This window comes from Gallinula chloropus (genome assembly GCF_964237585.1).
Source record: "Gallinula chloropus genome assembly, chromosome: 13".
Classification (NCBI taxonomy): Eukaryota; Metazoa; Chordata; class Aves; order Gruiformes; family Rallidae; genus Gallinula; species Gallinula chloropus.
Genome location: NC_140098.1, coordinates 9,784,733 through 9,928,911, shown reverse-complemented (window position 1 = coordinate 9,928,911; position 144,179 = coordinate 9,784,733). Strand labels below are relative to the sequence as shown.

At 39.6% G+C, this 144,179-nt stretch overlaps 1 protein-coding gene across 1 annotated transcript; it reads left to right on the top strand.

Annotated features, from left to right (window-relative positions):
- Positions 1 to 59,241: 59,241 nt before the first annotated feature.
- On the top strand, positions 59,242 to 141,377 carry TOX3 (TOX high mobility group box family member 3; the record flags this gene model as incomplete). The annotated part of the gene is made up of 7 exons (XM_084270205.1): positions 59,242 to 59,343; positions 112,624 to 112,689; positions 116,636 to 116,890; positions 135,032 to 135,301; positions 136,579 to 136,806; positions 138,149 to 138,229; positions 140,305 to 141,377. The coding sequence occupies 7 exons, from the start codon at positions 59,242 to 59,244 to the stop codon at positions 141,040 to 141,042; spliced, it is 1,740 nt and encodes a 579-aa protein (XP_084126331.1). The 3' UTR covers positions 141,043 to 141,377.
- Positions 141,378 to 144,179: the final 2,802 nt, after the last annotated feature.

Below are 144,179 nucleotides of genomic sequence, written 5' to 3'. Positions count from 1 at the left end.
AAAGGCCCCTAAATAACAAGTACTTTGAATTCAAGTCAGTCTGGTTGAGAATAATAAAAGCGTGTGGCTTTTCTGTATATGTGTGGATGTGTGTACTTAGCTATAGTGCATTTGGAATATAAAATACATTTTTTGTGAAAGCCCTAACTATGCAAACTCTGTCCACACTGATTTTCCAGTGAATTCTGGAGCATATAAGATTACTAATTACATAAATATGTGGGATTTTAAAATAAATGAGGGAACTTTGCAAACAAATTCAAACAATTCTAAAAATCAATGAAATGCAAAAAAATTCTCATCTAGAGTATGAAGACACTCACTCTTTACATGATTTTAAGTATGTTTTATTCCCATATTTGTGCATTATAAGAGCTATTTGTGTTTAATCAAGGGTTCAGCTTTTCTCAGCTCATCATCTGTTCCTAATCAACCCTGTCGAGGAATCAGACTGCTGAATTTGTGATGTTGCTATCATTTCTATGGTAATAGGATAGTTGATGAGTACAGTGTTTTTGCCTCATTGTAGCATCGGGGAGAGAAAAAAGGACTGGACTGTGTGGGAGGCAGAGTTAACAGGGACACAAGTGTCTTTAGTTGGAGAAAACAAGAGCACGGCAAATGATGGCCAATTAAAGGTATTTTTGTGAAAGGCTTCCCTTCCAATTTGCCTCAATGTGAAGTTTTCTATTATTTTATAAGCTCATTTGTACCTTAAGAATACTTTTAGAAATACTATTTAATAAGTATGTTTTAATACTTTTGCCATTTTATCTTATGTTATAGTCTCTGTTTGTGCTTTGGTAATTGCTCATTGAAAACTTTTACGGCAAGAAGATTCTAATTACTCAGAAGTTTTAAAACTCTGTTTAACTGATCCCCGTGGGCCCAGTCTCTTGCTGACATCATCTACCTCACATTGGCACCTTTGTCTCCAGTGGGAGATGGTAGTGGTGGAGGAACGCGTTTCTTGTGGTCCAACTGGTTCCTTGGGCCTTCTGAAACAGCATTGAAGGAGCATCAGGTTGATATTTGTGTTTGAAAACTTGGAAGCAGAGAGAAAAGCTGTATTAATGGTGTTCCTTTTGGTATCTGTGCCATCTGTTAGTAATACACATCTTAGTGTACAACTTCTGTCTGTCTTTTTGCCTTTCTGCCTTCTTTTCCACACCATTTCCAAAGCAAGTAAGAAGAAAAGGCATGCAAAGACAACCCACAGAGCTTATTTTAGGGGTATGGATGTTAAATTTAATTGACTTGTTCTTAGGGAGTGTTACAATGTCCAATCCATTACTGTGCAATTCCTGTGTTTCCGGCACCTTTCATAATTTCCAAAGCCTCTGAGTCTGCCTAACGTCTCAGGGGTATGAGGTAGCATGATAGATGTGTCCCCTTCCTCTGCCCCAGGAGTCCTTCAGCTGTGGTGTTCTTAGTGCAAGGGGAATATTCCTGGGGGAAAAAAAAAAGGTATTCCATCTAAAGTAAAAGTATCCAAGGTATTGATTGGAAAGCTATGGTGTGAACCAGAAGCAGGGAATGCAAAGCCACATAGCTGGTGCTGATGTTCATACTGAAGATTTAACTAGGAAAGATCCAGGAGGTACTGCTTTACTTTCATCTGATTGTGAATTTGGTCTGTCCTAGGTGAGAAAAACTTACTCAAATCCATTTGAACTTCTGTAAAAAGTCAAAAGCAGCTATTCTCTAATCATTCATAGCCTGCATGCAGTGAAAGGGTTCTTCGTGGTGCATACTGGTATCCAAATGTGAACAATGGGCCGCCTTACAGAAAAGCCTCAAACTCATTTTCTCATTCACCTCCCTTGGACTTTGAAGGGGCAGCTCTGGTACAACCCCCGCTGTAAGCCCAAGGCAACTGTCTGTCAGGACTGAGGATATCATAGCACATTCATGTGTTTGACAGGTTATCACCTTAATAGGAGGACTTTCAGAGACCTTCCCAGCTCTCAGGCAAGAAGAGAGACCACACCAATTATCCCGATTTAGCCCCAAAAAATAATGGGCTTTAGTGGAATTCCAAAGCCTGAAAAAGGATGCTGGAAGTGAAGGAGGAGCCCAGGAGTTACTGAACCGTCATCATTGTACATGGGCCTTTGCATACACTACCCAGCAATAAGTGCTCTGATCCACACTTTGGTTCTCAAATGCATGTCCTCTCCTTATCACATAGATTCTCTTGATTTCTCTGTTGCCACATAAGGAACAGAGGTAGGAGTACAAGTGACAGTGAGAAAGAACAAATGTTATGAGAGTGAGATTTAACAAAGAATTCCTTCTTAAAGGCTATACTGAAGTTGCATTGCAAATTGACTACTACCCAGTTTTGAATGATCTCAGAGAGAATCTGATGTAACTAAAGCAAATATCCCAAGCCTGGCATGAAGTTGTTTTAGGCTGGGCTGTGGATCTGAAACCATACATGGAGGATCCTGTGGGGAACAGGGTTTCTTGCAAACTTTGAAGCTGGTTGAATCTTCCCCTAAGCATCTTAACTGTGGAGTTCACAAAAATCGATGCTTTACTTGTTCCTTTTCAGTACCAACTTGATGCTGTATTCTGTGTTTGCGTTATCTTAAGTGCTCTAAAAGGCATCCTTAGGAGTAAAGAGCAGCTGGGTGAGTTCACAGTTGGGCTCGAGAGAAAACTAGCTCAGACCATAGCTTGGTCTTAGATTCTTCCCTGAGACTGAAGTCCTGCATGCAGCAGCTCAAGAAACATTTTCTGGCATCAATTGTTAGCCCAATTCTACTCTATCCTGGAATATGGAAATCTTGCCTTGGTTTTAATACTTTTGTCACCTCTCAGCTGGATTGCAGGATATAGGTGAAATCTTTTGTTTCTATGTTTCTTTAACAGATTCACTTTTCACGATCAGGATTGAAGCAGACAGTGGGAGAACACGTTTTCTCAACAGCTGGTCCGGACAATGCTGCGAACGCTCTCAAAGCCAAAAACCTGCCCAAACTTCCTACCACCGACTCGAAGTACAAGGTAGGTACTTTTGGGTTTTTTTTAACCTGAACTTCACCAAGTAACACAGAGCACAAGAGGACTCAATGGAAAAGTATTTTCTGAAGTAATTTTTAATTGTGCTTCAGTGTATCACTAGTAGGTTCTCTGACGCAAGAATAGAGAAATCTACAGACATTTATTTTCCTGCGAAAAGAACCCAAATTCAGCTTATCCTTTAAATCATTCTGGCTGCACTTCAAGGTATTTCTAATGCCTGTCAGATAAGAGCCCTGAATCAAGGTCTTCCAAGTCTGACAGGTCTATGCAGTTTGACAAGAATATTTATTTTATTATTTAGAAGTTAAACTTTTGTTCACAATTGCAACTGATAATTTTGTACTGTATCGCATATAACATGAAAGCCAGGTATCTAAAATTCATAGCTGAGATGCCTGTACCCCCCAAATCCTAAATATAGAATAGACAGTTAAGTCTCAGATCAAACAAATCACTTGATGGAAAATCAATATAATAAATGTTTTGGTAGAATTGAATTTAAGTACTCTACCTGCATTTTTTCATGGAAAACCTGATTTTAAAAGGAATTTAAGGAATCAAAAGGTAGATACACATGCAAGATTCTAGTAGCCATCCATTTGCACCCAAAAATTTTTTTTAATTGTTAAAATCTTCAAGAATCTTCACTTAAAATTATTTTAAGATATGTTTGCGATGGTGGTGTAGCACACCTAGGAGATGCATGCACATCAAGAATATGTAGAAAATGGGCACAGGAGCACAAAGATCACCGCTCGTTTCAAACGCACACAGGACATATTAGCCAAGGAGCTGGCCATGGGGTTCCACCATAGGGAAAATTCAGATTTAAAAAGTTTAATATGTCTGCAATTCATTCATATCTAGCTATGCTTTTATGTTGGTTTTATATTATTTATATATATTTTTTTACATAGCTTGCTAATGGCTTGCTCAAGCACATGGGGGCAGAAGGACATTAGAGCGATGCAAAACATGTTATTCAAAGAGAGATCAGTGTAAGCCCTGGCGTGTTTCACGTGCTGTATCTATACATGCCTTTGGGCACTTCTTTGCTTTTTAGTTGCTGCCTGTGGCAGGGTTTAAACGAGGATATCTTTGCCAAAGGTTGGCTGGGGTGGGAAGGGCAGAAAAACATTTGATCCAAGTCCGATACTATTTTCTAGCGTGACCCTGGATGTAGCAGAACTAACCCATGTCTGTAGAGTCCCGAAAAAGGCACTGGCACGAAAACCAGAGACAGGAGTGAATCAAATAAAACCTGATCATCTCAAATCCCTTTCCTGTAAAATCCAGCTTCATATAAAAAAGAAACTTTTGGAACTTCTCTAAGCAGACACATTAATAGATGAATGCTTCTAGGATTCAACTGTTTGGCACTCTCATGTGGGTGTGTATGAATGCACAGCTTTGTAGATAGAAAGAGAAACATGTGAAAGGACAATAAAGCTTGGAAAGGGGAATTCTTAAAAAATCTAGCAATTAATCTTTTGATGCTAATTCTCCATCAAGAAAACAGGAAAAGAAAACAGAAATGTGTGATAGTCACTAGTTCTTTGGATTATTTTTCCATTTTTTTCATCAGTAACACAGATTGGTGATATTCCATGCTTTTTCCTGGGCAAGAACTTCCTGTAGATGTATTTCCTTTCTGAAGCCACATAAATGTATGCTGGAAAATTACCCTGTTTATCTTTACTGATGATGTCTGCCTAGTGAAAGTGTTTTTAATTGCCCTTGCCTTCTAGATAGCAGTTCTTATCATAGCACATTATCATGTAATCTTCCAGGGCTGATAATATGGCATATGGGTTTATTATTGGGTAACATCTGAAGTGACACAGTTTTTAACTATACATAGAGCTAGACAAGATGCTTGCAACCTTTAGGATCAACGCGTCTGATCAGTGTGAGAGCTAATGATTCCTATTTTTGAAATGCACACAGCTATCCTCGGCAATGTTCACACTTTGCTGCAGGCTTTTATACCTCTAAATCAAATTAAATGATAAATTACACATAGTAATAGCATAGAGTGTAAATTTTATACCACAACAGCTTTTAATAATAGAATTTTCTCTTTAAGGAAGTACCTTTGATCCAGTCTCACCAAACAAAAGAGGCTGCCTTAAAAAAAAAGGCCAAAAGGAAAAAAAAAAAAAAAAGCTGTTTCATTTTATATTGGAAAAATACAATGTGACATCTGGAGAATAAATTGTTCAGTCAGCCAGAAATACGCCTTGTAAAAATTGCTTAGGTTTCTGTAACAAGATTATTTACTGCGACTGTTCACCTATAATACAGCACACTTCTGAAATGGACCTTTTATGAAACACATCAAGCACTGTGGAAATGTATTCAGTGCATTAATCTACAACACTACGCACTTTACAACACTTTTAGAACAGATTTTGAAACTCAGACCATCTAATGAGACAGAAAGTTTTTTCTTTATATCCATTCCAGTCACGTTTTGTGCTGAACCCTCAGGGTATTTAACATAATGCAATCGGTTTTTTAGAAAATACAAACAAACAAAATGTATTACTTATCAGATGACTAGTGAGCTCAGACTGTTCTCTGCACATATTTCTGTTGCCTATATGTAAGGCAAATACCATGTGTATCTTTTGCTCCAGAGCTTTATAAATATTTAAGCACCTCAAGGTGTGTCATTTCTAATCATCACTGTGTGTAATTAATGGTGACAAACTGACTCTGGTCATAACAGAGTCAAAGCAAGGGCCTGATTCAGAGGGTGGGACCGATTTGCTGTGGCTCTAGGTATCTCCAGTGAGGTAACATGGAAAAATGGGTGCAATAAAAGGGATGCTGATGTGCTTTATTTTAGACACTGTCTGTAAGAAGCTGCGTATTTGCTGTAACAAACTGGTTTGTAACTCTGAAATTGTAAGTAGAGGAAGGATTGAAACTGATTCAGGAAATATCTAGATATAAGAATGAAAAATTAATTTCTTTTTTTGACATGCACAAATAGTTAATGTCTAAATCCCAAGCAAGGTGACAATAAGGAAACAGATTTATTTTTGCATTTTTTTGCCCTTTTTTTTGGCAATATTTTACAATGAAGTTCCCAGAATGTAGGAGAGATTTTTTTGGTATGTGATTCAGAAATCACTGTGTTAAAATAATGAGATAGACACTTAGGCAGGTTTTCAATGCAACAGAATAAATGATGGCCACAAAAGAGGGTATCCTGCTCTTTCTAAACACAGAAAGCAGTCTTTAACTGCTGACTTGCCTGAAAGTATGAAGAATATTCTCTTGACTGGTAATAACATTAAATGAATCACATGTTGGGAATGCTTGACTCAGACGTTGGGTCTGCCATACGTTGGCAAGTCAGATTGTCCCAAAACATTTTTTTTCCTCAAGAAGGCCATTATAAAAATGAGAATCAAGATCATAAAATTCGTGAACTGTCAATTGTCATTAAGGACATAGGTGGTAAGAGAAACCAGCTGGAGCGTAAGAATGCAGTGTAAAAGCAAAAGGGTATATAAAAATGCACTTATTTTTCAGTTCAGCTTCTCCCCTGTTCCAGCAGTGTGGTTTATAGGAAGATCTGGCGCAGGTATGCTATGGGTCTGCCCTCGGGCTTTGGGGCATGCATTTGAGCCGGTCCATGTTTCCTGCCAGTTTAAGTTGCTCATTATGAATACCAGTCCAAAACGCTCATCAGTTTTATAGCACAGGACATTAACTTGGAGATTGCAACTGTGGATTGCAATTACTTCCAATACTTTATACCACAATATTACATTTTCGTTCTTGCAAGATGATGGTAACATATGGAGAAGGCTAAAATTCACTGACTGGAAGAAATGAACTATCAGTTCTTGAATTTTTAGTTTCTGCTACTCCGTGATTGGCCTGAGATAATTTTAATCTCATCTCAGCAGTCTAATATTAATTTATCTTGATTGTGGATTGTAGAGTGCTTTGCATATGTGAACTGCTGAATTAGTGGGTTTGTTTTTATTTATATTAAACCAAACCTTTATTAAGAAATAGAAGTAATTCATGGCAGCGTGTGGTAATTGAGAGATGATATTATCAGCCAGAAATTGTCACCTGTCTTCTTGCTTTCAAAGATATTTCTTAATGTTTCTTCTGTGTCTTGCCACTTAAAATTAAATCATTCCAAGATTGTGAAGTATTTTTCTTTGAAGCCTTCTGATGTTGTCATTTTTGTCAGTCTTCAGATGTTCAATTTTTGCAGTGCTCCTGATTTCCTGCAGATTTTATTCTTTCTTCACAGAATGATTCATGTCATTTTCTAGAAGCAGTGACTACTGTATGTTTACTTCTTCTGTCACTAGAATGCCCATGCCATTAGAAGTCATACTGTTTCCTGTAATAACCTCTGGTTTCTTTGTGCTTAAAAATGTCATAATTTATCTCAACTGCTGTTAATGGCATTCTTTTTATTTTCTACCTTTATTTTGCTTGATTGCTTTTACACTCCACTCCATTGTGCAGTCCTGGTGCTTTATCTAGCTTCAATGTTTTTGGTTTGTTTTGATTATGCTTTTGTTTCATGTCCTTGGTTTTCCATATAGACATTTACTTTGAGTTTATCTGAGATATATTTGGAAAATATAAGAGCATTCTACTACAACCTGCACGTAATTATGAATGGAAATGAATTATACATTATATAATATATAGTGTAATAAAGAATAACCAAAAGATATGGAATAAAACAGTTGCTTTACCCAATACTTAGTTCTGTTGACAAAGCAGCAAAGAGAGAACTGAATCAAAACCAGCTCAGGGAGAGAAGTGCCACCTCTTCACATAGGAATTCTGTTACACCCCCTACCTTCCAGCTAAAGCTTCCCAAGGACTGCTACGTCTCTCACCTTCCATGCCCCAGAGGTTGGTGCTGTTGCTTCGGGCAGCCCTAAGAATAGCGTGAAGAGATCCAGAGATGCATCAGCAATGGGAGCTAGAAATAATGTAAAAAGACATTCTCTTGCTATTTAAATTTCCCCTGATTTGGGATCTGACATTGTCATCAACAACTGGAATTCCAACTCTGCTGCAAGACACAAGTTCTGCTTTCTCTTGTCCCTGATCCTCCCTGGCTGTGGTACGGTCAAGGGAAAGACCCCAACTGTTGAAGACGCTGGCTGTTCCTCTGTGGTGGGAGAGGGGGCTAGGCATGCCCCTGGCCTAGCGTCAGTCCACATACATTTCTGCTGCTCTTCAGACTCTAGTAAATCAGGTGTTTGATCATATGATCAGCAAACAAAGTATGCAATGCAGTAATACTAGGCAGAGAGAATACAGGGAGCTAAGTAGGGCTCTGGGTATTAGTGATATTGCCCTATACAATTGAAATAAAACTCAGCCAGACTGCTGCATATGTGTACGTGTCACAATAAGGAATAGGAATCCAAAACTAAGCAAACTCCTTGAGCTACTAAAACTGGCAAGGCTTTGGCATGAAAGAACCACTGAAAAACCCTGTTTCCCTGTACACATTTGATGGGCAGAGTGCAGCAAGAGGAATTTGCTCGTGGATTCATGGTTATAGTGTAGACAGCTTTAAAACTTCAGAAATTTTTCCTGTTCAGTTGTGATCCTGCACTGAAATGATAATATTCTTCTTTCTGGGCTCACTAATCCTTGGTCAGCTACTTGGGCTTACAAGATCTTTAATTTCTTTTAAACCAAATCCTGGTATTAAAATTAAAATCCACAGTAAAAGGACATCAAATAAACAAGCTTCTGCTCTGTAAAACTTCATATAAAACAAAAAGAGTAAGCTATCACTATCATAGTAACCATATTATAAATCATGCTATAAATCCCTCCATAGCAAAAGGAAAAGACTACAGAAATGGAAAAATTCAAGTATAATACTTGAAATAGGAAAATATATACATTCTGTTACTAAAATTAGTATCCATATGTAATCGCCACTCCTCGAGCCTGCACAACTGCTCTCCGTACAATTTACAGAAAACCAATTCTGGAAGAATTTGATCTTTGGCTGTAGCAGCAAAGTTAAATATCCTAGCTTTCTCAAATAGTTGTGGTTGCAGACATCAAAGAAAGATGCAGGTTGGGCTTCTCCCATGTTCCCGTGCTGTAACACCGCCATTTAATACAGTGCTTTGGCCCTTTTCTTTTTATAAAGCGTGAGCTGGCTGGTCCCCATGCATACAGTATGTGAAAGGGAAGTGCGTGTGCCACTGTGAAGTAACTCTTGTGTGTGTTCTCTGTTACAGGCTTCAGCTGAGTCCTTTCCTTTGCTGCCTTGGTGGACACAGGAGAGTCGTTTAACCCTTGTGGTGTTATCTTCAGTCTTCCCTGAGCCATGTGATCCCTTCTTACCTCATTATCTGAATTGGTAAGTGGGGTGTAGTGCTTTTGGGAAGGCAAGGGAGGTGTCAGGCGCAGCAGAAAGGAGTCTCCAGGCTTGAACCAAAAGGTTGTTGTTCGGCTTCATGAACTGTTTGGCAGATCCAGGACATGTCTCATGGATGCTCTGTACCAACTCATGTATTGGGGCAAATAATGATGGGAAAGATAGTGGTCTTGGATTGACAGCAAATGGAGTCTTTGGCTAGAAATAATGAGTCTCTTCAGGCTAGACAAGTTCTGGAGAACACGGGGTGGAAATCTATATTAGCAGGAAATGCACCTATCAATTAAGTGGGGAGTACCTATCTAATTATTCATTAATGTAGCTGGGGATATCATGCTTATGCTGGTAAAAGAAGGAAAAAAATGTGTCATTGTGTTTTAAAAAGCATTCTCCAAGTAGTAGTTTATCTATTCTCTTATGCAGTAGTTTCCATAGTTCATTGGGAAAACATAAGTCTTTCCATCACATTCAGAAGCCTAAAGGACTCAAAACAAACTTATTGGCTGAAAAACTGTCAAATATATATTTATATACTATATATATATTTCTCTGCTAAAATTTTATTATCGCCTTAAAGTTTGATAGTAAACTCTCTAAAAAGAGTTTCTGTGTATAAAATTATATTAAATAGTTTTTTCAAAATTATCTTTTAACACGTATAAGTATTCTGTCACTGCATGGAAAAAAATATTTTGCTTTACTAGAAGTAAACTTCAGCTTTCTCATTATATTTTCTCCACCTATAAGGAAGCTAAAAGCCTGGTTAGAAGTTGTGCCTTTACCTGATGGGACAATTTTTCTAGTTCTTACAGTTTGTAGCATGAGTTTTAATAGCACAGAGTGTGTATTAGGCTACTTCTGATAAATCAAATACAATCCATATATTAAAGAAAAACAGCCAGCATCCAAGAATTAATACTGCACCTTCCTTTACCAAAAGTCTAGTTAGAAATTCTGCCAATGTCTACCTATAAAAAAATTTACTAACTTTACAAATAATATATTTCACAAAATAGTAAAACAAGTTAATTATTTCCCTACATACAGCAAGGTATTTTGGCAGGAATAAAAGTTGGAATTGAAGCTCCAAGTCTGCAAATACTTCCACTTTTCAAAGTTTTTTGAAGTATTTGTAACGATCTTAAACTTCTTTCAGAATTTCAGATTTACCCTCCTTCGGTATAGCCTTTGCACATATGTATCTTAGACAAATTTAACAGATTGATCTAAAAATCATACAACTCTTTCTTCTACCCTGCCTCCCCTCTCTTTGAGACAATTGTAATGAATTCAGTTGTTCTGCTCCAGATATTTTGGTACATATCATCTGTAGAATAATTTGCAGTGCTATGTTATAGTTTAAGTAATGCTCCCTTGAAACAAACCCCACTATTCTAATCATTTATTGATTGACTGGTACTGAAATGCTATAGATCTCTGGCACAACTTAAATTAGTATTTTATATCTGATGCCACATTGCAAAAATATTAGCATTCAGATTAAAAGCAAGTGCACTCTGCCAAGAAAAGCTACATTTAGGGCCAAAGCAATTGGATTTTGAAATACATTTATGCTTATTTTTTAAAGCATTTCAATTTTGGGAAAATGAAATTGAGGGTAAGCTTTTTGCCTGGTACTGTATACGTCAGGGGTTTACCCAAGGGGATAAAAACAAGCCACGAAGTTAATTTAGCTTCAGTACTAGACAAAAATCTCTTGGCTCACATAGGCAATGCTAAAGGTTGAGAACAGCTGCAGATCTCTTAAAATCATGCTTTTTCTGCAAAATCAGTTCTTGTATTTCTATATGCACCATCTATTTATAAATATTTCTATGACTATGTAGCTTCCTCTTTATAAACAGGTTATTTTAGTAACCATTTCATCCACATTATTCAGTTTCTTTCAAGGTCAGGATTAAATTTAAAGAGAAAAATATCTAGAGTGAGATTTTTCTTAGATGTTATTTCAAAAGGTGATCCTTCATGGGGTAATTTAAGTGGTTTGAAATGCTAACTGTATGTAAATCAAAACATTTGAAATATTAAATTTGAAATTAGAAATATTAAATTAATATTAAATTAAATAAAAATATTAAATAGTGTGGATTTGACTGAAAAGAAAGCGAACTGTGCCAACTTCTCTCCTTCTTATTTATTATCAAAAAACCCCTAAGAGCTACCCAAAACCCAAGCTGTTGTTCAGCCTGCAATTTTGCAAACACTGTTGGTCAAAATGTACTTTTTTTTCGTCAAATTAAAACAGCATTTTTAAAAGCAGAAAAATAAGTAAAGAGAACAAAAACATTCAAGCTGCTTAGTCTGTTTTTTCTTTTACTAGAAATGAACAAAATAGATGGTGCTTGTATAGAAAAGAATTTTTTAGGAGAGGTAATTTTTTTGTGGAGTGGAAATTTGAAACACCTATTGAAATGTGCTGCCAATAATATTTGAAAAGGTTATCATGTGCAGATTTTTGACTAAGATGTTTAGTTTTAATTATATTTATTTTTACATGCTTTACTAATTGAATTACCAGTAAAGGTTTTTGTAGTCATTAAGAGATGTTTCTCAAAAATGCCATTTTGTGTATATGTAATTCCATGCATAAGCTCAGGTTGGGTTTGCTTTTGAGTACAAATGACATGGGTACATTCATATATTTTGAAGAAATAAAATTTGTGTATCTAACTCATTATACCACCTTGATGTCACCTCACAGGAGGCAATTTGTCTTCTGAAGTTTTCCAAGTGTTATTTATGCTGCAGATTATTAGCCTTGCACAAGCCGTGCTTACTGTGGAAATGGAAGGAGCAGTATGTTCTGATCTGCTGATTTATTTTTTGGGGTAGTCTTTTGTTCTGATTTTTGCCATCCCACATGCATTTAGTTTGGAGTTTTGAGGGTTGGATTTTTTTTGTCAATTGAGTTTGTTTGGACAGAGGCTGCCAGTTTGGGGGTTTGAGCTTTGCAGATTACATTGCTGATTGATGCCAGGCATGCTAAGTGAGTATGTAGTAGCAGCACAGTGTGTATTTTTTGAGTGTTCAGTCCTAATGGACAAATACTACTAATGCAGTAGTATTAATGGCTGTGACCTCACTGATGCGGTTAGAGAAATGGTAAATGGCTTAAGCTTTGTCAAAACATCACAGGTGATCAGTTACTCCTGGATTTAATGGAACGGTTGTAACAACATTCTTCATGCCTCTAGCACCTTTTTACCCCTTCTTGGCCTGAGTATGTCTCTTGTTTTAGTGTGTTAGTGTGCAGAATGTGAATAATGCCAAGGCTTTTCTTTGCCACTTTCTATTAGCATGCTATTTATATTAATAAATTAGTAAATCAGCAATTCTTTTCAGTGCCAACTGCAACGGAGGCTTAAGTGTTCCAATTTTAAGACATCATTCATGTGAAGAACTGTCGCATAATGCCAGATCTCACAGTACTACACGCTATAGCATGTGTGATAGTAGAGCTTGACATTGTCACCTGCTTGGCTTCTCTTACGTGTAGAGACAGCCTCATGTCTGTATGATTTGCTCCTCATCATGTCACGATCATACACTTTCACTGCTCCTGGATAGCATTGCCTTGCCTGATATTTTAAGTTCTCTAGTGTACAATATGAAGTAGAAGTCCTCATCTTATCTTGTATTATCAGTGGGCTAGAGAAGTTGTTAGTTCCTTGAAATTCTTGCTTGCTTTTTTTGTTTTGAGATGTGCTTTGGTGGTGATTTACAACCACCACTGCGATGCTGAGCTCCCTCCCCCTTGCCCTGGCACACCCATGTGTACACACACACATTTTTACCTGTCAGCTCAGGGGGGGCACAATTGTGACTTGGTTTCTGAAAGACATATTTAAATATAGACTATGGAGCAATGCTCTCTTAAGAGCTATGATAGTAACACTGAGTGAATTAAAAATGTATGCAAATTTCAATTTATTTAATTAGGTGTTCTTAAGTTGTTAGTTATCAAAACAGATAGATTATAACATAATTATCAATGACTACAGAATTATTGTATTTTATCCCATCTTCGACAATTAATAATTTTGAGATAAAAGGTCAATTTAGGAATAAAAGATATTTTTAAGACGATTGTTCAGGAATAAGTATACACTTTTTTCTGAAAATTTTCTTAGACCACATTTTGTTCTAAATCACAAATTTTTTTGTCCTCAGACACTCTACTTTGCCACTCCGGCATCTTCAGTTGTCCAGTTTTAATTGTGAAGTTACATTGACAAGTTCCCAGAATCATTAAGGAGGTTAAGTGACTTCTAACCATTACTTCACCATTTTCTATTGAGAAATACTATTCTCTTTAAGCTGAATGATCCCACAATGATCTACAGAGGCCAGGGAAGTGGATAAAAATCATAGCAGCTTTCTAATAAATAGCGCTTTCTTTGGAAAATTATCATTTTTCTTCATAAATCTGTTTTTTACAATAGATATGGTTTGACAGATAATTTCAAAATGCTGTGGAAAGGGATTGGACATTTTAAATGTCCTAATAGTGCTGTGAATGATCCCAAGGCAAAAAGCGTAGAAAAGATATTTTCCAGACTATGCCCCTTTCTCTTAAAATCCACAAAGAGCATCACAGTTAGAATGGAAAATGAGTATTTACTTTGGAAAATTGCTTGCTTTTTGAATAAGTCATGTTGCACAGGGTAGAATGGAATAACACACATCATAAATTAATGCTGTTAAAATGAATACTTGATATGAATCCTGGGAAATGTTCTTTGCCATCAGTGTTTGAAAAAAAGTGGGAGCTGTGCAGAAGCCAAACCAATTTGCATTGCTTGAAAACACATAGGTTTCCCACTACTGATGAATTAGCAAACACTTTGGATCAGCTCCATCTTGTAGTGTTGTTAGTGTTTACCTAAAAAGCAATAGTGCAAGAAGGTACAGTATGTGATTTGGAAGTAAATCAATACTGAAGTTCAATAAAGAATTGTAACTTAGAAGAGCAAAATGAAATGAAATTCTGTGGCCTAAACACCTGACCTAGATCTTGTCACAGACCATAGGCCAACAAAGATTGTCTAGTGCAGAGTTTCTGTCTGCTTGTGAGGAGACATTTCTTTTATTTCATAAAAGTCCTGTATTCCTGCTAGGTTAAAGTCGCAGTTACAGGATCTCCTCTCCAGGTTTGAATCTGTTCTGTCAATTTTCAGCCTTTTCTTTTTCCTTCTTCTCCTGGTTCACTTCCATTTATTTCTCATGCTATTCTCTTGCCACTGCCCTGTAAATGGTCGAATTCTTCTCAGTACCTGAAGTACTCTGATATAATCATTTTTATATTTTGTGATAAATTGATCAAGCAGCTATCCTCTACCTTTTCTGTGTGAATTAGTATTCCATTTTTCTGCTCAGAAAAAAAAATGTTCTCTGTTATCCAATGTAAATCGTGCATATTGTTTGGTCAGCGTGGCCACACATCATTCTTGAGCACTGCTGCCATTGAAAAGGAGAGACATCCACTGACATTCCTTGGCCCTGTGGCTTCACCATTTATGAAAGAAATGCTACAGACCTTTGCTCTTCATGTGTAAGATCACATATTTTCCAGGTTTTTAATGAAGCAATTACTGTACTTCCTAGCATAACCACTGCTATATTGGGATGTTTCGTGATCAGCATTTAAAAAATTATCTGATGACAGTAAAAGCAGCTGGTAAAGGTGGAGGAGACAAAGAATCTCTGCAAGTTTCTTCCATATGGGACCTCTCCTCAACTATGGTGTCTGTGTCTGTAAACCTCAACTGGAGTTAAGTGGGAAGCCCCTCGGTTTGGTTCCTGAGTTATCCCCTTGAACTCAAAACTCCCTTCCCCAAGACTTGTCTTTATCTGCATGGCAGTGTAATCTCATACCTTCAGCTTTATAGCCCTGAAATGCAAGTACCTGGGAATTACTATACTGAAGGAGAGCTCTAGTGTGGCTTAGACCACCATTCTGACTAATAGGGGTCATCTGTGAAGCACTCATTAGATTTGTCTTAATATCTGAAACATGGAGATTTAAATCACTTCAAGTAATTCTTTGTCAACGTTAAGTAAAATTCCCAGTTTCAACCACTGTGTATCTCAAGAATTTATCTATGTGAAATCTAATCCCTCTGTGAATCTTGTTAAATTTATGGCCTTAGCAAAATGCTGTGGCAAGGAGATCCAAAATCTAATTATGTGTTGTGTGAGAAAAATTATTTTCCTTTTATCAGTTCCTAATTTGCCCCATTTCAATTTAATAACTACCTCATTTTATTGTATTATGGGAGAGAAGAAGAAAAGCTCCCAGTTGACCTTCTTTATAGCTTTCATTACTTCTTAATACACTTTTTGTCATGCCTGTTCCTATTTGTCTTCTTTTTGAGAAAATAAACAAAATAAGGATAAATTGCTTTTCAACTCTTATCGAAGATTCTTAGTTTGCTTCCATCATATTTGTCTGCTTCTGTGAACCCTGTTTCTACAGTACCCCTTATGACATGCAGAAAACATACAGTGTTTTTAGTGTGGATTAGTTCATTCTTTTCCTTTTACAGGAAAACTTTTTTTATTCTTTTTATGAGCTCTTGTTCCTGCTGTAGACCATCCTTGCGGTCTTTGCAATACTGGGTAGGTGTCTTTCCCATAATAATTCAGCTCAGAACTTGCTAAGATGGATGACTAATTTCCATTATCTCCACAATGTACATTAGTTTTCATTTATCAATATTGAATTTTTTCTGCAGTGGCTTTGACCTAGATAATTAAGCCATTTGAAAGATACTTGCAGATATCTCAGGACTTGAGAAACCAAAATAACTTTATCCTCAGTAAATTTTACTGCCTTGTTTGGTTTTAGTTCATTAAGTATGCCAAACACCAGATTCTCACATCTTTGGTCACCACTAGTGTTTTATCAAAAGAAGTCCAAATTTGAAGCTTGATAGGGTTTCAAAAATTTCTCCCTTCTTTCATGACTGTTTAACTGAAGCACAGAATTACATCTTTGGTGGTATTTGGGCACATGCATTTTGGGACTAAATGTGAATGAACTCGCTCTGGTGTTATACCAACGAGTTCCCAGGATGAACTTTCCAACCTGGTTTGGCTATCTCATGAGTGGACTCTAGGCTTGTATGCTGTTCTCTGCTGCCACAGTACCTTGTATCAGGATTTCACGGAAACGACCTTAGAGAGGACTTTCCCCCTGAACTGTATGTAACATAAACAAGCCATTATAACTCAGTGGTTTACTGTACTGTATTTATTTCTCTCCCCTCTCCCTGATATGGCTGACAAATTTTATTCAAAAATCTAGGAAACAGAACTGGCGATTTTGTGTTGAGCTCGGAGCGTATCCTGTTTGAGGGTGCTTGCTGCGCTCATCCTTTACAGTTGTTTCGTGTTCTGGCTTTGAAATGCCAGGGAAAGGATGCCAGGGTGTCTTCATCATCATGATGATAGAAATTCGCTATAGCTCAGCAAGAAGGTACTGAACTGCTTACAAGGAGTCCAAGAGAGCCCTTTCCTTGTTCATATTTCATGTGACACATAGATTACCTTCTTGTCATCTTATATTTCCTAACTTTAAATGCTGTGCTATTTGTCTGATGTGCATCTTAGTCAGGATTCAGCATAATTCTTATGAATTGATTTAACAATCTTTGTCATCTGTTTATTGGACTTAAGGGGTCTAAATCTTTCTGTCACTGAGCTTCACTGTTCCTTATCACTTAGCATTGCTTTTTCTTCACCTTCCTCAGCTCTCTTGTATGACTGGTGCATTTTTGGCACTAAATCTGGCCCTGCTGCTCCTGCGACAGCCTCATTAACTTTATCCTGAGGTGTGGATTTTTGTCAGTAGCCTTTTCTGAACCCAATCTCATCAGTAGATCAATTGTAATTGTGCTCTGAAATGGTCCTTGTTGTGATTATTAAAGCTAGAGTATTTAGGCATTTGGTTTTCGGGACTCGGGTGCAAGTAGTACTTGTTCCCCCAGCTTTACAACCTCCTGACATAAGCAGTTATTTTTAGGTGTGTAACTTAGGTTGTGAGCATCTGATGTACAAGAACTGCTTACAGAGCAGGAGTATGTCGGTACAGAGTGTGTACCTACAGTATACCAGCGTTCCCATGAATCCCTCTCTATTCTTCACTGCCACTGTATCTTCTCACTTTCAAGGGCATTTTGGAGTGGCAGTGGGGGTGGGACACAGAAGGCAGCTTGCTGCTGACAACTCTGGCATAAGCATTCTTTGTAACATACATAATTTGGATACCTGGCTGAATTTTCAACAGTAATTAACAGGTTGAGTAACCTCAGCAGTTGTTTATAAAGTACCTGCAGAAGTTGTTCTCTAGGGGGTGGGCATTTTAGTATTGAGCAATTTATACTCTGGCAGATACAGTCTGTAAGCAGGATTTTACCTACATCCAAATTCACATTTAATTAAAATTGAGTTAGGTACAAGCAGGTTCCCCATAACAGCGCTAGAAGTAGAATTGTTACAAAAGAATGCTCTGTGATAAATTTGGAATAAAATCAGAACTCTCAAAATAGCAGGTTTTGTCTTTCTCATATGCAATTTTTTTCTTGGGAAAAACTATTTGTAAGAGTATTTTTAATTAATGCTCCTATGTTCCAGCAGAAGTGAACCTATTGCAGAAGAGAAGCACACAGAAAGCATGTTTTGAATATGTATGCTAGATCCACCGAGCTTTAAAATATGCCCACACTTGGCATGTTTCTAAGCATTTGTATATATAAATCATGTAAAATCTGTACTGCTATAATATTTGTCTTGCTTTTCAGAGATTTCTTTAAGCTGGTTTCGTAGAATTAATGACAAAATAACATGTTGGTACACAACGTGGTCCAGAAGTGGTTATCTTCAGACCTGAGAGTGAAATACAGTCCTAGTCAGTGTGTGAAATCTTTTATCTTTAACTGGTGATCAAAATCACCTCCTGACAGGGCCAGGACTACTGAAACACATGGATAAACCACAGTCTGAGGCATCCTATTCAAACAAGCTAAATAGGTGCAAAGATTCATAGGGTTTGGGTCCTGTTTCAGGCTTGGAGAAAAACTCTGTGTGTCCCGGAATAATTTAATGCACCATAATTGTCATTTACTCCTCTGACTTGCACGGCTGTTTGGAAGAGACTAAGCAGAGGGAAAGCCTCCCTGCAGTGAGAACCCGGGAACAAAACCTGACACTGGCTGTGCGTGTTGCTATTGACACCTACATCTGGGCCCTGTGGATAGCTTGTTTCAGGCTTGAAGCTAACAGAGCTAAACCAGCTGGCCAATTTTAACAAAAGAGAAACCAGCTAGGTACAGCTGTATTTTGAAATGCTAATAATAACCTTTAATAGATTTCAACTAACAATTGGTATAATTTAGACACAGTGCTGCTGCAGAGGTAAGAAGAGCTGACCAAGTTACAGCAAATCAGGCACCGTGATGTGTTTCAAAAGCACTTCCATCAAACCATCTAGATTCAAGCAGATATCACTATTGATTATCACTTATTCTGCTGTGAGTACCGAAGAAGATAGCAAAATGCTCCAACATATACCAAAAAGGATCATAGATTTTCTCTTTCAGGTTTTTGTGACTGGGAATAAAGTGTGCTTCAGTGTGTTTGTATGGAAACAAGTATAAAGGCAAGGAAATGGACCAGGCTGGATTTATTCTCAGGGGGGAAAAAAAGCGCAGGAGGTGAAGCCTAATAATGTCTCTTAAAATGTCTTGCGGTATAATATATAGAGGGTCTGATAAAAGTCAGAGACATTAAAGTGTTTTTCACATGCATGTATTCAGCAACACAGAAGTAATAAGATGAGTGTACTATGAGTCTTCAAATCCAGTGGCATTACTGGAGAAAATACTACACAAGATTATAAAACTAAAGGTTAGATTTTCCTTTTGAAAGGTGTTTTTTCAGTGTTGCAGCATCCTACAACAATGTGACATTGACGAAGAGTTGTTCTTTTTGTAAAGGTAAGCAAGTATCACTTACGTGCTCAACGTATTAAAAAAATCTGTAGTTGTATAAGGTTGTTGAAGTTTTACCAGCATAAAATATGAAGCATTTAGATTTAGAGCAGTTATCTCTTCTTATTCTTGGGAGTAAAAGTGAATACTTCTATGTCCTATGCTGCCCAGGGGTGTACCTGTTAGAAGTATTGAAAATCCCATGGTGGTGTGAACACAGATTATAATCACATCCTCAGTTATCCTTTGGCTTCTAATCAGGCAAAAAAAGGCCACAGTTATGAGAATCTTTAGCAATGAGCTGAGGAGGTGAATGTTTACTTCTCTCTAATTGTGTAGGTATGCAGTGGGCTCACAGAGCAGGATACCCTGTCTGTCTTTCTGCTGACAAATGCATGTTCTCAGGTCTTGGTATAACTCCTCTCTCCCCAGCACATTGTTATTTTTACATTCTACTACTACATGTTAGGGCTTCATGAAGCACATGTACTATAGGGGACCAAAGAATGCTGTTTCATACTGAGGTACCACATGGCATTATTCGATGTGATGCTGTTTTCTCGTGATCCAAGCCCATCTGAAGATGATGTGCAGTACTGCCAAGCTTGAATTGACTGGGATCGCTCATGAGCATTTCTCATGACACTGATTTGCTTTCTTCTATTGCATTCTGCATAATATTGCCACTGACCAGATTAGCTATGGTGGTGGTGCTATTGGGAGGACAAAAGTAAATAAAGACCAGATTCCAGTCAAAACAAGACTTCAGACCAGACCAGTTGCCTTAAAACAAGCCTGTGGTTGTTTACCTTTTGGGAAGTCTGGGAGGCCTGAAACAATAGCTGTGAAATACGAGTGTAACTTAGTGCAGTAGGGGACTGATGTAGAAGCCCACATATTCACAAGCAGTACTGATGACATAAGCACTACCCTGCTACCCCATAACACTGATCAAGTGGCAAGTTTAACAGAAATGAAAGGAAGTGCTCACTTGTTTTATGCCATATAATCCACTTGTAGAACTTATTTAATAAGATGATGTGGAAGCCAAAAGTGTAACTGGATTCATAAAGATGTAATGCCGATTCATGAAATTAAGTCCAGCTGTTACTCAAGTCCACATGAAAACTTCAGCTCAGCAAGTTTTACTTGGGAGGTATACCTTGCAGAGGAGCCCTCCACGCAATGCCTGGTTCCTGGTCTTCATTATTGCCTCTTGGTCAATGTCAGATCCCCATCTGCAACCATAAAGATACCACCTTTGGGGTTTACGTGGCTCTTTTTCTGTGATGAAGTTGCAAATTTGAGAATTGCTTTTGTGGTTACTGAGTTCCATACCTACAGGTCCCTTTCTATTGTTTCAGTGTGTTACCCATGCATCTATTGTAAAGGTGCAATGTATACATTATCTCTCTTAAACATAGGTGCAGAAGCTTATAAACTGCCATTCTGATGTTCCTGACTGGGAAACTTGCCCTCCAATACACACATTTGGTACTCATACATTATCTTTTGGCTTCCTATCCACATGCCCATCTGTTATGATGGCATTATGCCTGCTCACAAGATGGTGTGCCAGCTTCCCTAGACAATGATGCCAATCAAATAAGAGTTGCTGCAAGTGCTTTCTTTTCTAAAAGTAGCCCCTCTCAAGTGAAAGCGGTGCTTTAATGGTGCCACTTGTCCCTTTTTTTCCTGTTTACACCTGCTGACACTTATCCTTCAAGATAGGGTTAGACTAGTAAAGGAGAGGAAGAGATGCAGGGTGGGGTGACTCTAGATTATCAGCAAATACAGGCAGAATCACAACAGCAACTTCGGAAAGGCATATTAAACATAGGGCACACTGACCGTGTTGGTCAGAATGCAGATTCAAAAGAAGGCTTAAGGAAGTATTTAACTGGAAAGAAGGGCTTGAGGTTGTGTTTTAAGGGGTGGGGGAATAAATAAAAGCTCTGTGTGTATATATATATATATAAAGTGTGTGTGTGTATATATATATATATGTACAACTTTGGAACAGTAGCCTATAAAGCTGAAAGGTCCAAGTGCAGGTAAACCTCTTTATAGCCTGTCAGTGAAAGGTACTCATTCAACTCCCAGGAATTATACCTAAGCAAAATTTGACATATAAGTCAAATCGCTTGACAGTTTGTTATAAGATGTATGACCAGCTAGAACTGGAAAGAACCCTCTCTCTTTGTTTCCATTTGTTATGTAAGCAAAAAATATGAGTTCAGTATTTCACATCTGAATGTCTACTGCCACTTTCCATGTTTTCTGCTTTCATTTGAAGGGATATCTGCTCTGAGAGCATGAGCTTAGGCAGACTGCAGAACATTTCTATATAGTCTGTAAAGATCCAAAGGTGTTAGTATCCAGAAATTCATCTGAGAACAAAGCAATGATAAAGCCAGACACAAGGTTACAAATACTTTGTGCATTTGTGCAATTGTAAAAGGATTAAGGACTCTAACTGTATATGCGTTAAGGTAATTTTGAGAGCTCTGATCAAATCAACACCCCTTTTAGGTATATAATCTAATTGTTTCCTTCAGAATACCTGCTCAACTTAGTGTTTTGCATACTCCCTGAATGGAGTAAGTACCTTATTTTTAAATTGTGAAGTCAAGAGCTAATTATTGAATTTGCATAGCATATGGTAAGAAACTGTGAAGCAGTTCCTGAGGTGCACAAACCTTGCATTATTAATCCACAGAATTACTGGGGAAAAATTAATCTTACACAGAAATAAAGAATGGCTCTCAGTTCTTACTTATGATGATCATCTTGATACTTGAAAGCCCCTTAATAGCCCATTAGCAACCCATTACAGCGATCTTTCTGCTAAGGTGACCATCTCCTATAATGACAGATGTGATTAAAAGGAATACAGGTTCATAGCTTTCAGATTGGTTAGCAGTCGATACGGAATGCAGGCATTCAAATGGCAGGAAGAGAAGAAACTTGGATTATAGTTTCTAAGAACGAGCTGGGGGGAAAGATAAAAACAGCTGACTAAAGAACAACTACCTTTTCGCTCTTGGCATACAGTGCAGCCCACGTTCTCAAGTGTCTGAGTGAAATACTGCACCAGAAGAAGGGTTGTTGTTATCAGTAAGCAGCAACTGAAGACATCAGTCTCTGCAAAAGTTTCTTGTAACTTTGCAAATTATTTTTATCCTTATTTCTTTTGTAGGGGAATGTTGATGCTGCAAAACAAAGCGGGGAGGGCTCTCTAGATTGAATAAGGGACTGTTTCAACTCTCACTGTCAAAACACGGAGTAAGAAAGGCTGAAGATTAAACAGTCACATAAGGTGAAATGAGCTGCCTAAAGTGGCCAGAAAATGAACTATCAGATCTAGAAATATAATCTTGTTTCTGAGCTCCGGTCATATTTCCTACCTGGGTCAGACCATTACTTTTTGAGGGCATCAGGGTTATCGATAATGTCTAATTAGCTAATATTTTGATGTGATTGGACCTGGGTAAGTAGTGATAGGACCTAACACCTGTACAGGGATAAAAAGGTAATAGTCCATGAACTCTTGCTGGCTCTGCAAAGAGAAATACGAAGTTTTACATTCATAGTTGAAATTGATCTAGGAGGGTATCTGACATTATATAAACACACTGTCAGTTCATGACTAGAGATATTTCACAATGTAAGAGTCCTCTTTAGTCATAGAAAAAGGCATAAAAATCTCTATTATATGGAAAGAAAACCTGAAAGCCAACTCTAAAAATTTACTCTGCAGAGAACAATAAAAGTCAATCATTGAACAAAAAAAAAGCTCAACTAAAGCTTTACTTATAATTTACATCCAAACAATTTACATCAAACATTTTCTGAAGGAGGGAGATGTGAATGACTCACTAGAAAGTGTAATCTAGAATAACCCTTGACCTTCCATTGTGGCATTCAGGCTGCTGCTACCCACGGCTGTTCATTTAATGCAAAAGCAGCTCCATTCTTCTAAGGAAGACTTGAATCCATTGCGTACCAGCATTATTGGGACACAGGATTAACACACTGTAAACAAGATTTATCTTATCACAACTCATAGCAAGAGACTGCTACATAGAACTGTAAATTGTCGTGAAGCTGTCTCCTTAATCCTTTCTGCATTCATTTTTTATTAGATTTCTTACTGCTACTTTCAATCATGTTTGCAGATTATAAAAAGTAAGAGTTTGGGAAAATGCAGTCTTTTGAGCTGTCAGCTTTCTCACTGCTGCATAGACAGAATACATATAAAGAAAAACCCTCCCAATATTTGCTTCAGCGTAGTGTCGTGTGTAATTGTGCTGTTAGCTGCAAGTCCCCAGGTGAGATTGGAAGTGGTTTTTGTCTCCCTTATCATGGTTTGATGACTTCTATAATACTAAAGGAACACTCGTTTATTAGAATGTCAGGCTGGGAAAACTACCAGGTTGATATTGAAATCACTTTGGTTTGTTAAAGTCTTACCTTCATTTCCATTTCAACACTTCAAACTTCCTGCATTTGTCAGCAATAGAGCACTACAGCAATAAAAACAAAGCACTGGGAGGAACAAGGGAATTGTGTTCCAGGCAGGGGAGGAAGAGGAACTTCGTTCACTCCATGCAGAGATCTCTGATCCTACACACGGGATACCACGGCAGGATCAGACACCTTCCGTGCCTGCGTAGCTGCTTTGAGTCATGTGGCTGATCAAGAAGGGAAGCAGACAGAGCACACCTCTGTCTCTCTGGAGTTCAGCGTGGTCGCTGTTTTTTATACATGTTTGCCATAGCTGCCCATGACCTTGTAGGAAATCTCCCTGCCTCTCCCTGGAAGAACACTTCCCCTCACACCCAGCTCTTGCTTTATAATCCTTGTTCTATTATTCTTTTAGGACAAGGTACTAACCCTGTCTTGTTTCAGTTTCTCTACCAGTTATGCCAGGAATTCCTCTCTAGAATATTTAAGTCTTTGATGAAAAGGCCAAAGTGTCCTCACATTGCCCGTTCCCACAGCAGGTAGCTAACAGTGCTGCTTTTATTGACAACAATTTTTTTCTTTCTAGCTCCTGCATAGCTGTTCTTCTCTAGAAAGCCACAGCATCCCATCCTCCTTTGCAGAAACATGAGAAAAAGTATTTATCCTTGCTTCCTGGGCTTTCATGGGTTTCCCATTCCAGATTCACAGCTGTCCTTTCTCCAGGGTAGAAGACAACCCCTGCGAGCACCTTCTCCTGCTGTGACTCCTCAGGCAATTGTTACTGGATGGATTTCTTCTGAGTCCCATCAAGGGACTTATATAAGCCTCCTTATACTGCAAGTATTTAGTATATAATTTCCAGTAGGCTGTTAGGAATAATGCACCACTGCTTCAAAACAAAATCTAATTAATCACAGAAGTGACTACAAGTGAGTAATTAAATGGAGATAAAAAAGTATAAATCATACAAATGCCTAATTAGTGTCAGATGATTACAGTTTTCAAAATGTCTTATGTATCTAAGTCACTTTTGGAAGTGGGAATGCAGCTCCTGTGTTACTGAAAGAGTTTTGGAAACATTGTATACCAGTTTTCCTGTCTTCCATTCAGCCTGCTTTATGTGTTCATGTGGAGTGGTTCAAACACAGGTGTCTGTAATGGTGCAGGCTAGCACAGTGCTGGATCGTGATGGCCAGTGTTAAACTGGACCAACTGAAATGGATGGCATTGCCTGCGTGGGGAGAAAAGAAGGTTTTACTGGGGTTTGCAGATGTATGTTTTGTGATAAATGACATACATGTGATTTACATTAATTTATGAGAGACTGAGCATGTCTGGGGGTGTCAGGGTAATTAAAGAGAAATGTTTTATGGTTTACAGTGATCAGAGCTCTGTTTTCTTTCAGGAGTGAGGCCTGGATGTGAGGAGATAAATGACTCTGGTACCGTGACACATTTGATCAGATTCATTATATATAGCTTTACACATCTTTGAATTCTGACTGAATCTGCAAAATGGAAAATGCATCATGTCTTAGGGTACACTCAGATAAGTAAAATACACATCTTTGTCTGCACCGAGGGGTTTGAAACACCAAAAGAGGGATGTGGCTGGCTACTTTTCCTCAAAGGAATGTTTTTCCAATGATGCACTCCCTTAGTTTTTCCTTGTGGTTTGGTGACCGTTTTGAGACCTAAAATTGCATTATTACCTGAGTGACTTGCAAGGGACTCGTTCTGAGGGGGCTGGTGCAAGGGGCAGACTAAAGCAGGGAAACAGCAAGGCCAGGCAGTGTTTGCCTTGTGTTTGCCTGCGGGATTGAAGGCTGGTGCCATACTTGGATGGAGGAGCGTAGGTGAGGGACAGGGCAGGACCTAGAGCAGGAAGTTCTTCTGAGCCAGTTACTCCATGCATCTGTGAAACCTTGCAAAGGTCTCGGACACAAGACTAGACCTCAGAGCAGAGCAGGTCCTTGGAAGAGACGAGGCACTGATTTGCCTTGTTCTGTTTCTGCCTGTTTCTGCCTACACAAGCTTAAGCCCAATTTGCTCCGTGGTCAGATTTAGTCTATGTTGATGCCTTCTCAGCAACACTGCATGAAGCACATTTGGGAAACTAATCTCAAGAGAAGCTGCTTTTTAAAGTTCCTGTAATAACTGAACAGTTTGCAAGCTTCCTTACTGGTTTATGTTTACTGTTGCAGTCAGGCATGCTGGGCTGGATATACTGGGGCAGTTTAATGTGTCGTTAATTCTACTGTTGAGCAAAGAGGAATTAAAGTAATAAGGTAAAGAGACAAGCAGTTAGGATAAATCAAAAATAGAATCTGTGTGTATTTGCTTCTCCTGCAGTTTAAAATAAAAAATCGTGATGCCAAAAACTAAATCATAACACCTTTTATAGAGTACAGATTTTAGGAAGGGAAAAGCCATGATCTGAGAGGTGGAGGTGGATGGAATGGGAGGACTGATTGGCAAAACACTTTTAAATGAAAAAAACTAGTTTATGATCCATTCTTGTTACCATGTTTAGAGGATATCACAGAGCTGAAGAAAACCTAAAAGGAGTAGTCTGTAATGTTTCAGGAAAACTTAATTATGGAAAGGGAAATTAAGAAAACTAAATCCATGAAAAAAAGAAAATAGGTGACTCTACTGGTGTATTTAAAATTCGGAAGGAACAGAAAGCACTGATACTACAAGACACTTTGTACTTACGGCAAAGTAGGTAGCTGGGGATGTGAATCACTGCTGGGAAAAGGTCAGTATGAAAGAAGTAGGGACAAATTTATGTGCACATTGCATATAATGAAAAAAGAACAAATAGAAGAATTTGACCATGTCAAAAGATGTGTAGTAAATAGAAGAGGAATTAGGAAAGCAAATGAAAAGATGTTGTGAGACATGGTTGTTATATTAGGGGTTAGCTGAAGCTAAAGGGGGTAATCCAATGGCTTGTCTTGAATCGGTGCTTCCTAATGGAGTTTGAGCTGTAGGAACTGATATGGGCAGCTGGTGCAGTCCCCAGCATTCACCCTGACACCTGGCTGCTCATTTTGCTTCCCTGTCCGTAGGCTCTTTCTAGAGTCTTTCCTTGGTTAGAACAGCAGCGAGCAGGGCTTAGCCTTGCTGGATCCAGGAGGAACCTTTTAGCCTCTAAAAGTAGCACAGAGGTATTTTGCTATGTCTGCTGTAAAGCCCAATGTCTTGGAGACAATTAAATTGCAGTCTGGTTCATTTGGAAAGGACTGTATCTTCCTAGGTGGATGTTGTGGATGTTAGGAAAATTTGCCATGGTAGCATAGGAAGGAAAGCTACCTTAATAATTATTAGCTATCCATAATCTCACTGGGAAATGTTTCACCTACATTCATAAATGCTTGATTGTCATCACTTGCAGTAATTGCAGCTCCAAACCCTTGTCACTGTTTTCACTAACTAACCCGATACAGTTTTCTCATTGTTATCACTCAGCCACAAAGACAAATCAATGGGAAAGCCTGACTCCATCTGATAGCAGTATGGTTAACTCCAGATATTCCAAAATCCTGATGCCAGCTTAAAAAAAAAAAGCATGTGTTCTTAATGAAGCACTGAATGTTTTATCCCTGTTTCCTTTTTGTTTCTGAGTACAATCTAGGGAATGTTTCTGTCATGTTTTTCAGCCTTTTTTCCCCTGCGGCAGATGAAGTATAATATTATATTCTCTCTTGCTGATGGAAGAACGCCAGTGTGTTCAGTGGGCAGGGCACTCTTCTTGCTTACGTTGCATGGCATGGATTCTGCTATGGCCCTGCAAGGTGACTGGGTCAGCAGTTTTCCTCTAGTTACTTATGTGCTTTGCATAGGAGGTTGAAAGCCGTGGGTGTGAAGTACTAGACACCAGTCGTGTTACAGGGTTCTCTGGAACCATAAGATTTTCTTGTGTCCCAATTCCTGGAGACATATTTCCTGTCCTCTCATGTACAGTAAGGAACTGCAAGAAATCCTGAGTAGTTTTCACTCTCATCTCTTCTAATATTTGGCATTGTTCCTCAGACAGTCTGTATATCTACTGGTATAGTGCATTGCTTAACATTTACTTCTTTTATGTTATTTAATCGTTATCTTGGCTTTCAGTAGAAGTTTATGAGTGCTCAACTTGTTTGAAAATGTTTTTCTTCATTTCTCTTCTAAAAAAAAAAAAATTTTTTTTTGAAAATGAAGTCCCTATTTTCTATTTCCCAGTCAGTCCTTGGTGCTCAGCCCCAGCACAGATGCTGTCCCTCTCGGTGAATGACATACTTGGGTTTTCCTTTCTGCAGCCTGAGGAGAAATTTGGATTAGTGTGCATTCCTCCCAAGTATTTTCCTTTAAGTTTTTCCTCTGAGTTGTTCATTTCTTAGTTTGCCTTAAACGTGACAGTAAGCTCTTCTCATGAGAGAGAGTGTCAGAGAACACCAACTATGAGTCGGTAATACTAACTTCATTTTCCACTCCTAACCCTTATGAGTTTCAATTTTGCTATTAAATACATAGGTTTCTTTAGATTGCAAGAAATGTATAAACCATTTTTTAACCTGCTTCTTTAAATCGCTGCTATTATTGGGGAGGAATTTGCTTCCAAAAAGCTTTTGTTCTCACTCTAAGTGAAATTGCTCATAGCATTTTAAATGCGAACTACAAACTAACAGAGTTTCTCCTTAGCAACTGCTATCTCTGCCAGTGTACAAGCTGTATTCTGCGATTTGAATATGCAAAATGACTAGGTCAGGCTGTCTTGAGGATATAAAAAATATTGGATGAGGTAAAATTTTGCCTGAAATTAAATTTGCACAAAATCAAATATCTGTTGTTGAGTTCTAAGCAGATGTTGAAAAGGTTTTCCTGGATGCCATCCTTATTGATTGTATGTCTTTTGATCTGAAGCCAAATAAGAAATCTGGATGTTAGTCTGGATTTGGAAATTTTCTTTAAATAAACATATTAGTTAAGTATGTAAATCTGCTTATCATCACTTAAGGAACGCTGCCAGAGTAAGAAACATCTGGAGCTCAATATCAGCTAACTTATTAATTCACATTTTTAGTATGTTTCATCCAGAGTGTTGTAGGATTCTGTTATCTCAATTGCTTAAGTCAGCTTTATCTAAAAGGCAATTAGTTGTAAGTTCTGTTGTTTACATTTAGACCCATAGGAAATCCACGGAGTATAGTTTTATAGGCCTAGTTACTTAGCCTTCCAGATCTGTTCAGAAGTAGGCCAATACACTCTGTGGCACAAGGAAAGCAGAGCTACAATAATCATGGCTCTGAAACACCGATGCTTGCTTTCACAGGAGACACATTCTGAAAATTAATTGTTACTGTTTAGGATTATGAATTATGTGGTTTGGTTTATTTATCTGAACTCATCATCGTGTAATTCCAAGAAAGGATTATCTGACCTGTTCTTGATAAGGACACAAGTACAGATATCAATACAGCCTTCTGCCATAGAGCTTCCTCAGTTTTATGACCACACCTCCCCTTAAGCTTAAAAAAGGTTCTCTGTCTAGTTTTAAATCTATAGCACACTATTTGTACGTTAGCATTTTCAAAACTGATGGATGCTGAGTGTGTCATAGCGTACTTCAGTGGGCATAGATGAGAGGTTTTATTAACCCATGGCGTGTACCTTGTAGTAACTGAGATAACAGAACCTCTATTTGGAGGAAGCCTAGTAAATTAAGGAAACATTTTGTTTAAGGAAACATCATTTATTGGTGGGTAGCAATTAGTCTAAGTCTCTGCATGAAAACCCATGTACAAGCAAGCACAGAATTTGCACTTCCCTATAATTATTACGGAGTCTGCCTAGTTCATGTGCCGTTTCTGGCTGTGGAAGTAAGATGACTATGAAAACCAGTGCATAATTTCTCTGTGTATCAATTGCATGCACATAATTCTGAAACACAGGTGGCAAACTTTAAGAATAAAATATCCCATTGCTTCGTTTTTTACAATGAAATTTGATGACGGTGCTGTTATTAATGTAAAACTTTGCAGGTTTGATGGAATTCAGGAAACGTATGAGCTCTGATGAATATCCTAAAGCAATTCAGCCCTTGCTAGAAACTTGTTAACAGTGTGAGGTAGTTCACGTTGTGGAACGTAGAAGCAAAGGCTGCATGCTCTTGCAAGAGGATACTTCTGTTTTGCCTTTACTCCAACAGAGAGGAGGAGTTGGACCCAAAGCAAAGCATTTTGTGAATTCCCTTTTCTCAAGTGCTGTTCATTGAAGTCACAGTCCTGTTAATGTGAATCAGAAGTGTTGGGCTTGTGTCCTTGAGCACAGCCTGTAATGTTTTATGATTACATAGTGCTTGATGTGGCATCTGCTGATTAATTTAAATGCAGTCTTACAGACCATAATGATCAATATTACTATTTTTAATAACTTGATTATACGTAATGGCTTTGCAGCAAGGGCTTTGCTGTTGTTGGTACTTGCCACTGTGGAAGGAGTACTGATTCAGGGTTTGATTTCCTTGGTGCTGCCCTAAATAATACTATTCATGATAATTTGGAAATATGTCAGGTGATGACTTCAGTTTCTAAAGATGATTTTGGCTGGTTCTTGCTGCTGCTCTTGCTATGGAAAGTCACATAAAGGGAAAAAGCGTTTACAGGTTTTTGATATGTAAAAGGAAAACTGAAATACAGTGAATCCATTAAAGAATTTTAATACTAATTTAGCAAACAAAGCTTAGGGGTATGAGCCTCTGTTACTGTTTGAATGATCATTACGTTTCGTTTTTAGTAAGTGGAAGTTGCTTCACAAGGTATCTATGGTGAAAGTTAAGCTGCTCCACATGTTTTTCATGACTCAAGTATATAGCATATCAGTGAATGTCATTGTGTACTTATAAATAGAGCTGTGGTCTGTACTCTACTACGTGTATACTACTAGAGAGTGTATACGTTAGAAGAGGTATTTTGTAGGAGGAATAGACAAAATAGAACTGGAGGGCAGTGTTGAAGAAGTGTTTCCTACATGAAACATAGGTAGCGTATGAATTTGTATCTTATCAGCAATTATACATTGTGTTACTCAGCATTTCAAGTACCTACTTGTACTATTTCCTTATAATATGTTATGTTTCTGTATCCCAAATTATGATTTTCTACTGGTCAAGATGGAAAAATAAAGGTAATATTTACTCATATAGGACTGTTTCCAGTAACTTCTTTTTGAAGGAATCTCAGCTTTGGAGTGAGAGAAACCTATCTCATATTATTTTTAAATCTTTTTCACACGCATGTCAGTGTTGGGAAGAGCTGTGGAGTCAAAGGAATCTTCATATTGGCTTTCTTACATACAGGCAAAATCTAACAGGGAGCATTACTGCTTTTTTCTTTTGTTATTTCAATAAATGCTATTTCATCTGTGTACAGATGACATATTGGGTTGGGTTCATAATGTGTCTGTTCCTGTGAATCCATTAACTTCGGGTGAGATACAGCAGTGTGCACAGGCTGAAACCTGTTCTTTGAATTGGATTGTGCCCATGTGTAGGCTTATTTGTATTTATGTGAGTTCAGACCATTGCCCCTCTCTTGACTTTCTTAAAAAAATGAAGGAGCTTACCCAATCACAGGGAAAAGCTATTAAGTACTATGTAAAGAAATGGTTGCCTGTAAAGAAAGAAATCTGTGCTACGATTAATAGTTTTTCATCTATGTTGGGTGAAAGACATGAACTGGCTGGTGCTCTCCTTATTTGTTCTTCTGAAAAAAGCATAGTAGGAGAAGGTGAGTCATTGGTATGTTAGAGAAAAAGGCAGCTCAGTACGCTATTTGTGAAGCAGATTTACTGATATGTGTGCTGTTAGGAAAATGACACTGCACAGGCAGTGAAAGGTCTAAGAATACTTCTCCTAAATGATTGTGTGTGTGTGTAAATGATCACCAACGTAGCTTTTAGGCTGAGAAGTTTTGACAGAGGTGTTCACACAACTTCCATGGAGGACTGTGAAGACAAATACTCTTTCTACCATCATCAGGGGTTACAGATTGTTACTTGCTGAATGAAAACGAAAGCACTTTCACTCATACAGAACACAGAATTTCATCACATTCATATATCTTGAAAAAGCTGTTGAAAGGGAAGATATTTACTGGAATTCAGAAAGAATTTTCTTGAGTTCTTATGGTGATAATAGGCCCTCTCTCTGTGATGCGTCACTCAGCAGGTGTCAGCACTGAAAATGCCTAAAGTTTTCACATGGAGTTTTCTCTGTTATATTGTTATTTTTTAAGAAAAATGAATAGTGTGTTTTGTTGAATCTAAGGAAGAAATTTGTTGTGACTGTAGGTTGTGATTCTGCAGAGGAACAATGTGTAGTAGCAAATAGCCAATGAATCATACTTTCCAAACAAAAAGTAGTGTATAAAAAAGATCAAGGTTTATTATGCCTCACTTACTATCAGAGAAAAATGTACCAGCAGATGCAATGTTAGCAAATTCATGGTCCACTGTTAACTTTTCCACAGCAGATGAATGACTGTCGTTGATAGACTGGTCAGACAGACTAGAAAAAAATAACATTTATCTTTTGCAGATCAAGGATTCACCTGCTTTCTTTTCAAAGAAAAACATGAAAGCTGGAACGAAGTTTTATTGGGAGTGATGCACCTTCATTGTCAATAGCAGGCAGATGAGGAGCGGAGTGACAGAAGGTAAGCTCAGTGTTCATACTTAATATTTTATTGCTAAAAGGCATGGAATTCTTCTGAGTCATTCATACTTTTAAGAGCAAGTTTGAGCAAGCCTCAGTGTTCAGTACCAAGTGGAGAGGTGAAATGATTTTTCCAAATTTACTGTATGGAACAAAATTATTTAACCGCTTGGTTTTAAATGAGGTCTTCCTTCTCCTCCTTGTGGGATGCTGGTTTTCTTCTAATGACTCTGTTTTTTTGAGGGACATTCTTCAGTATGGTTAAAATGCTCTTGAAAATCAGAGGTTATCTTTGTGTACTAGAGAAGAGCCCATCCATATTGGTAGAAAAGGTCTTGGTCCAAACACCTTCCCTGTCCCCCAGTTAGACTGTACCTTTAAAGTACAGGAGAAATGCTGTAGTAAAGTGTTAGTATATGGATAGTTGGTGTGGAATTTGTTTGTCTTCCAATCTCTCAATTTTCTTGACATGAAAGATACCCTGCCTACATAATGCGTTACTTGTATAAATTTGGAAACAAGCTAATTAAAGTAATCTGAGAGCTAGGTCCTTAATTCGGTTTGATTACAGAAAAAAGTTGGAAAAAAAATTTTGTCTTTGATTTCCTCCTGTGCAGACTAACCCATCTCCTTGTTTACATTAGCACACTTTTATAATGCTAAATAGGGGCTGGAGAACTGAATCCAGTGGTAGCCCCAATGGCTATTCACTATATTTATGTTAGGAAGGCACATTAACATAAAGTTAGGGGACACAAGCAAAAGATAAAATTGGTGGTTTTATAAACCTGATTTTAGCCAAAGATTTCCAATTTAAACAAGGACTTGCAGAAAAAAAACCCCCAAAACCCTCTCTTTATATAAACATCTGTTATTCTCCCAAAAATATTAGAGCACTTGAAAAAAATTTGTTTGCTGCTATGCTATCTAAAGCACATGGCCTTTGCAACGAAACATCCAGTATAGAAAGGAACTTTACTGATGAGAACTGAATAAACAGTAAGCTAATTGTTTCATTTGCAAACTATTAAATTTGTGATAACCCTGTTTAAACACTATGACTCTACTGTGTTTATCTGATAATTCTTTCTTTGCAGTATGGCCGTGTCCTTTCAATGTATGTTGTCACATCTCTGATAAAATGGAGTTGAGAGTGATGACAAAACCAGAAACATCTGGGAAATGAGAACAGAAAAAGCTAAGTGTCAGATAGCAATCAATGGATCACTTACGGCAATTATGCTTCGGAAGTGAAAGTAGTTCGTATGATGCAATTTGCAGATGATGGGGCTGGTGAAGGGAGTCAGTGCTGCTTCCCTTAGGCTGTTACGGAGATGTCTGTGCAGATGTCTGTCCCAGAAATGCCACACATTCAGGAGAAGCTGTCAACTCCCTGAGGTGCCACCCACTTCAGATGCGATAGAAGAGGGCATATGCCCCGTGGCACTGCCATCCATTAGAACAATCTCTAAGCTGCGCCGTGAAGAAATGAGCAAACTGGAACAGAATGAAACATGAGTTGTAAAGCATGGAGAAGTTCTCCTTCCAGTCAGTTTAAACTTCCTGGCTCAGCCCCATCTCGACATTTCTCCAGTGACACACAGCTTGCTCTGTTTTGCCAGGTCTGTCCTTTTCCTTTTGTCCAAGCTCAGATTTTTGTCCTTTCAACTTACCCCATTTTCATTCTTTATGTTTTCTAAGTGAAATTAATTTAGTGATTTTACTATCTTCCTTTTTGCATCATATCAACTAATCACTTGCCTGTGTTTCTCCTGCCTCAGTTTGGCTGTTCCTCCTGTGCAACAATTCAGCTTTATGCTCCCCCCTCCTTAGCATACCCCCCCTACCTCCACCACTTATTATTTATTAATGGATTGCACAACTCTTCACCAAGAACCTTGACGTATCTTAAAGACACTCAATAATTAAGCCCCACAATGAGCCTATAAAGGATGCAATTATATTATCTATTTACCAGATGGCTAACCAGGAACAGACATAAGTTAGGTAAATTGCCCTGGGTTAAAAGTTGGGGAAAGGCAGCACTGGGAATAGAATCCAGAGTCAGCTGAGTTTCTTTGCCAAAAGCTTGTAGTACTACAAAGTACATATACCAGCTGTTGGGGAATCACTGTGCTGGCCCAGAATTGTCCTTTTCTAGCTTAGAGCTTAAGATCTATTATTGAATAGGTTTTCGAACTGAATCCTTGCCCTTTTCTTTCTTGAGGGGACAACAGAAGCATCTGAACTTGAAATCTTAAAATAAAAGCCTGCCTGTGTTTTCAGGTCTGTCCTGTAGGTTAGTCAGGTCTGTGCATAGGTGGAGTTTTTTTATTCTAAAATGTGTATTAGCAGCAAAACCACTTAAGGGAGAGAAGGCCATTGTCTGTCTGTCTGTCTATCTATCAATCTATCTGTCTATCTTAGTGTGAGCCAGTCAGCCTGTCCATAGCATCAAAAAGCCAGGCTAGATTTGTTATCTGCGCAACCATCTGGACTACATACTGAATTCCCTGTCACCATTAAACAGATGAATCACACTTTGTAAATAGTGACTTTAAGGGGGTTTTTCTAGAGCTACTTGCTTGGTGAGGCTGGCAAATTTCAAGCAGTCCCTGTAAGATTAGGTCTTGATGTCCACGTTCATCCGTGTATCGTAGGACCCTCTTCGATATGTAGAATATTGAACTGAATATAAGCTGTAGAATATTCCGGATGAAGGGTTTGAAGCACATTTACAGAAGCTTTAAAATGGCACTGACAAGTTTCATTAAATATTTTAGGATCATTTTAAGCTTTTGTGGTGGGACAGTGTTACATAGCAATGTAAATGACTCAGTCCTTTCATCATCCATTAATTCACTGTGATCTTGAAAATCTCATTTTAGAGTAGACATTCTTAATTTTGATGCTGGGAATTAATCTAGGAAGGATAATTCTTACTGTAGACAAAACTATTGATTCTCAGCTGCAGGAGCTGCCGTCCAAAGCATGATCACATCCATAAGGTTAGTCTGATCACCAGACATTGTGTCCCTGCTCTTGCTGTCCTAAACCGCAACACGCCAGGGGAGGGAGGGCTGGTGTGCAAACCATTGTCATTATTCAGCTGTGAACACAAAAAAAATGCCTTTTGGTCATTTGGCTCTTGGTTTCTGTTGCCTGCCTTGAAATATTTGTGGGTTCCTGGAAGCTTTCAGTATGAACTCAGGGTGGGAGTCTCCAAACGTTTGGTATTCTCGGCACATTTCCAAATCTTCAGGAATTTGAGTGTTCAGGTGCCCAAGGCGTTGCCTTGCAGTAGGGCTAGTTGCAGTATCTTGCATGGACTCAGTGGAGTTGCAGATGATCTTCAGGGGCCATTTGAGGTTTTGGCATGAGAAAGATTGAATGCTGAAATATAGATTGCCTTTCAATTTTGTGGGGGGAGAAAAAGTCCATCCATATGAAATTGTGCTCATTACTGAGGAAAATAAATTCTTGTCTTTCAAGCAAATGGCCAGCTTTTAGAAGTGGTTAGACTTGCACATCAATTACTAGGGAAAAATAACACCTGTATACACTAATTATTTCTTTAATGGAAGGTTTGCAGATATAGGGTCAAATTCACTACTTGCATCAATTGTACGCCAGAAAAATTCCATTGTTGTCAGTGGAATAACTATTGATTTACACTGGTAGGTGTTAGAGTAAATTAGGTGAATAGTATGTTATGGCGCACAACAGGAGTGTCATTGTAATAGCTGACAGCTTTAACTTTTAAATATATACTTCATATATTCTTACATGATCAATGTCCCTTTAAATGCTGTCTGAGTTAAATTGAGTGCAGTTTTGTTTCTTGTCTTTGTCTCATGTTTGTTGACTTCTCACTCTCCTTACTACTGTCAAAAACATTTTGATGCTATAAATAAGAGCATGGATTAAATACATTCTTTGTGACAAGCAATGTGCAGTGTCTTCACTTCTCTCTTCTAGAAGATATATTATCTTTTTTATTATTTTGAATCTGCACTCTTCCGTTATTCTGAAGATCAGTAGAAGTACATCTGAGACCCAGTTATGAAAAAATGAGGTGTCTGTGTGTATATATATACACATATACATATATATTTATATTCTGCTTGTGACAGATATATGCATGCACCTGAAAATATCCAGAGTCATGCAAACTGCAGTTTTAAGGAAGTTGCAGGCTCTGTGTTGCTGTGTTTATTTACTAGAGGGGTTCCATCTGATACAAGATCTTGTGTTACCCTGAGATTGCATCTGATAAATAGGAAAAGTCAGTTTAGGTATCCCTTCTCACTGAAGAGTTAGGTGTAAAGGATCAAAACTGGAGAGGTCATCCTGCACTGGTCATACCTCCCTGTGCCCAGGTATTTGAGGAGAGGTTGTTCTAACTCCCACCACAGCCAAGCCTTCCCCAACATATCTGATGCTCTGGCAGGTATGTTTATGACTTAGAATGGTGGAGCTAAATCTCTTTCAAGCACAAGTTGACTTGAGTGTAACTCAGTCTGTTTGCATTAAAGGAAAGCTTCACCTATGATGTGTGTGACACCCATTGCACAGGGAGAGTGATGCTTTTTGAAAATCTGACCTTGTCACTCCCTGTGGTGCAAAGTACAGTAGGAGTTAACTTTAACCAAGATGCACACAGGAGTAAACATCAAAGGCACTTAAGTGTATGTTTTAGGTGCAGAGGTTGGCAGATATTGTTGTATATTTTCATTGAATACCATATTAGGCCTGTGATTTGCAGGCAGGAGAGAGACAGCAGAAGAGTCCCTGTGCTGCTGTCCTAGGGCTTACAAAGTCCAGTGACTGTGAAGGCCAGTCTCATCTCAGGCAATTCTGGTTTAGATTTGTCTTCATTATTGAGCATGCTTCATATTCTCTTCCTCAGCTCGCTGCTGTTTCATTTCTTCGTTTGATGTATCAGGAAGCCAGACAAAGCTCAACCGGCAGCAGAATTTAGGCTTTTATTAAGTTAGATAGAAATCATTTCACTCAGTAATCTGGAGAGATGGTGAGAATTTGTGGGTTTGGCATGATGGTCTTTTTAATTACCGTGGATTTCTGATCCTCTGCACTCCCTGCAGCTTAGTATATAGTCGTGAACTTGTAACACGCGTGTCAAACTCCCCTCTAGTGGTTGCTGTACACAAAGAATAAACATTAATTTAGCTTGATGACAAGTGTTTAACTCTGGACTAAAAATGATGACGATTCATGTGAGATTCTGGTTGTACCTAGGGAATTTATTTTTTTTTGTCTTTCTTCCACTTTTAATGATTTAGTTACTTCACATGTTGAAACACTGTAATTAAAACATGAATCATTGTCAAAGCAAACAAACAAAAACAATCAAACAAGAGGAATGGTGGCACTGTACTCTGCGAGACGCGAATGTGCCACCTATTGGTGATGGCTTCGTGCTTCTTGAGTGTTTCTTCCAACAGGCAAGTGGCGATGTCACCGCACACGGTGTCGTTTGTCCCCCGCAACACCATCCAGCCACGCGCAGCTCCCCGCACGGCTGTATTAATGCGATACTACTGCTGCAATAATATAAAAGCAAGAATTGAGCAATAAGTGTGAAATAAAGAACTGAGTGTTAAAAATGTGCAAAGAATAGAGTGACTCATTAAGTGTCATTAAGATTAAAGAGTTCCATTTCTTGCTAACAAGAGTTCTCAGCAGCAGATTGTGAAACCAGAAATACACTCTACAAGGCAGAAGTTTTTTGCTATGTGTGAAGAGGAAAGATATGGTGAACTTGTATGTTTCTCAGCCATCTGAGCTGTAAATTTGCACCTCTACAATCCTCTCAGAGAATCTGTTAATAACTTTTTGGAAGCTATTCTGCTCCAATCTTATAAGGCAGTAGGATTGGACCCTGACTGCACAGGGTCCACACACGGGAAGGAAAAAGCCTAGGGACATCTGACTTTGCAAACTCTTTTGTGAAGGTTTTATTTCACAGTTTTCAAAAGAAGCCTTCACTCATCCTTTTAATGTACATTTGGAATTATATTTCTGTTAATTATGTGTTTTACACTGGTACCTCTTGTCTTCTCTAAGTGCCAGTAATTACACTTGTGCATTCAGAAGTGAAGACTATATTTTAAAGCTGTAGTTCTTATAATTTAATTTTCTTATGGTTTATATAGCAGTGAGCAATTCTGCCCACTCTTTGGGATACTCTTTGGTCACTGCTTATGGTACAGGACCACCTCTACTTCATTTTATTTAGTAGAAAAAATGGAATGGGAATGTTACTCGTTTCCTCAGCCTAAAAAAAGTAAGTGCTAGTTAGTAAAAAATCTTGAAACATGCTTTTGCTGATAATCTTGCTGTTTCCTCCCAGCTTAGTTTTGATGGTAGTTTGGGGTTTTTTTTTTTGTTTGGTTCTGGCTTTTTTTTCTGTGAGTGGCTCAGCTTAGTGAAAGGACAGAGTCAACCCTGACTGGCTGCAATAAGCTAAGCACTGGCGTGTGACATTAAATGTACACACTAGAATGTAAGATGTCAATGAAAACAAAACCAGTTCTGGAGAGATAAGGTAATAATGACAGCCAGCATACAGCAAGCACGATTAAAATACACCACAGTACAATATTTGAGTAATTGTCTGAAAATATTGTTTTTCCTCCAAGTTGAGATTTGTCAGAATAACAAAGCAGCCCAGCAACCTAGATAAAACTTGGAATGAGAACTGAAAAAGCACATTTGGAAATATGGGGTAGGCAGTTATACCCATAAAGATTGTAAAGCAATAGTTGTGTCAGGTCCTCTTAAAAATAATATGCTTTCATCTTATGTCTTAATGTAAGACCGTCTTTTATAGCAGATGTTCTGGGAGTGCTCCCTCCCTTACGCAATGACAGAAGCATACCAATGCTCCTAGAGAGGTTTACCTTTCAGAACTGACAAGTGTTAAAAGAAAAGGGGGGTGAGAACAGGTTTATAATCTACATCAGAGATATGTGGGAAAAGGTTTTAAAATATACTGTGTAAGGGAGAGGAGAAAAATCAGACACATTAAATAAAATCTATATAAATAGTAACAGTGAAGTCACACAATGATCTTTAGGAAAATAAGCCCCACTAAAGCAGACCATGAGCAGTGAGAGCCTGCTATTTCTTATGGGATGCAGTGATAAAGAAATTACATACTTATTTGAGAGGAACATAAATAAAGATTAATAGGTTAATGAGTTATTTTCCTTTCATTACTATACTATTGTACTTTATTATAATTGCTTTGCACTCATTTAATTAAATTTGAACTAGGGCCAACACAAGATAATTTGTTTTCCCTGTACTAAACAATGAGTATGCAGATTGGAAGTACTGAAGCAGTAATCAGCCCTCTGTTTGCAACACTTTTCTACTCTGAGTAGACATTATAATTGATAATTTGATTGTTGCAGCACTCCGTGCAATATATTTTAAAGCAACATTAACATAATGGAAATTATGTTGTGTGCCTAATCCGAGCTTTTCACTGTGTAAGTATATGAATCCCGTTCTGTAATGAATTAGGGCACCATCCACCAAACATTTGTACAACCTTTACGTGCCTCATTCTGGAACAGAGCTATCTGCTTCTAGTCTCCATTCAATGTCTTTCCTATCAAGTTATATCACTGAAGTTGTACACAAAAAGAGCAAGTGTCACAAGCCAAAACAGCTAAGCTATGCGTTTTGGTGACACCTGATTTGTTCTGATGTAAATCTGTCATTAAAATTAAGTAGGTTTCATATAGTCCTAGTGCTATTCTTGCATTGCTCAGAAGGAAGATGGTTATCCAGTCCATTAGAATTTATCTTTTCCATTGTCTTTTTTCTAGCTTCTGAGAAACCTGGTAGCAATTGACCTGAAGAGCAAAATAACATGACGTGACTCAGATAGCAAGGTAGGACTTTTCCATGCCTGTAATAAAAACAAAGTAACCTCCAGCTCTCTTTCCTTACATTTTTGTTTACATTTGGTGTATTTAAGCAACAGAGTACTATTTGTGTATGTTCTACAAGAATAAAACAAAAGGTAGGGGTTGTTTCATCTTTTCTCTACCCCAGTCGCATGCCTGACATGTACTTTTAATGTTTTGCTTCCTGTCGCCCCCAGCACCCGCTGAGGAGTTAGCCTCTAGATGCCCTGACCAAATCAAGCCCTGAGAACAGTGGGGCAGTCCTGAGCAGTTGAGTGTGACCTCAGCAGTCACGAAGGTCACGTTGCTTTTCAAGTGAAAAAGAAGTGGAAAAACCAAGTCAAGTGTGATGGCTTATAAAACTCTGCCAACATTGAATTTTATTTGTTTTCTGGCAAAATAAGAGTGCCTTTGCTTGCATAAATGTTTGAGTCATCTCACTTAATATTTGCCCATTTACTTCTACGGCCTGAAGTGTCCCTGTCTTGGAAAGGTGAGTGGTGGGTTTGCAAAATAAGCTCAACTTGTTTTTGTGGTGTAGAGCAAAGTATTTTGCTTGCTGTTTTTAAGGACTGAGCTTGCAAAGCCTCCTGTGAGCTTTCTTGTGAGAAAGTAATCAGGATTAGTATTTTGGAGAAGTCATGACGAAGTTAAATGTGCCTGTCGGTCTGGTTGGAGAGCACAGCCAGTGAATGTGGAGTGGTCCAGGTCACTTGCACCACAGGCGGCTTTGTTCTCTACTGTGTTTCCAAAGGAAGTTGTTGGAGGAGATAGGAGGTTGACTGACAGGCTTGCTTTCACTTTTTTCCTTTTTTTTTTTTTTTTTGAGGGGGGTTCTAGTGTGTTACCATTTTTTTCTTTTGCTAATGATTATGTAACACCATAAAGCCCATTATGTTAGGAGGGATGCCATTATAGCAATCCTGGAGCTGAGAGAAAATTAGGAGAAGGGCAGGAAAAATCATGTATTAAAAAAGATGTCAGAGAGTGCTCCCTGTACTGCTACCTAAAACAACAGATCCTCTTAAGAGAGGTTCTCTCCCTCCTCCCTCCCTTGCTGTGATCTGAGACTACATGCCACACTTTGATCTTTTTGGGACTACTTCAATTTCCCTGCCATGTAATAAGTACTGGAGGAATAATGTCCCAGAGAGTCTCTCTCATACATGGTGAGTTTTCACTAATTTTGAACCTTGAGAGCTATTTCAAATCCAGAAGTTAACGAGGTGGACTTTGGGTTTGTAAAATGAGATGGACCTGACTGTCAGTGGCAAGGCACCATGCATTTGGAAGGAGCCCAGAAACCAGGCTCCATTCTGTAAGATGTAAGGATGCCCTCTTGTCTTCATCTGCAACCTGAGGCAGGTGTCTCTCCCACAGATAACACCACAGAGCACAGGAGCCTTTGTAACCTATCTATTGTTAGGCCTAACCAAAAAGTACAACTCTCCTGAGTCTTAATAAAGGTTGCAATTCTCCTCATTGTGGTTTGGTTTTGCAGTAAAGGCTGGTGCATTTCAGCAGCTTTTGAGTTTCCCAGCGGCAGGCTTTGCCTGAGCTGGGAGACATGGAAGACAGGGCATCATTTAGTCTTCATCTTGAGGAGTGGTGGGATTTTTCCACACCACCTTACAATTTGTTACAGTGGGTTAAGCCTTCAGAAAAACTAATTTATATGTCTCAAGTAGAAAGTGGATCATAAGTGCTCTCTCTTTTTATACAAAGCCACTGCTATCAGCCCACAAGGCAAATCCAGGGAGGTTTCTGTTTTCCATTTACTGGACTTTTCAATTGATTGGTCAGTGGTGTGTATCCTTTTTCAGTTTCTTTATTCCCTCTTTCAGACTTGGAATACCATTGCCTCAAATCCTGAGGGTAACATTATAGATTTATTTTTTTTTGCTTTCGCACAGAGTCCTTTAAACACATGGCATACCTGAACTGCCCCTCATCTAGCTTTAGTTCAGCCTGGGTGTGTGGCCCAAATCACAGGCTGAACACTATTGAAAAGTCTGGACTAAGAAGGGAACAGTCCTTGTGATCGGTGTGTATAATAAATATAACATGACTGGAGAGGTAAGACTGGGAGAATATCTCGATATGAGGTGTTATAACTGAGTTAGGTTTATAATTAAATCAACAAGTTTATGAAGAAAGACAAGCTCTAAAAAGCACGATGATCATGGAAAGGTATGGATGGAAAATAAAATAGATTTTCAAAGCTGAAGTTTTGTAGCTAGAGAATTGTACCTGCCATCCAGCATGGATATTTATTTGGGATAAATAAAGTAACAGTTGAGACTGCTGAAATGCGTATCTCAATCATCTGGAAGACAAAGCTGGTGGGGAAGATTGAAAGATGGCTGACCAAAGAGATGACTGGAAGCAAAAGGAGCAAAATAAAAGAACTTTGTGCAGAGGAACAAGATAAATAAGAGATTTCCTGAAAGAAACAAGGTCACTGGAGAAAGCAGTAGAGTTTGATGTTGCAAAGGTAACCAACCTTTGGTTGAGAGAAATGTATTTTACAGATGTTAAACGTTTTGACTCAGTTTTCTCAGTGGAGATAAGGATAATACAAATAAGAGACATGGAAAGTGAAAAAAAAAGAGGAATTAATGTAGGCCCTTGATGGTGACAAAATCCAGAACTTTTTAAAAATCAACCCAGATTTCTGCAAGAAGTTAAAGCACACAGGAGGAGACACGAAGGTGCTGAACATGTCATGGGAAATAGTGGCTGGGTGGAAATGCCCGATGTCTTGAAGTATAGTCCAAGACTTAATTCTTGGTGGATTTTAAGTCATGGCAGATGTTTTGGGTACTCTGTGGTTACAAGAGAAGAGTTTTGCATGTAGCAGTTGTGCACATAGTAGTTTCTGTTTTCCTCATGTACTGTGTGCTGCTTTGTTAGTTTGTTCTGGGGGACCATGTAGAGGCTGGTGTGGAGAAGCAGTGATGAGAGGCTGCACCCTCATTCTGTTGAATAGGGCATTTAATGGTAAATTTAACAAGTAGAGCAGTCGGAGGAGAGAGAATCTGCCAATGCAAGGTCTCTCAGTGCTCTGCTAGTGCTTGTGTTCGTCGTGCCATATATAATCTAGCACAAATTCTTCTATTATAAATATAGTATGAAAAATCAGACATACAGAGCTTCTGTACAGGCAGTTTTGGGTTGGATACACTCCTAAGTAATATGCATCCTATTCTTCATCATCCCATGTAGTTTCAAACACTAGTTATATGTAAATCCTTCCTAAAAGGAGAAAACTGAGAGTTGCACAATGACATTTGTACATGGAAGTAGGGCTAGTTTTCAAAAGCTGGCTTAAAACTCTGAGAAGACACAATGAACAGTACTTGGAAGAACAGGAAAGACAATGAGCTTGCAATCAAGTGAAGAATGTGTAAAATATGTTTTCAGAGATGGCACAAACCAATGGTCAGCAGCAAGGCTGGAGAGTTTTCAACAACAAACATAAAGAATGAGGACAAAAAGAATCCTGGCAAACTGTGAAATGCAAATACAGAGGCTTCACATGTCAGATATGTGTGAGAGATGTCAGTATTATGGTAATGCTTAAAAGACCAGTCTCTGGGTTGATTTTTTTTTTTTTTTAAAGTTACTGTATAAACAGTCAAGGGTCATAACCAATCTCATTTCTCTAACAAATAACTAAGGCAGAACTGTAGTGGAAGAGACAAAATTAAGAAGTCACCTCATTGAGTCAGAGATCATTCTGAAGGGACTGGGTGGTATAAATACTTCCAGGTTAGTTGAACACTTCTGAGATGGAAGAACGGAATAGCATAAACTAAAAAAAAGGGATGACAAAAATGTTTAGTTGGAATTTCTTACACAAAGAGAGATCGAGCATATATAAAAAATATTTCACTGGTGGCAGCAAGAGGAAAAAATAATTGAAATAATAATTTAAAGGGTTACTGTAGCTAAAGTTTAAAATATATAGCCGTTTAACATTAGCATTTACAGTGAGCTCTTTTCTTTGCAAATAATTACTAATGATCTTTTTGCGAGGCGGCTTTATTTTAGTAAACAGTAAAATGAGGCAGGAAAACTTTGCAATAGAAATTTTAATTTAGAGGTGGTTGTAATTATGGTTATTGAAAAATTTTCAGTAGTGATTTCTCAGCAGCAGAAGTGTGTTGTGTGGGAAAAGGGAGTAAAAATTACTACACTAAATATATTTTTGTGCCTACTATTTACTCTGAAAACATTTCTAGTGGAAGTGGTTGTGTGATGTACAGGTCATCAGGGGAGTTATTTGTTTCTTTAAAAAAACCACCTTTTTCATCTGTGCAGAGGAGCACACAAATGCACACATCAATGAACATACCACACAGGAGTTTGCCTGTTGTAGCTCTGAAGAAAGATTGTGAGAGCGCTTTGGGGATGGGTGCTTACCAAGAGCATGCATGTTGGACCAGCAGCTCCCCTTATGGTCCTCTTCTGTAGCACAAGGAGAAAAACACTAACTGAAATGTGAAGTAAAAGGGACGTGTATGAGTTTTTTACCAGAGACAAACAAACTGCTGTTTAAATGTCAAAATGGAGAATTCTGTCTGTAGGTGCCACAGACTAACACGTGCTGTGTTTGTTGTCATACTCAGGGGTCACTCAGAGGCTCAGATACCTCTGGTGTCCTGCCTGGAAATGGAGCCTTTCCGCCAGGTGATGATAGATCATCAGATTCACTCGATCAGATAGAAATCTTAATCTTGAGTAATTGAAGCTCTCAGGTATCATGCTAGACCAATTCTATTCATCCAGAGATGACCGTCTGTATAGAAGCTGTCAGCAGAGGTCCCTATGGTCTGCCGGAACCTGGATCTTCCATTTTTCTTCAGGAATATGAAGGTGAGCAAAAATGTAAGTTAATAATAATTTATGAAGCAAACTGAAGAGTGGAGAGCAACGTATGATTGAAGAGATGACTGAATATTGAATTGTTGTACATTGGAGCAGTTAGGAACATTGATTGCTGTGGATTTTAAATATTGGGGGCAGGACATCCGCTGTCTTGGATATGCGCTTCTAGTGCAAGTGCTTGAGAAATCAAAATATACATGTAGAGCCCTAAAAAAAATAATCTATAGACTCACAATCATTCCTGAGGCATTCCTAGATTGGAGTTTGCTTCACTGAGATCACAGGAAAGAGGATTCTCCTTTCTCCTCCACAGGCAAAGCAGCTCCCAAACTAGTTCAAGTCCTGATAAACCCACCTGAAAAGCAAAATAGTCCTGAAAAGAGGGGGTATGCTGCCTATGGGACAGACCTGTGCTGGGGCTGCTACTAGTACAGGCATATCCTAGCTGGCTTTAAATTAAGTTGCTCAGCCAGTAATGTAGCCGCAGTAGCACAGGGCCGGCATAGGACAAGCTGTTTACCCAGTTTTTCAGCCATGGAACAACATTCACATCAGTGAATGCAGTGGAGACAGACCCAGAATAAGAATGTGATTTATTCTTTCGATGTGAGAAGCAGCTATATGTTCAACAAAGGCTTTCCTCAGACTAATGGCCAAAGTAGGCCCCAGTGCAGCTTCTCTATAGACTGAGAAGAAAGGATTGTTTGTTGAGTCCCAACTGTCCCCAAAAACCAGTCTGCTAGTGGATTCCGTCATGTATGAGTTCTCTGCTCGCTTCATTGTCACGGGTGTTTCCGCAAGCCTGCCATGTGCAGCATAACTGGGGAATTTACTACAGCACTTGCTGATAGAGCAAATAATTCAAAGTCCTGTCACATCTTGAAAAGAACAGATGACTACTATAAACCAGTTTAATATATAAGATACTGTTTACCGATGGAATACAGGGCAATGTGATTTTCTATAGAACCTCTCATTCTCGAGGAATGGCAAAGCATTTAATGAAGGAATGAGTTAGAGTTGTGGTTGTTCAGTCCAGAGCATGGCTGGTTTAGCGTTTCAATGCAAAATCATTATGTGCTCAGCAGTAGCTCGCAGGCGGTAGCCAGGAAAGGCTGTCGTGCTGAGGCAGGGGACACTGGCCCTGACACTGTCTTTGTCCTCTTGAACTGTTGGCGGTATTGCTTACTGTCTCCTCAGATGGGAACCAGGGGAAGAAAGAAGGAAACTTTTGTTAATTCTTCCCACTTCCCCAATGCTAGTGACAATAGCTGCCCGTGTGGCACCTTTAATAGTTAATTGCAGGGGCTGCAATTGGGTGAGCCCTCATTTGCGTGTAGGAATTCTGTTCTCCACAACTCTTTTCTTGGTCAGCATGTGGCTCCTGCCTTCTTGTGAAACAAATCTGTGCTCTGCTGTTCTGGTGTGGGCAGCTACCCTTCCTGAATAGCTGAAACAGCCACGGAGTGAAAGTACAGTGTTTGCTTTCCATGGGGACTTGACTTCAGCTGAGTTTGAAAGCCATTTATACATCTAATTCATGTAACCTAATTCTCCTGAAAATTGCTGCTTTTTAAATCCAGTTTATAACATCACTCATTTTGGATGCTGCTCATTTCTGGCCTTTTGGAATACTGTTTTTATTTGCATATCTCTAGCACTGGTTCTTGGATGTAACTCTACTGTGTTCTTTGCCTTTCTTAGTATTCACTTTAGGTTATCATTACCGAAAAGCGCACTCTTCCCAGCAAAGAGGTGTGTCTCACCAATGTAATGCAAGGACATCCAAGCATGTGATGCAGGGTGAATGGTTGTGCTTGCACAACCGGCTTGAACTGCACATTAGCATGGCTTTGGTGCTTGTACGATTTGCACTAGTGTGCAAAGTGTGGGATGGGAGCAATTGGTCTAAAATTAAGGTGATCAGATGAAGGAGGCAGCACAAGTCTGGAAAGCCTGCAGAGGAAAGGAGAAGAAATGCGTGTGTTCAGTTGTCCTAGGAGAAGCTTGGTTGCAAACCACGTACTGGAGCAGAGGCCAATCCAAAACGGGCAAGAGCTGCTAAGCCAGATCCCACTGCTCACACGACACAGAAATTGATTTTCCTCTGTTCTGCTGCCTGCCCTCTCTAGATAGCCCACACAAGTTTTCCATTAGTGGGGGAAATTTATTTAGTTTGACTAATATTATTCTTCTTCTGTCTGTAAATAATGCCAAGGTAGCAGTAAGATTGCAGCTTTTAACCTTTGAGATCTCTATGGTCTGAAAACAATGGAACCAGCTTTTTGCGATGCTGGTGTCATCAGGGACACTCGGCTCGCTCTCCTTAGTCTGCAGCAGACAGTACACCTTTACAATACCCTGGGAGCCTGAACCGCAGTGTGGGTTAAGCAAAGCCTACCAAAGCTTGCTGAGCTTTGCACAGCCTTGGATGTGGCAGGTGGTGTGGCTCTCTCCTGAACTGCAAGTGCGCCCCAAGTTTGGCAAATGGGGCAGAGCTCCAGAGGGGATGGATCTGCTCAGGTTTGGCCATGTGGTATCCCTCTGTGGGCACTGTGGCTTTATGGCAGCAGCATGCTGTAGGTAGGTGAATGTTGGGTTTCTGAGGGATGTAGCTGGAGGCAGTTTCACGCAGGATGCCTTGTGGTTTCTCTTAGTTCAGTTCTTGGTACAGGCTGATGCCCAGCCTTCATGAGAATCACGCCGTGATATACTGTGCAGGCACTGGCAGTGTGCAGCTGGTGGGATCCAGAGGTGCTGTGGCACCATGGGCAGAAATACCTTGGAATATGATGGAAAAATGCAGAAAATCTGGGAAGACTTGAGAGGAGGATACCTCAAGGGACAGGGAAGAGTTTGTGGAAGATACTAGCTACCTACAGTAACTGCTTTGGAGCTGCTGGAGTCTCAGTGCATTATTAATGAGGGGCACAGAGTGTCTTTCTTTAGTGTCAGTTTTCTGGGAATTATTTAATGCAAATTAAGAAGGGGGAAAAAAAAAAAGGAGAATCATCCATTTCAATTTTTCTAATTTTCTAATATTTTCACTCACCGGTTGTTCAGGCAGCTCTCAGCTCAGGTGTGTGGAGCTTTGTCTTGAATAAATCCATAAGAATAGAATACTATTTTCCCCATTTAAGATATCATTTATTGAGATTGTAATAAAACAACTTGGGGGGGGGGTGGGGGGTGGGGGAGGGTGGGGGGTGGGGAGCTAACAGGCTGTTCCTGAGCGCCCTGAATGTGCTCTGCCTGGAATGATATGCCATTTTAACTGAATTACCACAAACTCTTTGATGAGCAACGTTCAGGACAAACATTAAACATGTGAATTTTAAGTTACTTGGAGAATATTAACCTAGAATTTATTCTGAATGGATAAAAATGAGGTTTTGCAGGAGGTGATGAATTATTTCCACTGATCCCTCACACAGAGGAACCATACGCTCTGGCTGCTGAAACCATTAATAGTCAACAAAAGAAACCCAGTCTAGGCACTTCATGATAGGTATTCATATAAATATTCACAATTTGTAGGCCAGTGAGGTCTTGTGCTTGAAGCATTGAGACACATTAGTGGATCCCCAGGTTTGCTCTCCCTGTTCCAGTATCATGTAGCCCTTTTCCATCTGAATTTTTGCTGGCCCACACATGGTCTTGGAGCCCCAGAACAGGACAGAGGTTATACCTTCACGGTACTTCTCTGTGACTGCGTTGCCTGTCTTCCCCTTCATTGTCCCATGGCATCGATGGCCCACAGTGTCACGGGGGACAAGTGACACCTATATTCACCCTGTGGGCACTGCAGGCAGAGCTGCCCCACCACCGCGTGTCTCACTCGATTCACCACATGCCCAAGAGAAGCTTGCAGAGCGGATTGGCATGAAGGACCTTGTGGTCACCTCAGCAGCTCCTCTGGTGCCACTGGAAGTGAGGGAAGGAGAGGAAAAAAAAAAACAAGAAGTCAAGTTTGGGAAGAATCCTCATCAGGTGATACCTGCTGTAGAAACTGCTTTGGGCGAGACACAAACACATCATCCCTTCATTTCTGCAACAGTTCTGAGCTGCTTCATTAATAACAGACTTGTTTGGGAGAGTGACAAGATGAGAACCAGTACTGTAATTACACGCTGCTCTTCTTGTGAGGGCTGCCATAAAACCAACAGTGTGTTCTCATTACCTCGGAAGACAAGCAGCAAAACAAATTTCTAACACCTTGCCCTCCATTGCAGCTGACGTGAATCATTCAAAAGTGAAAGTGTAACCCACAGATATGTTATTCAGTAGACTTCGTACAAAAGAAGGCATTTCTACTTGCCTAATTAAGGGATAATGAAAACCCCAGTATATTTCTGCAGTAGTTGTGGAAGTACATTGTTGTTTTTCTCTCAAAAGTCAGATCATCATAGCACAAAAGATTTACAAAATAAAAACGTTTCCTTTTCCTGGAGTTGGGCAATTAAAACTTTCTCCATGATCAGTTCACCAGACACTGAGACATTCTGTGGCTCTTTAGTACCTGGCATCCCTCTGTCTGTCTGTCTGTCTATCTGTCTATCTATCTATCTATCTATCTATCTATCTATCTTTTCAGTTGAAAACCTGTAGTATAGTGAACAAACACACCCCAGCTTACCTGTGCTCTTTAAAGAAAGCAGTGATAATCTTTATCGTTGCTCTCTTGACTTTGTTTCAACATGCTTTTTAATGCAAATTTCCTAATCTAACTTGTAAAACATTTAATATTTAGAATATACTCCTTTAAGACCCATCAAAAGAGGCAAAGCTGCATAACAATGCCTGGTGCTGGAGCATTGTGAGCCTGCTACAAAGGAATGAGGTGATTCTTTCTTTCAGGTCAGAAGGTCAGGCTTCACTGCATTAATTTTGCTGAGTCTCTTTGTTATTTATAACAAACAAGGTCATTTATTTTCATTTCCTTGTTTCTAATTGCATGCATCTCCTTTGGAGTATGAACTCAGTAAACAGGTGGCTGAAATGCTGGGGAAAATGCTTGAAGCTGTTCCAGAAAAAAGGGCATGTCCCACACTGGTAAAGCAATTTGATGAGTTAGAGATTTAGTCATAGCAGGATGTGCACCTGCCTGAAAGCAAACACACTCCTCTTTGGCACGCACAGATACATGCAAATTAAAAGAGATTATTTCACTCTGAATGGTGGGCTGATATTTGATCAAATTTAACATTGCATGTTTTAAATAAAGCTTTGGTGTATATTAGTGAAATACAATCTCTTTTCAGCTGCTTTTGATTTTTTTTTTCCACTTCTCTTTGATGAGTATTACAAACGAAGGATATTTCTTTGCTAGCTGAGCCTACAGAAAGAGTGTATCTCTGGAGGAGAACTTTATCAGGGAATCTTTATGATGAGAACTGCCTCCATGCACTGGGAAAAAAAAAAAAAGGAATAATGAAAAGCGAGGCTGTTTGACTGACAAGGAATAAACCAGATCTTAAATTTTTAATTCTAAACCGAATTCCCACAAATTAAAGGGTATTCATTGGAGTGATTGCAATATGTCTTTTTAATCCAGTAGGACCCACGTTTCCAGGCAGCCCAAGCGGAACTCTGCAATACATTCATGGGCCGCGTTTGCATAGGAAGTTACTGAATTTGCATTTGAAAATGCAGGCGCTACATGGCTAAATCCGTGCTGCTTTGCTCTGAAAGATGAGATACGTTGTGGGCTACCTTGATTTTAGAGGCAGCCCAGAATATAGCAGGAAGCAGTAAGTGTCTGGCACGACTGAGTTGTTGTTGATAGTTGAGAATGGGTCCGGGGCTGAATCCCTAAGGAAAGAGAGGGAGGTTTTGTAGCAAGATCCTCGATTTCCCCAAAGAATAGGAGGCACGGTGCCCTATGTCCATAGGCTCTGTGGAGAGCTCTGGGGCTTAAGAAACTGTCTCCGAGCAAGGGGAAAATGTGGGAGGAAAGCTGGAGAGATGGACGTGCCATTCCACGGGACAATTGTTTTGTCCATTTTCTAAGATTTGGCATATGGGGGGCGTTTGGAGGAGGCTCTGCAAGGTCATGAATCCCCCGCTCTCCTTGTCATTTGTCTGCAGATTATTTCCTAAGAGTGGGGCAGGGAAGGCAATTTGGTTGTAAGGATTATGCTACAGCCTTCATTGTTTAGGATGCATACCGTAGCCTTTCTATGAGAAGATTACTGTCCCAGGCTTCTCTTTCCATGCATATGAAAATACACTTTGTAATTTCAGGGAGAAAATATATTTAAATGGTGTGTTGGGGGGAAGAAAATATTTTGTATCTCTGAGAAAGATAAAAATCCCAAACCTTTCTTTAGCAAAATATTTGTTTCTTGAATGTAATTATAAATGTCATTGTACATTCTTCCCGACTTCAATGCTTATCTTGAAGAGTTCAGTGAAAATAAATTGTTTTCATGAAAGCAGAGAAGCCATTTGATAAACACACTGTCTCAGAAAATTGTTCCTGAAGCAGAGGTCGTTCTCTCACTTTAAAAGAAAGAAGAATATTTTTAGAAAACAAGCCAGGCAGCAGAAATATGCATTTTTTGTTTCAGTCAATTCATTTTAAAAAGCAATGTGTAAATCACATGGAAAATTCTGCATTGATTATTTTGACTGCTGTAGAACCCTGGAATAAATGGAGTTGAAATAGACTTATATCAAAGAACATTGCATTTAGTGGCAAGTCGGAGTGTTATTTTAGTAGTGATTCTTTTAGATTTGCTTTTGTGATCAGATGTTTTATTAAATATTAGCCATTCATGGAAATGAGGACTGATTCTTTAAGAACAGCTTGGCACAAACTGTTTACAAGCTTGGGGAAATAGTCTCGAGAACTGGAGGAAATCTGTCTTCAGCTTTTCAGTGTTGAAAACCTGGCCCATTGAAGCTTCAGCAAAAGAGAGAGCTCGACTCTCTAAACTGCACGTAAGTCTCCTGAAGGAAAATATAGCAGTTTGTTTTGGAGATGCTATTGCAGTCCCCAGATCACACTTCCGGAAATCTGTTAATCTGCTGAATTTATGTAGGTGTCTAGTACTAAGTCTCAAATGCTATTGTGCAAGTACTTGTAAAAAAAGTGGGGTTGTTTTTTTAATTCTCAGCTAGAAATATGCGGCTATTAATACCAGAGTTATTAATGTGCTCTCAGAAGGCCGCATCATTAATTAGGATACCTAAAGGATAACTAATGAGTACTTTGGAAGACTGTTTCCAGTTATTATGTGGATCTGATCTGTCCACATAAAGCTGTATGTCCACAGTCCCATCATAAGTGGATAAATGTTTGTATATCTACACATGTTCTCTGCCATTGGTCACTAATTATTTTATAGCATAACCTGTGCTGGTAGAAGGTGGCATTAACATCACGTTTAGGCTCTGTACCATTTGAAAGGGACGGGAGAACAGCAGCATTCTTAAATAATGATGTTTATTTTTTAAGGCAGGTTTATAAAACTGTAACACGGCTTTTAAAAATTAAATCTTGGCAGTGTCTCAGCAAGTCCTTCAGTGGCTTCCAAGCCATGACCAAAAGCCCATCCCTTCCCCACCCACCAACTGAAGACATGCTCTGTGGTCACTGAGAGCATCCCACAGCCACTTCCCGGGACAGCCAGGCTCTGCTGCTCACATCTCCACAGGGTAACATGCAGGCCTTTAAGGTAAGTGTGCCCTCTCCTTGGGAATGCAATAGTATTGTGTTAAACCCACAACACCACAGAAAGGTATTTTCTTGATCACTCCAGGAACATCATTACCACATCCTTGTTTAGATGCTTTATAATGAAACGTGTGCACCTGCAATAGAGGCCGTATAGCTGTATGCTGTGTATTTCAAATAATCACCTAATACAATGCTGGATGAAATTAAAGCTGAAAACATGTATGAGTGAATCTGGTGCAGAGACGATGATTAAATGTAACCTTTCTCACCTGGAGATACTCTTTGCCACATCTCACTTTTCAGATATGTTTTGTTAAAATAACTCTAAAACTAGAACTGACTCTCCTGTAGAATGAGAGTTTCTGCCTGACAAATTCCTCTGACTAATACAGAAATATAAAGAAGAATTTGCATTGCTCATGATGAGTATGTTTTCCTTTCTGTAGACTTTGTCTCTGTAAATTCTCTGTAAAAAGTAGATGCCAGCAGCTTTCCCCCATCTTAAATTTAACAAATGTATGAATGTGGAGAGGGCCAGAGGGGAAAACCAAACAGAAACATGCTGCATAACTTCCACAGATTTATATCAAGAGATGATGTAAATTTTTTATATATATATATACACACACACACCCTCACCCCCCACCCCGCCCCAAATTTTCTTTTCTTGCTTGAAAATGGCATCCCTGGAAAAAAGGAATAGGTTGCATCAGTTTCCAGTTTCAGTTAAAGCTTTTATTCTTAATGCTAATCTAGAAATGACACTGTTCCAGCCACCGTTCTCTTAAAGAAGTTATTTTTTCTGTTACTGGACAGTTCCTTTTCTGTTTTCAGTACCGCAATCAGTTTGTTTTTCAACGCAGCCTTTATCTCCCAATAGCTGTATACTAGTATGTCAGGATACTGTAACACTGCAGTCAATAGCAACAGGATATTCCTTCTGCCAAAAAGTAATCCTAGATTGTCCATTACACACAGGTTATTTTGGAGGGTTGTGGAATACTTTCTTTAAAGAAGCAGAAACCTTTTAGCTGAAACATAGTTCAGCAGCATTAGTGGTTGCCTTTGCTCTGAAGACAGCTGAAGCACTTTTTTTTCTGCTAGAATATGGTTAAATTTGTCATTTGTGAGTTGTGGTGGGTAAAAAACTTCAGGTAAGAGAAAAGACTTCAGCAATCCACAGAAACATCAAAGTAGGCACATGCAAATGTTTGAAAAGTTTAATAGTTTTAGTTTTCCTTGTTTCCCAAATGAATGTATTTCCTGACTGGGGCCTGAAAGAAATAGAGTTTTCATCAACCAAATGCTTTGAATTGTGATTTTTTTTTTCCATTTTCCTGCAACGCTTCATACTTCTATTTTGAAATAATGATTTATATTCGTGAGGAGTGACTATTGAAATACTTTCTTTAAAAAAAAAAAAAACCAAACCCATTCCTGTAGTTTCCTAGATGCAGCGACTGAGACAATGAGAAGGTAAATGATCGTCGGGCAGACAAGCACTAGAATCCAGCTCCCCCAGTTGTTTAGCTGCTCCCATCTGCTGGCTGACATTCCCTCCTTTACTGCAGGAAACATGGTCAGTGACTAATAACTGTTTATTGATCTCTGCTTGAGATACTTGCTGAGAAATGTAGATATCAATGAATATTTGATCTGAATTAGTAAGAAGAAAAGTTTTTTCTTTACCGCCTTGTTTATACAGGATATTCATGCCTGCATGATGGCTGAGAATGCCAGTTGACTCTACAGCCTGATAGAAGGCAACCTCAGTGAGATAAGCTCCAATTAATTAATATGCTGTTAAATGTACTTTTTCTTAGCCAAAAGTTACCAGTGTGGTTGTTGCTTTGAGGGTTAAGTCAAAATATTATTGATTCTCAGCAGCTGTACTTGATAAGTAGAATATAGGTCTAATTCAAAGCCCATTGCAATCAATTAAAGGGACTTCCTATTGATTCTAGGAAGCTTTAGATGATTTTCTAAAGCAGGCCTGGTTGGCACTGTGTTCTTCTTTTCTCCTCCTGTATTCCACCCCTTTTGTTTTGTGTCCTTTCATCCACCACATGTGCTCTGCAAGGAAGGGGCTAAGACACTGTTCCTTCACAGGTGACATCGAGGATGTTGTCTTTTCCCTTCTCCTCTCGTTCCTCCCAGTTCTTACAGGAGCCAGTAGACATGCACACTGTGTTGTTAGAACAAACGTCAGGCTTCTTTTTAATGTCAAATCTCCATTGTGAAATGAGTGAAGGGTTTCAGCCTTGGTTCATTCAACCTCTTTCCTTATTCCTCATTTTTCTGGCTCCTCTCGTGTTTGTTGTCTTTGCCAGTGAGGGGACTGTCATGCCAGGGATGTGGGGGTTGTTGAGTTGCAGCACTTGTGGAAGACTCGTCTGGCCAGCTGAACATTTGGATGCTAGGGAGCTGGCATGTCTGCTCTTACCTCTGAGCTTTCTTCCTGCCTCTGTTGGAAGATATCTCCTCCAAGTGCCTTTGACTTCCGTGGACTAAAAAGAAAGACAACATTACCAAGCCTGTGGTACTGAATCCACCTGACAGACCAGGAGACTGACATGGGATTTGCCAAGTAGTTTGCAGAAGGTACCAGGTAAAGATAAAGAAACTAAACTGTAACCATTAAGCACATTCCCTGACTATATGCTGGTGCAATGAGAAGGACTCACCCGGCTTGTGTGGGAATCGGCTAGACTTGGAACATTAGTGTTTACCTGTGCAAGTTGAAAGGTTTCTGGGCAGCAGGGAGAATCTGTGCATGTGCACTTTCAAGCTTGTATATGACTGTTTCATTCCAATACAATTTCTGCTCTTGCATCAGAAAAGCAGTTTGAGTGTTCTTAATGGCTTTTAAAATTGAATTGTGATGATGAGTCAGAAGAAAGTATAGCTGAAGATGGAACAAAGTCACAGTTTGTGTGTTACTGCCTGAATCATAATTGCTGGCATCAGTAGGCATACATTCAAATCTTTACGGAACAGTGCTTTTCAAAAAGTTTCTTTGAAATCAAGGCTACTCAGGACCAGGGAAACTGCTGGAGCACTCCACTTACTGGAGGGAGATGCTTACTTCTATTAAACTAGCAGAAAATAAGGGAATACTTACTCAATATTGCAAATACTTGTACTTCCAAGGGCTCTGAAAGCAAAAAAAAAGAATTCCAAAGCCACAGTTTTACTGAAGAACCTTTAAGAGAATAGGTTGAGAGAAGAATTTTTTGGATTCCTTTCAAGTGATATGTACATAAAGATATAAATACTTTGGCTCATATTGCATCTTTAATGTACTCCTGAGATAAATACATTGTTACTAGCAAACACTTTTGACGTCATGTATATGGATTTAAAGTGCAGCAGAGATCATTCAGCTTTATTTAATAAACTACATCGAAGAGGTATTGAGAAAGGAAAACACACCTAATGGTTTAGCTTATAAAATTCTCTCTGGCACAGTATCACATCAACCTTAATATTTTGTTTAAAAAGAAAAACAAATTATCGTTTATATCCCAGTTTCTCTTATGTTTGTCTTTAAATCACTCAGTAATTTCCCTGAAGTCTTACTAGTTCCACAAAAGACTGAATTTGGGCACTCAGTAGAGGTGCCACAGCTAGGTTATAGTCAGGAACTGGGATTTTTTGGTTGGAAATACCACCCCCATTTCTATATTTTAGTTTCATAATTGTATAAATTGACACTATTTCCTTTTCACCAAATAATCTTTTGGGGATAAGTGTTTTGCCTAGCAGGAATTAGAAGTGTAGAGAACCGTGTTTATGTGGCAGAGCACCTCAGAACTCTGTGCCGATGATATGTTCCTATACCTGACAATCTGCTTATTCTGTCTTTTACGCTTGGGCTTACAGAGACGTTTGTCACCCAGCTAATAAACCAAAGCAGGAATTACTTTATTAACCCCAGCTGAAATCTTGGAATGAGGTTGCTGTGCCTATACAGCACTGCATTTCCATTACTGCTTTGGAGGGATGCTATAGTGCAATGCTGCATTGTGAAACAGACTCAATGTCTTTTTATTTCTGAACAATTTGTTTCTCTTGGGAGCATAAGTAATTTTTGCCACAGGTATGTGTGGAGTTGTGCCTGTGTGAACACCCAGCGCTCTATGTTCCTCAACCATTTATTTTCCTTCTAGCAACAGAGTAGATTTTGCCGTTTCTTCCCTTTGGTTAAAAATGGTTGGCATGATGAATATGAAATTGTATTAAGTATTTGATGCAATATGCCTGTTTTCTACTGAGGCATTTACTAGTAAATATACATTTTTTCCTAGAAAGTTAGATTCTAAATACTCCATGTGAATACTGATGTTTCTGTGCTATGTTTAATTCTGCTCTTAGTGTGGAATGTCACTTTAGAGATTTTTCATTGCTCTGAACTGTGATGCTTCAGGTTCAGTACCCTGAGTAGGAGTGATCTGGTATCTCCTGTGCTAGCAGGAGCTACTCAGCCACCATCCATACTGAAAAGAAGATTTCTAGGAATGGAGCTGGGTGGTGTTCTCTTTCTACATGTGGCAGCTGTTGACTGTTTTACAGTTTGCTCCTGATCTATGTACACAGTGCAAAATCATGCCTGGACATGAAGTGTGAGGCATGAAGCCCTCGAGGCACAGGCTTCATTCAGTCAGCTGGAGCTGCGGCATAGGCCCAAGATACCTGGCCACGGCTGCTGCAGCAGAGATGCACAGACCTTCAGAGGGGGTCTTGCTGGTGTTGTACAGCTACGTCTTGCGTACTTGTGGTTGCTATTTTGCCATTGAGTGGAGTAGACTGAAGACAGTTTGAGGTCTATTTCAAGGTGCAATACAACCACACGGGATTCAGCCGTCGACCCCTCTCCCAGAAGTCTTGAGTCAAGGGCACATTTTCAACCTTCTTCTTCCCACCTTCCATGTAGGGCACAAGTCTTGCGGTTAAATGGCCTTTGTACTGCTTTAGTGTTTCCTCCAAAAGCTCTGGAGCAAGGTTTTGGGTCCGGAAAGCTCCACACAGGGTACCTGATACAGGGTACCTGTGCAGCGCGTATACTAACCAAGTTTGGATTGTCGGTGGATTGCTTTGAATTGGCATGCACTGACTTGGAGCGTTCAAGGTTTGTGTGGGGCAGGCTGCCGTGTTCCCAAGTCCTGCTCTTGACGTTAGAAAAATGCGCTTGCTCCTGCCCCCCAGCTCACGCAGCATGGAGCCGTGTCGCTCGGTGAAGTGCATCGCCCAAAACACGAAAGGCAGAAACCTGCTGCCAAGGGCGAGAGTCGCTCCCCGCGGCCCTTCTAGGACGCCGGACGGCTCCCGTGCCCGGCCCAGGCGGGCGGGTGGCAGCGCGGCCCCCGCACCGTCCGCCGGGGGCGGCAGCGGGCGGGCGGCGGGAGGGGCGGCGGCGGGGCGGGGAGGGGCGCGGGCCCCGGTCGCTCCTCCCGGGGAGCGGTGCCAGCGCGGCGCCGGCTCTTTCGGCACTTCGCCCCGCGCCGCTCAGCCCGCCCCGGCCGGCGCAGCCCTGTTGCACCAACTCCGGGGCAGCCGCCCCCTTCCCCGGCAGCCGCGGGGCGGCCGTGACAGCGCAGTGCCCCGCTCCCCCCGGCGGTGACGGCCCCCCCGCCTTTGTCGGCGGCGCGGGCAGGCTGCGGCGGGCAGCGGCGGTCGGTCCGTCCGATCGCGCCGGGCGCGTGGCTCCTTTGTGTACAGCAGCTGCTCCTGAATGCGGAGGCAAAGCCCGTGGCTTGGCACCGAGCTTTTAAAAACCAACAGCCCTCCCTCCCTCCCTCGCTCCTGCCCTCCCTCGCTCCTGCCCTCCCTCCTTCCCTCCCCTCCTCCCTCCGAGGCGGACGGGCACCCACCTGGGCTCCGCCGCCCGCCTCTCCGCTCATCCTCTCCTCTCCTCCTTGTTTACCTGCACTTTTTCCGCTGCCTCTTCCTCCCGCTGTCCCCCGCCGCCTCCCGGCCCTCGTTCGGTCCCGCTCCTCGGGAAGGCTCCGCAGCTCGGGTCCCTCGGCGGTTTACCCGCGCCCCAGCCCCGGGGAAGGCACCTGAAGGTGGATCTATTAACCCTCCCGGCGGTCTCTCCAAGTGCACTTCTTGGACCAAAGCACCGGCATGGATGTAAGATTTTACCCGGCTGCGGCGGGCAGCTCTCTTCCCGGAGACCCCTCCAACCTGGACTTTGCCCAATGTTTGGGTTACTACAACTACAACAAGGTGATTATTCCCGCGTGTATTAATTCCTCGTGCCGGGGCCGGTTTGCCGAGAGCCGGAGTTTGGGCTCCGTCGGGGCGGGGAGGCTCGGTGCTGGGGATGCCCGAAAGCCCGAGGCGGCGGGGTACGCCCGCCCGCGGGACTCTGCGGAGCCGTGGGACGCCGGTCCCCGGAAAGTTGGGAGGCAGCGACCGCCCGCGGGGCCGGGAGCGGCCGGGCCGGTAGCAGCCGGGCCGCCTCCCACCGGCGGCCGCGGCGTGACTCGCCCCGGGGGGACCCGCCTGCCAGGCCGCGGCCGACCGCTCGGCCCGGCGCTCGGGCGTTCTGGTTCAGTACGGCACCCGAACGGACCCGCCAGTAACTTTAGGGTGCGAGTCGCCGTGCCCCGCGGCCGGGGAACAAAAGGCGGCTCTCGCCGGCGCGCAGCCGTCCGTGCCTCGGGCTGGCACTTGCCGAACTTTTCCCTGGGCTGGAGCCGCTGCAGCTGCCCCGGAGGGTCGGGCAGAGCCCGCGCGGGGCTCGGGCATCCCTGCGAGGAGGGCAGGGACACCTCCCTCCGCCCCGCGCTGCTCTGTCCGAGGGAGCGCACCGGGCATGAGGGCTCTCTCAAGAGCATCAGCTGCCAGCACGGGGAGATAGCAAAGGTTTTCATGTGAGGAGGGTTGTTAGAGGAGTTGGGTACCGCTTCTATCTCTTGACACCTTCGTTGCGGCTTGCGTAGCGTATGGGGTAAACGTTATAGTCAGAAGCAATAGTCAGTACCCGGTGGCTACCCTTCGTTTACCAAGCCGTGTTTTAATAATAGGGGGATGATTTGTTTCACAAATTACCCAAATCTGGGAAAGGCAAAGTTAAGAACGACACTGTGACTCATGCTATTTTGAAAAAGCCTTAGCTGTTTGCACTGTGATGTGTCAATAGCACATTGAGCTATTAGCGCTGGGCCCTCACACATGCACATAAAGATCCCTTTCACACTGTGTTTTTCCTGGTGCTATGTTTGTCCAACCTCTGGGGCCTTTTGTGAGGCACTGTATGAGATGCTGGGGAGAAGAAGGGTGCTGCGCAAAGTCTGAACTTATGTTAAAACCTGATTTCTTTTTTCTAAAGAACCCTTTCCAAATGAGTAGATGATCTTTGCAGTTCACCAAACTTTGCGAGAGAGAAATAACGTGGGCTCAAATGAGGAGGTTCAGTAGCTGAAGAAAACTTTCTCGTAGAGGAATTGCTTCTAAACAGATCGTACTTTCCTGTTGTCCTTTCTGATGAACTCCATCTCTGCGGCTGCAGTGTTCGAGTTTGGCAGTACTGCTTTGGTGCCCGTCTCCCGTGTCGAAAGGCGCAGATGTACTTTGGCTGGAGACGCAGCGCAGCGTTCCCGTGGAGCGTGCACAGCCCTGCCTCGCGCATGCTCTCTGTGCTGGGGCTATTAGCCTGCTGCTTTGTTAGTAGTTAATATAGAAAGACACGGGAGCATGAATTAAAGATGAAATGTCAACCTTAACTTTGAATGCTGCTAAGGACTTCAAGAGCTCTAAAACGCATAGTAAATGCTTACTGTTGTCTCATATGCCAACTAATTTTGGAAACTAGCAATGCTTGCTGACAGTGTGCTTACTGTAAATTTCACTTATTCAGTAACTTTATTGTGTTCTGTATGCGCTTTTTCAGGCTCTGCTACAGGTTACTGTTCAGGGGTTTTTTGTTTGGGTTTTTTTTTTTTTTTACTGTCCAAAATCTTGAATAGTTTCTGAAAACTAGTAGTTTATTGTAAAACTGCAAATGCACAATTTTCAACCTCCTGACTGTTTCCCTTTATACAACGCGAAGAGAGCACCCATTCAGAAAAAGGAAAGAGTAAAAACTTTTGACCTATTAAAGAATGATTCTCAGTTGCTGTACTCTTCAAGATAATTTTGGCAAGTATCTTGTAGGATGGGCTTCCAATCTACAGCAAAAAATGATTAACAAACTACAGCACGCGATGCGTGTATCTTGTAATAGGTATCGTTGTATGGAAAGGCCTGATCCGGAGCAGACTGTCACGCGTGAAGCTGTGTGTCTGGGAGCTCTTCCTTGGCTCAGCTGCGAAGGCCCCAAAGCGTGTACAGGTGTTTCGAGGACAGGAGAGGAGTTTCTGAATGAATTCCTAGAAAGGGGGATTGTAACTAACCGTATTTTATGCATTGCTTAGAATCTATAACTACAGGAATCGTTTTAAGTTTTGTTTGGGGTTTTTGAAATATTCTGGAAAACGAGTACATTTATTTTGAAACCTTTGCTCCCTCCCTTGCTTTCTATCCTCTCTGTCCTTTTCCCTGGGCTCCTAAGGAACATAAATGATTACTCTGTTAGGTGCTGAGATGACCACAAGGCATAGAAAAAAAAGAGTTGAAATATTTACTCTGCTGAAGTAAATGGGAGAACTGTTATTGATTTCACCGGGGACAGTATTTCACTTCAAGTCTTTCTGAAACTCATTTGAGTATCCTGCCCACTCATCCATGCCTGCTTCATTGTTAGGAGCCGAATCCATATTCTCCTTGTGACAGTGACATTGCCTGCGACAACTGCCGGGAAGCAGGAAATGTGATGGCAAGAGTAAACACATTGCATGGTTGTGTAGATGTGCAAAAGCAGAATCATTTATGTGAGAATCTTCTCAGGATCATTACAATGTAGAGCTGATGGCATACGGCCTACCTGTGGGAAACACTGTCTTGGGTCATGACGTCTGATAATGTTGGACATAAAGCCCTTTCCTGTCGCTGCCTTTTGCCCAGTGAGGCAGCACGGTCTTCCACTGCCGTGCTCTGGATGGGATTTCTGGGGCCTGAATGGTTTGGTTTTCCCTTTGTGGGTACAGCACTGGCAGCAGTGAGGCAGGCCGGCCCATGAATCCCCCGAGCAGGGCTTGGACGTCGCCTTGCCCTGTGAGCAAGGGAATTACAGTATGGGGAAGCTGGACCATGAGTCCCAGGCCTGTAATATGTGTGCTTAGGAGCTGTCCTGCCCCCACCCTCATGTACCCAACAGCCAGATTCCTTCTCCACAGCTGCTTGTTAAGAACAAGACTCTGCTTTGGAAAGGGGTTCTCAGTACTGGATGAGTTGCCCTCAGGGTAAGGGGTGTTATCTTGGGGCTTTTTTGTGTGAGCGCTAGTTTTGAGTATATGACAGGCATTTGAAAAGGGACTACAGTAAGTAAGTGTCCCTGTTATTAATCATAGCACTGCAGTTTCTAGAAGATTCTGGTTTGTTGTTGTTTTTTCTTGAGATGGCGTGCAACATGGCAAACACACGTAAAGGGCGAAAGAGGAAATAAAGACACAGAAGCACAGTTGTCCAAGGTTACACAGTCGGTCACTGACATAATCAGGGCCACAACCAAGGTATTCTGAGATTCAGTCCAGTGGTTTATGCTGAATCTCATTTACTCTAATAGGATTACTTACATGTTTAAAGTAAAGCATGTGCTTAAGTGCTTTGCTGGATCCGGGCCATATTTGATAAGTTTTCAGTGCTGGTGTGAGAGAACATAAGTTGACCCTGTGTGTGTCTGGCTGGTGGTGGTTAGGGATAGGAGCGATCCACCTCTGGTTCGTGGGACTACACAAGTGAAGTCATGGTCTGCCTGTTTCTAGAAGAGTCCTACTGCTGTGTTCTAAAAAGAATTTGCCAAAATTACAGAAAGTTGAAGGAGACCAGCTGTTGTAAAACACGCTGCTTCTGTTTTGAGCCCTTTTATGGTTCTGCAGATGGAGAATGATTTTGGACATCCACTATAGTTGAGTAGCTTTTTCTAAACAAACTTTTTCATTTATTGAGTAAATTACAAGTCTTGTACTAAAAATATTTGGGCAACTACTATCCATCATAACAAATACATCCTTCTATAAATTTTTTATTAAAGGAACCACAATTCCTATACTGCGATTTGGAAAAGAGAAAACTCCAAAACCTAAACATGTACACTTCAGTGCTTGAGTTATCATTATATTAAATTCCAGAATCCTTACTTCATTATTTAACTGTCCCCATTTTAGACTGTTTAACTCTTCTACACAGATTGTCCTTGAAGGATACAAATTTCAAACATACATACCTTAATTTAGTCACTGGCACACATATGTGAATGTCAGAGCCTGGTATTTTTGGCTGAAATATTTTGCATTTTGCAAAGGAAGCTCTGGAAGGTTATCTTGTTCTTCCAGAGGTAAAGTGAAGACAGCAGTAGTTTAGTAACACGCTAAACTGGGGCCATAAGACATTCCCATTAGTGTGTGTTGGTAGGAAAAAATGGATTACAGTTATGCAAACGATGAAAAATTACTCTTCTTGCAAATTTAGCATGGCTATATATGCCTAGGTTTTTCTTTCATATAGCAGATGTTGAGAGACAATGGGTGCATGTATGCTGTTAAAATAGAAGCTCTTCATCTGCCCTGCATATATGCTAGTTTACATCTGGGCTCTGCTCTGACGCAGCCAGGGTAGTCTCTGGTGGCTGGAAGCTGATGTGTGCTGTGGTAGCGTGTGTGCCTACAGACTGGCCATGATGGCGTGACCCCAGGTGATGGGAGTATGGCAGAAGGCACCAAGGAGCTCCCACAAAGTAGAGGATAGAGGATAGAGGCTCTCAAGCCTTGCTGGAAGCAATTTAAGTAAGAGATTGGAAAGGTCCTGTTGCAGTATCAACTCCGTGGATGCCATCTTACCTTCAGTACTTCCCACTGGGCTTCTGGTACATGTGGCAAGTGTCCTGAACTACTTCATTCCCAGAACAGCCCTTCCCTGACTCCAGTACCTCAAAACCTCAGGACTGTGCAGGCAACTACTGCAGGGGAGCAGAAAAACTTCCCAAAATATTCAGCTGTTTAATCCAGCTCTAGAAATGGTGCATGATTCCCAGTGTTTGGAAGAGGAAGTGCAATGATCAGATGAGTATGCCCACAAGAACACAAATTACAGTTTGTATCATCACCACAGCTTGCATTATGCTGTTTCTCAGGAGCAATCATCCCACAGATTACGTGAGGCGCTTGAAGAGCGAGTATAAGCTGTGAAAGGAAACCCCTAAATGCCAAAGGCAGCCACTGTGCAAGAACCAGCGTTGCTGAGAGCGAGCATGTACAACGGTGATGCTAATTGCATTGTGCAGTGTACAACTTTTCTGTTGCTCAGATAACGCAACTCCTTCCTGCTCCTGAGGTACTGCTTGTTAGCAAGACATAAGGAGCTGGCTGTATACAAAGTATACTTAGCAGGACTAAATTTTTTAAAATATTGTTAGATGTTTTCATTACAAGTAGCTACAATTCTATTAGTAAGATACTTGTAATAATGTATAGTAATACATGAGGAGCTTGACTTTAATGCTTAGATCTAATCTGGAGTACCTATGGTATGTGTGGAGATGTGATGTGTTCTAAGATACTGATCACTTGTAGCAATCACAACTGATGAGTGCATGCCATGGACATGGGCACCCACTCACATGTCTGATGGTTGTAGAGTGAGGAAATACTGACAAAATCTGCTGGGAAGACAGGAGCCTCATTCCCATAGCATCACCTGCATCAAATGTTCTTCATGCAGAGGTACCAAGTCCAGCCTGCCCTATAATGAATTATTATGAATTTCCTATAAAATCTAAAATAGCAACACAGGAAATAGCAGCTTATGTTCCTTGGTAGATACTTGAGCTGAGAGTAGCTCGCGTTGACTGTAAGTTGTGACTCATTTGCTGCAGTTGTGTGCAGTGCCTGGCAAGGCAAGGCCAATCAGCCTGCGACCTTTGGGTTGTGCTGCAGGCTTTTATTAAATTTACCCTTAATACATGCCTATATATTTGTCGAATTCTGACACTCCCTAAAAACCTAACTAACGCTATTGAATGATGATAATCTAATTTAAGAGGAGGAGAATTTGTACAGCACTAATCCTACCTTTTTATCTGTAATCACATTTCTACTGCTGTAAAATCAAGTACTGTTATACAGACCTAATGGCAGGGTTGAATTTTCAAATGCTTCAAACTCTTATCTGATAGCCGTCTTCTATACTGTTACCTGTCTGTGTGATGTATTTATAGAGTGCCAGTCACCATAGTATCTTTGCGATGATTGCTACCAAAATTGAGAACTCTGAGGTGAAAATCTAATCAGGACTTTAGATAACAATGTCACACAAGAGCCTTCTGGTCTTTGCCACTGTGCTCTGTTCAGATGAAGACTTTGATGAGATCATGCTTGCTGCCACGTTATTCATTATTTATTTTTGTAACAAGATTTCTATCTCATATCTTTTCCACTGCATGTTAGCACCTGTCAAACTAATCCAAATTCTGTTTTGAATGTATTCTCTCTGTTTGTACCTGAAACTATATATTGAACAGTGCAGGCGTTACAGGGCTGCTGAACTCACAAATCCAGAAGGGGAGCTCTCATTATACAGCTGCTTCTGCCACAGTTACCTGGGGTAACTGAGCAGATGTTTTCATAAACTTTTTCAGACACTTCACGGTAATGGGCAGACAGGCTGAAAATACTGTTTTCATCCTATTAAAAAGAACTGAGTTTTATGAGCAGAGTGCTGGAGATGTGATTGACCAGTGCTGCAGACTCGGGTCTGTCGGAAAAGATGCGTTACTAAAAGTACACTATTAATTTCTTGTTGAAAATGAAAAATGTTTTAAACAGTTCATCTAGCTTTCAGTTCGCTTGCATAATTCACATGGCTGCTGTTGGCATTAGTGTTCTCCATCTATTCCCACATGGCTGGTTTGCCCAGAAAAGTCCTGTGGAAGGATCAGTGTCGAGGAGGGAAAAGCAAAGCAGTCCATTCTCCAAAATGGCAGGTTGAAAGTGTCCTTAATACCCCTCCAAGCCTGATTTGAAAAAAACAAACAAACAAAAAACTAAACAACAAAACCCCACCATGGATAGAAATATGTTTGGGGTTTCCTCCCCCCCTCCCCCCCATTGGCACTTGTGTTCCAGCTCTGTTTATGCTTACTAGAGACTGATTCAGTGTGGGCATGTTTCACTTACTTATGTGGGCATTAGATCAGGCCTGCCCTTGGCATTTCATGGGAGAAATTGTTATCAATTCAATGTTTTATTTTTGCTGTTGTACAGTTATAGCTCTTCTTACTGTCTGGGTCACTACGATCATATATTACGTTCCTGGCCAAAGGCTTGTGAGAGCTGAGACTAAATCTTACGGAAAAGAGTGGGATGTGACATAGTGCAGTTAAAAATGAAGGGTGTGTTGGGATGGCATGTCAGGATTCAGACTGGCAACCTCTGAAGTAAGGGCTCTGCTTGTCTTCTAGGTTTTTTTAATTTTTATTTTTGTTGTTGGCATGACCTTACCTGCTACTGGCTGAGGTGAGAGTTGCAGAGGTGGTAGCATGGCTATCTCCTCACTATCCTCATCTGCTTCGCAAAGTATTTAATTAATGAGTTTGTAAAATTATGATGTTAAAGCTGAATCTTGCTTGAACAGGTACATTTACATTTGGATTTTCTTTTCTCTGTATTTAATATTCTGAAGAATTCTGATCAACTGGGTGACCTAAGAATAGGTTGAAAATACGTAAAGTTACCAGTGTGGTAGGATTTGTGGAAGAAGAGGAAGTCCACATGCAGACGTTTTGGGCCACACAAAGTGAGATGCCATCATATGTCAATTTGCTTTTCTTAAGAAAATTTTTGAAGAGAAACTCTTCTGTGTTTAGCACTCAAAGTGGATGGAATTTACACTGTGATTCTGTAAACAGTTAGTACCAGAGAAATCAGATAGGGATCTGCAAACTAAACAGTTTTAGATGTGCCAATTAACGAGTATTATATTTTTTTTAATTCTGGGGTTAAGTAGTTTGGTGGGGGGCTTTATTGTTTGTTTTATTTTGTTTTTCCAAGGAATCAACCTGAGCTGTATGAATCATCTTTTCTATCCCAATGGAAAACTCCTACATTTAAAGTCACTATATTATATAAGGTTTGCAGGTTCAGGACATATTCAAACACCTCAATATTGATTAACTGTCTAATTTTGATATGAAAAATTGTGTTAAAACCATGCAAAAATCAATTGCTGCATCGTGGAGCAGCTTATTTTCAGAGCAGGTCATCTGCTGTTCTTTTTCCACCAATCACTTCATAGTCATATGGCTTATACAAAGAGTTGGATTTTGAATGGTTTAGAATACTGTGTTTTGTAGTTGTTCTTAATGAAATTATTTTTGTTAAACTGTACTTTCATCAGTAGACTGTGTTACCGATGGATGATTAGCAGACCTTTATTTTTTAAGCAATTTCCTTCCTTAAGTAAATACGAATTTGATTAGGCATGGGAAAACAGTCCTTCTGTTTGCTTTAGTAGGTTAATACCGTTACTTTTGTGGGTTCTTGGTAAGCGTGTGGGTGAAATGATGATAATAATGGCCAGTCATGTAAATATGGGGATATCATGGTGTGATTTGTTCTGGTGGAAAACATGATAGTTGTGGTTTCTTACCATAACCCAATGTGTTTTGCTTGATGCTGTTTGCAATACATCAACCTTACTTGAAAAAAAAAAAACAAAACAAGAAGAAAAATCCTGCTCTATACATATGGCAAGATAAGAAGAATTGAATACTCTCTTTTTTTTCAGAAAAAGAACTTAATTAAAACCAAAACTGTCTCAAGACTGTACCCTGGACATACCACAAATGTAAATACATTGTTAGGTGCAAACATGTAGCTTAATTTACATTTCCAAAGTAATCACTGAAGTCAATAAGATGTTTATACCTCTGACGTTGTGGTTTTCTGAGAGTGTCCAGTTCCCTGTACTTCAAACGCTACAATGAAGTAATTTGTATCAGTTTATTTTGTCCTGACAAGTTATTTACAAGTTCAAGATATTGTTGACTAAGGGGTTTATCGGATGCTTCTGTTGTCCTTTCCTTCTTTCTTAAAGTTATCTTTATGCTCCCATGGAGGTGCAACCAAGAGGCGGGGAGAGGTATGATATGTCATACGAGGCAGCCTGGCTTCTGAAGCAGTGGCTTGCATCATTGCTTCCTTGGTAGGGATCTGCCTGTGGTCTGTGGTGTAGCAGGAGTGCTGGTAAGGAAAGCCACCTTCCTTTGGCTCTCATACTCTAAGCCTTTTTTTTTTACCATAATAGCTTTGCGCTGGGAGCTTGGATGATGGTTCTGAGGTGCATAGGGCATTGTATGGCTTACTGAAAATATGTACTTGTTATTTCAAGGATTTGACAAGCTGCACATACATGCATTCTCAGTTACGATAGTTGTCTTTCCCTGGTCTTTTCTAAGTAATGTTTGAGTCAGACATGTGCATCAGTGGCTTTGGTGAAGAGTTTCAGTACCCCACGCTCTCCCAGTTGTCATGCCTTACGGGCATGATGACTTGTTTCTGGGATTTTGCCTTTGTAGAATCAGCTTTGTGGGTGGGTGGCATTTCTGTGAGAGGACCCTGTGTAAGCACATTCCATCATCAACTTCCTCATGTCCCCTTGGCTCTGCTGTTTGCAGATAGCACACAGCAAAATCCTGAAATTCCTGGAGCCACCTGCAGCTGGGACAGAATTGCAGTTGATGTGCAGCTCTGAACAAGGTGAAAGGCTGGCAGTCTAATCTAGGGCTGGATGTAGCTCAGGGAGATTAATCAAAGATCATATGAAAGGAAAACATAGCAGTTCTGTTCATTAAATACCTACTCAATTAGGACAGCCAGTAACACTTCAGTGTTTGGCGTACACAGATTTGTTGTATGTCTTGTGTACTGCTTAGAGATCAGCCTCACTCTTGCACCTGTAATTCTTCACAGAAAGCAGCTATCAAATTGTATTGTGAGCTTTGATGTTTATTTTGCCTCAGTCTGCAACTATAGCTTGCTCAGATTAAGTAGCAAACTGTTTTCCTAAATGTAGTCAGCAAACAACTTGTGATAGGGTAGCAGCCTTTTTCTGTCCTCTCTGCTAGAAAGTGTTTGAGTAAGGATGGTGAAGATTGGCTTTGACTTATATCAGCACAAATATATTGCTAGTGATAACATATCATACATGCTGCCTATCTCCCTGTATTCTTGTCTCTAGTAAATAGCAGTTTTTCAAGGAAGGTCTCAGAATTTGCCCTTTTGTTAATAGCCTTGCGGAGAGTTTACATACCAGAAAAGAATCCTGATTCTTCACTTGATAACATATCAAAGGGTGGGTTTTTTGAGCTTTGTGTTGGTTTTTGTAAAGAAAATTGGCAGCTGTTACTTGCAATACATGTAACTAATAAATGTGGAATCAAAAACGTGACTCCTGCAGAGTCACACGTTTTTAAAGCAAAGACAATGTGTATTGGTCTGCATCAGTTGTAACAATCTTCTGTGGCTTGGAAAATGTGGGGGCATTTGCTACTTGCTGCCATACAGGATCATCAGGATGTCTGTTGTCTTTGGAGATCATGGGCCATCTTACTATTGCTTGTAATGTTTTGACTGCTAATTACCTGAATTCCAACATAGCCCATTTTGCATCATATTCCATGTTATTTGTGTGTTTATGCTAAATTATTCCTACAGAAATGCTTTTAAGGTTTTCCCATCATGAATCGTAAGTGAGAGACAGGGATGATAGAGAGCTTGATTCATATTATGACTAACTTCAGCTGAATATTATGTTGTTATGCCTCATTCTCAGTGTTTCTGTGACTCAAAAGTGATAATAAACTCCATTAAAATACCATGACATCAATAGAGTATTTAAAATGCATATGAAAGGATAACGACTAGAAATCATTAATAGAATAGCTATATAAAGTATCTGTAGATCTTATGAGATTCATTTGCTCTGTGCATGGGTGAGAACTGATACCAAGCATATACCTTGCCCCCAGATGTAACCCTTTTCTTTTAAAATAAATGTGAAAGTAAAAACGAAGGAACAATTTCCATTGGGGGAAAATCAATTCCAGTCCTTCAAAATCATGAACTCAGACTGATACTTGTACTCACTGTAGTTCCCAAGCACTGCACCACAAACCTGGCACAGAACTTTGACAGTGAGAAATCTTTGATCTGCTTCTTTTTAACTAAATTTTTTGCATGTCTTCTTATTCTGTTGAGTCTTAGTGTTTCAGTTTAACATCCCCACTTCTATGGTAGGAAGCAGTCATTGCGTTCCATGTTGCCAAAAGAAATGCCCATTTGTTGATTTAGAAAAAGAATAGGGGAATGGCCATGAAACACCTTAATGAGAAAGAGGGAATAGTGGCCAGGGAATGCTAAACACTGACAATTTGAGGATCAAGTATCTTCAGTCTCCCGATGTTCCTAAGCTTCCTGCAGTTCTGGCTGTTGTGTTTTGGTTTTGTTGTTGGATTTTGGCAGGGGCAAGGAAAGGGGAAGAAGAGGGTGAAAACGAGTGTTATTCACATTTAAAAATTTCCTATACATTTTGGAGAACTGATATTTTGGTTGTGTTTTTTGATCAAAAGAAATAGGTTCGTCTTCGCTTCTCCATTTGGTTGGCTAGTGGCACCCAAGCAAAGGAGCTCTTATGCAGCCCAAAACTCTAGTTGCAAGGGATCTCTGAATGTAGAAATAAGAAATAACAAGATTTTAGATAATGAATCTCTGTATGTATGCTCGAGCAAGGCCAGTTGCTTTATTGATCCCAACTACTGAAGTTTTCCTTATGAAGATGATTTATCTTAAAAAAACCCCAAACGATCAGTGAGACAAGCAAACTGAACTTCATGTAAGAACCAATTTAAAACATACTCAACTTTTTCTTTCTCATCCTTATTTTCTAAAACCTTCCAGGGTTTCAAAAGAAATGGGTGCAGTCTTTCTCTTGCACATAGGAATATATCGTCTTTGAAGAAGAGAGATGTTTCTGCTTTTCAGTTGAGCCTCATAAACGTGTTGGAAAAAATTCAGCTCAGAGGATGTATTTTGAAGTAGTAGTTTCTTGGGCATCGAACCATTCATTTCCTAAGAGGATAAAGCCACTTCTCTCTACTTGCTGACAAAACAAAGGAGTCAGTACTTATAATTTGTTGTGTGGGGACAGGCTGTAATGTTGGTAAGCGTTACTCTGGCTGCTAAAAAGCACCAGTTCTATCTGGCCTCTCATCCTTACCAGGAGCTACACATCTGTCTCACTGGAAATGATAAAAACACTCCCCAGTTGGTTTTGTCCACACTCGTACTAAATAAATGAATTACTATGATATTTTCTCCAGCTTAGATACCAAACAAAAATGAAGCAGAATGTTATGTTCAGCTGCTTGCAAGTTGGGAAGGTCTAGATAATCTTGGTGTCTGATGTGTGAAAGAACTGACACAAAATTGCAGCTCTGGCAGCAAAGATTTTATTTTAAAAAAAAACAACCAGTACCTTACAGTTGGAGAATTTATTTTTCTTAGGACAAGAAGGCATGAGAGACCTGCAGTAGCTAGGCTTTAACAGTAATGATGGGAACAACAGGGTGAGAGAGAGGACAGTGTAGTCACACGTGTGGCTGTACAAACACCAGCTCTGAGCTTGGGCTGGGAGTGAGAAGAAAGCCTTTGTCTTCCAGATCAGCAAGGTGCTGAGGCAGCCAGGGACAAAGGAGCCGTAGTCACATCTAAGACTCTTGAGTTTATGCTCAGTGTCCTACACTGTGATTGAGTGAAGCAGGGACTGTGGGGTTGATTGTACTCTTAAACTTGTTTAATGTGATTCTTTTAGGGTTCCTGTTTACATTCCTGAAGGTATGATACTGAAGTTAGAGACTCTGTTATCCCAAGTGAGTCTGTGATTTGGACAAGACAACCTTAGATGTGATAGTTACAGACTCAACAATGATTTTGGAATTATGCTTAACAGCCAGTAAAGAAGATTCATGTCTGAAGGCTAATTTTACAGTGGAAACATAAATGAGATTTGTAGATGCAGGTGTGTTATATAGTATCTGTGAGTGTGAAGAGATTACTTAGTTATTCCTACAGAAAAGGGTGTGCTCTCTTTTGGCAGTGGTGGGGAGGGAAAGGCCATTACATGACTGAAGGAGGTGATGGAAACGTCCACATCTAGAAGTCTGATCATCTATAAAAGCATGGTATCAAATTATGTTTTTTCTTGATGTAGGTGTTTTAAGAGTGCACATGACATAATCATCCTTATCCTTAGCTCCATGGTCTGCTAACAGGTATCTGCCTCACTTTCAAGTTTCTAAAGGTATTCTGATCTTGCAGATCTGAACAAGAACATTGTCAAAAAACTTTTGCACAGTGGAACTAAGCAGCATGTACATTCAGAGAAGTATATGAAACACTTGCAAAAATTTGCAGCTCATGTTAGTGTCCATTGCTGTTGTCGAGCAATGCAAGTCTGTTTCTCTTCTCTACAGGTCATAAAAATTGGAAGTGATGATAGTGGATATCTTTATTTTGCTTTTAATCCATAAAGACAGTTGAGAGAGAATGTAGCCTTGTTTGTGTAAAAAAGTTCCATCTGTCAGCACTGTTGTAAATATTGCAGCCTAGGAAGAAGCAGCTACTACAACTATGTGGTTATTTGCAGATACACTCTTCGACCTCAAATGTGGACATGTAAGTACTCAGAGCCTCAACTGATGCCTTTGTGTGGCAAAAGGAAAACGTTGATTCCCTCATACAGTTGGCATTTTCTACCATTGTAGAACACAGCCTCTTCATTTTTAAATTTAAGCAAAACTGTTGACAAAACCAGTTGGAGTTTTTTTAATATGATAAAAAAGGAATCTCATTAAATTAATGATTGAATTATGGATTATTAATTAACATGAAAACTTTGGTGCAGCATAATTCCATTCTTTCAATGTTTCCTTTAAAAGTCCAGTTTATAATCCTATTTAGGTAGTAAATTGATGCATTTTATACAACTCCTTATATCATTTTATGGAGTATTTCTGCTTGCAGACATAGTGATGAAATACATGGTTTTGGCTGGAGTTGCAAGGATACTTCGATCTTAGCTCAAATTTGCTGAATCTGTACATTAATTTAAAAGAAACTCAGTTCTAAAAGAGCTCTTGTACCAATTTTCTTTAAGCAAATTAGAAGTTTTTTTGAGAATGAAGCGTTCCTAGGAAATATGCTTCAGGCTTTATCCTGTCATGTTCATTTATATATATATATATATATGTGTTTTTAGTCTAGTGTACAAAAACAACATGGGTTCTTACCTACTCATAGAGGGAAATTTCTACTGTCTTCTATGATTATTGTTGTTACTACCTCTTTCTACTTGTTCTTATGATTTTTGTTTTTTATATATTTCCTTTTCCTGACATATTACATGATAGAAAAATGCAGGTGGCCTGTCTGTTCATTTTAAAAAACATTTGCTGAGTTCCTGAGACAGTCCTTGGGTTGGAGTATATAAAACTGAAACATCCTCCAATTAATTTTCTTTGAAAAAGTTGTATTAAATACGGGGAAAACTGACCAGAAGGTGTATGTCAACAAACAGTTTCTTGAGAATTCAGCTGGGGTGGAATCAGTTTGTTATGACTTACAGAAGAGATGGCTCCAATGTGTGGTATGATAGTCAAAGACCCGGTAAATCATAGATGTGTTTGAAAGCCTCTCACTTGTAGCACTGAACAAAGTAGGCTGATGGGTTTGGAAGTAATCATTTGGTGGAACTCGTTTTGAGTCTCAGATTCAAGAAATCTGTAAGTTAATTTCAGAAATCCAGAAAAAAATAAAAAGCAAATGCCTACTAGTGCTGAGGTTCTGATAACTGGATGGCTCTTTCTGAGCACATATAGTCTCATTTTTAGAGGTCTGATTATTTGTGTTTGCAGCATGATTGCCTGGGACATACTGAACTCCAAAACATATTGTGAAGATTTTTTGCTTGGGTATAAGGCAATTTGAGTGCAAAAATCTTATTGCCAAGTTTCATTGCTGCTATTTCTTAATATGTCTTGGGACAGGTACATAATTTTGTCCAATTAAAGTGTAATTAAAAAACAGTATACACTTTTTTTTTAAGAGTGTTCTAGGTTTTAATTTTCTTGAACCATGGGTTCACTTGTTCTTAGAGCTAAACTTTGAAGCAAGTGGCTATACCTGATGTAAAAGTTTTCTTCAAAGCCTCAATTATCCAAAGTAATGATTCTTCCTGCTTTGGCTGCTTAACACTTAACAATAGGATTCTATTTATATATGCTAATGCATCTAATTGGTAAATAAGTACTTTATCTGTGTGAAAAAAAAAAAAGAGAAATTATTTCTTATAAGGTGGACTTTAAAAAAAGAGCTGGGAGATCTGTGAGGGTCTCTGAGCACCACAGAACCCTGAAGGTTCTTGGCTTAATGTATCAAGAGCTTGTTATGGTGTAGTGGCGTGAGATACGGGCTGGGGCCTGTTTGGCTGGTCACAAGACCTGCTGAAAAGGACCAGTGTGTCCTGGTGGACAGTAACATAAACCAATGACCTGGAGCATGTTCATGGAGGGCCAGCAAGATGGTCTGTCCCTGGCACGCTTGTGCTGTGAGCAGAGGCTCAGGAAATGGGACTTGTCCAGCCTGGAGAAGGAAAGACTTCAGGGAAATGGACAGCAGCCCCAGTACTTGTGAGGAGATGGAGCCAGGCTCTTCACAGGGGTACGTGGCGGGAGAATGAGAGGCAACAGGCACAGTTTGAAACAAGAGGTTCAGACTGTATGTAAGGAGGGGAAAAAACCACTTTGACAATAATGGGGTATTGGGACAGGCTGCACAAAAGGGCCTAAGCAAGCAGTTCCTGGATTTGCTTTGGCCAGTCTTTTGAGCAGAGGGTGGATTAGAGATCTCCTGCTCTCCCTTCCAGCCTGAATGATCCTATGATTGCAGAAGGTCAATAGGTAGCAAAGATTCATTTGATCCTCCCTGTACAGTTTTAAAAAAACATGGGTTTGGAAGAGTGGCATCATTTCACCCTCTCCCTGAAAGGTCTGTGCAGGGGGCTCAGGGTAGCTACCTTAACTCTGCTGATAAAGACTTTGCTTTCCAGTTGAAGAGCTAGGATGGGAATCCCAGTCCTGCAGGGTGTGTGCATACTGGTGAGAGCAAGCTGGTAACTGTGACCTGCCAGAGCACATGGATTTAATCTGTCTGTCTGGATACCTCTCTCTTTGTAGCTGCATGTTAACTCATGACATCCTACAATAAATGATTTTTGTTAGCCCCATGTATCTTGCTGGAAGGGATTGCTAGTTAGAACCCGTCAGTTTGGTTTGCCAGATGTAACGGTGTAGAAAATAACTGTGTAAAGACTTTCTTTCAAACTCCAATCTGGAATATGTGTCACTGGTACCCGTTAGCTTATTATAATGTGACTGGGCTGTTGCTTCTATAATTAAGTTTTAGAGTTCCTTGCCTCCTTCCCATTATAGTTAAATGGTAGTTCAATTTTTATTCTCTATAGTATCCTTTAGAAAAAATCATCTAGAGGAAGGTAGCTCAAGTATAAGAATTTCCTATAAATCCAGTTACTTTCAACGCATAGAAAAACAAATCGCAGTAGTTTGCCACTAAATTGGAGATGTAAACTAGTTTTCCTAGAAAATGAAACTCTGTTGTGTACAACATTCGTGGAAGAATGTTTCATGAAGGAAGCTTTTAACTTAAGTAGCCATTAATTACTGATGCCTTCATTTCTTCTCTAGCTTGATGCCAGTTGCTGGTTGCATGGAGGCTAAAGTGCCCATGTGTGAGAGGAATGGGGAATACGATGAACTTTAAAAAGTAACAAATCATTCAATCTCTGTTCTGTGATTTTTCAAGTCCTAGTTTCAATTAAAACCTCATGGTATGTAATGGTATCCAAAAGGTTTGTGTGTGGTAGGGTATTTTGGATTCTGCATTTAAGACAGTAGAAAAGGATCTTTATTTTCAGAGGATGGATATTATGGTTAGGAAGAGAAAACCCTTGAAAATATCACATGTCTATGTCTACACCTCCCCCTAATCACCCTCTTTATTGTAATGAATTAAACATTGACTGTTCAGTGCAATCGGAGAATAGGAAGTGTTAGAATCTTTGTGGCAGTGATTCAGGGTATTGCTACAAGAGAGTGGCCTAATCAATTTGCTTTTTGGGTGGTGGTGGGGGAGTGGCACAGCACACCACATGGATGATGACAGATGGGACACCACAAACACAACACGATGGGATGTGACACACCCAAACACTAAAACTGGAAAGAACTGATTGTCTTCTAAAACCAAAAATCTCACTGTCAGTGAGATCTACTCCAAAACATTGAAAGGAGTATTATGTTGGAAAGAAAGTACCACCACTTTTATTTCTTAGTACATTTCAAAGCAGCTTTTTAATTCTTATTTGTGTATTTTAAGATTGCATCAATTTGTTAATCAGGAATAATTAGCTTTTCCAGCTTTAGAGACATTAGTTAAAATAGTCCTAGAGACTATGATTGAGGATTTCTTACATCTGGCAAAAACATGGTCCTACCTTTCTGGAAATGGAGCTTTCCCAGTGTTCCTTTGCATTAGTTAACAGAAACCCTCCCTGAAAAAGGATACTCATCAAAGAATGTTTTATGAAACAGAAAAACAGTGCTCATAAACCCTGCTGGATTCCAAGAGTTATTACATTTTACATCATATACAGTTTATTTTTCCAGATGCCACAGTTCAAAATAATGTATTTTTAATACTACTTGTAGAATTCTACAGATTCATAATAGCACGTGACACGTTAATATCCTTGGTGACATCCTACTGGTCATATCCAACTGTGATAAACAGTTGTATATGCTATAAAAGTGACATCTATTATAAAAATAAGGATAATGCAAAAGGATACAAACAATCCCTTAAATTTGTAAAGACTGTTACAAATCTTGAATGTTAATTTGGAGGAAAAAGTACATGCTAATGCTAAGTTTATGCCTTCAGTTAATAGTCCTTTATTCCTTCAGGAAAAAAAAAATCAAGCAGCTATACTTTAAATGAATTTAATGAACTGCAAAGACTGACATTTTCACTATAAAAGTCACACTTCATTTAATGAAGTAGTTAAATATTGATGCTATATTAAAATACAGGCTGAATAAAAATGGCAATATGGTTTTCGAAATAGGAATTTGAGCCGTTTTTTTCTTGTTATATTGAAAATTTCATGAACTGAGAAAAGGGAAATACAGCAGAATATCTCCATAATAAACACAAAGCACTTTGTTGAAATAACATTAAAGTTGAAAGACACAAACCCGTAAAAGCAAGGAAATGAAGTCACTGTACTCTTAACTCAGCCTCTTTGTGTTGAAGCACTGAATCTTTAAAACAAATGGATCCAACATTATCACTGTTCCATGTGCAATATTTTCTAAAATTCTTGAAGCAAGGACAGATTGTAACCCTGTGCTACAGGTGGCACATAAAAGACCTAGCCATGTGTTTACCCAGAATGAATAGTTGTGTCATGATATTGTTTGATCTTAATTCAAAGTAATTGTGTTTTAAGTGCTGTGATTTCGATGGCAGTATTCTGGCAAAGCTATGTTGCCTATGTGGTGGCTTTCACACATTTCCATTGATACAATTTGAATTTTCAACTTAACTTTTATATCTGCACTTTCACCATAACAACATAATATTGATGGTGGATAAAGAAATATTACTGACATGGCTGAGGTCTTTCCCAGCTCCAACTCATGGTAAAAGGAAAAGAAAACAAGAATGAATCTTACTCTAGATGTGAATTGGAACAATGATTGAGTGATGGTATGATTGGCTTCACTTTGATGGATTGAATTATGTTGCACTGTACTTCATAAAGCTGTACTAATTCTGACATCAGGCTTCTGTGTATAGTAAAATACTGAGGATGACATCTTTGGCCTGTTGAAGTCAATGGCAAAACTCCCATTAATTTCAGCCGTCTGTGATTTCATTCTCAGTGCCTGTCTTGTAAAACAATGGCAAATTGATTTAGTACTATTTTTTCCCCCCTTGGGAAGGATCTCTACTCCATGTAAGATGATTTGTCTTTTGACTTTCATGCTCTTATTCTGAAAGTATGAATTTTAATTCAGGATAAATATAGTCTGATTTCTTTCCTGTACCTATTATCATGTAAACATCGAAGCTGATGGAAGAAAGTGGAGCTATTTTGAAATTGGTAGGTTGTTTACACAGTTATATACACCAATTACTAGTAGAAACCAATGATAAGCAATGCAGCTTTCCTAAGAAAGGCTAACAAATCATTTCTGTAACTAGCAGCTATCAAGTGTGGTCTCTACATGTGTTGGTGGAATTGTGGTTTAGGTGGTTGGGGTTTTTTTTCTCTTTTCTGCAAACAGTTTTTCTTTAAAACAACAACAATAAAGAAAGCATAGGAATCTGAAGAACTAATTCTATAGTTGTATTTGTATGAGGAAGACATGCAGTATTTGTGTTTATGGTAGCGATCCTCAAAATTCTCATAATATCAGCAGCTATTTGCATAGTTATGTCTCCTGGTATTTTGCCACTGCAAGCACTGAAATAATCTACTTAATGGAACATAAAATTTTGTAGGGTATTATGTAAAATCACCCAAATTTACCTAGAATTAATAGAGCATTGAAGAATTTCTTCCTCTTCTAGACATCCTTCCAGAAAAAGGAAGAAAATGGATGTGAAATACATGTTCATGCTGCTCATTGTCCTAAACTAGTTCAGGTTCTGCATGCATAGAAGAGGATAAGGCATAACCCAAAGAGAAACGCTTGGTGATGTGTTTAGCAATCAGTGTCCCTGTGTAGGTAAATCTTTAAGGGAAGAATTGCAAAAGGTACCCAAGAAGGTATTTCTGTACTGCTGATATTCAGTAGTTACATATTAGAATGCTAATAGTAAAGCTGTAGCAGTGCTGCTGTCTTTAACAGTAGTATGGGGAAAATGTTTTATTAAACACTAATTTCACTAGTTATTTAAGAAGTAGCTGGCTTTGCACACATTAATCTCTTTTTCTTTTTAATTCAAGGTTGATGGTCTAGGTCTTACACATTGTATTTATGAATAGGGCACTCAATAACTATGCAAAATATCTATTTCTCCCATGGGAATCTGTGCTTTGATATATTCTGATCCTTATTAAATTTAAACAGGATCAAATTTATACAGCTTTGGCAGAGATTTATTAAAATACACTGAGTGGACAGCTTGTGGGAGTGCAGTGTGCTGTAATAACATATGCCTCTTACCAGAGAATAGTAATTATTGAGAATCAAATAAATCTGTAGGAGGTTAAGTATATATGGAAAAGATATCAATTGTAGTTTTCTACAACCAGAAAGTACTGTCTGAAGATTTGTTGCTATATAAAAAAATGAACAACCCTTATAAACCCCTAAATGTTCAAAATGTCATTCACCAACAAAGCTAATATTCATCCAGTCTTCAAAAAAATGTTAATGACATTTGCTCAGCAGCATTAAATTAATTGTTTAGTGCTATTCGTCTGCATAAGCAGCTATTCACATTTATACCAAAGATTTATCAAATGTAATTGAAAACTCTGTTACAAAGTTTTGTACATTTCTTAAACAGAATCATCATGTCCTTGGAAAGAAAAATCCAAAATATTGGTTACAGACCTGTCTTAGCTGCTCCTAACAAAATATTTATTGTTGCATACTAAGACAGGAGGATTTTGAGGAATGCATTAGAGTTTGTGCATCTTGGGGAGGTTGTCCACTTCTGTCAAGGAACATAATGGAGACAGGTAGTTCTGGGTTCTTTCATGCCTTGGATCTTCCAAAGAAATTTACTTTGGAAGGCCATAAAAGGCGTCTTCAGACACCATGCCGGTGCCTTCAGGTACAGATGGAGTTCCATCTGTTTATTTCAAACTAAAATAAGTTTGGTTCAAAGCAGTAGTTAGAAATCTGCATTTTTTTGTGCTGTAGTAATTTGTAATAGGCCGATATCACAATTGTTATGGGTTAGGGAAATTTGAAAGCTAGCAGTATCAAATGGACAATCTGTTCTATATGTGCATGAGTGTGATTCAGCACTAACGTGGCCTTTGGATGCAGGGCTTTGCTAGAGAGGGTTTAAACGAGTAGAACCTCATTGAGACTACTCATGTTTCTCCCTGTGACAGGAAAGGAATGGAGTAATTTCAGCAGGAAATCTATTTCTCGGGGCTTATGGTGTTAGGGAAGTGAATTTTTAAAGAAAATGCATTTAGATAGAGATTACATTTGATTTAGAACTAGTAGCATCAGATTACATTATGAACATTTAGTGAAAGCTATCTAATTTCTTGGTAAGAAATCTAAAAGATAGTAATTTTGGTAAAACCTTTATAAGTAAACAATTCATCCTATTAAAAAATTCATTGATTCACATTGATGGGGATGTGACACAAATGTAGTTCACTCGTTATCAAATCGGTGTCAGCTCTTTAGTCTTTCATCCTACGGCTCCAAACATAGCTCAAGTTTTTTTTCTAAATAAACTAATGAAACCTAATTACTTCAAGCCAGCAAACTTATTTGCTTAAAATAACAAACATTCTGTTTCTGTCCTTTATAATAAAAGAAGAAACAGAGTGTATTTGTTAAAATAGAAGTCAGGGCATTTGGGTTCCAATCCCATTTCTGTTATTCCATTGCTGTGTGACCTTGGGCAATCTGTTTATTGTGCCTGTCCCTTGCTGACTTTCTCTATGAAAATAGAGATGATAATATATAGGGACCTTCTGGTAGTGCTCTGAAGCTTAATTCATGTCTCTGTGGAGGGCTCTGGGAGACCTGCCCAGGTGCTACTGCAGACATCTCTATGACTTCATGCATGTTATGACTGTGTAATGTATGTTGTTATATATGAAATATATTTGTATATATAATGTGTGTCAGCATGTTTGACCACCAAAATTATCCTTTATATTAATGAGTCATCTTGTGACACCAGTGACATTTTTGGGATGTTTATGGTTATAGCAAATAAAGATGTAAGAGGTAGAAGCAAGTTCTTTTTGTTAAATCCACAGGTGGTTTGACTCAATGTCTATTTCTGTGGGTGTCGGGATCATTTTTCTTTAACTAGGTACTCAGTGACAATATATGCATAGATTTTAATTTATATGGAGTTAATAGAAACTGAATAATTATGCTAAAAAGAGAAATTGTAAGGTCAAATTACTAGAATAGCAGTCTGCTTTACACCCTTATGCAGATAGCAATACTGTATGGTAGGTAGCTGCCCAGTTGTCCTACATTTTCATATGTAAGTCTATATGGAATCAAGTAATTGTGGAATAAAACTGGGAATCTGATATGCTGCAGTTCTAAGAAACTCTTCATCTCATCTGTTAAATACTTCTAGGGCATGCTTTTCATTTTCTAAGCCAATTAAAGACAGCACAATGTTTTGCAACTGATTCCTGTTGTGGTTTCTTGGGAATATACTAATTTCCTTTGGTGCAATACAGATTAAGGAGTCCTTTGCTTATAAGTAAGCGTAAGACAGTTTCTAGTTTAAGCAAATGAAATTTATTGTTGAAAAAAGATAGCGTTATTTGTTGCTGGAGACTAGCCACATTATGCTGGCTTGTGTTTACTTTTATTAAATCTGGTATGTGATAGAAAAATTGTAAATCTTCTGGGGTTTTAAAGTATTTTATAAGGACAGTCATCTTTTGAAATAATTTCCTCTTTTAATGTCTCAAATCAAACATATTGCGACAAGCTATTAGGCTATGAATTTATTCATCACAGTAAATCAAGTTGGCACAGTGGCTTTTAAAAGATCATCATCTACATTGGTATCTTTAGGGTCAAACAATCACATTGCTTCTTTGAATTGGTGCTACTGTCTATATGCTTTACTATGGGCACTAATAGATAGGAAGATTCTTGACTATATTGAGGGGATTATTAAGGATTTAACCTCCCCTTTTTTAAAACTAAAATTTTCTCTTGAGTGCAGTAGTTGAAAGTTTAGTATAACGTGAGAAAAAAATTTGTAGATATAAAAAAATTTAAGTAATAATAATGTCATGGGTTTGTGCATGTTCTACGAGGGCAGCGTAAGCTAAAGGTAATAGCCTTGTAGTACTGGAAAACAGCTGAAGAATTGTTCTAAAATGTCAGTGGCTGTGACATTCTCAAAGCACTGACTTTCTCTTGAATGATGTCTCTTTCCTCTTGGAATCACAGGGATTAATTAATAAGGCTCAGATTGTAAAAGTTTTAATTTGAAGATAACATACGAGGTACAATATATTAATTGCAGCAAAGATAACGTGTTAATTAAAAGGTTCGTGTACAGTTGTCTAAGGTTAACAGTGTGTGTTGTACTTGGAACAGAAACCTAATTGTAATCTAGTATCTGGATGCTGCATTTTTGCAAAGGTAGCATCTTTTGTGCTTCCGGATTTTCTTTCTCTGGCGCAGGATCCTTTGTGCAGTGCTCCTTCTGCGGTGAAGCTGGTTCAGTAAGAACAGCGGGCATTGTAAGCCAGTGGTTTAGAGCAGTACAACTAGTTCTGCCTTGAGTATTGGTTCCAAATGCAGCGGCAAAGGTTGTGTCAAAACAAATGTGTTTAAAGTCTCAGTTCAGAAGACAAACGAACTGCAAACCTCTTGCATCTTTAAAACAAGGAAGTTGCTTTTACCTGTTAAATGCTTCATTTTTAGATAGCGTGAGTGACGCACAGTGGAAGCTAGGGCATTGATAAAAGCGTTAAATATTAGTGCCTAAAGTTGATATGGTGATCTGGAGTCTGTCTCCTGGGCCAACCTCTGCCTTGCTCTCCTAGCAAAAACAGAAAGGGGAAAAATGCTCCTGTGGCTCTCCTGTGATTTATTCTATTGAGGTGCAATTTTCCAGCACAGCAGTTTCTACCATTCCTTTCTCCCTCCTCACCAACCTTTTGGGAGTTTCAGTGTCACCTTATCTAGCTCACAGGAGAGAAACAAAAGCATCTAGCTCTGGAAAGCATTGGCTTTCATCTACAGGAAGGCTGCATGTCAGTGCTGGCTTCAGCCTCAGTGAGACCAGTGTGGCACTTGTGCCAAGAGTAATGTGAATAAATAGCAGATATAATGCAAGTATCATGGTTTAAGATGCAAAGATTATGTCACATTGAACATTCATGACTTTTTATGCATTATCCATGCGGGGCTATGTAGTGGAAAGGCAACTTTATGTACTTCCTAGATTAAATGAAACCAAAAGCTTCACACTAGAATAAATCTAGAAGAAATGGTAGGGAAGTGGGTTCTGAATTCTTACCTGCATGAAGGAATGGCGCTGGACATTGACCGCAATCTCACACCACTGTCAACAGTCATTATTTGTTGGCTCGGAGGGAGCAGCCATTCATAAGCTCTCTTGATACATGTTTATAAAATTCACTAACTCACTGATACTGCAGAGGCAGTATCACTTGTATTTTAAATCGTCAAGGTGAATAATGGAAAAAAAGTCTCTGTGCAAGAGAATTAAGCAAATATTTAAAGAAGGTAAATCTTCAGTCTTGGCTTTCTCCAGTGCTACTGTGGGCAGCAGCAGCTGCTGGCTGCTCTGAAGGTACATGCATGTGTAGGGGGAGGTATTGAGTAGGACATGAATACTTACATGTACAGCTGAAATAGCTTCATGTCTCTAATATTTTGCATTGTACAGTCATCCTTGAACTAAGGGGGAAAAAAAAGTCTTAAATTGTTTCAGTCAGCCAGATGAGTTACCAGAATAAAATCCACCAGTCACTTCTTATGAGTGGTTGTTTCATTCTGTGATTCTGTGGTGCCAAGAACTAATTCACCAAATAATATTTCTGTCAGTTAGAAACCTAAGTGGTTTAGAAGTTTATACCCTAGTGTGTAGGGCTGAGGTCTAGACAGAAAGTGTCTATATCCAAAAGTATGAACTTTAAAAACCTCTGCCTCGCTGTTCTGTAAAGCCTATAGGGATCTGCAATTTTTCTTGCAAGTGTTTATGCCTAGAAAAATTTCCTGCATTTCTAGAGGTGGCCAGCAGTGTCACCATTTTGCAGAGAGCCTGGTAAAGAGAAGACCACAGCTTGATAAGACCTAGGTGAAAGAGAAACTCAATGATTGTGAATCCTGCTTTCACTTGGGGCTGGAGCCGCTATCGTGGAGCTCAGAGGCCTACAAGTTGCGTGTGTTGCAGATGTAGCCCTAAGCTGATGGAAGGGGACCTCATGTTTTGAATGTGGCACTGGTAGACTTAAGGAGCAAATGCCAGGGTGTCTCCAAAGGAAACCTACTACACCTTAGTTCCACTTGTAAGCACAAGGGTTTCTGTTGTTGTTCTTGGTTGTCTAACAAGTGTTACATAACAGAAGTAGAAGCAAACATAAATAATTTTCTGTAAATACAGACTGTATGAATCTTAGCCACTTTTTGCCTCCTTAATTTGGAACCCAACTAGATATTAACATACAACCTGGTGATTACATTTTGGACCCTGATTTATCCTTTGTCTTTATAGATTTAAGTGCTTTTGCCTTTGTAAGAATGAATGGAGCTTTAAGTTTTTCCACTTTTATTTTAGAAGTTTTATTATTTCCATTAGACACTCAGGGCCAACAGACATTAAATAACTCAATCAAGGTCATGTAGACTCAGGTGGCAGAATTTGGAACTGTACATATCTTATCTGTAATTCCATCCTTCCTTTCCTAAATGTTTCCTAGTAAGATGCAGAAACCTATAGGTAACTCCCTTGAGCCTGTTCCATGTGTATCAGTGGCTTCCAGGGACGAAATTAAAAAGCTGCATTGGACTGTAGTCAGTAAAAGTCCCCAGGCTGCTTACAGTTCCCTGGGCTCAGGAGATTGTGCTGTAGCATTAAAACTATTTCCCCCTGCCCCTTGGCACAGGTTGGGGTTTCCTAGGTCAGGTTACCCGGTTAGAGTGTCTGAGGCCTCTCTCGCTCTTCAGGGATTCATGTTCAAGAAATAAATAAAAGAATCTGTCTTCCAAGAGTAGCGATTCCAAATCAGCTCTAACAGATGTGAGAATAACTTCTTGTGCCAGAAAAATAAAAATTCACAGGAATATGTTCCTGTTAGCTATTGCTTAGGGATAGAGAGGCTTTCAGATTTGATTCTAACATAAATGACACATACCATTGTTTAAAAAAAGCTCAACATGAGCATACGTAGACATCCAGATTTAAGCTGGCAAAGTTATGTAGAGTTTTTCCCAGGGTAATTGTACTTCTAGTAAAGTCCTTGTACTTGAATGAACATTGTTTAGGCGCTCTTAATTTTCTTTTTCTTCTCTCCTTCCAAGAAAGGACCACAATATCTAATAAGCTGCAAAATAATTTCCTCCAAAATAAAAAGATATCTGAACTACCAGCTCTTTGCTTACACAGGAAAAGACAAAGACCATATGAAAAACAAATCTTCTGTTTATGTTTTTTCTTACATAGACTTCAAAATACATTAAGCCCTTAAAAATTATAAAATTCATTAATGTTTTTCTGAAAAATACAGAAGTGTCTGTTCTGCATCACATTGCCTTTAATTCTGCTCTCGGCGTTAAATACACCATTTTTTCAAGGTAACTTATTAACAGAATCTGGATTTTTTAAAAATGAAGACTACACATTCCATACTTAATAACATCTCAGGCCCTTTCAGTCTTCAAGGTATCAAAACCCTGGTGTGACTGGTACTTCAGTTCAGTGAATGCCAGAATTTTCCATTACTTGTGGTTTATTTTCTGTTAACATAGTGTAGGAGATGCTCTTCTGTAGACAGTATTTAACTATCTTCACTACAGAAATGAGTTTAATGGTCTTTGGAAGAGAATCCTGAAAGCACTTGTTTGAGTGGAATGGGCTTAACTGTCCTATCACATTGAGCAAGTGTTGTTTAGTACGTTGTCCATTGTGACAACTTTCAGGCTTTGAAAATACAGCCTCTAGGTAGATTATCTAACTGTCATTGCAGCAGATGCTTGGACAGTTTCCTGAAAGCTCAGTCTTGTAGTGTTTCATAGAGATTATTATTTTGGAGTCACTGTTATAATTCCAGAGGTGTTTATTTCATTGTAACAGAGGTTCACATCAGAAGATTTGGAAGATGGCGCTTCAAGCAGTTGCTCTCTTGGCAGGTCATAAACAGATGTTCTGGTTTAAAGCTGGTGAGTGTACTGTGTGGAAACACCAGTCAGATTCCATGCTGACAGAATATTCAAGGGGAAAAACACCATCTGATCACCTCCCTCCAAAGAGCAGTGCTGCTGTAAGTATTATTGAAACAGTGTCAGTAGCACTGTCCTGGAAATGATCAGCAGCAACTCCTGGCACAGCACGTTTTCTCAGAGGTATTATAGCCCTTTAATAGGTGTTAGGTAGGGGGAAAAAAATGTCTGAGAACAGTTTAAGCAAGCTGCAACAAGAAGTAAGGCAGATTAAGCTACCACACTAAATGAGGAAGAGATGCTCAATGAAATTATGTCCTGAGGACAACATGTGTCAGATGCAAATATATCACAATCTGAAGGAAAGCAGTGTGGGGTTTTCTTAAATTTTGCTAAAGTGTAATAAACAGTTGGCGTAACTAACTGGTTTGACTCTTCAGGGCTGATTATTGGGGGGAGGGGGGTGTGCAGGACTTGAATTTTAAATATCATAGTTAGAGCTCAGCTGGGTAGATGGCAGAAACTGTGGATGTGGGATATACAGTCATTGCTGCTCTTGGGGAGTGCACTGATGCCTGCCTTCAAGTAGTTGAAATAGTGGACAAACAGTTGTCAAAATCTGGGCTTCTCTAAGCTCTACCTGTGAAGAAGAGTGATGAAGACCATCTGAAATCACTCTTCCCATTGTTGCAGGCATGCAGAACTTAACTTGGAAAGAATTCTTGCCTTTGCAGGAACTGGAAACACACTAGGTAGAGCTCTCATGAAAGTCAATGACTTTCTAGGCATGAAGCTATGAAGTGCTTAAATTTTGAGCCTGTGCATTGAAGTCTTTCCTTGCAAGCTTTTTTTTATTGATGCACATTTCATAACTGAATGGGTTCGGTATCACAATGCAGTATCACTGTATTTGTTAAAAGAATCAATGTGTAAAAGTCCAATTTGGAAGAAGGGAAGGCTGTAGCTGTGCATACATAATGGTTTGACAGCCCAGGCCTGCATTGTGTGTGCAGTCTCTTCTGACAGCAAGCGTCATTGTTCACTGGGTGATTAGTTGGCCTTCTACCTTGAATGCACTACTTATTCTTTTGAATGTTATAGTTACTATTAAACGCTCTCCTAATCACTATTTCTGATGCCTTGCTAGCACAGCAAGAAGCTCTATAGTCCAGTTAAAATATAAATGTGTTTTCTGTGGTGTTTCTCCTTAATGTCAGCTCCTATATCATAATGAAAATGGAAGAGAAAAGCCATGACAGCTTATAAGTTTTTTACTGCTTTCTACTGGACGGTGCTTAGAAAGTTTTGCAGAAGGGACAAGAAATTTTACACAGCCTTAATGAAAACTTATTCCTTTATTTGCCCTTATTTTTTCTACTGGAATAACTCTATAGGGAGGGGAGTTCAAGGGTCTTAATTTTTAATGTCTTCTCCCATAGTAAGAATGAATTTTGCAGAGTTATTGCAATGACTTCACACCTTGTATAAAATTCCAGATTTTGGCCATTGTTCTAACCTGTTCTAATGAAAATGTCCATTAATGTGCCACAATTATTTTAAATACATATTCATGCTGTGCTTCAAATCCTGCACATCACTTTCTAAACTGGTATTTTTGCAAATCTTTGCTTCAGCAATTCATACATGTCAGATGTAACCACTGCACAACACCTATACAGAGCACTACACCCATCTGAGTTTAGTGCTGTCTGTGCACACAGCTCTCAGTATCTCTTTTGACGGTTGATAACAATCATGCAACGAGATATGTTTTTTCACTGTATAATGTGGAACACAGGTCACTGTTGGTAAACCTATTCTAATCGTGGCTCCTCAGAACACAAATCCATTAACCTGTAGCGATAACCCTGCTGCAAAGACTCGACACAAACAATGCTGCACTATAAATGATAGAGTTCATGGCTGAACTGCATTTGAAAGGGCATTCGGAATAAAGTTAAGAAAGTAGTGTGGAAGAAAAGTTAATGAAATTTAAGATGAGTTGCCTGCTGTCAAAGTACAACTCCTTACTGAAGTTCCTACGCAGAGAAAGGCTAATTCCAACTAGAATATTGCACTAATGTATGCAGAGCCTAACTCAAGCAATATAGAATGCTTCTGCTTCTTTGTAGCAAATACTTTTACAGGTTGCTTCAGTGTCACTCAGTCTTGAAGAATTGAAGAGCCACTTCATCATCAACAGCCACAGAATAATTCTGGCATGACAGATGATGGTGATGGTAAAGCTGACATTATCATAACACATCATCATTGCTTTTGATGAAACATTCCACAACAAACATCAGCTAGCCGAGGTGAAAACCTGCTTCACTTCATGTTCAACTCCACTTCTTGGAATATCTGTTGCTTGCTTATTTTTTTTTTTTTCTGCTCTTAATTGTAGCATGTAGGGCTTTTCCATACATATATACATATATATGTGTGTGTGTGTGACATCTTGGAAGCAGATGAAATGATTGGGTTTTTTTCCTTAATTAGGTCTTGTGAGACCTAGGGGTAGTTTCTCTGACATGCCTTCTTAGACTTTCATATACCATTATGTCTCTTGCTATACACAGGATCATCTTAGAGGCTGTGCTTCTGGTTTTTTTGACAAGTTCCTTAAAACTGCCTCATGCCTCGCCTTCTCATTGTTTAGTGTTTTGACTTTTCTAGCTCCCAACCTTGGTAAAAGAATTGTTTTACTATTGCTGGAATTAAGCTTTGTTCAGGAACTGAATTCAATAAAATATTGAAAAGTTATTGTCATCTGGACAACAAGAGACTCCATTTACAGCAGTTTGTTTCATTATTAACTTCATATTAATATTTTCAAAGAAGTCACCTCAACAAAGAGAATTGATAGTTAACAGGCATGTGGCTGATTTTGAGAACAACTGGATCTGCTAGGTGGTATTTCCAAGTTGCTTTATGTGGAGAATCAACTATCTGCAGCAGCTATAGCCCGAACCACACATGAAAGCCACTTTTGAGATGTTTTAGTCTCTGTCATTGCAGAGACATTTGTTTGTTGTCAAGAAGAATCTGTTCATTCAAAGGAAATGGCCAAGGCCTGTGTCGTCGTTGGAGGAAATGTCACCAACTCTGTACTTGGAATCAATGCGGAGGGCCTGAAATCTTCAGCATCTCAGACAGAGAAGAGAGAATCCATTTTTTCTTCCCTCTGGAGGGAGGCTCGGTGAGCATTGGTAAAGGCATTCGCAGTCACAGTTACTACTGCAGGTACCCAAATACTAATGCAGAGAGTACTAATGCTGCGCAGTGCTGGGTTGGCTCCAGTGACACCTAATGCCACCAGTGGCTGTCTTGTGAAGTGCCTTGTCAAGGCCTGATGAAAAAGATGCCAAGGAGCATTGTGTGATTCCTCTAATGCTGATGTAAGAACATATAATTACGGTTAAAAAGAAGCTCGGATCAGCATTCCAGCTCATAGAGAAGCACTTTCCCCACCTATGCTGTGCAGGGAAGCAGAGCACCGCCTCAGTGATGTGTGAATTATTACCTGTAATGCCTTCTATGGTCAAGAAATGTATGTACTTACCATAAATACACCTATGCTGGGCCTTGATTGTAAATTGCACATCTGTTAACAGTTTTTCTTGTGCACACTTTTGGATGTGTTTTCAGTATTTCAGCACCATTTCTGATACTTGTAGAACCCTCTTAAATAATGACAGAAAATACGATGTTCTTTGTTTTCCCTTGAAGTCAGATACAGTCTGAATGCTTTTAAAATCAAAAGTAAAAACTTTAGGGCTATAAATCCAACCTGGCATGACCAAAGTATCTGTTCATGAAAGGACTTCTACTTGGTTTGTATAAAAGAAGTCTCTGGTCATTTTCTGGTGATTGGAGTGAAATCCATTTTACCTCTGTATCATACAGACGTGTTTTCTGTTTGATTGTACAGTGTTTCCTTGCATTCAGCACTGTTTTCTTGGATGAGTAAGTCCCCGGTGTGCTTAGCAGCTGTATGGAACCACTCATGTAAGACCTGATCAACATGAAAAAGGGTTGAAGAACTTACTGCCTAAAAGAAATCTATGTGGGTGTATTTTAATTGCTACATTACCATGACAGTCTACAATATTTATAATTCTAAAGACTTCTTTGAAAAATGAAAGACGAGTGGCTTGTGTGCAATAGAAAAACAGAGTCAATACATCAGATGTTTGTCAGATAAATGCTGTAGATCTACTCTAACGAAGGTATTGCAATTGCATGAGTGTCTGAGAGAGTTCTAACGTCAAAAGCTTAACGCCTTTCGGTGCCTTTATCCTTTCTGATTTCCCTAAGTGATCATAAAGTTATAAACAGTCTTTCTAGGGGGTCTCTAAGAATCGTGTTAGGAGCTTTTTATTATACTGGCAAATTCACATTGAATTGGTATTCATTTTCACTATTGCAGAATAATCAAATCAGTGCTGTTGTTATTATACTGTTGAAAAAGAAAATAATGGGGATGTAATGTAAAACTGCTAATGTGATGAAGCGCTCTTATTGTGTTAGGTTAAGAATGCTACGGCTGCTTGTTCCAGCTTGCTTTAAGCAGTGATTGAGGGAGGAAATGGAGGGCGTTCCGTTTGTGGCAAGAGGTTACGTGCATTCCCGTTTGAATGTGTAATTGCCTTTGGATTGCCGAAAGGGTGATTGCTTTGCCCGCTTCTGCTTTTCTGCCAGGCTGTGGTGTTGGTTCTGGACTGTACGGACACTCCTGTTCTGACTGTCATGGGCACGGTGCGACAATCTCCTTTTCTAATCATGATGAGCATCTGGTGGTTCTCTCTCCAGAAGAAATGGCTTGTAGGTTCTTTTATGTTCATCTGAGCTTTCTTCCAAAAGGGAATAGGGCTTTAAGAGTACATTGTTAGAAAGTACAACAAGCCCCCGAAGGTTCAAATTTGACAGGGATGTTAGGAGGCAGGTCAAGTGACTGCCTAATGAAGATGAATGGAGAAAATTGCTGGTACAAGGATCACGTGGTGGGCGCTTAGCCCAGGTTGCTGAAAGTGTGATGGAATCTCACGGCTTCATTTATCAGTGTCATATTTGGGCTAAAAGTGAGCAGTATTGTTCTCATTTCTTCCAGATGGATAGGTCAACTTTAATATTTATTGCTCTTGTAGAACATTTGTTTGATGTATTTCCATTAGCTAGGCAATAATAGAAAAGCAGTGGAGAGAAACATAAAACAGCTCCCTTCCTCTTCAGCTGAAATATGGCATACACTAATGTGTAAATATTTCTAAGACTGTCACTGATTTTTAAATTTTTTTTTATTTGATGACATGATCGTATATATTAAGGAGTTCTATAAAAGTAATGGAAAAGTCACATAAAGGAAATATAAAATATTTGACTTTTGGTGTGTGATTGTTAATCTTTTAACTTTTCATAAGCTTATAGTGCCTTTCAGGAGTGGCTTTTGCTTGAGAATGTCAAATTTGTATATATAGATCTATACATGTATATACATGACACAATAGCACTGAATTGGAAGGACTGTTAGAACACTGAAGGTATTTTAGCAACACCAACTCACAGTTTTGGATTCCTAAACAGAGTATAAAGACGATTGTTCTGTCACCTTTTTTCTTCATTTCTTTTGTTGCTAAATACTTTCTGTATGATGGGAAGAGACCACTTAATCTGGGCTGATGTAAAATTCTAAATAAATAAGGGATCTAACAATTACAAAATGGTGGCTTGTAGCTAATAGTGGTAACCCTTGGTTACTGTTTATAAACTGGGGTTTTTTCCCATTTATAGGAATTAGGTTCAAGGTGTTTGACATATATTATTTTATACTGTGGAAGGAAACTTAGCTGTTTGTGAAGCAGGTGTTGTGTTAAGTGCAGTGCAAACATCCTAGCCATATGTTTCTATAATTTAAATTAATTTGGTACAGTCATACTGTTAATCTTTAGTGACTTGTTGATTGGCATTTTGCAGACATATTTCTGGAAGGCACCCAATACCATTTTCTGTAGCCTTTCTGGCAGTAGCAGAGAGTAACATTTCCACAAATTGGAATCTTGTACAGCTCTGGGAAAGGAGCCAAGATTTAAATTAGACAATAACCTCTGCTCTGTATATAGCTTCTATTCTTCAGCTGTAGGGAAAGTGATTTGTTTAATACAGTCAGCTCTGTAGCATATAATAGACTGATATATGAGTCACTCCTTGGCAATGTGTGTTTCTTAAATTTATATAGATTGAACAACTAGTTGGTAATGTACTTAGTTACAGTTGTGCAAACAATAACTATTAGCAGGGCTGAACAGACCTAGAAAAAATTGTGTTTGGTGTTTGCTAAGGATTCTGCAGAACTGTTGGATTTTAGAGCAATCTTTCTCTTCTGGTGCAGAGGAAACAATTTCATAAACATGAGTATTGTTTGAGCTTTGGGAAATCGATAATAAAGCTTTTATATCATTATGTTTCTTACGTTTTCTGTATGGATGCGTGTACACAATGTTCCTTAAAAATTAAACTTAGCATCCATCAGTCTGTGTTGTAGCTACATAATTAGGTTGCAGCTCTTTTTGTTTTGCCCTTGTATATTTTTTTTCTCTCTTCATGTTAAAATCTGTTGCTGTCAATTGATATCTGTGAATGTGAAGAATGCTTTTCTTTCTAAACAGCAAGGATCTTTTCTTAAAAGGAGAGCTCTCTACGCCATTCGGTTCATGTTTATTTAAAAGCTTAAAATCATTAGACCAAATCTCACTTTTTGTCCAACAGAAAATTGATTTTGCTAACAGAAATGATGTGGGCCTGAAAGAGAATATTCAGAAATATGCAAATAAGCAGAGATAGAAATCTGTTTGAGCAGCTGAACAAAGCAATCAAATTTTTCCCATTGAAAGTTTATTTAGCTTCACTGTGAACATTTTTGAACAAAATTATAAACTGCTGTTAGTGAAATTCTTTTTTTTATAGGGAAAAGGGGTTTCTTTTAAGCAGAACTATTTTTAATACTCTACATATTTCTGCCAGGTCTTATATTTACAAAATAAAGCACATTGTAAATATTGAACAATACACAGATATATTTCCTAACAGTTTATAGTACGCTGCATATTCTGGGTGGATTCCAAGCAGTAGTTAGTATAAATGATATGCCAATCAAAATTATTTTTGCAACTATAACCTGTTATAATGCAGCCTCTTATCTGAAGCTTCAACTTGATAATAAGCCAGATCTTTTCTTGAGCTTTAACTCTTACATGTGTAGTTTCCTTGTCTTGAAATAATCCTACTGTCCCATACTCTTCCCTGTAGTGTATGACAGCATAGCATAATTTATCTCCTGGTTATATAAATCTTAATCATCACTGCTTCCATTAGGTCATGTGCTTTTTATTCCTTAGTCAGGAGTGAATTGTGTACAGCATATCTGACGTACTTCAGTGAGTGAATAAGATTTGTAAATGTCCAGTATGTCCCTTCCAGGGCACTTCTCAAATAATTCAGCTTCTGTGTAAAAGCTGACTTTTTTCAAAAGTCCCCTGTAGTCAATAAGATGATGATTGAAAATTTTTACCATTTCTATTGGTAAATGAATGTGTGGCTTCATAGTGTGATAGCCAGGTTTGTCCTTACAGCTAGCTTGAGGATTTCCTTCCTTCAGTCTTTGTTCCTGCCCCAGATGAAAAAGGAACTTTAATTGCATTTACCTCCCCAAACCTCAACAGATTTGGTATTTCAATTTTGCAGTGGGACCTCAAACCCACTTGTGTCAGTGTAAGCAAAGAGATGCTGAATATAGAGCAAATAACTAAACAAGTGGGTGGAGGTTTGAAGCATGATGTGCAATAAGACCTTCTATGGAACTTGAGGTCACTTGATGATGTGGCTGCAGGTGGCAGTGCTGAGATCGTGGTAGTGTCCTTTAGTTTGGTTCCCACTGCTTCTGTCAGCTGAAATGGAACCCTGAGTATAATCATTTTGTGGAAGCTGGACAGGCTGTATATCTTCTCCGTTGATGGTGGTGTTTGTTCTAAATGTTGATGGCTGTTTAGATGATCCTGGAACTTCTGGTGTGGGGGGAGTGTGTGAAATTGCCGTTTTTAGATTCTGACAACAAACCAACCCATGAATGAGGTCCAAGTGCACAACACTAATGCCATTCTATATCTCTGAAGGAGACAGAGGTTACCGAGCCTGAGCATGTCTTTTGCTTCCGTGGGGGTGAAGAGGCCGGAGAGGGGCCTGACTTCCCCCAGGTTTGTGTTTATGGAGAAAAACGTATGAGGAGTGAACGTGGTAGAGAATTTGCTGTTGAGGACAGTGGAGGGTTTGTAGACACTTGCCATGTTGACAAAGATTTGGGTCATCTTTCAATTTCATGTTCTGTTTATGAAGCATTTAGTGGATACATCTCTGTAAGGAGCGTTACCAATACACGCACCCTCACTCGCTCCTCTTCCCTTTCTCACACGTGCATCATTACCTATTACACCACAGCAGAAACCTTTTTCTTACCTCAGAAGATGAGATGCTTATATACTGACATGAGAATTGATAACCCTTTTATTTTTTTTTTATAGTAGCTAGTTTAGCTACAGATGATATTCCAGTTACTGGAATAGAGAACACAGCCAGCACCACCAGCCAAATTGAGTGGTACGGCCTGATTTATATTGGCAAATAACCCTTCACTGTTTTTATCCTCAGTAAGTACCACTGCAGATTTCTGGTTTTCCTAGATGACCTTTACACAAATTACTGTTTGCATTTTGATTTTGAGAGCGATGGGGGGGTTGGGGTTTTGGTGTATATATATATATATGGAAGCAGAGGGTTTACTTAGAATCACTGGTTTGTATGTGTAGTTGGATGAAGGTGAGCTTACACCACTGGAAGGGATTCCTGTGTCACTTGTATTCCATGGTTGTTGGCTTCACTGGTGGTAAGGAAGGTCCTGCACAGAGATGTGTGAGGGATCGTCGTGGCATGTTACCCAGAGTTTCCCATGGACAGAGATGTGAGCTTCGAAAGACAAAATAAAATAGGTTGTATGAGAGACAAAGAAAATAGACCTTTCTCTCTAGTACTAGTAATGGTCTGGAATTGTGAAACTAGCTTAATGTTCATATTCACTGTTACAAGCTTCTTCAAAATATGGAAAAAACAATATTTATAGGGAAGTGTATGTAAATATGTATGCTTTGAATTGCTTCTCTCTGTGGGCCTTTCTTCCACCCTTTCTCTGCCTCCTAGTACCCAGCACTTGTATGTCATTTTATAGCACTTCTGTATCATTTTATTCCTCTAACCAGACTATCTTCTCCCATTAAAATTAAATTTTTATTTTTTCTGTTATCTTAACAAGTTTTGAAAATAACCATTCAGCATCCTTGTTTTGATTAGCAATGGAAGTCTCTTTCACTGGAGAACTGTTATAATAATTCCTGGGCAGATCAGACAAGCAATTACGGGCAAATCTTGAGGATGGTTTGGGGTGGGGATTTTTAAGTCTAAAAATCATTGGATAATAAAATATTATCAGAAACTCTTCTAGACACTTATACAAATAAAGAGAAAGCCATTATTTATAGTACCATTTAGTTTTTACTGCAGCCAATTAGTTATTTCCCTGCCCTAGGTTGGTATTTTCCTCTTTTGGGAGCAAAAGAGCTGCCAGAACATCACATGCTATTCCTCCGTTCCTGCTTTCCTTGTTGCATTCACACTAACAACGTGCATTGTCTCTCAATTCTGGTCGAGAAAAATACTGAGAAATTTTATGGAAGAGCAAAATCTCCCCAGTTTTGCAGACAATGAAGCAACCAACTTTGTGGATTTCCTGTGATTTGTTCTTACTGTGAATGTATAAAGCAATTTTCCTGTTTCATGCCACCTTGCAATGTTGTGCATCGTTTCACCGGCTTGTCAGAACTGGATGTGGGATTAGTAGGTCTCAATTGTTAGACAACTTTGATATCAAAGAAACATAGTCTGCCTGTGTTGTTAAACTTGGCTAAGGTTATGATGTGAGTCAAAGTATAAAATAGTAATGAGACAGTTTTAGTCCTTGGTATTTGGGAGGGGGGGAACCCCAAGCAAAAAAACCCTACAAATACGTAGAATTTTCTGGAGTGCTCCAAGCCCAGGTCTCACTTACACAGCACAAAAATTTCTGATGTTTGGGAAATTTTCTGTTCTAATAGTGGGACGGAATTGCAAGGTTCAGGATATAAAATCAAAATGAGTGAACTCCCAGGAGTCTGCAGCCCCTGCCTGCCAGAACCACACAGTTATGGTACAAAATATTATTTGGTTCTATCAGAATGGTTTCTGTATCAAAAATACTGTCTCAGAGACACCTGAAGAAACGTTCATGTAGAGCTCTAATCATTGTTGTGCCATCAGCTGATAAGGAAAACTTGAGTGCTACATGAATGTCCCATTTGACCTCCAATTATTAGCCTGGCTTGTAATTGGCAGTTATTCCTAGCAATATCTTGCATAGCTTCTGAACAGTCAGGCAAAGAAAATTCATGAAAAGATTACAGCTATTTCATATATACACTTTGAATGCATGCTAAAGCTAAATCTGATTATTTTAAATTCAGCTAAGAAGTATTCAACTTTTTGCACATCTCTGGTGTGAATAGCGTAAGACAAAAAACTGTCTCAGTCCACTAAATTAGGAGAATATTTTCAGAGCATGAGCTGTGGAACAGTTTGGCAGCAGAAACGCCACTAAGATCTGGTGTCTCTTCTACTTCAGTAACAGAAACTCAAGAATTTGCATGTATCAAAGCTCATGCTTGCTCATATCAGGACAGGAAGGGTAGTACTTGACTATTCAAGAGAGCATTTATTATCATTTTTAGGCATATATTAAGAAACATCGGGTTTTTTCTACAGCATCTGAAAATTATGAGGAGAGATTACATTACTGAGATGCCTGGTGTAGTTTTTAATATGCACTTAATTTTAATGCTAATTAGTCACTAATAGTTTGAACCATTGGTGCTGAAGATCACCTGAGAGCTGGTGAGGCCAAAGACCTGGCTTTCCTATGGCGCTCAACTTCTCCAACCCTGCATTTGTGAGGCTATTGATCAGGTTGCATTGGAAATAAGGTTGCAGACAGAGCAAGCGGATTTTTCCTAACTGGTATTAATTTGATTAATGTAAGTTTTCTTTCACTATTTTAATTTTAGGGCTTTCCTGTGGTTGTGGTTTGTTGTTTGGGGGGTTTTTATGACTGGCAATGAAGGTTTTGATTGAGGCTTTGTTAATTTCGCTCCCCACAAATGGAATTTGCAGTGTACCCTTTGCGTGTCCTCGACTCTCGCAGAACCTCCAGGGTTGCAATCAATATCAGAAGTAATTTCTGTGCCCACTTACAAGAAGAAATACACTGACCCAATTAAGTGAAGAAAATGCAAGACTGTAGTAGTGGATGGAAATGCAATTAAAGTAGGTTACTCACCTACAAAATAACGTTTCTGCTGCCCAAAACGTTGCCTTTAGGTTGGAATGAAACAGTGGGAAGCTAAAGATAGATAAATTAAGCCTGATTACTCTCAGTGGCATAAATTACTAATACAAGCTAGCGTGAGGGATTATTCCACTCTTAAATTTATTTCTTTACTGTTTTTGTGGGGCATGGCATCCAATTCAGTCTTGCATGTTTAAATAAAGGTAGTTGTTGCCTTAGACTCTCTAGTAGGCCTCCCTGCTGTGGGATTTGTAATCCAGCAGCAACTAAAAATAGTGGTGAAATCCTCCAGGTTTAAGGTTGATGTAAGATAAAGAATCGTGAGGAAGTGATACGTTACATGCCTGTTTCCAACATGCATTTTTGACACACATAGTTTTTACAAATTGGAAAACTCCTTTACCTGAGGAAAATTCCCAAATATTGTGCTTTCATTCAGTTTGTGGTGCAACTCCTTCTCTTACAAAGTTGGTATAGGGAAACCTTGACCCTCATCTGTGCTTTCCTGTTCTTCCCACACAGAACAGCATTGCTTATTGCATGCCACAGCTGAGCTTTGGTTGAGGGGAACCATCCCCAAATTTTGCACTGGAGTCGGTGTGCTTCTGGGTGGCCTGTCTCTCTTTCTCAGTTGGACGTGTGTGTAGGAAGAGCAGAGTTAAATTTTACAGACTGTCTTTGCAGTAGATGGCTTGCTTTGTACAACCTTGCATGTGTTGAAGTAGTTAAGATAGACTTTAAAAAAAAAGCTTTTTCTATTTGGTTATGATTAGTGTTTCTAAAGCAGAAAGTATTTAATTTCAGAAAGAATTCCAGGAACCCTTGGTATCAACATGACTGAGAGTTCAGATATTTAAGATGTTATGCATGTGCTGATTTTAGCCTGAAAGTGTCTTGACTAATCCTCCATTATGATTATTATAAAATGTCTACATCTGCTTCACCCTTTCTCTATCAATTTTATATTTAAAACTTGATATAATTTGCTAGTGTAGTAGAGCTGTATCAGAGTCTAGAATGGAATTTATGATTTTCGCTGGAGTGAGTGAAATTTGATATAAGATTCCAAGAAAAGCTACTTATAGCCCAATTGCAGTATAATCACATCACTTTAAATTCGTGTGAGAAAATGTTACAGTAATCTTGAATATAGTGATATAAAACTATTTCTTAGGATTCCAAGAATAAAATGCTGTCATTATATTAAGAAATGCTTGGATTCAATGTTTAGACAGCTTATGTAAAATAAATAGGAGGTGTAGACATGATTAACACCTTGATTGTATGAACTTAATGCTTCGAAGAGGAAGGTGAAACAGAAATGTTCGTGTTGTGAAAACAGGTCTCTAGTTATGCATTTCCTCTAAAAAACCCTATAAAAATATCCCTTAGAGCAGTTAAAAATAAACTGTTGGGGGTGAAAGGATTCTCAGATGGAGGTTTAGAGTTCTCTTACACCCCTGCCGAGGGAAATTAAAGAGGGGCCCCTGGTGAACTAGGGCAGGTACGTACGCTGCTGCACACTTGCAGGACCTCACTGGTTTTCAGGTCCCATGTGTGCTGGAGGACTATGTCCCTGAGCTGGTGGCCTCCAGTTGTGGTGCCAGGTGGTGACATCGGTGCTCCTATCACAACCCAGAGCACATGGGAAGGTAGATTTGAGGAGCAGCCCCAGAATCAGATAAACATATTTGGTTTGGGTCTGTCTTACAAATTATTTTGCAGTGCCACACATACATGTTGAGAGGGTGATGATGATCTTCCATTTAGAAATGTCATGGAGAACGGAGACATTCCCACCCTCTCACAGCACCGTGGAAAGGGAGCGTTGTGCTGTACCCTTGCTTCAGTTCTTTAGAGCAGTTGTGTAAAAAAGCATAGTTTAACTGCTTGTCTTCAGAAATCAGATTCTGTGTATGATTTGAGCTGCTCAGAGAAATGTAACTCATAAGATACATATATTGAATGGATGCTTTAGAACTGGGTATTTGAGAAAACCTTTCTCTTGTGGAGCCCAAATTGCTACAAAGCTGTAGAAAAATACATATAAACAAGAGAGCCAGCCATATGAGTCAGTTCTTTTTGCATTTTAGCGATATATTCCTTCCATGACATTTATGTCTAACCTGGTTTATTCCAGCAACAAGTGCGTGCTCAGGAGAGTGATCGTGGAAGTCATTTCGTAGTTCATCACTGCAAACATCTCTAGGTTGGAAAGCAAAGAAAGAAAACATGTTCTTTAAATATTCATATATTTTTAAACAAATACTTAAACTACAGTGGTCTCTACTTGGCTTTGTTACTGAATGTGTTTATCTTAACATTTGGTCTCTTCCCATATTTTAAGCTGCAGGCAACAACAGGGTGTGATGACACTGAATGTACTTCAGAGCTCTTTGAAGTAACATCTGTGGAACCTGTAGAGTCTTTTTAATGTGAAACTTAGTGGGTTGGTCTACCTTTGATATTTGTATTAGCCTTGTACAGAGGAAAAGTATTCTTAATATATGTAGGTGGATGTGGAGATATACCCAGAGTCCCTGTTTGATTCTCCATTTTGCTGTCTTTGAAGGCAATATAGGCAGAATGGAAAATCCACTCTTGTCTACAATATAAAGGAAACTCTTTGAATATGTGGCAGCAAAATACTTTGTATGCTTGTCTTGAAGAGAACTTTTGAGATTGGTACTAATTTTATTACACCCAATCTCGTGTAAATATTAGGACCAGGACTTCATTTTGGACCACTTCAATACTTCTGCATTTAAATATGGAATAAGTAACATTAAAAATCTGGCATATACTGAGTTGCCTTGACTGTCAGTCAACAGAATAATAATACTGTGCATATTCATACAAAGTTACTTCTTGCATATAAAAACTTTTATCGACTGTATCCTCCTTAAGAGATCTGAAAATGTCTAACATGAGACCATTAAATATTCCTTTCATTACTGTTCCTAAGACTCGCACAGTATCACACTTGGCAAAATATCATTCAGTTACTGCTTTTGGCCATGGAATTCACTGAAGGAGTTCATATTATAGAGTTTGGCTGGAATTAGAGAGATTAAGTCAGTGCTTTTTATTGTTGTTGTCGAAGTTTTTTATTTGCTGGCTGAAAGCTTTTAAAGTAACTTCAAATATTTTCATTCTAATTGCTTTCCTAAAACTTTTAAATCTGTGCTATCTGCAAACAGTGTGTCTGATGGAGATTTGAGGATATATGAATGAAATATAAATGGGTTTTTTTCTTTAGGATCCGCTCAAGTATTTTATCCCACTGAGATGATCTTTTTTACTGTAAGACTGCATATGTGTGTATGCATATATGTGTGTGTAGACATGCATATAAGCATGTATGTGAAACAATTAGTGTGGCAGATGTTTAAGCCTTAAAAATGGGAATCTAAATGGTCCCCTGAAGTAAAAGCTTTTAAGATGCTAAATATCAAAAGACTGTCAAATGTAGGATTGTATAGATACTTATGTAAAAATTCAATAATTAATGAACCACTAATGAGATTGTTCATTTGCTTAAAATTCAGCATTGGGGATGTGACTGTAAAAATGGATACTTAGATAAATGAATTTTAATGTTTTGTGTTCCTGTCTGTTGATAAGTAGTTGCTCATCAGCGGAGTGTTCCTGAGCAAATTAAGCTTTCTGGTGTGGAATCCCCTACAGAAACTCCTTTTGCTTTCAGCAGGGCCTGCATTTCCTCCTAATCATTGCAGGATCCTGACACGGTGTGTTAGCGAATCCCATTGTGGAAGAAACAGAGAAGTAACTGTCGTGTAGTAAATTTGGGTGTCCAGAGTCATCGAGGCTAACACTTCATGTAGTTTTTCACATGTACATGACAATCTTTCCTAGAAAATTTGTAGGCAGAACCTAGCAGGAAATGAACACCCTTCTGGATGACATTACCTACTGAAAATAAGAATATGTAATCTCTTTCAGAAAGCGGATCTCTATTCTGCTGTCCTATAATAATCACTAATCGTAAAATTTCCTTTAAGAATATAAATGGAAAACTCAAGTCTAAACTTGGCATTTTGAATCCATATTAAGTAGTGGTCTGGTACTACATAAAATTCTTCAGCAGCTGTACCTTTTGCTGACAAAAGCATTGTCTCTGGGCATGTATCTGTACACTGCGCGCTCATACGCACGTAGCAGTTTGGTCTTAGAGTACCTGGGAATGTTGTCTGCTTATGGACATTTGGCCAAAGGCTGACCCAAGTAGATAGCCTTTCAGCTGCATCTCATCCAACTCATCTCCTTTACACTTAGTGACTCAATCCTTGAACTCCAATTGCTACATGTTGTCTATGGTAAATAATATACTACTTGCAGTTGCCAGTGTGTGCTGTTTCTTCCAAAATGTTAGTGTACTGCCAGAGGAGTACAGAAATTTCTGTGGGTAGCTACGTAGTGTCACAATTGAGAATACAGTTTGCATGCATTCTGAGATAAAATTATTTCTTTCTTTACAAGGTTTTAAAAAATGCTTCATTTACTTATCAATCCTTAACAACCTCAGTGGTGTTGCGTCTTTGAACCAGCTACTAAAATATGCTGCATTGTTTCTAGTAGCAAAAAATAAAATAGAATACTTATGTTTTATAAAATAATAGGAATACCACCTACTGCTTCTGAAGTATTGGAACTGTCATGAAGGACTTGCTCTTCCAGAAAAGAGCACTCTGCCCCTGCTATGAACACATCATACTTAAAGTAAAGCCTCTACAGAGATTAGCTGGATAGCCATCTAGAACAGAAACGATTGGAGATTTCTTGTCTGTATGTTCATTGAGAAAATAAATTGTGTTTCCTGATTAGAAAAAAGCAATATTTAATTTAATGTATCTGGCAAGGACACTGCTGTTCATAGATGGTGATAGTTGCTACAATTAAAAAAAAAAAAAAAAGAGAAAGCGAAAAAAACAGCCCCCTCTCCCAACCCTCTTCCCACTCCATCTACTTCTGTTGCCAGAATAATTTTAGTGTATATTGTTTTGTTTGGAGTAATCAGGCTGAAGTAGCATTAGTCCAGCTTCTCATCTTTTAATTACAGACAGTTTATTGTCTATGCTGTCCCACTTTCTGCATGGTTCCCCACCAGCCAGCTAGACTTAGCAATCTCCATTAATTTAATTTGGCATTTCATTCAATCAGACAGGCTGTGAACATGATGAATTTTTTTTTTTTTTAAATAACACAATGCTCATTCTTAATTGATGTCCTTATCAGACATTGTATTTGCCAGAGCTGTAATTATTGGTCAGGCAGCAAAATCAAATCTGCCCAAATGCAGTGAAGATGTTCTCCGGTGAAATTATTAAGATACAGTGCTTAGACCTGCAAAGTAATTTAGTTTTGGTCTGTAATTACATCTTTTGGGATCGTTATCTTTCTTTTTACTCATAAGGATAGTGTAACCTCAGTGGAATTAATTTGCCAAATATGAAGATAGAACTGAGATCCTTGCCATAACTCATATTTGTGCAAGTAGATATTATTCTGTATAAAAATATGAGTAAGCTACCTCTGTAAAATAATGATTTTATTAATGGAAATATTTTTTTTAAATATGGCTTCCAATTTTATAGCAGAACTACTGGAAGTGTGATCAGTTCATGCTGCCATTTTGCATAAGCAGTAAATTAGCATCACAAGTTTTAAGATTAAGATGTGTAACTAAATGAAGTACATACACAAGCAGGTACATTGTGCTGTGACAGACCTAGCGTAGGGCTAGTTCTGCTGGCAGTAGTTCATCATCGAGCCAGTGAGAATTTAGTCTGGAGATACTATCCCAGGAAAGTTTAAATGTTTACTTTGACTCAATGTTAGCTAATAATTGTGAAGGAATTGTTAGTGTCTCGATAACAAAGTCTGAATTTTGTTTTGCAGGAAGGGTTGGGATAGGGCTTTCTTCAGTTAAAAAAGGAGGGCCTGGATTCTGTAACAATTCAACTATTTTTTTTTGTTTGTTTATACCCAGATACATGATACATAGTCCTTCACTGCAGAATTGCCATCATTCCTTTCAAGAACAAATGTGAGTCATCTGATTAGTTATGAGAAGATAACAAAATGTGTTTCATTTCTGGCCTGGCTATATTTTGTTTGAATTTTTCATTTGGGATGTTTACTCACATTCCATGGCTTTGGTAGTATTTTGTGCTGGAACAACAACCCTTCCAGTGCTTTCTTCTTGTGGTTGCACTATTAAATTAAGCAGCATTATTATTAAAATATTTTTTAAAATCTAATGTATTTGCTGGATGAATCTAATTTCACTGCTGAGCATAAAAGTACTAGTAGTATAGAAATTAATTTTTGTTCCATTGAGATGTTTGGATACAATCCTGGGTCCTCTGTGTCTGGTTTTAAGCTACTTGCGTATTCCTCTATTTGCACTTTTTAGGAAATGAATAGGGGGTGTGAGTTCTAGTGTTTTTCAGATGGAATGTTGTAAATAAAATAATTGCTTTTTTAAAATCAATAGCAAAATTCCCCTTAACTTTTATAGGTTCAAAATCTTACATCTTCAAAATTAGGAATTTGCTTTACTATTTATGCTTTTTTAAAATTATGCTTCTGTGGTTTCTGATTCATCACAGTTATAAAAGAGGAACCCCAGGCAGTAGCCACTATCTGACTTCGAGATTTTTCTGAAGATTTTTTTTTCAGTAGTGATACGCGGAAAACACACTTTACAACTTAAAAAGTTATAAAGAAGGTAACGCACTCATATTTATACAGCAAATTGTTACAAAATTCATGCCTAAAAAGGTTTGTAGTTCTTTAACTGTTTGGGGCCTGGGCATTTGGCATATGGCCTCCTTCCGGGCCTGTCCCAGATTTCTTGTCCCCGCGCTGAGTTCATATCCCAGGTAGGTTACCTGCTGTTGTACCACCTCTGTGCCTTCTTCCGTGACACCCGGTATCCCTGTAGCCCTAAAAAGTTCAGTAACCTTACAGTCCAAGAAATGCATACCTCCTTTGTTTTGGTAGCGATTAGGATGTCATCCACATATTGTAGCATTTGACCTTCTCCTGCTGGGGCTTCCCACGCCTCGAGATCCTTGGCGAGCTGGCTGCCGAATATTGTTGGGCTGTTCTTAAATCCTTGGGGCAACATCGTCCATGTGAGCTGGGTTTTACGCCCACTTCCAGGGTTTTCCCACTCAAATGCAAATAGTTTTTGGCTTTGGACATGGAGAGGGAGGCAAAAGAAGGCATCCTTCAAATCTAAAACAGTAAACCATACATACTCAGGGGTCAACATAGTTAATAATGTGTAAGGATTTGCTCCCAGTGGGTAGTGATCTTCAGTTACCTTATTAATAGCCCGTAAGTCCTGGACCACCCTATACGACCCATCTGGCTTGCGGATAGGTAATATAGGGGTATTATAATCAGATTCACATTCCTTTAACAATCCTAATTGCTGAAATTTTTCTATAACTGGCCGAATTCCTTCCCTGTCCTCCTGCCTTAGTGGATATTGCTTTATCCTTACCGGGCGTTGGTTATCCTTTAACTTTATTTCAACTGGTAGTGCATTTTTCGCCCTTCCTGGGGTGTCAGTGGCCCACACTCCTGGGTACACTTGGTTTACAATTTCTTCATCAATTTTACTTTCAGTGGGGATTGTTAATAAAAGCAAACTCATTATTTGAATATATTGTTGGTTCTCTACCTCTAGAGTAATTTCTCCCTTTTTAAATTTAATAACTGCCCCCAATTGTTCTAATAAGTCCCTCCCCAGGAGGGGTTTTGGCAAATTAGGCATATATAAGAACCTATGGAATGCCAACTTGTTTCCCTATTTTATATTTTAAAGGTTCACAGAAATATGCCTTTTCCTGTTGGCCAGTAGCCCCTTTTACAACCACATCACACGTTTTTGTTTTTCCCCTAGCTTTAATACAACCAGTGGATCCGCTAAGGTAGAGTCCCCCGGTCCCCATCAGTCCTGTTCAGTATTAGCAACTATGGGCCTCCGCTGTCGTTGCTTGAACCCCCCTTTTCTTTGCCGCTCAAAACACTCGTTTTTCCAATATCCTGCCAGTCAGGGTCCTGGGTCTTAATTATTAACTTAAATCGTTTAGCAACCCCGGAGGGATCATCCCGATAGTTTTTTACAACTCCTTTCCTATCATCCAAATCATTCATTGTAAAGGGGACTTTAATTCTTGTTGGTCCCGTCGAGCCCACTGCTTGAATCACTGGGCGCCCCCGCCCATAGCTGCGAGTTCTAATATGACTAAACCCAGGTCCATCATCCAGTTCCTGTTCTTCCTCCTGCTTCTGCTACAGCCTGAGGAGCGGGAGGAGGCATATAATCCTCCAACCTGTCCTGGTCTTTTGTTTGATAAACTTTGTTTTTATTAGTACGTCTGTGTCCTAAGTTACAGGACGAGCAGCACTGCTTTAATTCGTTTTTTGTCCCCCTTTTATGATTCTCTTCAAGGGCTAATATCAGGTGGTCCTGAGGGGGAACTAGCCCGCAGTCCCGCTGCCACTCAGGATGGTTTCTAAGGCTGAAAAACATCTCTGCATATGCAGCTTCATCCCATTTTCTTTCCCTTCTTAAATATAACAGCAATTGCAAGATGGTATTATAGTTCAAGGTTCCATTACAAGGCCATTTTTCCTCATCTTCCAATTTATAGACTGGCCACAAAATATTGCAATATTTAATAAGCGTTTTCCTTTTCTCTTTTCCCTTTGTTCCAACAATTTCCTTCCAATGTGCCAGTATGCATCCAATGTGCCAGTATGCATCCTAATGGACTCTTTTTCACAATCCCTGCCTGAATATTACCCATGTCTCTTATTTCTCCTTAATATCTCAATCTCAAACCGTTAGCTACTTAGCCCCGAAATTTCCCATTTCACTTTAAGAAATACCGACAAGGTGTTGCCAACACTGAAACGCACCCAAGCACTATTTCTTTAAAGTTTTAGGTAGTGCTTGAAACAACATACAATACGACAATGGTTTTCATACACTTTGTCCGTCTCCGGCCCGTCTCAGAGCCGCGGGGCGGGACTCTGCACTTGCTTCACAGTCAGACTACGTCTCATTCATTCCTTCACTCAGGTCACTCACACGATAAACAGTTACACTCAGTTACAGCAAAAGGCACAGTCAGACTACGTCTCATTCCTTCATTCATTCATTCGCTCAGGTCACTCACACGATAGACAGTTACACTCAGTTATAGCAATAGAACAAGCCAAAACAGTACACAGATGACTCGAGTCAACCAGTTACCAGGTACTAGCCGTATGGGCCATAAGTCACAGTTCAGTGACCCCCCCCCACTGCTGTAGCACTTCCAGGTCCAGGACAAGGGGACTCTGTCGTGCGCGAGACGTCTCTCCGCGGCTTATCGAACGCCCCGATCGCGATCAATACAGGTGCACGATCCAGAAATATTATTTCACATACCTTGTCCGCAAAGAAGATGGTCCTTGCCTACCCCTGTAGTGACCAGCTGAGAGCGGAGTCCCTCCGAAGAAAAGTGTTTCTGGGCTGCAGCTAGGGCGTCCGCGCCCCAGGCGGTCCTGCAGCCAGGCAGAGAAGGTCCTATCTGGGTCCCCAAAACTGATACGCGGAAAACACACTTTACAACTTAAAAAGTTATAAAGAAGGTATGTTTAATCGCCGGCGGACGCTCGGGGGATAGTTCCTCCAAAGACGTGCACAACCGGTACAGTAACGCACTCATATTTATACAGCAAATTGTTACAAAATCCCTAAGATTGCCCAACACGCCTATACATATGCATGACCTGTCCCGCTTCGTATTAAGATGAGCATTTCCATAGTCTCCTCCTAGTGGCGCAGGCGCAGTGTCTTTTGGGGGTGGTCGTCGGGGGTCCCAAGATGAAGGCTCAAAGTCATCCTCAGAAATAAACTTTTCACCTCTCTTCTTGACGCATGCGTACTAGGCAAGCTGGGCTTTTATCTGAGCAGGGGGCAAAACCAGGCGCCACCAGTCCTCGGGAGCTTCCTGTTATCTACTCCATATCTCTCTGGTTGTTTACATATCTTAAGCAGGCCATCCATGGAATAAAGAGTGTGACATTCCTACTGGCCAGACCCTCAACCATTTCATCCTATAACAAACATCCCTATGACATTTCTACTTGCCAGACCCTCAACCATTTAATCCTATAACAAACATTCTTATAACCTTCCTATAACATAACATTCCTATAACATTCCCTGTTTCAGTAGGTATTAAGTCTTTGTGGAGGTTTCATCATTGATTCGTTACCCAACTGCCAATTCTTTCTGTGAAGTTCATCGTATCAGACTTCTTTATTTAAAACACTGTTCATTAGTCTCAGAGCTATCATCACAAACCAATTCTTAAGCTCTGTTGAGTGCAGAGGGTAACTGGAAAACCCAAGTAATGTTGTGCTGCACTGATTCAAGGTGGCTAATCCCTTGCTTTGCAAATGGGTACTGTAACCTCTGGCCTAGGAGCTTTGGTATGTGTTGTGGTTTAGCCATGAAAAGATGCGGTTTGTGGAAGTGGGGCAGTGATGCCATATTTATATCCCCAAGCTTGGGCAGAAGCTGGTTTGTTCTTCATTAGAGTGTGTGTTGCACAGGCAAAAAGAATATCATTGCAACGTATACCCCTTCTAGAAAAGATTAATAAGGCTGCATGTTGGACTGCAGGTTTGGTAGGTAAAGCTAAGAGATTCAAACAAGGTCTTTTAGAAACAATCCATTTTCTTGACATTCTTTACATCAGGTATCAGTAAGGAAACAGCCGGTCTCTCCTAACAGCCCTCATGTTGGTTCATTCGAATTTCCACAGGGCAGAGGTTCCAGGGCCTTTGCAAGATAACTGAGTAGAGGACTGAACTGTCATAGCTTAAAGCAATGATTTGCATGAAGAATGAAAGCCGTGATTCACAAGAAGATCGGAAGAGATACTGTCTGTTTGTAACCCATCTCATGAAATCAGCACATGCTTCTGGTTTCCTTTAGCTTACTGTGGCAGTAAGTTGTGGTACTCATCCTCAGTGTATTCATCAAAAGTTAAGATGGAGTTTGACCTTTTGAAATCAAAGGAGACAAATAGTTTGCAATGTAATTGTATGTGTTGGTAAAATGAAGCTGAGAAGACTTTACTCCTTTGTCGTTACAGAGTGAGGGTGCTGTGAGATCTTTAAAATGCAAAAGATTATGTAAAACGTTGCTAATTGCTGTGGCTAAGTAATTTACAAAGTATCCCAGTGCCAGTGAGAAGATAGCTGGGCTAGGTGCTTCCTGTCCCAGGGAAATCCATCAGGCAGGATGCGGCAAGAGTCTACCTGGGCAAGCCAAATTGCTGGATCTTGCCTTAAATTTTAATGCCTGTTGTCACTATAGGAATGCTCTGAGGAGCCTGAGCAAGGAATCCTTTAGAAAATAAATGGGGAGAAATGTTGACTTCAACAAGAGTCATTTCACTAAAAACATTTTTCCCAAATTATTTTACTAAAATAGACAAGAACCCCTTGTTCTATTTAGAATGATTTATAACTGTTCCCAGCTGATCACAAAGTGTTTCTAAATTAAAAGCCATTAATTATAGCCCTATATAGATACAAAGATATGCAAGAAGTGCTTTGTAATTCCAGCTCTGCACTTCAGGTGAGAGCTTTTTAAATTACTTGGACCATTGGAGCCACCTGCTTGACTAAATGCTGAGGGCCCTGTGTTTCAGGACTCATCAGTGCATTGCAGTGTTAACATTGTTACTGATTTTTCTCATTTCTCCAGGGCAAATACTAATTAATGGATACAATTCACAGCTGATTAGCTGTAGTTTCTTCAGTAATTACATTCGCGGACTAACTGTTCAGAAGAGGATTTCTAACCCAGTTCTTATTTCACTCTGAGCTTAATTTGTTTTTTGAATTGTTTAGGTCCTTAAGATAATAACCATTTTATTTTCTTTTGTTGTTATAGGTACCGCTAGATAATAAGGAAGTTTAATCTTAGAAATACTCACTGATAATTGTTGTGTGCCTTCAATGGATTTCTAATTTGGAGACAAAAAATAAATTTAAATAATATTAGTTATGATCCATACTAACAAAAGCCTAAATATGCTAGGTTCTGACATCAGTGCCTGAGTCATACACAATAGGGTCTTAAACAGTGTAGCCCAAGAACAAAATGAACCTAAGAATATGTACTTGTAGCTTTTAGCTTTGACATTCCTCATGACGTCATTTGCTTCTGCAAATTATGTTGTCACTGTCCCCTTTGTTTTTCTTTAATAAAACAAAAAGGATGAAAACCACTTGGCAATCAGAACAGCAGTAGCTGTGGTGTGAAGAACACATGTAGATCAAAACAATGTAGAATATTAGTCTTCAAGGTAAAAACCAGCTACATTACCGAGTCTTAGAGCTGTACTTGCCTATTGTACCTCTGCACTTGGGTATCATTTGCAAACCTGATTTCTTTTTTTGGGTTGTGGTGAGGGGTTTTTTTTGGTTTGGTTTGGTGTTTTTTTTGTTATCATAGAAAGAACAGCTCTCCTGGAGCCATTTGAGTTTTTCATGTAAATCCTTCTTAGTTTGCCACTAACTGACACAAAAAAAAATCTATCCTGTCGATCTCGCTGTTGAGCTGAAGGACTGTGGCTTTGTGCAACAAATCCGTGCACACGCAGCCTTATGTGCCAAAACAGTCATTTGAATGTGCAATTCTACTTGAATTTTTTAATCTCCAAAAATGTGTGACATCTGGGCTTTTGAAAAAATGGATGACATTGCTTGAGTATCTGCATAGCTGGGGATAACAGAGTTTTAATAGCGATGAGGCAGCCTACATATTGTGTTAAGGCCTCTGTTGCTTAACATGTGTTATAGGTTGAAAGATTCAGCATGTTAAGTACACAAATGGCATTTCATACTTAATAATGAGGAATCTCATCTCCCTCCCTCCCCATGACTGTCATCCAATGTTATAGATGTCCTGTTTTGTCAATCAGACAGTTCATCAGGTACATGAGGCTCCATTTCTTTGTGTCCATCTTTCATTTTTTATCCACTCTCACTATAGTTTCCTCTTCTTCCCCCCGGCTGTTCCCCTCCCCCCTTTTAAATTTTGATCTTACTTTCAGGAATGGATTTTGGACTTTTCAGGTAAAGAGCCCACCTTGAAAGAATCACTTTGGGCCCTTGTGCTACTCTAGGATGCTGCAGGAACTGGAGAGAGTCAGGGTCTGAAACACTTCCCTGCTAAAAATGGACAGGCACCCCCAAGTACTGCAATAGCAGACTGAGCCAGAGCAAAGTGGTTTTCCTTTCAGAACAGGTTCAGCTGCTCTGAAAGCACAACAGAGTTTCTTTCTTGGAGAGAAAAATCTGGACAAATTCACCGTTACCCATCTTCATGCACTTGGTGGTTGCTGTTGTGGTCCAGCAAGTCCAGGGTGAAACAGAGCTTTCCTGAAAAAATAATGCTTTACAGAGCTCAAAAATGGGAAGAATGCTTAGTGTGGCATTAGCATCAGCGATGCAGCAGGGCATTGCAGGGACAGCACAGGACTTCTCATTTCATACTCTCACTTTGCAGAGTGCACCGGGCCTGATAATAGAAATGTGAAAATGTGAAAGCCTGAGATGCGACGTTTTAGTGGTAGCTGCATGACAGGTGTGGTGACTGTTCCTTGAAGCAAAGACTCTGCACACTGGTCTGCACTGGGGACACGTGAAGAAACAGTTACCAGGCTACCTGTGTTTGGAAGCACTCTTTGGGGCATAAGGCACACTGAGTGCCAGCTGGCCAAATGCTGATAATCTCTTTCGTTTCTATGCTCAGTCTGCAAAAGAAAGAGCACTTATCTTGTTCAACAAATGGTCATTCTGGAGAATTTGGAGGAACTGACTCAATGGCATCCGAGAGGACCCTTTAAGGTCACTCGTGTGTGAGAGGAGTTGCACCTTACTGGAGCAAGTGGGCATTCAGCCTTCTCCACCTGGGACAGAACTGAAGGTCTCAGTGTGACAGAGCTTCTCTGATTTGCAAAATCTTCTGGTATTAATGTTCGGTGGGGGCACGGGAGCTCAACTGGAATAAAGGAGAGACAAAGGGGGATTGATTGGCTCCTGAGTTTCGTGGAAAGAATAGGATTTGGGAACAATGCTGCAGATTCTTATTCTTCCCCTTATTGACCTTCCTCTGGGTCAAACCAGGTCTGTTGGAATAGTAGTACACCAGCTACATTCTGCTGCAGCAATCTTCTGCATCAGGGTCATCTGCAGGAATATTAGAATGCGAGTCAGGAAAGATGTAGTAGAGTCAAAAGGTCTTTTCTGACGAATGTGGCTGTGCTACATGGGCAAAGAAAGTTGAAGAGATATACCCTTGGATAACTTCCATGAACAGACCTGGGGATGCAGGGTGTATGTAATAATAATAATGATAATGTTGAATCAAATCTAGTTCTGACTTCAAAGAACATCTGTAAAATCACATCTTACCTGTTTGCTGGTTTTGCCTCCTTTTTCCTTTTTTTAAACTTCCTATGCCAGTGATGGGGTAAAGAAAAGTTTATTGTGGCATGCATTAAAATCCAAATATTTATTTTTCTTTCAGTTTGGAAACAATAACAACTACATGAACATGGCGGAAGCGAATAATGCATTTCTTGCTGCAAATGAGGTAGATGTTTTTCATTTTTATCTATGCTCATATTCTGCTGTTTGCTGTGATAATTTAACAGACTTCGAATGGATGAAGAGTGAAGTGCCGAATTTCTGTGTGTTTTATGGAGCACAAAATAAAGACTTTAATGAGAAAGAAAATAACCTGACAGCTCTCCATTACTAGTCAATTTAGCTGTCCATAAGGCTGTTACTTACATAGCATGTCAATAGAAACAAATCTGCTTTATGTATGGAAAAAAAAATTATAAACAGAAGGAAACAAATAAAAAGCACAGTAGGTGTAGGCTTTGAAAGGAAGCTTAGAAATAGTCATTACTATCTAATGTGCTAATTTCTGTTATAGATACAAACATTTTAATTTGCGTCCTTAATGCTCATGTAAGTTAGAAAACCAAACCCAACTTTGTTGCCTGAAGTGTACATGATCCATGAAGGCAACTCCTGACCAGGATCAGGAGCAAACCTGGGGCAGGGCTGATGAGGCTGCTGGGTTGTGGAGGGTGATAGATTTGATTGCTGCCTTTGCGAACAGAAAGCAGAGAAGGGCATGGCAACAGTCATACAGTCTCCATGTGTTTGGTACAGTGGTGCCGCCTCACAGCCGGTTCATAGACTGTCAATGGGCTGACATTGACCCCAGCTCCAGGCAGGAACACCTTTTGCCCATCACTAAAACCAGCAGCTCTTACTCCGAAGGGAAGGATGGGACGTGCACTGTGTTGTAACGTGCATAGCGCTAAGGAGACCAGGAGCTAAGTACTGATGTGGGGTGTGTGCCGTGAATGATCTTCCCAACATGAGGGAAGGCTATAAAACTGGGCAGCCTTGGTTTCACATGTAAGTGGTGATTCAGTCGCAGGCAGCCTTGTTCGCCTTTAGAAAAGCGAGCTGGGAGAAAATAAGCAGAAAGGTGTAACAATAAACATGAAGGTTAGAATTAAGAGTCATATTTTATAAATCATTTATACAATGGTCACCATCTCTTTTTACCCAGCAAGACTGCTTAGATAAGGGAATATTGTTTGGCACTAGCTCCAGTGTTATTTGTGATAATGAACACAAACCCCATCTGTAATGACAACATGATGTTTCTTTCTGTAGAATTTCTTTCCTACATTTGAATCAAACATTGATGAAAGCTCTGCTGCCAGCAGCTGTTCAGAGACAATTTAATTCCAGCTGTGATAATTCACCGTGTCAGACATTGGCTGTTATATGTTGATACAACAGTTCTCCAGATTTGCATTTTTATCAAAAGGAACAAATGTTTTGAACATTTCAGTACAGATGGCATTTAACCATGCACACAGTGGTGGTTTTTTTTAAAAATGTGTAAGATATAAATATTTGAAAAGTTAATAACTTTAAAAAAACGTGATTGGTAAGATAAATCCCACAAATATTATACCATCTTTTGGTCATAACAGCACCTTTCTGCAATCCCAAATTGCATACTATTCAGGCTCTTTTGCAGACTGAATAGCCCAGTGATTTGGATTTAGGACTACTTCACCAAAGGGTTTTCTTTCTTCTTAGATTACATGTTTCATCCTCATTCTTAGGTTCGTTATGTGTTTGGTTTGTGTGGTTGGGGTTTTTTTAAATACATATTTGGGCGAGTTATATTGTGAGAATTAAATTCACGTTTAAAAAATGTTAAGGCATTCATCGATTTACTCTCCCATTTGCAGTAAGCTCTAAGTATTAATGTGAATGCTACTTTTCCAAGTAAAATATCGTATTATTATCTAGCTGTTTTATACATTTATACAGCTGTCTTAGAGTTATTCTGTTAGATGGGGGAAAAAATAAAATCCAGTTCTTATAATTACTGCTATCTCATAAATATGTCAAGTAAAGAGAGGTTCAAATGTACTATAATAATACTGATTTCACTGAACCCTTTTGCTTGAACAAGGAATAAAAATATGATTAAGTGTTAGTGTTCGCATTAAAGCGTGAACCTAACTTTGCAATTATGGCATTACAATGTATTTAATTATAGTGGTTTTGCATTAACATGAATGTAGCTTTCTCACTGTGATTTTGGGCCTGAGCACTGCTGAGCCAGAAGCTCGTTTTATTCCTGTAAATAATGCCTTAAGAATGTAATCTTAGAGCACATTCAGGCTTAGAAGCCACACGTTTGCTTTATGTTTTCTGTCTCTATGTCATGATTACTACGACCCATTTTAAAGCACCTTAAATATTTATTGAAATAATATTTCAAGTGTTAATTACAGTGGTAATGAAAACAGCCAAATGCCACATATCAAGAATGAGTGTTTATCCGTATTGTTAATGTGATATGTTAGATTTCATTAAGCAGTAATGGGGTAGCAAATGAGTCACAAATTACAGTTGCATCTGTTACTAGACCACATTAGTGCCAAAATAACTGCAAATGCAGCCATAGGGTTATGTTCATTAGCCAACCACTTCTCCTGGCCAATCCATCCTTTGTGTTTCTGAACTACGGGGTCTGCGGGAAGAAAAATTCACACCTTTTGTAATATAGCAGCAGGGAAGTCAAACGTCTCCCTAATCCGGGCCCAGCTTTCACATCCAGAATTAAGTTACAGTCTTGCAGATCGAGCGAGATGGGTAGAGTCTCAGCAGACTGACGGTACTGCAGACTGCAGCAGTCTGGGACCTCATCATTTCTGGTGTGAGACCAATAATGACAGCTGACAGGTTCTATATGCAAGCAAAGGTTTTTCTTGTGTTTCAGTTTCCATCTTCTCTCAAGCGGTTATTAATTTATATCATCATTAACAGTTTGAAGGATGACAATTTGCAGCAGTTAATGAGATCTTTCACTGAACATATCATTTTTAAATTAACTGGCATTAAGTCACTCTTTCAAACAATGTAAATAATACATAAAACAATCCCCCCCCCCCTTGAATCCTGAACTAATGCAAACAAACAAATCCCAGAGCAGCCTTGCATGTTCAGAAGAAGACAAGAGTGCCCGTTTTAGGATTGCCAACTGCCCAATTTGATCAAGACAGCCCTGATTTGGGTACACTTAAAATGGCCTAATTTCAAGGCCTGAATTTCTGTTATTAAGTAGCAGTGGACCTGAAATAATATATGAAAGTTCATTTAACTCACAAGAAATTTGAATAAGCATAGCTCATTTGTTTCCCAAATAAAAGTCAGCAATGTTGAAGCCAGATACAGACTCTACTTGAATAAAGATTATCTTTGACAGACTCATGCACACGTACAAACACGCACGGGCCCTGAAGATAACTGGCACTAAATGTTTTGCTCAAGGCATCTTAACAGGTGTTTAGTTCGTAACAAACCTACTGTTCAAACAAAGCTGGCTTGCTTCAGAAAGCACTGGAAGCTGCTGGAATCACTCTCCCTCACTCTTTTCTACGGGTGCCTCCTCCAGTTTACCACCCTTGTTTACAAGGGCGCCTTGTATGTTCGGGTTGGAAAAGAAAAGAAATAAAGACCAGAATTATAATATTTCTTGTTTATTAGTGGATAAAAAAGGAAACGGGAGATGTGAAATGGTCAGTGCTGAATTAATGTTGTGTGTGTGCTACAAAATCGTCAGTATTTTATGAAGCATGAGAGTAATGTAAGCTGTTTGTGCTATTTTACTAACGTATCAATGGAGCAGCATTTGTTATACAGCCAAATCCAATGTAGCTGATATTCAGACTAACAACAAAGACAGATGTTGCTAATTAACTGCGCATTAAAAAACTGTTAATACTGATACTCCATTAAAGCCATATAATAATGGGACTTAAATCTTTAATCAGAATGATCCACAAGCCCCTTCAGTATATGAAATTTAAAATTTTGTTGTGTGTAGAGTTTGCATCTGAGAACAAAACAAGGCTTGGACTGCTAGTCCAAAGGTGGGTGCTTAGACCAGCATGCCCTAACACAGTTTGCCTTGTTCTGTCCTTTTCTAGCAGACATTCCATACGCCGAGCCTTGGGGATGAGGAGTTTGAAATCCCACCCATTACCCCCCCACCAGAGTCAGACCCAGCACTGGGGATGGCAGATATACTGCTGCCCTTTCAGGGCCTTGGTGACCAGCTGCCTGCGCAAGGAAATGAATTTACACCTCAGTTTCCCCCTCAGAGCTTGGATCTTCCCTCTATTACAATATCCCGAAATCTCATGGAGCAAGACGGCGTCATCCACAGCAATGGATTGCATATGGTAGGTCTGGTGCTTTGTGTGTTTCCATTGCCTAATGTCATCTGTCAGGGCACAGTAATGTAGATCTGTGTCATCTACCAGTTTTAATTGACCTTTCCAAAGACCTGTATGATTTCTTGCTGTTGTAGCCTTTGCTGATGTTGCGCGTTATGTACAGGCGTATTCTGTGTGAGTGATGACATGAGTTGCCAGTGTTACACAGCAACCAATGATGTGCTATTATCCAGTTCCTAAGGCAGTTGGCAAATGGTTTAGGGTTTAATATTGGTGGATTCAGGAAGATAAACTTGGCTGTAACGTACAGTGCAGTGCTATACTGTGTGCGAACAGATCTCCTGTGAAGAATGGTCAGGCTTTATAAACACAGAATTTTAGTTTTGGGAATGGACTTGGAAGCCTCATGTGCATCCCACGTGCTTCTGCAGTTCAGAAATGTGTTAGGCAGTTGACTCTGGTATCGAGAGTTGAAAGACCGTGTTGGCGAGGGTGAACTACAGCGTTTAGATGGAATTGTTTGTCTGTGTGTTGAGTATAGGAGTCATATCTGACAGCCATCAGAATGCTTTGGAGGTGCAGTATTGAGAGTAGCTCAGAAAGGGAGCTGGGCACGGTATGTTGGCAGTAAAAAGCTATGTATTTCCCTATATTCTATGGGCTAAATCTTTATAAAGGGGAATTGATTATTCTTTTTAAACTCATGATAGAAGTGATAGGGATCTACTACCTTGACCATACTCAGAAGTACAGGGCCACAAAAGGGCCGTTCTGGCTGTTGTTCTTGTTGACCACAAGGGCTGGGGCAGGTTGGGTCTGGACCCAGGGATGGTCCAGCCGAGGGACAAGGCTGAGTGATGGGGACTTTCAGGCTAATTCCAATAAGCATTCCCATTAATTAGGTCTGTCAAAACCAAAGCTGCATTTAGTCTTCTCCCAAATCTATGTATGGCAGTGATCTTGCTGTGTTTATGGGGCCTTTTCCTCTTTCTTGCTGTACTTCCCTTTCAGATTTGGGGGATCTCCCTGCTGTGTGCTTGCACAGCTCTGAGTCAGTCTATCATACTTTGTATTTGAAACTCAGTGGCTACAGTTAGAATTAATTTCTGTATGGCATATTGAAGACAGGGTGAGTGTTTAGCTTGAACAGATATTTTACATCTACTATATTTTTTCTGATTAGCTGTTTTATAGGACCTCTTGCTAAACTTGCTGAAGTGAAAATACAGATTTACTGCTGGACTGTAATAAAGGTCATTGTGTTGTCATCTTATAATTTCATGTAAATCTTTTTTTCTTTTTTATTATTCTGGGAACCAAAATTAATTAAAGATTTACAAATCAACATGGAGTAAATATTTCTCTGGAATTCTCCGGGCTGCTGGCTTCTTTGCAAATTTTAATATTTCATTGGCGGTCATGAAGAGCAGCCAGCACTAATACAGAATTGAGCACAAACTGCTCAGTGAGGAGGTACGGAATTCAGTAATTCCATTGATACAAAGCAGGGACTGCCTGAAACAGGCACAGAAGGCTATGGTACTTCTTTTCCGATGTCATTATGCATGGGGTTTTTTATACCCTGGGTGTGTTGGATGAATACCAAAGAGGAAAAGATTAATAAAACCTGAGCATCAGGAATGTTATGTCTGAAAACTAAAGTAATAGAGTGTGTGCATACTGAATCAGCAAAACTTGTTCAGAAATATGTTATAAATATCGCGGTCTGGATCAGTCTTGCGTTGCATGTATGAGTGTCCCCTCAATGTGACCAAGTATCAGATTCACCTTTTAATTTGACATGCTTTCCTGACTCATAGAACCATAGAATGGTTTGGGTTGGAAGGGACCTCAAAGCCCATCTATTTCCACCCCCCTGCCATGGGAAGGGACACCCTCCACCAGACCAGGGTGCCCAAAGCCCCATCTGACCTGGCCTTGACCATTGCCAGGGAAGGGGCAGCCACAACTTCTCTGGGCAGCCTGTGCCAGTGCCTCCCCACCCTTGCAGGGAAGAATTTCTTCCTTACAGCTGATCTAATTCTCCCCTCTCTCAGTTTAAACCCATTGCCTCTTGTCCTGTCACTACAGTTTCCCTGATGAACAGTCCCTATCCAGACTGCTTGTAGGCCCCTTCAGGTATTAGAAAGATCTAAATACAATTTTTCCATGAGTAAAGGCTTAACATTTGCAAGCAGAAGAGGCCTCCTGGTTAGATATCTCTTTTCTCATCCTTTCTTCCCCTGGATGAAGGGCTTTACATCTTTCATTTTTCCTAGATATAAAATTCATGGCATACATTGACTTCCATGGTAAGAATTTGTTCCTGCACAGGTCACAGAGGAGCTCTAGAGAAGCCTGTGCCTTCTTATCCCAGTAGTCCAGTGATATTTTCTGGGGTGACTGCTGTGTCAAAGGTGTGGTTTGGGAAGTTGTCTGTAGTTCTGCTGCAGAGGACTGATGAGGGATTGCATGATTTGGTATGAAAGAGCCACGTAGGGAGGTTTGTATGTCAGATACTTGACACAACTGCTTGATTTGCTTTATACTGTGCGGTGGAGTGACCCCTGCCATTGTATTTTAGTCAGTAGTCTTTTCATCTTCTGCTCATAAATGCTGGGTGGCTTCATGTAGTTTAAAAACATGAACGAGGGTCCTTGTATAGGTTTCTCCTGAATTCACATAGCTCTCCCTAGTACTCAAATTTTCCAGCAGTTAATCTGTATTTTAAAAATAGAAAATGAAAACATTATATCATATTTTATGTGAAAAATGTGCACTTTATTAAACTGGTAAATATTTATTAATAATATTAGAATTCATCTTTAAATTAGACATTTCATGAATTACCTTGCCTTGGAGCTATAAAAACTTTATTGCAGCAATAAAAAACATGTAAAGGAGGCATTTTGACTATGAAATTTCATTTCATGGTCAATTGAATTTACTATATCTGAAAGAACTAAAGATGAGGTTGTAAAATAATTATGATGTTCGTATACACTTACAGAACAATGTTCTCATCCAGCAATACTAGGATAGTCTTATTTAAAGGCTGCATTAATAGTGTATTGCTAATCACTAAAGCTTCTTTAGCTGAATGCAAACTTAAATTATTTTAATATGAACAACATTGAGTTTATTGGTTATCTTGTGAAGCATTAGAGAGCTCTACCATAAGCGATATTTAATTTAGATAAATGTAGTCCTACCCTGTTGAAAAGTCCGGTAGAAGAATTTCACCTTGAAGAAATGTCATGAGATTTTAAATCATAAATGTTGAAAAAATAAAATGGGCTTGGACAGAATTATGATTAATACTGTGTGTCTTTGGCTTTTTTTCTATGTACTACCTGACATGTTCACCTATAAACTTGAATGCAGAATCGCCAGAGGCATGGTTAAAAATAGGTTATGTCAAGGTTCTCCTATGTCTCCCTTAGGGTATGGAGTTGGTTACCTACCTTGTAATACTTCTGCAAGTATCTCGCAGATTTCCCACAGGAAGACCAAGCTAGAAATAATTCTCTTTTTAACATACTCTTTGTGTATTATTATATTGAATTGAAAAAAAAAAATCATTCACAGTGCAAGAAAGATATTTATTCTCAGAATAAAAGTGGTTTAGGAATTATTAAAATCTCGTATTGATGAGTTAACAGTTGTTTGTACTCTTAACAACAAGGTAGGAGCTTTTCCTGATATGCAGGAGCTGGATCCAGGCACTATGGAAAGAGTGACAATTTGTCACAATGCTGATTAACTTCATTATTATTGGCAACAAATGCAACACATTTATCTTACTTAACAGCATTTTTCTACATTTAACAGCAGACAACAGCAACAAAAAGACGAGATAAAATGGAGGCAATTTGATTAATTTTCATATTTTAATAATATGCAAATGAAATCCTGATGCTCAAAAATGAGTCACTGAAAAATGGAGTGCTGATGTACATTTGACTTCAAAGAACACATGGATTTACATGATGCAAATATTATCCCTATAAATACTTGAATATAAATAAGAGGAAATCAACAGCGATATCCTCATTAAAAACCAACCCTCAGTATTTTATATTAATGCTCCATTTTCAGTTGAGCTAACCACAGAAAAAATATTTTAATCTGCAAACTGTGGCAATTCTATAAAACTACAACTTGTGCTCCTGAGGGTTCCTTTTTTTAACACCTCTCTATAATCTGCCCAGCCTGCTGAGTAGCATTGACATCAGTAGTACATCAATTTCAGAAAGTGGATTATTTTTACTAGACAGCTATTGTGACATATTGGGTCAGTCATAAATGAAAGATATTCATGCAAGCATGCAATACTTGTAATGAAGTCTCACTCTGACCTTCTGTATGATTGATTCTGTAATTTAGTTTTCTCAGGCAGTGCCTGAAATGAAATGAAATCATGTTGAACAAGTTTTGAATACCCACAGTGCACCAGGAGAAGAAAAATCTGCAGCCCCAGAGGCTTGAGAGAGAGCAGCTGAACGATTTATCTCCATGCTATTATAGCCTTTGCCAGCATTCAACATTTCTTTTTTTCTTCTTCTTTTTTTTTTTTTTTCTTATTTGGCTTAAGTACTTAATTCTGCAGGTAGCTGTAAATGGGAAAATAAAATGCTGTTCAGATTTAAAATGACAGGACAGGAGTATGTGCAGGGGACTGATAAAATATCTTGAATAGAACTGACCTTTCATGTAGCTGAAAGTTACTGGGGGATTCATCCTCATAATTACCATATAGATTATTTTTATTTCTTTCCTGCAATGAAACATTTCAGAGAGCAGTAGTGCTGATTGAATGAAAATTGAACTTGTTAACATTCTTTTCAGCTTAGCCTGTTGTACATAACAGAAGGTTAGCTTTGATGAATTTCAAAATTCTCTCTCTGATATCTAAGAAACAGACAGTAAAATAATTGTCTCTTTTCAGCCCGATTTTTTTCTTTTATTCAAAAAGTACAGATGTTACACAAACAGCCTGATAATTTCAAATATATTGCTCTGTATATTGCTTATGCTGCTAGAGAAAAATGTGTTTCCTATTTGATGAAGATTTGAGCCTGTTTATATTTTATAATTGTTGCAGTGCTGTCAGTGTGTACAGGATTCTGCACAGATAAGGCTAATTCATAGTGGAATATGCTCATCTTTAATTACATTACTGCTTAGGAGTGGCACTGTGCTTGTATGAAAGATGAGATGGTGACTATTGCTTTTATTTCAAGAAGAGACTTTTTAAATCAGCAACTCAATGACGGGTCTTTAAAGACCTGAGTTGCAAATTTGAGCTTATTAAAGGCTGCATGCAGCAGAAATATTATTAATGTTTCAAAACAGTGATGCCTTTTAGTTAAAGGCCTAAATTGGTTTAGTAATTTAAATTTCCAAATTGCTAATTAAATTAATAGATTAGCAGAAGATTACAAGAATAGAAGCTAAAAAAGTTGGTTTTAAATTGGCAAAAGACAGTTATTTCACTATCCACCTGCCTGCCTCTAATTTCTATGTTTAATTTTCCTTTACAAAGAAACTTATTTGTTAAGCTCTCTTTTAATATCCAGGCTGTAATCTCCTATCTAGAGAGAATGGAGTAGGTTTTCAATTAATACAGTGTTATAACAACATTGTTTAATGTGTTGCAGATGAAACAGTTATTTCATGGGTCATTAATGTGTTTAACGCCTGGAACGGTCTATTAAAACAAGGCCTTGTTATTGTTACGAACATGGTTATCATCATCTTTAATACAAACATACAACTAATTCTGGAAGTTTATTTGTTTACGGAGGTAGGAACTTTTCTTACTAGAAAGAAAGATTATCTTCAGAATTTTCTTATTTCAGTTTTTTCTTTGATTACTACCTGGATTACAAGACACTGTTTTAGACCCACAGTCTGGTTTGTATTGGCCTTTCCCTGCAGAAATGGTAGCTCTTATTGCCAATTATTGCTAATAATTTGTGGTATCAAGAAAAATTAATCTCAAGACTAAGTGAACCCAAATTTAATGATGCTCTGGTGACTCCCATCAGTGAGATCTGGCCATACACAGAACCTCTTGAATGGTGGCACACTCTTTGTAAAATTAGACCTTAAGGACTTGGTTGGGATTTTGTAGCTCCGGTGGCATTGCCAGCTCAGCACTGAGGCAGACTGGCTTCTATCTGCAGATCTGAGCAGCATGTATTGCTGATTAGAGTAATTTTTTTGTGTCTCTATTTTGGGGGTTGGGGGGTGTTTTGTTTTATTTGACACATAATGACGTAATTGTGCATTTTTTAGTCACAGCTCCCAGGGCCTCGGGGGAAGGAGGACAGCAGTGAAACCCTGGAGGCACCAGTCAGCAGTTGCTTCTGCACAGGAGCTCCGTGCTACAACTTTAACATGATATGAAGTTGGTGCTAGCCTGATTGTGTACTAGATAACCGTATTAATAACGTGCAGATTTTCATGTCTTCAGTGACACAGTAATACTCTGTGTGGATAGCAGTCACTTTTCTGATCCACACACACTTCCCTCCTTTCTCATTGGCACTGGCACAGTGGGACATCTGTTAATGAGCTGTTATGGTTGGAGAAGGAAACATATTCCTTCTGGTACTCTTTTCAAAAGTCAGCAATTCAGAGTAACGTGAAGAAGGGACCTGTCCATAAGAAATGGTGACAGCAGTTCCCAAAGACTCCTGTCTGAATTGCAGGTACTATTGGTGCTTAAAAAAAAAAAAAAAATTAGGCAAGTTATTACTTATTGAAATACATGAGGGACTTTTGCTCCTAAGAAGATAAAGACAATAATGTTGACAGAATGATCCAGGAAAAAAGACTGTGGCCATCTTATCTTAATAATGCCTAAATCGAGATCCATCAGCTCCAGAAAATGTTGCAAGGTGCCATATGAATACATGGAAAATGATACACCCCACTGGGAAGCTGTCAGGAATTGGAGTGGAAGCTGAATCTCTGATATTCCTAAGAACTGAGCTCAGAAGGGACACGGATATATGACCGTGGACACCAGCTGTGCATTAAGCCTGTGCCATGGCTTTAAACTATCGTGCCTCCTGGGTTTAAACTCTGAAATCAGGTGCTGCTCTCTTAAGCCAGGCAAATGAGGCTGGCTGTGTTGTACCTTGCTAAAGCCTGTGTTGCGTCCAGCCACCCTGGTCCTTGGGTCATTGGGAAACCTCCTTTGAAATTCTTATGATACTCTGCGGTTAGCATCTGTGTTTCCCCTTGGACAGCTATCCCAATGCTCAGCTTCCACGTCAAGTTCTCAAGCTGTAAAGACATGCTCAGTCTCTGTAAAGTTAAATTATTCTGTGTTGTCAGGTACATGGAAATAACCAAAACAAGCAACACAACACCAAACTGGCTCTGTAATGCAAAAGATAATGAGACATACTTTTCTGATTTGCTTTAAAAACAAAGATTCAAACAAACCCCGCCCACCCCAAGAACCCCAAGAAAAAATACCCCCTGAACATAGGTACCACCACTTCAAGCATTTTTTAAACAAATGTCATGCAACCTCCAAGGCTGTACCCCCCCAATTCTTTGCACAGTTTTTGTTACCTTTGATAACGTTTGTTAGTTGTCATGCTTCCTTGCAGTCTCTCCCCACATTGCTTACTGCATAATAAGGACTTTGAAGTCTGCCTTTGATTTGGTAGCTTGAAGCACCTGAAGTTGCAGAGGTTGTAACAAAACTGCAAACAGCATTTATCTGACATTCTGGGACTTAATGTTAACTCTCCAGGGTTTGTTTGCTGTATGCCTTCGCTGTTTGCATACAGCAGACCTAAGCTTGTACTGCTAATTTGGAGAGAAGCTCATCATGCCAACAGACTCGTCAGATCAGAGCCCAGATCTGTGATCTGAGTCACACATGTATTGTGATCGTGCTGTTGGGTACCTTGTCCAAAACAAGTGTGATTCAATATGCTTTAAAGTATGGTAGATACTTGGGGAGAAGGGAGCAGAGAATCTGTTTCTAAATGCCTCTCAGAATGTGGTGTCAACATTCAGTTATAAACAAATTGTGAAGTAGGTGATGCTAAAGCATCAGTAGCAGCCCCTGTGGGTGTGTGGAGGGCTGTTGTGGAATAATTGACAGAGGTGACTTTAAATTTAAAATTTTTGTTCACACTTTCTTAGAATCATAGTATCATAGAATGATTAAGGTTGGAAAAGACCTCTAAAATCATCTAGTGACACTGTCCCCCTACTGCTGACATTAATTACTGCTGATATTAATTACACCTCCAAGGTGTAACCACCCCTCACTGAGCCTGGGCTCTGAATTCTTCTAGTAAAGCAAGAAAATTGTATACCAATCGTAACAAAGGTATGTGTGACTAGAGTCACACAAGCTCCACCTCAAAGATAAAAATATAAATAGCTTAAGGGAGAGAGGATGTTAGCGAAGACGCCATCCATTCTCACTTGTGGGATCAGTGGATGGGCTGAGCCTCTCTTCCCCTCCATCAGGACATCTTTGGGTAAGATACGAGCACTTGGTTATGCCAAGTGCCTCACAGGGAAACTTGAGTATGTGTGGTGAGTTTCTCTTGAAGGTGGAGACAAAATTATGTTAAGTCAGGAAGGAGCAGGAGGCTTTCGGGGACCAGTAATATTTTTAACTACTGCATCAGGGGACCATAATTACTCCTTAACTGCATCAGCTGCATACTGGGAAGATGGCATAGATCCCTAGGAGAGAGGGGAACCTCTGGAAATTAAAGCCACAAGCTATCCCAGTCAGGCTGCAGCAGTGCAGAAAGCAGCTTGCATACAGGCGATACATGAAAGAGGTGAGTTCAGGAAATCCCCGACGCCAGCCCCTATCGACCCAGCCCGATTAACCCCTCTTATTCGCGGTCTGGCTGATTGTCTCAAGACAGTTGTAGCAAATACCCAAGATCACATACCAGCTGCTTGTGAGATGCAGATTGTGGTTGTAGATGAAATCTGCACTCCCCCATACCTGCCTGGAGTGAATTTGTACAGGACATAGACAAGTATGGATGCTGAATGGGCTGCATCAGTCCGTGCAGTAGTAAGCCCCCAGGTCACGCCTGGTGAGTTCTCCGAGTCCACACTCAAATCCCAACCACCCCAAATTTAATGAGAGGTTCAAACCTAATAAGGAACGGGATGAGTTGTGGCGTTATGTCCTAGATTTCAGTGTACCCTGACAAATCTTGCATGGTGTCTCTACAGAGGATCTTTGTATATTGGTCCAATCTCTGAGTAAGAAAAATATCACAGCTGGGGAGAATGGCCTAGCTGGAAAACCCCTGACCCACAAGAAAAGTGCAACCTTTTGCACTGAGCCCAATTGAGCAAGGCAGCATCTCAGCAAAAAAAATTCAATCCTCAGGGAGGGTGGTGAGCCACTGTGGAATAACTGCTGGAGGTAATTTAGAAATTAAGATTATGTTCACACTTTAAGAAAAGGTTCAGCATTCAAGAAACTTACAGGGTGGAGAGCAGCTGATATGCCAAGCATCCTTTTCGCAGTAAGTTCCTAGGCAATCTTAGAGGTTGGTAACATCAGGTGAGCTTGATGTTCTAACACTGAGATAACTGCACAAAGGGGTGGAGCAGAGTGGAGACAGGCTCTGTGATGATATGGGAACCTGAAGGTACAAAGGAACTGATAAGCTGCATATTTGCTACACTGAGTCATCAGTCTGTCATGGTTTTGACAAAATGCTGTCCTTTTGGTGAACTCTGCCCATTATAATATCATTATAATACCAAAACACACCTCCGTCCCAAAAGCTACCCGCCTGCACGATGTAACCACCCCTTACTCAGCCTGGGCTCTGAATTCTTCTAGTCTATTCCTTTAAAAGCAAAGCGAGAAAATTGTACACCAATCGTAACAAAGGTATGTGTGACTAGAGTCACACAAGCTCCGCCTCAAAGATAAAAAAATATATAAATAGCTTAAGGGAGAGAGGATGTTAGGGAAGATACCATCGTGTACAGGAAGTTACCATCACGTACTATTTTCACTTCTGGGATCAGTGGACGGGCTGATCTTCTCTTCCCCTCCATCAGGACACCTTTGGGTAAGATACGAGCACTCGGTTATGCCAAGTGCCTCACCGGGAAACTTAGAAATCTGTAAGGAGTCCCTTTCTATCTTTTAACACATTTGCAGGCAAGCAGGGTTACTCATACCTTTGGTATTTGCACGTGCTTTGCAGACAATGAGTTTCTCTCCAGCAATCCAGAAAGCCCCTGTATCTGTTGCTTTAACACACTGCACCTTCAGTAATCTGGCCATAGAGTTCTTGCTGAACGCGACCAAACTCTTTAAGCGTGGTCGTGGTAGTTCATGGAAGGCAACTAGACTGAAGGTGTTTCTTGTCATCTGTGCATCCATAATCGTGATAGTTCTGTGCCCTGAATGCGACCGGACTTGGGTGGATGAATTGGGCATTGCTCCAAATTACTTGTGAACTTTAATGCAACAGGCACCCTGCTGGGTGGGTGTTAGCAATGCAGCAGCTCCCTGATTAATGCTCTGACCCAATCACTGCCATTCCTGTTGGACCTTTAATAATACTGGTAAACTTTCTCCTTGACACCGGGGCCCAAATATCAGTGATTAACCCAGGAACTGCGCAGACCCTGGGCATAAGTCCTGTCCCACGCAGGGTTACGCTCACAGGAATTTGATGGTGTGGAAAAGGAGTGCCCCATCGCTAAAATTTCACTCTGGCTGCCAGAGGAAAGAAAATTAACCAGGGCAGCAGTATCAGTCAGTGCTGCATGTACTAATATTTTAGGATTTGACATACTGTGTGGGCGAATGTGGGAACTCCCAGATGGAACCATGCAGTTTTGCAACAAATAAAAAGGTTTCAGGCATGGTGAAATTGAGCCTGTTACAAACATCTATACCCTTACCCCCCTCTAAAATCACTAATGTTCAGCAATATCCATTTCCAGCAGCAGCGCTTACGGGGATTGACGGTGTGATAGCAGCACTGGAAGAGAGAGCCATTATTAAAGGACCCGTTCATCTTACAGTTCACTGGTGTGGCCAGTAAAGAGACCAACCAGGCATTGGTGCTTTATAGTCAATTACTATAGGTGGTTAAATACTACGATAGGTAGTTACTGCGCCTTTGACTGCCACAGTTCTGAACATGGTGGAAATAGTGACATTGATACAAGGCACTGCTCGTCCTTGGTTGCCTGCCTTAGGTGTTAAAGATAGGTTCCTCTCCTTGAACAAGATAAAGCATGGTTTGCTTTCACATGGAGAGGGGTCCAGTATACTTCTAACGGGCTTCAGCAAGGATATAGACATCCCCCCACAACTGCTCACAATGCTTTGGCTAAAATCTTAGTAGAGATTCCTCTTTTACTTGACAGTCCAATATATCAGTATATTGATAACGTCCTGATGGGGGAAAGAGTCAAGACAAACAGTGGGAGTCTCCCAAGTGGGGTTCTGTGGAGGGCAAAGGTCTTAAATTGTGGTTTGGTGTTCCCACTGCCCTCTTACCACCCCTGTAACTGGTCAGGCTGTCCAGTCTGAAGGAAGCTCTGCAGTGCACAGGGAAGTGTGCAGGTCCTAGCAAACCTGGCTGGAGGTCAGACCCGAGGAAAAACAAGGGACAGTAAATCAGAAAGATTCTAGTAAAGCATGTTCAACAAACTGAACTAATGTAGATGCTGCAGCATTGTAAGGAAATTCTATCATATAGCAGTAATTGAAATTTCAGAGACATCTGAGATTGCTGGAACAAAAGGAGATAGATGCTCAGTTTTGAGGAATAAATTATTACCCTTATGTTGGTCATTTTTTTGTTTATTTTGGTTTATTCTCCTCTTCGTGTCCCTTCACTGGCTCCTGTGCTCCATGTGAATGGAAGAGAGTAATTTCTAATGTGTTGGGACTGGGCAGTAGAATGCATGTAAGCCTCCTGTCACCAACCAAACTTTTAGATCCAGCTGCAGATGGAATGCTTTCCCAAACCCAGGCGTACTGTTTGTTGTAGCCTTTATTTGGGATTTCAGTCAGGTGGGATTTACTTTTCTACAGAGACACAAAGCAAAACATGGGAGTTTTTTCTCGTTACCGGAGAAGGGAAGCTGCTGCTTGGAGTGGATCTTCTGATAACTCTGTTTTGACAGATCTATTAAGGATGCCAGCATCTGAGGGGTGGAGAGGAAGGACACTTCTTCAGTGGTGGCAGTACCAAGTGCAACTGTTTTGTATTCTATTAAGTAAGGATTTAATCTCTGACAGAGAAAAGCATCCTGTTAGTTTGATTTGTTTTGATTGGCAGTGAATTCCAATCTTGTAAAAATTTAGATAAATGGATTCTTTTATCTATACTTGTGGAAAAAAAGAATATTGAGGATTTCTTCTAGAGATAGGCTGACTTGCCCAAAAGTCAAGGGAGTAATTTATAGACGGACTGTAATAAGTAATTGTTCTCAAACCTTCTATGACTGTAAATAAGCAACTAGGGCAAAGGGGAACCATTGTTCCATCACTAGTAACACCCTGAAAGAACTTCAGATCTTGCTGAGTTGGTGCCTGTGGTAGACTATGGCTGTGAATAGGTAACCAGGTCAAAAGGGGAACCATTGTTTTATCACTAGCAACATCCTGATAGGATTAAATGAGTTAACCAAATAAGACACAGAACACAACGTAGAGGAAGACTACGGGGGACCAGGACGACCCCCACTACCAGCTTACACAGCTACAGAAAAACACCGGAATATGCCACGTGTACCCGGAACTACGGGACTATAAAAAGGGGACTCCAGAAGGGTGAGGTGCGTGCCGTTTGCAGGAGCAAGGGTCTCCTCCGGACGCCCAGCGCTGATATTTGCCTATATCTTGCGGGCTTGCTTAATTAATAAATTGTTGTTTGGCTTTATCAACTGGAGTATGTCTCAAATTTATAACACGGACAACTGAGGATTTAATTCTTTACAGTGCTGTGCATTTGCTTCAGCTTAAATGTATCCTTTAACATATTACATCAGCATATGCTACATGGACAGTGATGAATTCCTAAGGCAATGGAATATATAATGATTTAGGTCAACTTCTGAAACCAGGGCACAGTGAGCAGAACAATAAATGTTGGGTTTTACATAGTTATTTTTGTTGGCAGGTTTCTCACTTCCCTTTAAAAAACTAGCTGTCCCTGTTTTGGCTAGGATAGAGTTAATTTCTGTTCTTGTAGTGGGTGGAATGTGGTGGAATGCCCTGTTTGGGAGTTAGGATGAGAGCAGTGCTGATAACACACTGATGTTTCTAGTTGTTGCCAAGCAATCAAGGACTTCTCAGTTCATATTTCCCTGCTAACAAGAAGGGAGGAGACACAGCCAGGACAGGTGACCCAGACTGGCCAGAGGGGGTATTCCATGCCAATTACAATCAGCATAAAAGGGGGGCTGGTGGGGGGAGAGGCGTGCAGCTCCAGCATGGATGGTTTTGGGGACAGTCCATTTTTCAGGATGGCTCTGAGCTGTATGGCCTGAGTTTGTGCGGTTTGGTGAGAAACTGCTTTGTGTATCACCAGTTTCATATATATTTTGCTATAAAGTCCTGTTATTATATCTGTTTTTCTGCTATCCCAGTAAACTATCCTTATCCCAACCTGGGAGGTTTTGATTCCTTGGGTTTTCTTCTCCTTTCCTCTCCCCTTCCCTCAACTCCCCTCCCAATTCCCTTTTAAAGAACAAGTGGCTGCATGGTGCTTGGCTCTCAGCTGGGGCAAAACCCCGACACTAGCTCTTGCAGCACAGGGTCAGGCCCCAGCCCTGCAGGCGCTTCCGCGGGCCTGGTCCTGCCATGGCTGGAAAGAGTCGTCCTGGAGATGTTGCCTATTTAAATGAGTGAAGGCTGTAGACATTGATTTTAATCAAGACTTCAATATTACTCAAAATGGTCTAAAAAGTAATCTCCTAGTTATATTTTTAAATACAGTGTTGAATGTTCCTAGAGATTAAGGTTCTGTCAGGGTAGAAATCCGGGATAAAACTACTGTGGGTAAATGATCCTCAAAATGCAGGGTAAGTGGGAATTGGGGCTTCTCTTTCTGCCATGGCTGGATGCATTTCTCTGTCAAAATAAATACCAGCTGTATTACTCACTGTATTAGCTACTGGATGCTTAAGGAGTTGATAACAGAAGAATGAACTATCTTTTACCACATTTTTTCCCTTAGTAGTCAGTGCTATGTTTCGCTGGCTCAGGTACAGTAATTTGATAATACTACATCAGTTAAAGCACGGGAGTTCACACACTCCCTTTTTTTAAGTCTGTTGTTTCCTTTCCAGTGGCTGTTGTGGAATTGATATATTATAAAATTTTGTGAATTTAGCCTTTCACCCATCAAAGTAAAATAAGCCGCGTTGGGCATGTGCTGTGAGACACGCGTCCTTTGGCAATCTGACTAAACATGACTTCTTTGGCGTGACTGTCTAAAGAGATTAGAAGAGTCCAGATTAGGAGAGTTTGATGGACAGATATCCTTATGGTTCCTTCGATGAGGCCTTGTATGCATCAAACGCTGAATGTCTTCATAATGTGTGCTGGCAGAGCAGTGCGGGAGTGGCGATAGAAAGCGGCTGTGCCCAGATAGAGTCACCATCAAGTTGTTCTGAGAAGGGGGAAATCTTTTGGTCCATACTTTGCTTTTTTAAATCCATGTTTATAATGGAGGAGACCAGTGAGGTGCCTGGCATTCCCCTCAGGAAGGGTTTCTATACCTCAGGTCTTTTTGCAGCACTTGTGTAGGATGACGCCAGAGAGATCTGAGACAAGGTCATTTCAGTCTGAAGATGAATCACACAAGATATTGCTCTTTGGTTTTCCATTTCACACATTATGTCCTCGTTTGATTGTCATGCTGAGTAAACCAGTGGCTGAGTTTTGCCTGACTTGTGTTAAAATCACCAAGTTTTGCCTAGCTTCAGTCCAAGACTAGTGCAGATCAGGCTCCATCAAAATGCAATTCTGTCTGCTTGAGAAGTTCATTAATTTTTGCCAGAACTAATCTGTCTTTTTTGCATAATGTTACAAATATCTTGAATGCTCATAATACTTGGTATCACTTTTACTTCTGGTTAAGTTTATGTAAAAGAGCTTGTGATACTTTCTAAAACGTTCACAGTATTCTCAGTGGATTATTTTGCATACATGAGCTTTTCAATTTTCATGTAGTAACGTAATTAGGATGTCATGTGGATGTTTTAGTGCATTCGTATTTCATGCATGTTCCTGATATTTTGTTGTTAAACATTTCTTTGATAAACATTCTCTGTGCATAAAGTAATGCTTTTGGTTCTGTATTGGTTCTTGTAATGAAAGGGAAAAATAAGATTTAAGATACTTGATGGGAGTTTTGTTTCCTTGCTTATAGATTCCTCCTTAGAAGGCTTTGTTTGCTCAGGAGCTATATACAAAGGCTGTGGACTTTCATGTTGCTACTGATTTCCTGTTGCCCCTGCCTTCTTGCCACTTGCCTGTTTGCTGTACACAAAAATGGTTTATGCTTCTTTGTCTGAAAGCTCTTCTGAAGGTACCACAGGTCATTGAGTCCTACAACGCTGACCACAAAGTAAAAGATGAAATTGCCATTCTTTTCTTTGTGAGTTATTTTTTAAAGTATTGATTTTAAATGCAAAGTGCAGAAAATACATTGTCATCATATGCACATACAATGTAAATGATAAGAAATGGGAAATAATGCAAAGTAATTTTTTATAAAGCATGTCTTATCTGTTTGGTGCTAGATAGGCAGTTACAGAATACTGTTGTTTCTACTTTTCACTTTTACTGAAGTTTTTGAGTTTTTAAAAAAAAACTTAAAGCTTTTAAGCTTAAAAAATTAGGAAAAGATACAGTAAAGAGAAACTGGAATTAAAGAAGTGGATATAAAAAGCCACACAAGCACCAAATAGTGTCAGAAGAACGGACAGTTAAGAATTCATGGGCTTGTGTATAAAATTAGATTCTGGGTCAGTGCAAGTCAAGAGAGTTTAGTCTCAATAAAATCATAGATGCAACTGAAATGACAAGACTTGGAGTAAATGGTTTGTAACCCATGTCATCACATTTAAGGCCAGAAAGGCCTGTGTTGTGTAACAATAAAGAGAGGACAAAAGCTAGCCTTGTTGGTGTAGCACACCATCTCCACCTTGGCTTTACCACCGGAGTTTTTCTTAATGTGGTAAAGTCAAGTCTGTAAAGTAAAATGAATGGTCTAATAGGCAGAAAGTGATATCCTTTCAAAGACTTTGAATGACTTCCAGGTGCCACTGCCAATGCAAGACGCAATCAAAATGACCTGACAGTTAATGGCAGTACGTTTGCACAGAAAGGCCCTGAGGTAAACGGGTGTTTCAGCTGCTAAGGCTGATGTTCAGATCTTTGTGTGTATCAAGCGCTCCAGTTTTGGCACATGTATTCATCTCTGAGAAGCAATGCTCCTTTCCTGAAAATCTTAAAAGAAGCAGGAAAAGTGGTGTGGTAGGGATGATGGGCCAAGCTGGCAATGGCTTGGAAAGCATAGCGGTGAGACCTACTGTACAGGATCTGGGTCTTGAAGTCCTCTGCACTGGGTCCAGGTGCAGCGCTGCATATGTACTTTTGTGCTAAGAAGGATTTATTTCTTCTGTACAAGCTTCAGCAGAAAGGCACGTGAATGCCAAATTCAGAATTAATATGATTTATTGCTATAGGGAAGCAGCATGCAGCAGCACTTGTACGCAAAGATGGATGAGGCAGGGTGCACATCTTCTCTGACACACGTATCGCTGCTTTGTGCAGCTGCAGTTGTCCCATCCAAGGAAAGGTTTCCAGGAGCCACTGCCTCTATTGAGACAAGAATCGTAAACAGAAGAGGAAAGTCCCGGGGGCTAAGCTTCCCTCCTTGCTGGTCTGCGTTTCTCTGTGCTTACTCAGAGAGCTCTGGGAAGGTCAGGCTCTGTTGTAGAAGTCTGGTGGGCTGTACACAGGGCTCCCAGCATTGCTGGGTTGTTCTGTGCCATTTCATTAGGCATTGCACCTGCTACTAATTGTGATCTAGGTTATTAATAATGAAAGAGTTTTTGAAATCTAATTTATTTCTCATGTTTCTGTCTGTTCAAACAATGGCTGTAGATTAATCAGGTTGCTGAATCAATTTGTGAGCTATTTATTCTCCTATTAACTGTTTTTAAACCCTTCTTTTCTGATTAAACATTCATTCACTGTGGTTTGATCTCTATCTGGTTAAAAATAACAGGGTCTCACTTCTTTTTATTTACAAACATGATAAGTGTTGTGCATATGTAAAAGACGACATGGTGTGTGCCCTCAAGAAACAGTAGAAACAAACCCATGCAAGCATTTGTGTTTGAGACATGAAGCACCAGGAACATAAAGTCAGTGATTGGTACATAGCTTGCTACTTCCACATGTGTTTGATTGCTGGATTAAAGATAAAAAAATATGTAATTTTGCGTGGTACTTGTGAGGAAGGATTTTTAGGAGTGCTTAGGTTCCTCGAACAGTTCTCCAGCGTGATGCCGTGTCAGCACTCGGGACCTGGCAGGGCAGCGTTCTTTGTTTAAACAACTTTAAAATCCTCCTTGGATGGGATTGGTTTGTTCCTGCACACTTACTAGCTACAGTTAAGAATAATGGGATGTCAGTGAAGGAGTAAAGGGAGAGGCTTTTCTCTCGCTGTCTCTGAGTGTGTGTGTGTGTGTGCGCGTGTGTGTACCCACCCTCCCCACCTCGCCCTGGCTTTGTTGACTTTCTGCATTTCACAGCAGTTTGTGCCTTCTCAGTTGCGATGGTTTCCGAGCCTGTTTCCCCAATGTTTATGTGGGTATTTCTTGTTGCATCAAGAGATGTTTAAAATTGGGGAAATGTGATTTTTATTCCACACACACACCCCCCCAGATGGGGAAGAAGTAAAGTCCAGGGTAACTGTCGGTGCCTTGAATTTACTTAAAATGCATTTAATTCATTAAAAAGAAGCAAAACAAACTGCAAGCTGACAGTGTCAGTTCCGTAAGCCTGCACAAATACCTTTGCCTGCTGATGCTGTATGGTACCTGCTAATGGCGAAATAACGTTTCAATCTCTTTTAGGATCAGACTCATGCACCAGTTTCCCAGTATCGCCAGGACCACTCTCTGGTTATGAGATCTATTGTCCACATGACTGACGCTGCTCATTCGGGAATCATGCCTCCCTCCCAGCTAACCACCATTAACCAGTCTCAGCTAAGTGCGCAGCTGGGGCTCAATTTAGGAGGCACTAATCTGCCACACACTTCTCCCTCCCCTCCTGCAAGTAAATCAGCCACTCCTTCTCCGTCCAGCTCCATAAATGAAGAAGATGCAGATGAATCCAATAGAGTAAGTTACTCTGTGCACTGTAGTGAGTAAGCCTTACGTGTCCATGTGCAGTATTTTCATGAGTGTGGCAGTATCATCCCAGCTGCACTATGGTCATAGAAAATACAAATATTACAGTATAGTGGAATATGATTTGTTTGCTGTTTAGCTGCTTCACTTACAAGTTTCCATAATACCTTCAAAATAATCCATGTAAGAATATGCACATATATCTGTGTATATGGTCTAATACATTCATAATTCATTTCAGATTTTATGGATCTGGTGAATCTCTTCATCAACTTTGGACAGTTTTGTTATTTCGGTATTCTCTGGGGTCATAAAATATAGATGCATTTAGATAGAAATAAAATAAGCTTTCTTCTAACTGAAAGTTTAGTTAATTTACATTTGCTTTAAATCAATCTGCAAGAAGAAGAAAATCAGACAAGAAAAAAGAGCACAAATCTTACTATAGCAGTGTATATCTAGGCTATTCCATGAAAGGTGCACCCATTTAGTTAATGGAAATGGTGCAGGTGGAGAGGTCGAGGCACAGGGTCCTCAAGGCATCGATGTAAAATGACTGTCAGAGAGGTATATTTTAGAGCCACCTTGTCCTTTGTTGCAACAGTCTGTGCAGAGCTTACATAGGAGAGGCCCCTAGCGCAAGGAGCACGCAGGGACCTGAGTTACCTGAGATCTGGGAGTGCTGCTCCTTGGGGGTTCCCCATCCCAGAGGGAGACAGAGGAGTGGGGCTGGTGCAGGGCAGGATCACAGAGCCTCTGGTACTGCACAGGCACCTCACCCTGTGCCAGGAGTGGTGGAGGTGCTGCTTTTTTGCTTCAAGTGTGGGCTTTTCAACCCCTGACCCAAGTCTGAGTTGACAGTCTTAAGTCTGGGAATCAGGAAATGCCTCTGAGCTCTTGTCTTCTGAGTTGCTACTGCCAAAACTTGCCTGCTCAAAATATACTATTGATTAAATCTTTTTTTTTTTTTTTTTTTTTTTTAATACAAAATAGCATTAGGGTGTACTTTCTCAGGTCAAGTTTGTAGGATTTGTCTCTCTGAGCCATACTTACAATGAGTAGCATTTAGTTCCAGTAGATCTGATGAGATTAAGTGGAGACTAAATACTACTTGGTAGGAGAAAGTCTTGCATGACAGATCTCTCAAAAATATACAGATAAAGCTACTGTGTAAGCAGCATTTTGAAGTCACCTGGTCGATAATTTTTTGAATTAGCCTGAATTATTTCATGCATACACTGACTGTTCTTGATATTACTGTTTCTTAGGCTGCTGGAGAAAAAAGAGCGGCCCCAGATTCTGGCAAGAAGCCCAAGACTCCAAAGAAGAAGAAAAAGAAAGATCCCAATGAGCCACAAAAGCCAGTGTCAGCATATGCCCTTTTCTTCAGGGATACACAAGCTGCAATTAAAGGGCAGAACCCCAACGCTACATTTGGAGAGGTTTCAAAAATAGTGGCATCTATGTGGGACAGTTTAGGAGAGGAACAAAAACAGGTAAAAAATTGGAGCAGGCTTGTCTCTCAAGAAGTGAAAGAGTAATATAAAAAACCCTCAATCTTCCTACCTCGGTTGTGAGTGGACCACGCTACTTACTGATGTAGACCTCTTACTCTGTAGAACTACACCGATTTTTGAACTTGCTGAAGCCCTGGCACCTAAAAAGTATTTTGTTACAATAGCCAGTAGATAGTATTAAATAGCTGTATTTGTCTTTACTCTTTAAAGAGCAGTTTGTAAAAATCTCAGGTGATACTGTCCTAGAGTCCTGTTCTGACCATCTTTTGATGATTCCCATTTCAAAGCTCTTGTTTCCTATTAATCTGAAGTGAGAAGAGAAAGGGGAAGGCAGAGCACATTTACTGTTTCCTTTGATCTGCCTTATGAATTTGTTACAAAGTGTGTTGCTTGCCAGCCTTTGAAGCTGGTCCTCTGTGCCTCATTAGAATGTCCTGTATGAAATGTTATCTCCAACTCAAACTTGGTACCAAATGATGAGTATTGTTCTTCCTTGAGGGTTGTTACTCTTTCTATACACATGTAACTCCTACACATGGATTGAAGGGGAAAACAAAGAAAGATCCTTTGAGGCTGTTTGCCTGTTGATACTCCATGCAGCTCCCAGTAAGTCAGTGGAAGCTGCGATGGAAGTGTCTATTCCTGGGTAGGGCATCTGGCAAATACTTGGGTTTGAAATACATTTGGAAACTTTTAGTCTGATCTAACAAACGACAGCAAACATGATTTAAAGGTGAACTTAAAATTTACTGATGACTAAAAATAGTTTGACTCAGTTTTGCCTCCCTGTCCCTGTTTAACACAATGGGATTCTCTCATACTGGCTTTGTGGAAAGTGTGAATTGTCCAAGCTCTGTGAACCACCTTTTCTAAAGATTATTTTTATATATATTTATATTTCAAATATTTGTTGAAAACAATACTGCGTAGACTGTTATTGCTATTTTATACCACCACAGATATGTTTTAACATCTGAACTACTTGGTATTCTAATATCTCTGTTACTTGGATTCATTAAAATATTGATTCCTAGGGAGGCAAAGTGTGCACAGGTGGTGCTATCAAACAGTTGGTTGCCTTTTTTTATTCATGATAAAGCAACACAAATTGTGGTGCAAGTCCAGCAAGTAGACATGAAAGTCTGTAGCCACCTGTGAGAATGTTAGGCTGTTTCAGGGAAGAAAAAGCACATTTAAACAATAGAATGCTTTCTTGGGTTTTGGTCTGTGTTTCTGTTTCTTTACAAGTGATTTTTGGGAGCATTCTGGTGAAAAACATCTCAGTAATTGAAGTTGGTGAACTTGTTGTCTCTCTTAATAGGTATATAAAAGAAAAACTGAAGCTGCCAAAAAAGAATACCTGAAGGCACTTGCAGCCTACAGAGCAAGCCTTGTTTCCAAGGTAAGCCTAGTACTGCTGGCAGTGTACCGCAAGGTAGCTTTTGGCAGTGGTGGGTAAATACGGGGGTGGGGTGCTAGGCAGAAGAGAAGGAGAATCCCAGGATTTCTGTAATACAGGTCTACAAGATGCAGTGCTGCTGCTTGAATCCTGCTTAGTCTCTGCAAAAAAATAGTTCACCTCTCTAATGGCACAGTAATGATTGCCATACAATAGCTTTATAAATGTACATCTTCCTTTATCTATGGAGGCAGAATAACGCATTTCACTACGGAAGTAAAATTCGGTCACAAAACATCAACTGCCTTTTGACATTTGCAAGCTGTGGGCAGAGTTTTGTTTTTCCCTTGAGTGCTACTTCTCAAAAGACAGGCTAGTTTTGTGTGGAGCTGGAGAGCAGGTATTGTATGGCAAAGCTTAAGTATTTCTTGCAGGTGAGGGAGGGGAAAAATGTGTGGTGGCTCGGGATTTGGAGAGTGCTTACAAATGGACTGGCTGGCAGTTAGCCATGTGGCAGATTTTAGGAGATCCTGGGTTAGAATATAACTTGTGAAGAAAGCAAAGCTCTGCTGTCTCATTTGAGAATTTATCTTTTCAACCAGCAGCACTACGCTGGCTGTAGATCTGTTGCATCTGAATGCCATACATGGAAATATGCTTATGGTCATCTAAAATATGGGTAAAAATTAATCACGATGGTTATTTCTCTACGAGTGCTTCATAAAGATCAATTTCAAAAGGATCTTTGATCACAAGAAAGAAACAGGAAGGCGACAATACAAACTCCTGAGCATATATATTGGAACGTACAACCGCAGCACATTAGTAAATCGTAACGAACGTTGCTGTGTTTTAATTAATGCTTAGAAATAAAACAGCAGAAATCAGACGTGTGTTCTTGCAAACTGGAAGATTTCTTCTCCTAGTGTTGAAAAGCTGCATTTTTCTAAGTCTCTAGAACTTGGGTAATATTCCCAAAGCCACAAGTACCACAATGCTAAGTTCAGTGGCAGCTGGAATTGTAAGTATCTTTGAGGGAATTTATTTTCTCAGTCCTAAGTTCCCTTTTCCAAAATGATCAGAAATCATATTTTCTCCCAAAATCCATGGGACTTGGGCTGCCAAGTAACTTGTGGGAATTACACTCTAAGTCCCAAATTCATCTTCCTTAACTTATTACTTGCTTGCTGTAGCCTTTTTGTCTGAGGTTGCTGCTGAGCGTAGGGATGGAACAGACTCTTCTGCAGCATAATTTGACACATTCTCAAGCCGGTGTCTAAAACATGTCAGTTAATTGTGCTGGAAGAGACTTTTCCTCTCTGTTGTCTTTATATGGGGATTCCTGGCAGCTCTTCTACATGTTGTGCAGATGTGTAAAACGGTGAGAGAAGAATCCTGCCTTTGGTGCTTCAGTGTGTCTAATTTAAAGATGCACAGTATATTAAAATGTACCCAAAAAAACTGCCTTCAGAGGCACCAGCACACCTCATTTGCTGCAATAGGCCTCTATGGACAGTGGGGTTCCCCCAGGTGTGTCTTGGAAACTTGCTGGATACAGGCAGGATTCCCTGTGCAGGGCATGCCACTGGTGTGACCACACTGCTTCCAATGTGTATGGTTGGGTCCCTCCACAGTGCTCCCTAGGAGTTTTTGTTTGAGGCGTTTTGTTGTTTGTACGCCACTCTTACGTTGTGATAACTGGTGCAGGGGGGGATATGCTTCTGCTCAGATTTCTCTCCCAAAGAACAGTTTTTGGAAAACATAAATATGTACCATGTTGGGCCCTTTTTAGCTCTTTCAGCCAAAAATGTGCATTACGTGACTTTTTGGGGTTGAACAGGGACACGAGTTAGTTTTTTGTCCAAGTAAGAACTGGAGGTTCCACGTACAGACATGGATAAGAAGGATGTAGTGGCTCAGGGGATCAGTGATGGTTTTCAGACTGCTGATTGATCTTTCCTGGTAGAAAACAAAAGATGAAAAAGTCTCCCTGAGTAGCCATGACTTTTTATTTTCATGCAAACACAAGCAATGTTCTTTTCTGCTAAAAATACAATGAATTTTTTTTCCACACACAGGCTGCTGCAGAATCTGCTGAGGCCCAGACAATTCGTTCTGTACAGCAAACGCTGGCATCCACAAATTTGTCTTCCTCCCTTATTCTGAATACTTCTCTTTCTCAGCACTCAACGGTACCGGCATCTCCTCAAACTCTTCAACAGCCCCTTCCCAGAGCAATTGCTCCAAAACCTTTAACCATGAGACTGCCGATGAATCAGATTGTAGCTTCCGTTACCATTGCACCAAACATGCCAACAAACATTGCAGCTCCCTTGATAAGCTCTATGGGAACAAATATGGTGGCAACTCCATCTTCATCTCAAGTCAGTCCTTCCATGCAAAGCCAGCAGCACCAGATACAGCAGCTCCAGCAGCAACAGATGCAGCAGATGCAGCAGCAGCAACTACATCAGCATCAAATGCATCAGCAAATACAGCAACAAATGCAACAGCAGCATTTTCAGCACCACATGCAACAACATTTGCAGCAGCAGCAGCATCTCCAGCAGCAAATTAATCAGCAGCAAATGCAACAGCAACTGCAGCACATACAGCTTCAGCAAATGCAGCAACAGCAAATGCAGCACATGCAACACCAGTCACAGCCTTCTCCTCAGCAGCACTCTCCAGTAGCCTCTCAGATCACTTCTCCCATCCCTGCCATTGGGAGCCCTCAGCCAGCACCTCAGCAGCACCAGTCACAAATACAATCTCAGACACAGACTCAAGTATTATCGCAGGTCAGTATTTTCTGAAGATGAATGCTCTTGCAACAGGGCTTTGTGTTGATGGAAGGGGTAGGGGTAAACCATATTTGGCTGAAAACTGTAAATTGTTGATGGTAGTTATGCAGGGATGCATAACAGATCAAATGATCCTCTAAAGTGTCTATTAGATAGGCAATAAAGAACTACAATGTAGCTGTGTATCATCTTTTAGCTGACTATAAATTGTTTTGTTTAAAAAAAAAGAAAAAAAAAAGCTGTGCTCTTTTCATGTGATGCCTTTTTAATTTATTTAAGCTTTACCTACAATATGTGAATCAGATGGATCAGATGGCCTAATAAATACCTGGACCTTATGACTGCAAAATGGCCTTTCAGAGTTATACCATATAACCCTTCTTTCGCTAAAAGTGAATAATGCACTTCCAGGCAGTAGGAACTCATGAAGCCCTTAAAGCACAGTTGTAACTACCTGTAAAATGATGATTGGATTTCATACAATCATATTTGTATGACATGAGTTAGTTGATGGCATTTTTTGTCATGAAAAAATAGAGTAAATCACAGATTTTTGCCAAAGCTCTTAATTTTTTTTCCTCTCCTAAATGTCTTCAGAAAAACAAATGCAAGTAACTGAACTTAAATGCTTGACCTAACCTTTCACTTCATTTCTCCGGATAAACGTACCACAGTTTGTAAGGAAATATATATTGACGTTTACCCTCTTACGTTAATTCCAATTACAGAACAAATGTGAATATTATATTCTGTGTCGAAGTGATGAGTTTCAGATTTAATACACTGTATTTTTAAAAGGGAAATGCACTTAAAGAAAACTGTTATTACAGAAAGCTAAGATGAAAAATGCAAGAGTTTTTTAATACGCTGTAAACCCAGTAGAATATTTAAATGAAACTCCACAACTGAATAATCAATGTAAATATTTTCTTTAAAAGTTGTAAGTTTTCATATCATGTGTTGTAAAGTTTTCATAAATGAGGCTTTAATGTAAACACTGGTAACATGAATTATTAATTGCTACATTGCTTATTGTGTTTTTATGCTGTTTTATACTTTTTTATGAGTTATGATAGCAGCAATTAAGTTGTTTGTATTTTGCTTATCTAAAATAAATGCTTTTATCTTGCTATAGAATAAACACATTTCAGTAAAACTGATGGGCATAAGTCTTTGATAGAAACCCCAGAAACATTTCCCTATGAAAACACTTCCCTGGGGAAATTTCTTTAACTTTTTTGATTTTTCTTTTATCAGCCACGCTGGGTAAATCGATACCGATGGGAATCGAGTGTGTGATCAGCTCTTGTGTGCGTAAGGATGTGCTACTGAAGAGACACGTACAACTTCTCTGAGGTTTTTATGTCTTACTTGAGAGAGAGAAGGCAGGTGGTAGAGTCACAAAGCACTCGTGGTACCCTGTGCTGCGTTTATGTGCAGGAACAGGGCAGTGAGCCTGTTGCTCAGCAGCAATGTTCAGAGATGCAAATAGGCACAAATCCTGGTTTTCTTTGTATCTTTGAGTTTCAGGTGTAAAGGCAGCTACTGCTGTGGGCTTCCCGCCTGTAAGCCCCCAACTCTGGCTGATCCCGAGCTATGCGACCTACGCTTTATCAGAAAAGCAGGACGTGATAGAGGAGGGGTGGCAGAGGATGGAATTCCCTATGAAGACTTTGGAAACGTTCACTTCCACCGCGTTGTCAGGACATTAGTGCTGTTCATACGTTTCCACTCTTGACAGAGATGGTAAATCCTTTATTTGCCTCTTTCCCTTCTTGCCCGCAAGAGCTGTGCTGCAAGTGCAGCCTGACCACTATCCCCAGTTGTCTTGCATGATTAATTACAGCATCTGTCCTGTCAGAAGCTATAATGAAGAGGTCTTGATAAAAATTGCAAATTACCACTGGCAACAATCTTAAACTGCTTATGATAAAATGAAAATTAAAAACAGCAAGTGTCAAACCTGAGCGGAATCCTAATCCTGTTTGAGGCAGTATCTGTGGCTGCCACACTCAGGCCACAACCAACAAATAATGGAATATAGATCCCCAAAAAAGTCGTAGTCAGACTTGAGGGAAGAGGTACTAGACCGCCTGAGTTTATTAATAATGAATTCAGCTTTCAATATTTCATCGTCCTCAGGTACTCTGTTTATTATGTACAAATATTGAACAGCAAGAGATTCTAATTATAAATTTATAGATTTCTTGGAGCAGGAAAAAAAAATCATGTATAAATTGAAGCTTTTCATAATAGGTGTTAGTTGAGAGCTACTCGTGCTCTAATAGCCTTAGTATGATACCTAATAATGTATAGGACGGAGAGTGTTTATTCCAAGCGAGAGGAAGCCGCCTGCGTTAGGGCTGGCACGGCAGAGGCTGGTTGGGAGAGATCTTTGTGCGTGTAGATTTTACCCAATGTTACATAACAAAGGGAACCATTTTATAGTCGTTTTGAAACCTTTAGACAAATGTCTTCAGAAATAATTGCTAAACTGCATGTGACAGTAATTGTGTATTAGTTCTGTAATTGTCATTTTGAAGACCTATGAAGTATCGTTGGAAAAATGTCACTAGTGATAAGAGTTAATTACAACTGAAGTCTGTTTTCAACTATTTGCAGCGAGAAGCAGGTGTTATTGCACTCATTAAATGATTTCATAAATCCTGGGTTTTATCACATTTGATTAAGAGCTGCTGCACTACTGATGGTCAATTCCAGGAAAAATAGTTTTAATTACTGCAGCTAAACAAAATTAATCATCGTGCGGGACTGTACATTTTAAATATCAAGATTTGAATCTCAAAAAGCTGAGGCATCCCTCTGCTTGCTACAAAATTATATTTTACATTACCCACAATAGCATATTGCAGAACATCTTGTGTTTCAAACTGCGCAAGTTGGTGTTCGTATTCCCTAAGTCTAAGTGAATAACTTTGCTATCGTAGGTCATAAATAAAACTGTTAATTTAAATTGCTTAATATGCAACTTATACAGAGAAAATGCAGCACCCGTCTGATTTCAGCGTTGAACACAGTTTAAAGGCTGTTTTCCTTCATATCATTTACAAGCACTTAACTGCTCCCTTCTTTTCCCAAGGTTTCAGATGCTTTATCACCCCGGTTAACCACATTCTACTTTCACATTA